Below are 142,891 nucleotides of genomic sequence, written 5' to 3' on the forward strand. Positions count from 1 at the left end.
CACAGTGCTCCAGCTGGTATCTGACCAGGGTGGAGGAACTTAAGTGTCCTGGAGGGAGGAGTCCCATCTCTGATACTTATCAACTGTGGGACTCTACTTCCATTGCTCTCTGATCTCTCAGCTGCCTCCTCCATAAGGTGAGATGGTTCATGGAGATCCTTTCCAGGAAGACCCCGTGATCCTTCTCACCACTGCCCAAGATCAGATGAACTTTGGTGGCCGTCCCAACACACAGCATTGAAATCCCAGATCGCACCCAAAGATTTGAATGCCTGCCTTCACAAGCCTCCCTCACAAGAAGGCGCTGAGATAATACATCTTCAAGGAAGGCCAGATCGCAAGCTTAGAATTTATAGCACATTTGACAGACAGTATCTCACGTGAGCCTCACAACAACCCTGTGAGGTAGGTGCTACAGTTATTATCTCCATTTGATAACCAAAGAAACTGAGGTGAAATGACTTGGACAGGGCCATGTGGCTGGAGGGAACAGGCAGAATTGAAACTCGGGTCAATGACTTTAAACCCAATGCTCTTTCTCTAACCACTATGACCATACAGGTCTAAATTTTTTTCTCTAAAGAGAAAGGACAGATCAAGAGCAGAAAATCTGGGTTCTGGTCCTAGGTCTGTAAGCCTCAGTTTTCTCATTTTAAAGTGGGGACAATGCCTCCCTTCTGAGGAGGCTGTGAACTTCAGTCCCATGAGATAATAGTTGGCGGAGCCCCATGAGCACGGGATGACCACTGGACGGCCACACTGCCATGGCTCCATCCTCTGCTCCTTGGCAGCCTGGCCCGGGACGTGGTGTGGGATCCAACCTAGATCTTGTCTTACAGGCGCCTTCCAGTCTCTGCTTTCCTCGATACCTTACAGAGTGTTCTCTTTAGAGCACTGTTATCCTTTTCCAGCTGGATGGCCGACCGCTCCATCTCCTTGTGCTCTCTCTCCAGGCGGCTCAAAGCTCTCTGCAGGGTGGAAATTTTCTCCTGCAGGGCATGATTCTCCCTCTGGAACTTCTGGGCCGAAGCTAAGGCCTCTTCCTTGCTTTGTCGCTGTCTGTGCACAATCTGGGGGGGGGGGGGGAGGAGAGGAGACAAAGGCCAGCATGGACTTCTTGGAAGGACCCATCCCATCCTGTCTTTCCTGTGGGACTTTCTTTTTATACCCAGCACTTAGTACAGAGGCTGGTATACAGTAGGTGCCTAATAAATGCTTGCCCGCTACTAATGATGACGATATCAATGATGTTCTCTTGGGCCTCAGTTTTTTGTAAAACAAAATGGTGGAATGGATGATCTGTGGGATCTTTTCAGCTTCAAATCTATGATTTTAGGAAACTAGTGACAAAGTTGTAGGGATTTGGTTGGTTGTTTTCTGACCCTGTGAGATGTATGTTGCAATTGTCCTCATTTTACCAATGAGAAAAGTAAGACTTAAAAATATAAAGTGACTTGTCCAAGATGACACAGTTAATAAGGGTCTAAGGCAGGATTAAGTCCAGTCCTTCTTGATGTCACATTCAATATTCTATCAATCATTATACCGTGTACCTCCTCACGATAGTGTATTAACTTGTTAGTCATTGGGCAAAGTTGTCATGCTCGGAGTAAAAGCACAACAACAATTAAATGAGTGTTTATTGATAGTTTAAAAAGTACTTGAATTATAAGATTATAGATTTAGAGCTGAAAAGGATCTTAGATGTTAACAAGTCCAAGCCTCCTCATATTACAGATTAGGCAACTGAGGCATAAAGAGGTTAGATTGGGGTCCTCAAACTTTTTAAATAGGGGGCCAGTTCACTGTCCCTCAGACTGTAGGAGGCCGGACTATAGTAAAAACAAAACCTTTGTTTTGTGGGCCTTTAAATAAAGAAACTTCATAGCCCTGGGTGAGGGGAATAAACATCCTCAGCTGCCACATCTGGCCTGTGGGCTGTAGTTTGAGGACCCCTGGGTTAGATGATTTGACCAGGGTCTCTTGTCAAAGACATATTTGAGGTAAGAAAAAAACTCAGGTCTTTCTGACTCTAAATTCACCACCCTGTTCATCCTGGAAGCCCCTAGGTAATGGTCTGGGTCTTCTAGACTTGTGGGTCTATTTCTGTCCACCTGCTATGTCTCTGTCATTGGATCATTCATTTAAAGTCGGAGGTGATGGGAGAGGTCGTTGGGTCCCATCACCCCACTTTAGGCTCAGGGAAGGTGACTGATTTACCCAAAGTTACCCTCAGAATCAAAAGTTGGAAGGCACCTGGCCAGGTCTTCTGGTTCCAGGTCCAGGAGCCTTTCATCGGCACCAGAATATCATATGACCCAGCTCCTTTTCCAGGGATCTGGGGCCTTGGTGAGTTTTTGGGGACTACTTGCCACATAAAAAGTCTCCCTTGTAATACCTTGTAGTTCCCTTTTACCCACCATGCCCTGCTGCCCCCTGGACCGCTTCTGAGATAACGGTTTTTCCTCATACTCAAACCTTCTTGCTCGGCATCATATTTGCCAGAAATTAATATTGCAACCATAGCTGCGATTCCTGATTTGGGTAAGTATTCTTTGGAGATCAGAACTTCTACCCTTATGTGCAGATGTGAGATCTTGGGAAACAATGCAACCAAGACAAATGGTTTGGGAGGTCTCCGGGGGAGTGCCTCAGGGTCCCATGCTGTTAGCATTTCTGTCAGTGCCTTGGATGAAAGGGATAGTTGGCACTCTCATCCCATTCGCAGATGATGCAAGGCTGGGAGGGACCACTAAGGCCATAGGGGACAGTCAGAATGCAGAGGGATTGCACCGGGCCACCGGAGGCATGATGAAATTAAACAGAGGATAAGGGCCAAGAGCCAGCAGGGTCGCTTTCCTTTCCCCCTTTCCCTCCTTTCCTTTTCCCTCCTTCCTGAGAAGTTGCTTCCCATCTCCTCCTGTGCCCTTTCCCGCACTGGTCCCCTTCAGCCTGATTTTTCTCCTCCTTCCCCTCTGCTCCTCACCTTCTGCAGATGCTCCAGCTGCCCTTCCAGGTCCCGGCTCCTCATCTCCAACTGGGCCAGTTGGCTCTCCAGTCGCTTACTCCTTTCTGCCAGGTTGTGGCTGTGTCTCTTGCTGTCACCCAGGGCTTGGCGGGCAGAGTCCAGATGTTCCTGCAGAAGAAATCGATGTAAATGCCCTACTAGGATTTCAGCTCACACCAGATCTGGTCTCTGGGCTCATGGGAAGATGCAATGGGATGGAGATGTGATATCTCTTTGTCCTCGGACCTCAGGGGTTACTGTGACAGGGGGCTTAGCCAACAGAATACTAGGCTCGAGTGCAGCGTGAGCCTTGTCTCAGGCACTTGGACTGAGGAGTCAAGTTGACAAATATTTTTCAGGTACCTTCAACGTACCAAGCACTAGGCTAAGTGCCGGGGCTACTGTGAAAGGCTAAACGCAGTCCCTGCCCTCTTGGACCTCACAGTCTGGCCTCTTAAACTCTCTTGGCCTCTGGTTTCCTTATCTTTAAAATGGACTCTATACCCACAAGAGTCCCATCCAGTTCAGAACCTGGGATCCTCTAGGCAAGATTCCCTAGTACAAGATGAATGTCTTTAGAAATGGCATCATGGTGAAGGGGATGGTGCCAGAGAAACCTGGAAGAGCTCCATAAACTAACGTAGAATAAAGCGAGCAGAACCAGGAGGCCGATTTCTGCAATGGCAACAATATTGTCAAGATAAACAATTTTGAGAGACTTGGGAGCTCCGCTAAACACGCTGACCAACCACAGTTCCCCAGGGTTCCTGATGGAACGCCCCAAGCACCCACTGATAGAGAGAGATGGACCCAGAGGCAGATTGAGACATCCTTTTTTTGGACCAAGTCAATCAAGGATTGGTTTTGCTTGATTATAGATAAACAGGACTGTAACAAGGGCTTTGTTTTTCTTGTTTTCTTAATGTGGTTGGGGGGGAAGGTGGGAAGGAAAGTGAAACTTCGTTTGAAAATGAAATAAAATCATCTGCCAACTAGGGGAGGGAATGGGGGAAGGAGGGGAAAATGTGCAACAAAAGGTTATGCAAGGGTCAATGTTGGAAAAATTGCCCATTCTCTGTAAATAAAAGGTTTTTTTTAAAAAAAAGAAAACTCAATAAAATTCCATATAAAAACAAAATGGAATAATGACTTCTAAATACTGATGCCTAATATACTGGAATCTTAATGCTGAACTTTGGCTTATCCCAGTGCCCTGGGCAGGAAGGGCAGAAAAATGCTGGCAAATCAAAGTTAAGTTCATTAAGAAGTTTTCTAATATAATGATTTGTCCTAGTTAAGGAAACCATGAACTGGGCTGGAAATATATAATTAAGACTGACTGGCTTTTCAGAATAGGTGCAGGGGAGGCATGGGCATCATGGGCACACGCATGCATTTAGGCACAATGGGTCAACACTGGCATTTGGCCTATCTTCTTTAGCATCAAGATTTGAAATATGAATAGAGCCCTGTGGTTCTGGGTGATGTTTGTCCAGTCTGAGTTGGGAGGCCCTGGGTGAAAGGTCTTTAAGCTCAGGGACTATTTGATTTTTGATACTAGTGTAGTGCCTGGCACACAGTAGGTATCAAGTCAATACTTATTGTGAGCTGATCGATTATATCTATATCTAGATATGTTCAATATATAGGCAGATTGATTATATAGATATTATGTATACGTATGACACAGCATGTGTGTAGTACTTTAAGATTTGTAAAGCCCCTCATACATGTTATCTTATTTGATCCTTACCAAAACCCTGGGAAGTTTATCTGTATGTATAAAAGCATATCTTATATTTCTGGACATTAATGAAACAGGGTGTCCAAACTTTTTGGATCATGTACCTCTAAAAATAAAAAAGAAATTTGGCTAGGTATTCCCCCAATTGTTTAATGATTCTATGATCAAATATCATTTGATCTTTAGCTCATCCTCTTCTAATGACTATTTTCTAATATATTTAATAATAATAAAGAATATAAATAATATTCATAAATAATAATAATAATCAAAATGCAAAGCACTTTCCTTGAGCTTTTTCATTTGTTTTTCACAACAAGCCTAGGAGGCATCGCTTTGGGAGCACCTGGATAATGAGTGCTCGAATGAATGAATGAATGAATGAGTAAAAAACGATTATGAAGTACTCCCCATGTGCTAAGAACTTCCCTAAGCACTGGGGAGACAGTTTCTGTCTTCAAGGAACATACCTTCTAGAGAAGATGATAATATCAATAAAAATAATTTATTAAGTGCCTATCATGTGGCCAGCAATAAAAAAGCAGCACGATACTATCACCAGAGGATATGCAATGTGAGTTGTCAAGGAGCAAGTGTACTGGGGTTTTACACGTGTGTTCTTGATGTGTGTGCCCATCTGCATCCATGCCCTACCTACAATGCTTCCAATATAAGTCCCATCCACATATAAATGCACGTGTTCCCTACATGTGTAACTCTCAAATGTGAGAGTCTTCTCACTGATGGTTCATATACTTGTAGAAGAGGTATTGATGTAGGTTTACAGAGGAAATATCCTATGTCACTTCTCTTCCTACAAGATTTCATTAATTACCTTTTCTTTGCATTAATTATGCTCTCTGTCTGACTGGGAAAAGTAATCATTGGTGGGGGCTCTTGAACTATGGCTATGAGTGGGAAAAGCCAGAGGGTGTCTTAAATCAGAAGTCACATTTCTGAGGTTCTCACTTGACAAGAGGTAGCCCAGGTGCGCCGTGTAAAAATCACGCAACTAGTGATTTACTTAGTGACAGAGGGAATCATTTTGGGAAGAGGGTCGTGTGTTCTTACAGCTGATTGAGTGGAGATGAGAAGACACTGAATAGTATCATGCTATCTCCTAGCTGACGACCTTAAACAAGTAATGGATGAACACACAAACACTGCTTTGATTCTCACCATTCTTCAGAGAAGGGTAACTGACATTTAAAAAAAGTGACCACAACAAGGGGCCGCAAGGAGTCCGGAAGCCGGCCTGGCCGATAAACCCTTGTATGTGCCCAGCGGAGCCCAGCTGCCAGGGCAACATTCACATAAACTGTTTCTGCTCTTATTTTGCAGAGTAGGAGAGAGGAAGAGGAGGCACATTAGAAATCAGCCGGCATCACTGAGTGATGGAGAATCACAGCGTGGGAATGAGTTTCCAGAAAGGTGAGGATCAGAATGTACAACGGTCCCAACCCTGCCACTAACTGGCTTTGGGCCGAGGTCAGCCTCCTCCTCGGAACCCGGTCTCTCTATCCAGAATGTGAGGGAGCTAAATTAGGTGACCTCTTGCGTCTCCTTGAGTCAGTATTGTGGCTGATCATGGATCATGGAGGCCCAGTGTGCATTCCCTGCTGATAACTGAAGATGAGACAGGGCAAGGGAGGCTGCTATGGTGTGGTGATGGGATACATGCTCATGGTCCTGGTCTTTTCTCTTTGGCTCTTTCTCCTCCCCTGTTCTCCTCCCCTCCTTCTCCTTTCTTCTCCTCCTTCTCCCTTCTTCCTCTTCTCTCCTTCTCCCTTCTTCTTCTCCTCTCCTCCCTTCTTCTCCTCTTCCCCTTTCTTCCTCTCCTCTCCTTCTTCCTCCTCCCCTCTTTCTCCCTTCTTCCTCTCCTCTCCTTCTCCTCTGGTTGAGGGAGGGTAGGTTTAGAAGGCTGAGGGTGGGGGAAGGGCAGGGCATCAAGCTTTAATGAGGAGATGAAGTGATATGGGGAACCTGGATCAGACCCGTCTAAAGGGGGAAACCAGCCGATTGGGGAAAACGGAGGTTACGCCTTTGGCACAGGTTTTGGTCGCACAAACCTGGAGTATATAATCTTTCATACTCTGGAGGGCAATTAAGTCAATCCACACCATTCTCTGTCCTCGGCTAAGTAACACCAGGTGCTCTGGGCTTGTGGCTGAAGGCAGCAAATGCTTATTGTCCGGAGTGTGAGATTGCAGCCCGACCCTGTTTGTCACCCCTTAAGAAGCAAGACGGTGGGGGTGCTATGGAATGAGCTCTTTCTGGGCCCTGAGAGTCCTTGGCTCCCACCGCCATTTGCTGACTGGGAGCCTGAGGGAGTCACGGGGCATCTCATCCAGAAAATGGGGGTAGCGTTCCCTCGAGAAGCAAAGTGACACAGAGGAGCCGTGGCTGGTTTTGGAGCCAGGAGCGTGGGTTCAAGCCTTTTCTCAGATAGATCGTAAGGACAGGTTACATTTAGAACCCAGAGAAGAAATAGCTCTGGCCTTGTAGGAGCCGTGGCTGGTTTTGGAGCCAGGAGCGCCGGTTCAAGCCTGTCTTGGATACATTGTAAGGACAGGTTACATTTAGAATCTAAGGAAAAAATAACTGTTCTTATAGAGGATCTGGCTTCCAATCTCACCTCTGACTGTTCGTAACGGTGTATGAATGGACTTGTGTGCCCGGAGCCTCGGCTTCTTCCCCCGGTATGAGGGGAGGGATAGATGAGATAGTTTCTGCTGCTCTTTCTAGAACTGTGATACACTTGAAGGGGCAGAACCTCATGGTTCAGATGAGGAAACTGAGGGCTAAAAAGCAGAAGTGACCTTTCCAGGAAGCTGAGTCAGGATTCAAATCCAGGACTTCCTGGCTTTCAGTCCCCCCAGGCTGTGTGTGCTGGGCTGCATTGGTTCTCAGAGGATGCCTCATCTAACACTCTCTGACTTGTGGATGGCCAGCTGACTGACACCCATGGGGGTCCGGACATAAATGTGTGTATCTGGGTACCTGCCTCCTCAGTGTCGATAGAGTCTGCCCATACATATATACATACATAATGTAAACACACACACACATATATATTCCATGCATGTTTGTGCACACATGTGTCTCACTGGCTCTGGCAGAACTAGCTGATCTCTAGAATCTCTTCCAGAGATCACACTCTATATTCTGCGAAAAAGAGTCAACAATATGTCTTTTGTGGCCCTTCTACTTCCCTTTAACCCCCCCCCTTTCTAACTTTCCTTGTCCCCAAGAACATCAAGCAGCCATCTCAGATCTGCCCATCTTTCTCTTCCCTGCAAGTCAAAAAAGTATCCCCTAAGAAACTAGGGTCTTCTCACAGGGTATTTCAGATGATTCTGGTTGGGGGAAGTGTTTGGAGATGGGAGGAGGAATTAGAGATTTCTTTTCCCACTGCTAGCTCCAGCCCAGTTCCAATCACCTACGAGGCCCTGCTTAATTAGAGTATTAGCCTGGAGAACAAAAACGACATGAGAGCAAAAATTAAAGGTCTGAGATTAGATTTCTCTTGTGTGGCTTTAGAAAATTAGAAGTTACCGAGAGGCAGATTTAGGATTAATAAAAGGAGAAAATTAAATGGAACTGGCTGCTTTAGGATGTAATAAATTGCTTATAACTAGAAACTTTCAAGTGGGGCTGGATGACTACGGGTCAGGTACATGAGTTAAATTAGATGGCCTTGAAGGTGCTTTTCAATCCTGAGATTTAGGGATTCGGGGAATCTCTGATTTGAAGTCTCTAACTTTGTGATTCTAATTCTGGGTTCTTTAATGCTCTGGGTAAGAGGTTCCATGATTCTGTGATCCTGGGATTCTTGACATCTGCTCTAATAGCATCTGGGCCATGTTCCTGAAGTCTCTATTTCTGAGAGTTTGGAATTCTAAATCCTAATGCTTTCGGATTCTGAGAGTCCTCCAGGCCCCCGCACTGAATTTGTGAGATCTCGTGATTCTGAAATACTAGAATCTTGATGTTCAGCGATTTGGAAATTCTGAGACTCTGATTCTGGGATGATTCTGAGATTTCACAACTGATTCTGAAATCTTGTTGAAGAATTCTAGGATTCTTGATTCCCAAAGTTCTGGGATGTATGGAATTGGGGTCCTGAGATTCTGGTTCAGAGATAGAGGCAGAATGATTCTGATAGTGACATGTCACTGGCTCTCTGCTTCTAGCCTGGGGGATTCTGAAACACTTGGGATTGTTTTGCTTCGGTGCTCCTGGAACTCTGCCAGGGGATTGTGCATCTCCATAGCTCAGTGCTTCTCACTTTGAGATGCTGAGAGCCTGGGAGCACGAGATCCTGGAGTTTCGAGACTATAATTTAGGGATTTATTCTAAGACTCTGGGATTCTGCTTTTAAAGTTCTGGGACCCAGATGAATTAAAAAGTAAAGCTTTCAGGAGCACACTATCCAGCTGCCTGCTTTCAGGTCCTCTGCAAGTGGAGCTACCGGCTCAGGAAAGCAAAGACTGGAGCTGGTCAGGGACGCCCTTTCATATTGTCTCAGTCACTTTGCTCCAAGCAGTGGCTTCATTGTTCTCTGCACTTGATCTTCCACTTCAGCCTCTGAGCCTTTGCAGGTGTGATCCTCCAGGTCTCAACTGTGCTCGCTACTTTCCACCCTCTTGGAGCAAGGGAGCTTCCTTGAGCTCGAGTGTCCCGTCTGTATAGACAAGTCTTTCCCACTCCTCAGTATTATCCTCCTTCAGTCTTCTCCAAGTTGCTCTAAAGATACTTTATTTATTCTTCTTCTTTACTTCTTCAGGCACATGTGGCACCTCTCCGTTCAGCAGAACATAAGCTCCTTGAAAGCAGGGAACCTTTCATTTTTGTCTTTAATAGGGTCCAGCACAGTGTCAGGCACATAGTGGGTGCTTAATTAATACTCATGAGGTTGAACTGAAAGACCTTGTGTACATATTGGCAATTTATTTACCTCATTTAGTGAATGTAGACAAGACATTTTCTTGGTCAGTCAATAAGCATATATTAAGTACCTTCTGTGTACCAGATTGGAACACAACAAGTCCTGGGGATCCAAAGATAGGCAAAAACATAGACCCTGCCTTCAAGGCATTTATGTCACAATGGGGAGACAGCATATAACTACACACATAAAAGAATATGCAATATAAATGGAAGATATCTTAAGGGAAATGGGCTAGCAGTGGGGTAAGGGTGAGGATGGTCTTCTGCACAAAGCAGGATTTGAGCTGAGTCTGGAGGAAAACTGAGGAATTTAGGTTAGGGAATAGTGTGGTTAGAACACAAGGTGTGGGAACAGTCCTTCCTTTTCTTTTTTCCATTTGAGAAACTATGGAAAATAAAACATCACCCCAAGAGATATGAACTGAAGAGCCATGGATGGGGTTGGTATCTGGGCCCTGACTGGCACAAAGAGAAAAGAAAAGTAACCGGTGAAGGGGCCTGTAGAAAGTGAGCACTGACAGCTGGCAGGAAAGAGATCTTCGGGGAGAGATTTCTCTGCCGCCATCTTGCTCTAAAGAAATGGAATTAAGATGTGGATTGGAAATATGATGGAAGGGGTCCTGCAAAGCTGTATAGAATGGCTTGAGGAAGAGGAGAGATCCATGGAGATCCTGTGCTTTCCCTCCCTCTTCAAGAAGCAGAAAACCAAGAGCCCTTCAGGATCAAGGAAGTCATTATCCTTGGTTGGCAGTCTCCAGGAGAAGGGATTTGTATAATTCCTTGGGATTGATACCTAGTTGTTTTTAATAAAACCCCGGGATATTGTGAATTGCATGCTGGCAAATAGGGAGTCAGCCTCTATTTTCTCATAGGTGTCCAACATTTATTGTTCCAGGGTTCCCCAGTTAAAGCCCTGAGGCAAGAGATTAGGGTGTTCCTCAGAGTGTACCCAGACCTTCTGATGCAATGAAGAAGTACTTGAAATGTAGCGTTGCCATCTGAATTGGTCTGAGCCCAATGTCTGTCTCAGTGAGCTCCCAAATCATTCATACTAAATCTGGCAGAGTTTGGTACTGAAGAAGAGTTTGGTACTGAAGCACAAACTGTGCTTCCTGCTCTGTCCTTCTACCCTAGCATCAGTAGCATGGGTCTCTCCTGCCTCACAAAGGAGGCCTGGTACCAACTCGTCCTTCCTCCAACCCATTGGCTTGGAATCCCCATCACTGAGTGTGCCATAAAAGGTGTACGTTGAACCCTGACTCTCTCCCCGGCTGCCCTGCCCATTCCTGGCTATCTTTCGTCCATGCCCTATATTTCAGTGCTGCTCCCCCCCCCCAAGTTACCTGCTATCTCTTCTGTATCTTGTAGCTACCCATTTATAGGAGAAGTGGAAACATCCTGAAGGCAGGAAGTGTGGTTTTTGGTTTCCTTTGTGTTCTTGGGACCAGCACAATGCTTGGCACATGTGGGCACTTAGGGAATGCTCCCTGGCTGACCTCCTGGGCCACAAAGCACTAGCTCACCTGCAGTAGCCGCCGGTCATGTTCGGCAGCTGCCAGCGCCTTGCGGAGATGGGCCACATCCTCCTGGAGGCCGCAGGAACTGCTGGTGGCATCGGCCAGGGCCTGGGTAAGGCTCTGCACACGCTCTTTGAGGTGGCTCTCTGCCTCCTCGGTCCTGGCCAGCTCGTGGCTCAGATGCTCGAGCTCCTGCTGCCGGGAGGCCAGTCTGGTCGTGCTCTCCTCCAGCTGGGCCCCAAGCCCCTGCACCTGCTCGCGATAGGCCTGGACCTCGACCTCCCGGCTGCTCAGACTCCTCTGCGCCCGCTGAAGATGCTCTTGGGTGGCCTGCTGGCTCAGCTCCAGCTTGATGGCTCGGCACTCAGAGGCCTCCAAGGCTTCCTTGAGTTTCCACTTTTCTGAGTCCAGCCTGGCTTCCTTGGCCTTCAGTCTGCTGAGCTTCTCCTGTGAAGTAGAGAGTCATGGCATCAGGCTTCCTGCCAGGGGGCTCCCAACCCTCCCCCTCAATCTTGTCCATCTCTCCTTCCTGACCCAGGATCCGCTAGTAAACTCAGGTTCCCAGCTCTACCCTGAAGGGGCAGGGGGAGCAGAGGCCATTGAAGGGAAAACATGGCACCCAGAAGCAATGATGTTCTTAGAGATGTTAGAGAGCCTGATAAAACACTCAGGATACAAGGAATGAAGCCCACGTTTATCATTTTACCACTTAGGAAACTGAGGCCAGAGGATGTGCCTTATTTACGGGAACCTGGGTTCAGAGAATGGCAGAGCTGGCAGCGACCTTGGAAGCCTTAGGCCGACTCACTGTGGATAGGAATCTGAGATCAAGCAGAGCAAGTCCACAATGCAATGGGACAAATGGGTCTCCCACAGAGTCGGTCAGCCAAGAAGCACTAATGAAGATTTTACTATGAGTTACCCACTGTGCTGAAAGTGAGAATACAAAGAAAGGCAGAAACATGGTTCCTGCCCTCAAGGAGCATACATTCTATTGGGACACATGTTGTGTGGAAAAGGAGGTGCCTACAAGACAGACCCAAAGTGGACGGAAGGCAATCCGAGCGAGGAAGTGCCACAGCTGGAGAGAAAGGCCTTTAGAGAAGGAGTGCATCAGAGCTGGATCTGAACAGAGCCAGGAGGGAGATGGGAGCAGATCCATGGAGGCTTTGTTGTTCTCTGCATCTGTTTCACCAACAGGCTTCCTACAGGGCTGGGCTGGGGTGAGTGGAGTAGGGGCTGCCTTCTGGGCTGTTTTGGCAGCCATTTGAATTCACTCCACTCACTACCAGCCCCAGGAGAAGTGCCTGAACACTTTAGTGTAGCTTAGGGTCATTACCCCCACCAAGGATTCCATTTTACTTAGATGCCATACCTTGGTCTTTCACTAAGATCTGCTGCTTATTATCCTAATTGAGACAATAAGTTATCCATAAAAAAAAGCTAAGACCAGGTGAATCTGAGCAGGGAAATAAAAATCTGAATAACAATAGGACCAGGACTCCCTCCATTAAGGCTTTGTGCTCAGGAGCTCCTTGACCTGCCCCAATTGACCAGTGGTCAATCAGCACGCCTAAAGTGCCTACAAGGTGAATAAAGGAAAAGAAACAGGAGGATTGGTTAAGCAGAAAATATGTTTAATTTGGAGTCCAAGGACCAGAGTTCCAGTCCTCTCTCCCCTTCCTGTCTGCAGATGGTGGCAATTTGCTTTCTTCCTTTATTTGTAAAGTGATGAGCTATGATCAAGTCTATGATGCCATAAACTATGATTATATATATTTGAAAAGGCTCCAGGTGTGTTCCAGGTCATAGGAGAGTAGATCTAGAGAGAAGGCTTTTTATCCATTTCTTCATGTTAAAAATGGGGAACTGAAGTTCAGAGATTTTAAGGTCACCCATTCTGTCAGAGCACTGACACTGAGCAGTACAGGGTCCTGCCAGTGACAGGAGGGAAAGCTTCTTCCATTGTTCCACACTCTCACTGAGAATCTCCTGGGGCTTAGGATTTCAGGGGCAACAATAGCTGGCGGTTTTTGTATAATTACAAAGGTTATTACGTAGTTACAAGGTTTCCAAAGCACTTTAGGTACATTGTTTTAGGCTTGGGATTTCAGGGGCAACAATAGTTGATGGTTTTATATAATTTATAAAACATAATTACAAGGTTCACAAAGTACTTTAGGTACATTGTTTCGCTTGCTCCAGGATTGGTATAACTCCAAGAATTAAGCTCTCTGGTGATTATTATTCCCATTTTACATAGGAGCAAAACAAACAAAACTTCTCCATTATAATCCTGAAGTCTGAGACCTAGTAAGATGTCAGGAGCAATTCCCTGTGTCTAAGAGTACAGGCTCCGTATTTAATTTATGCTGACTGAATTGCTTCACCTCCTTGCCCTTTCCACCTCCAATCAAAATCAATACCTCCCCTCTTCTGACTTACTTTGAGGTGGAAAACAGCCATTCCTGCATCCCTAGTCCCCTGGGCTGTTTCCTCCTGCTAATATTGCCAGGAAAGTTAGAAAAAAAGCAATCACAACATAATATGCCATAGATGCCGAGACTTTGAAGGGACCTGAAAGATTGATTTCAGTCCCCTCAGTTTACATGAGGAAAATGAGCCCCAGGGAGACAAAGTTCCTGTTGAGAAACCCCTCAGTTCTTACATGATGGTCCAGGGTATGACCTTCCAAAAAATCCCCTCCCCTTTGATTTGAGGAAGCGGGATGAATGTAAATACTATTTCTTTTTCCAAGAAAATATGTATCTTTTAAAATCACTACTGAAGACATGATCAGAGTTGAATTCATGGTAGCACTTTTAAGTTCTGCAAAATATTTTATAAATATATCATTTGATTCTTACAGCAAGTCTGTGAAGAATAAGTCCCTATGTGAAAGACCACTGGTTAAAGAGATCTATATGGAAAACAGGAACTCAAGGGTTACTTAGTTAAAAAAAAAACCCCAACAAAACCAACAGCAGCAACCAAGTACTTTGGGAGGAAGGGCTCCTGGGAAAACTTGAAAGTATTTTGACAGGAAATAGGTTTAAACCAGTTCTTATATCACCCACCACAATTAACCATTATGAATATGAATATGAAAGGTCATACCACCAAAAGATCCCACAACAGCAACAACAATAACAACAACAACAAAAACCCCAAACCAAAAATCTTAGGGATCAGAAGGTGCTCGTTTTCAGAATTATAGTTGGTGAAAATTTCATAACCAAATGAGTGATAGAGTTTATTTTAAAAAGGACAAAACAATGTCAATAATGTAAAATCAAAATATTTTTGAAGATCAAAATGAATGCAGCCAGAATAATAAGAAAAACTATCAAGTGGGAAAAATTTTCACACTGAGTTTCTACAGTAAAAGATTTTTTAGCCAGGATATACAAGAGAGCAAAAATATGAGGCCATGTTGTTTCCCTAATTTATAAAGTGGTCAGAAAACATAAGCTATTTCCAGAAGAATTATCCATTCATAAACAGAGAGGAAAGAACACTTCAGATAATGAATCCTGAAAGAAATGCTGATTAAAAGAAGTGTCACTTTCTAGCCATCAAATTAATAAAAATGATAAAAGATGTTGGTAGTCTTGGGAGGACTACAGAAAAATAGCAAGAGTAATACACTCTTGGTGGGATTGCTATTAAGTCTGACCATTTTGTAAAACATTTTGAATTATTATGGAAAAAAATTATCAAACTGTTCAAACCTTATGATCACAGATTGGGTACTCTAAGGAATTTCTTCCTTCCTTCCTTCCTTCCTTCCTTCCTTCCTTCCTTCCTTCCTTCCTTCCTTCCTTCCTTCCTTCCTTCCTTCCTTTCTTTCTTTTTTTCTTCTTTCTTTCTTTCTTTCGCTGAGGCAATTGGGGTTAAGTGACTTGCCTAGAGTCACACAGTTAAAAAGTGTTAAGTATCTGAGACCAGATTTGAACTCAGGTCTTCTGAGTTCAGGGCTGGTGCAACTAGCTGCCCCCACTCTAAGGAATTTAAAGACAGAAAAGATGAGCCCATATATAACAAAATATTAATTGTGGGAGCAAAAAAGTAGAACCAAAGTAAATACCATTTTTGGAGGATGGACTATTTAGATTTGAAAGAGCAAAAGCAGGAGAGCAATAATTATGAAAACAGTGATTTCTGTAGTATCCTGTTTACTTTAAGACATCACAGCTTCTATTGGACATTAATAATGGCAAGAGCATGCAGTGGTTAGGGCTTGGGGTCAGGATGATGGTTTTATATCCATCTCAGACACTTACTAGATGTGTGACTCAGAGCAAGACACTTAATGTCTCTGTGCCTCAATTTCCTGATCTGTCAAACGAGGGTGGCCCATGATGGCCTCTAAAGTCCCTTGTAGCTCCACATCTATGTGTTACTGATCCACGAAGTGGCAAAGTGTCCCAAGGAGAGTGAGCCAGGTGGTGATCTGCTCCCCAAGTACAGGCTGAAAGAACTGGGGACGTTTAACCTGGAGAAGAGCATCTTTGGAGGGGCATTAAAGCTCCCGTGGGTGCTCAGTCATCAAGAGGAATCTGATTTACTCTTCTTAGCCTCAAGGAGCAGAACTGAGGAGAATGGCTCGAAGTTGCAGGGAGGCAAATTAGGCTGGAGATCAGGAAAAAGTGACTAACGGGGAGAGCTGTCCAAAGTGGAATGGGCCGCCCCAGGAGGTCTGCAAGCGCGTCTTCTGCCTGCATCCCTCCCCGTCCCAGGCACCCCTCCCCCTCCCATCTCACTGGAATTCTTCAAGCAAAATCTGGATGACGGACGACTTGCCAAGTCCACTGGAGAGGGGATTCCTGTTCAGGTGTGGGTTGGACTAGATAGTTGTGGGGGTTTCTGCCAACTCTGAGGTACTCTTGCAGGGATTACTGCTGATATTTTACAAAATGGAAACTGAGGCGCCAAGTTTTGGGCTCTTACCATTACACCATGCTGCTCACCCTTGGGAGAACCATTCATATCTTTGAGTCTATTGCCTTAGTCAGCTCTCCTGGGATTATGGGACCTCTGTGCAGCTCTTGGGGACCAGGAAACAAGCTACCTCCTTCTCCTTGCTTACAGATCCTCTGATTGAGCTGGCCTGCTGGTGCTACTGAGCTGGTCCCCGTGAGCAGCAAGCCCAGGCAGCATGCTCTGACATGCGTCTTATGGCACAGGGGCAGCCCTGTCTATGCTCTCGTGTTTGGGGAATGCTGTGCCCAATTTGACAGCCCTGGGCTTGTTGCTGTATTGTTCCTTTATTTAATTCCCAGGGTAGCCCTGGAAACGGGGAGAGATTTACTTTCAAACAAGAATTTGACTGTTTGCATAGCACAGTCTCTCATTTAATTAGAGAAATATGTTTTTAATTAACTTTCCCTTGACAAATATCCTGGCTTATATGAAGTGGGGGGTGGGAAGGAGGAGAAATCAGTTTTCAAAAACCAAGGAAGTTGTGTAAAACCCAGAGTTCCTTTTAAAAAGTTCTAGAGAACATCAAGAGCAGCCAGAGAACCTTTGCTTGGCAACCTCAACGTCCATTCGGAGCGAAATGGGCACAACAAAGCAGAGAAAGGCAAAGAAGTCTCCCGGAGTCATAACAAAAAGAGGAGTTTTCTGATTTTTATAAGATCATAGAGAAATATGGAGCCACCACGGTCATCTGTTTTAAATCACTTCAGTTTTCAAAGGAAGAAACTGAGTCCCAGTGAGGTAAAGCCACTTGTCCAGGTCACTTGAGAGGTCTGAGACAGGACTGGAACTGTAATGTAGATCTCCTGGTTTCTGCTCCAGGATATATCACGTGGCCTCCCTGTCGCTACATTCTCCCCAATTTCCCTTTTGTCAAAAGGACTGCTGCTGTGTGTCAAGGCCAACCTGGCCTCCGCTGCTGGTTGGGGATAGAAGGAAAAACCGGGGTGATGTCTGGGATCATAGTCTAGGCAGGAGGTGATTATGAGCAAGAGGAGCCATGGAGGATGGAGGTTTTCCAACTCAAGGCAGAGGCTTCCACTGGGACTCAGGCCATAGTACATGGAATGGGAAAATGTCACATCTCTGTGCTGTGCCATAGCGGAGAAAGGCCTTTGTTTGGGATACATTTGGAAGAAAGACATCAGTTTCCCCTGCAAATCATGGTCTGGCCTTGGATTCATCTGAGTGTGTGTTTTCATGGATGCAAAATGAATGAACTTCCAGCAGAGGCCAGGGATCTCTTGTGGGTTATGTCACACATGTTTGGGTAGGAGTGGAACTGATGTCCCCCGAGGCGCCTTCTAACTCTCAAAATCTATCATGGGTTTGCTGGAGAACGCTTGAATGGAGGCTTTGGATATGACCCCGACAATCGGAGGTCAATTTGGGAGACAGTGAGGTATGGTGAAAAGAATTCTGGTCTGAGCAGAGGGCCTGAGTTCAAAACCCTGCTCCACCCCACCCTCCCTCTGAATGATACTGGACAAACTTCTTCAGACCTCCATTACCTCATTTGTAAAAGGAGAGACTGGAAAAAGCTTCTAGCTCGAGATAAATGTCTCAGAATTCTTGCCTTGCAAGGCACCTCGGGGCTGGAGTGGCTTTTTCTCTAGGATTCTCTTGTATGGCAAATGCTCCCATGTTCACGGTTCCAGGTGCCAAGGGAGGGCTGGCCCCAGGTTCTCCTCTCCCAGCCCCACGTGGGGCTCACTCACCTGCAAGCTTCTTTTCTCTTCCTGGCTCATGTGGATGTTGTGTTCCAACATAGACAGCTGCTCGGAGCACTCCTGATGCTCCCTCTCCGCCTGCCGGATGGTCTCTTCTTGCAGCATCAAGGCAGTCTGGGCGCTCGTGAGGCGCCCGTCTACACCTCGCTTGCCTGTTTTGTTACAGAGAAAGATAAGACACCGAACTCTTCCCAAACCTCCCTTATCCCCCACTTTCTTATGTTTGTAGGATTCCCCACTCCTTAGAAAGCACAGGGATGAGACCACAGAGACTGTTTTAGAGACTTTCTATCAGATTAGAATCATGAATGAGGGTCTTGAATGATATTATCACTCAGCCAAGCACTGATTAAGCACCTACTGTGTTCCAGATACTATAGGGGAAACAAAGGTAGAAATGAAGCAATCCCTGTCCTCAAGGAACTGTGTTCTCTCCCAAACAGTTCTTTATGTCTTCTCCCTGCACCTGGCCATATTACCCTGTGGAGACCTCCACTTCCGTTTTGGTCACTCACATTTGTCATCTTGGAGTCATCCTTGAATCTGCCTTCTCCCTCATCCCCAGGAGTTACCAAACCTTGTTGATTTTCCTTTAGAAGAACTCTAGGTTCCTTCCCCTTTTCTGCACTCACATCATCACTCCCTAAGTTCGGGCTCTGGCCTGGGCTATTGCACGCGTCTCCTAATCAATCTCTTTGCCTTATTTGTCTCCTTTCTAAAGAAGCCTTCAAACAGCTCAGAATATTTAGCGGTTCCCTGTCTCCTCTCTTGCTATCTCTTCCATCACTTCTGAGAAGCAAAGAAAAATCTACTTTATCCTCTGAGATAATATGGAAAGTCCTCAGTCTGGCCTTTAAAGCCCTCAGTAATCTGACCCCAAATGACCTTCTGAGAGATTTCATATTCCTGACCTAATGCACTCGATATTTCATCCAAGCTGGTGAACGTGCTGCTATCCACACTCAATGGGGTGTCTCCAGACTCCTTGCCTGGCAGAGCTTATCCCCATGCCTGGAATGCCCCTCCCCCACCCCAGCACTAGCCCCCAGAATTCCCAGCTTCCTTCATAACTCAGCTCAGGGGCCGTCCGATCTCTGCAAATCTTTCCTGGATCCTGCCTCAGTTATTCTCTCCTTCCCTCAAAGGATCTTGCATTTGTTTTATCTGTGTACATATTGATTACCCCCATAGAATGCAATCTCCCCGAAGGCAGGAAGTGATCGATTTTTGCCCCAATCTAATGCCTCCTATGTAGTCAGCATATACTATGGATTGTGCCTTACACTGAATCGATCAGATGAAGGCTTGGCAAGTCTGGGGACTGCCTCGTCACCTGAGGACACAGAAACAAGTTTTCTAATAACTTCTCTGAGGGCGGGCTAATGGCAGAATTTCATCTTTGGAGGATGACAAATCTCTTTCTCGAAGGGCTTCTGTGCCCTTGTTCTTAACTCAAAAGAGAAACAAAGTTGGGGTCTCCTGACCAAGAAGATCACTAAAGTAAGTCCTGCCTCTCTGCCACCCCTGCTCCCTAACTACAGCAGGCCGAGCAGAGAGGGGCCCCCTGGTTTCTAGGTCAAGGAGTGCCTTCTATTCCCATCTGTCCGCTCCTCAGCTCTCCCGCTGCCCCATCCACAATGTGCTTGGCAATAAATCTTGCTCTTTTGCAGCAGATGAAGCCATGAATCGGGTCTCTGGAGAAGAGAGATGAATGAGTGACTGGCCTTCCTCAGCATCTGCCAGAGACTTTTGCAGCTGCAGGATGCGAGTCTTGCTCTGGTCAAGGTCAGCCTTCAGCTCGTTCAGCTGACAGTTCAGGTTCACTACCTGGACCCGTGAGTCATCCTGGGAGGAGAGAAAGTCACGTTTTTGAAGGCAGGGGATAAGGGGAAGGGGAGGAGAAGAAATTGTGGGAATTTCATTTCCCAAGCTCAGTGGAAGCATGGTGACAAAGACATGACCTTAAAGGGGAGAGAGGGGGCTGGAATGAGAGTGGGAGACCTGCTTTTAAACCCAGAGCAGATCACTTAACCGAACGGGACTTAGTACAGAATGTGAGGGTCAAAAAGGGGCTCATTTAGTTCAAATCATATAGAAAGGAAAGCTCCCTGATAGGGTAGTTTTGAAAAGTGGCCTCCATATGAAATCATCTCAGGAGAGAGAACCCCGGCCTTGTGGAGGCAATACATCCCACTTCTGGGCAGCTCTGGGGTGTGAGGAAGCAGTCCCCCCCCAACAAACTGGAATTAGTCTTTTTGCAGCTTCTCTTTCTGGTTCTCCATCCTCTGGGGTCAAAGAGAACAAATCAGAGCCTTCCTTTACATGATTGAACTTTAAATACTTGAAGACAGTTCCTCCCATCCCCCCAGTCTTCATTTCTCCAGCCTAATCACTCTCAGTTCCTTCAGCCAAGTCTCACAGGACATTAATTTTAAGGTTTTTTGCCATCCTGATTGCACTTCTCAGGATACTCTTTAGCTGTGCTACCCACCATTGAGCACAGTACCCCGGAAGAGGCCTGGCAAGGGGAGGGCCAGGTGGGATTCTCACCTCCCTATTCCTGAAAGTCATAACCCCAAATTGCAATTAGCTTTTGCGACAGCCACATATCATGCTAGTGATCCACTAATACTCCCAGAACTTTTTCGGAACATTTATACCTTTCCCATGTTGTACTCAGGGAATGGATTGTTTTGTGACCAATTATAAGACTTTCCCTATTGGATTTCATCTTCTTAGGTTCAAGACAATGAATGCTCTTGCCTATGAAATCCTAATGGATTCTGAGATTTTCATCCACAGCATTTGCCATCTCCCAACTTTGGCTCATCTGAAAATTCTGTAAGCATGACAGTCATGTTTTTACCCAAGTCTCTTTGTTAAAATATGCAGCACAGAGAGAAGCAAAAATGGAGGAGGAACTCTACTGGAGACCTCCTGCCATGATGACATGGAACTATTAAGAACTATTCTTTGAGTCTAGCCATCCAGGTGGTCTGAAACCATCTCTGAATCACTGTCTAATCCACATCCCTTCATCTTCTTCATAGGAACAATATGAGATGCTTTGCTACGATCTCTGATAGGATTTAGGTAAACTATATTCATAGCACCTACTAGTTTAATAATCCTGTCAAAAAAAAGGAAATGAGGTGAATTTAACATGATCTGTTCTTGAAGAAGCCAGACTGGCTCTTTGTAAACACTGCTTCCCTTCTTAGATGTTTACTATTTATCTTTTTAATGATTTGACCTATCGTTGTCCAAGGAATCAAAACTAAGTTTGTTGACTTAGAGTTTGCAAACTCTGTTATTTCTGTCCTATATGCAAAATGAGGACATTGAATTAGTTGATCTCAAAGAGCCCTTTCAGCTCTAAATCTATGAGAAGTGGGATCTGAACCAGATCTTTGATTCTAGAGTAAGCATCTTTGCCAGTATACCGTGCTTCCTGGGAATAGATGTAACTAGACTGGAGGCAGTCTCTTCATTGACTGGTCAGATTTAAGATAAAAATAAATGCTAATTTAGAGGTATAAAGATGGGAGGACACAGCATGAGATTACTTTTACTCTGACCTAACCTATTTAAAGAAACTATTGCTACTTCAAATCAGGAAATGGATAAAATAAAAGATATCGACAGGATCACTTTATTTCTGTTTTTTTTCTCTTGTGGCTTTCTCTTTTGTTCTGATTTTTCTCTCCCCACATCATTCATTAAGAAATGTGTATTAAAAAGTTAAAATACATATATAATAACTAGAAAAGAACAATAAAAAAGACATTGACTGGTTCTCAATATTCCTTAGAAAAGTTCAACCAATACAAAATATTTGCTACAATGAGACCAAATGAACCTGGAAACTATCCCAGTAAGCACTTGAACTCCATACCTAATAGGGAGGAATAGCAGTTGAGGACAATATTAGTTTAGAGTCATAGAGTCCCCAAGTAATGCTATATATTTGAGAATTATGAGTACCACTGTTTTTGATGAATCAAAATTACAAATAACTGAAAGGACAAAAGAAAGATGCATGCTGGGAGTGAGCAAAGTGCCCCATCTTATCACAGATAGGTTACTTGAGAAAAAGTGATATAAAAGGCACTATAAAGAACAAATATGATTAGAAAGAAAATAGATCAATTGTAGCCAGAATGAAAGATGTGGAAGACCAGGCTGAGCACCATACTGGTATCCTTCAAATGTTAATAAAACTGGGGAAGGGATGTGTTTTCTTAGGAAGATTTAAGAGGTTCCCATTTGCTCTGATGGGAGGTTGAGTACCAGTCTTGATAAAATCACAAATCCAACTATATATCTAATTCTGTCTGTAAAGAGGATGCAGGAATAATATGAGAGATAGCAATATGGTGATGGATGATGGATACAGCCTGAAATTCTACTTTGGCCATATATTTGTTAGGTGGTAATTCTCTCTCTAAGAACGGATGAGGTGTCAGTAAATCTTGCTGGTGGGGTCTCCTGTATCAATATGATGATAGGTCTAAACCAAAAACAGTTCAATAAGCAAAACAGAGCCATCCATATACTTCAGGACTTCTATATCCATGGTTTCATGGGGGTGGACATTTCCTTCAGAGATGCAGACTGCCACCCCTCTGTCTCTTAGTCAATGGTCTTTGGAAGTTGCTGAGGCTAAGAAATCACCCCCATCCTACCTATCTTCTGGGGATTCTCTGAACCTTGGCTTTCCAACCTAGTCCATCACCAAACCTACACTCAAAATCTTTCTAGCCCAGCAGAACCTGCCAGAGCTTGCTCTCTGAGCTGGCATAGATTTTAAAAATCCAGGGTCGTGATGAGGCTTTGGAAAAGGGCTCCAGTGGAGGACAAGGCACCGCAGAAAAGGTGCCAAAGGTGTGGAACAGATAATACATAGTAGGGGAGGTTGAGGGGAAGGGATCTCCTTGGGGCCTATGTGGTCAGGAGAGGCTTCATGAAAACAAAGGAGGAGCTTAAAAAAGAATTTCTACAGGTTAAGATGTGGCTGGATTACATTCCTGGCCAATTCATTGTGGTAGGAGAAGGCAGAATCAGGCTGAGGAATGCTAGGAGTCCAGTCTGGTTAGAATATAGAACCTGTGAAAGGGTTTAAAAATGGGTGTTGGTCTGCTAAAGTCATGTAAGGTTAGGCTAGAAAAGTAGCTTGGAGCCAGATTAGGAAGGGCCTTACATGCCAAGCTAAGTCATTTGTATTTTATCCTGAAGAAATTAAGGAGTCGCTGAAGAATTGTTTGTTGTTGTTGTTTGAAGCAGGAGAATGACATGCTAAGACCTGTGCCCTATTTTGGCAGAAGATTATTCTGGCAGCTACAGGGAAGAAAGATTGGAGAGAGAAAAAATGCAAGGTAAGGTGATAAGGAAAGGGTGATGAGGATCTGAACTAGGGTGGATGATGAGAAAGGGAAAGGGACAAGAGATTCTGTGATTACCCGACACAATTCCATTCCATTTGGGGAAGAGGATGGACCAAGAGAATGAAATGTGAGGGATAAGGTGCAGGAGATGGAAAAATTGGAAAGCACTCTGAGCCTGGGAGAATGGTGCTGCCATAAAGAGAACTGGCATTTAGGAGGAAGAGTAGGGTGATTTTGTTTTTGATTTTGGTAGTAGGGGACGAATTTGGGCATGTGAAATTCGAGGTATAAGAAATACATTCATTAGGGAAAATAGAAGTAGTAGGAGAAAGGTATAAGATGGGGGAGAGATTTTAAAGGGGAAGGACTATTTGAGGGAGGTGGGGGTCAGAAGCAAAATACTGAGGAGGAGGGAAGAGGAAAGGAAAGAGAAAAGCATAACTTGGGGTAAATAAGATGGTAGGAGTTACAGAATTAACTGCGAATGTGAATGGGTTGAACTCTCCCATAAAACAGAAGCGGATAGCAGACTGGATTAAAAGCCAGAATCCTACAATATGTTGTTTACAAGAAATACATTCCTTCTGCCTCTTCATCAGGCAGATGGACATGCTAAGACTGGAGTTCAGAGGAGAGGTTGAAGCAGTCATGTGATCTGGGACATAGACCATGATTGCCTTATAATCTGGAATGTGAATTAATAAGTCAGTTGAACCAGTAACAGGAGGAGGGAAGGATGATGACCCCATGTAGGCTCTACATGGGGTACTAGATTCCCAAACCCTTCTACACCTATAAGTAATGGCAGCAGACTCTACTGCTAAGGGAAATGGATAGAGAGAAAAAAGGACCTAAGACAGAGCTTGGGTGGGTCCACACTTAGCCAAATCAGGTCAGTCCTGTAGTAGGAATGAGACAACACAAGGAAGTTTCAATGCTGTCCACATTGAAGAATCATGAAGAGGAAGAGGAAAGGCTAATGAGAGTACAGAGAGGCAGGAAGAGAGCCAAGAGGGCAAAACGTTACAGAAAGAGAGCAGAACAAGAGGGTAGAAGAAGTCAACAAGAAGTAAAGGTGATGAAAGCTGAAAAAGGCCATTGTTTTTGGTAATGAGCATGTTGCAGGTGATCTGAGCTCTGAGGACCCTTCCATGGTCATGAGGAGGGCAGGTTCAGTAGAGTGGGGGAAATAGATCTTGGATGATAGGAGGTGATGAGGAAAAAAAATCTTTCTGCAAGTTTAATATTAACAAGAAGGAAAGAAGATAGCTTGAGGGGATGAAAAAAGGGTCAGGTATTTTCTTTTTCTTTCTTTCTTTTTTTTTTTTTTGGTAGACAAAGTAGACATGAACATGTTTTTAGGCAGAGGAAGAGGACCAAGCTTGTCCAGTGACAGTCAAGTACCTTTTCTGTTTTTAATCCTAGACCTGTTTTTCTACAGGTCTGATTTCAAAAAGCAAAATAAAACAAAACTCTTAACACCACAAAGATGAGCAATCCATTGTTTACAGGGAACTAGAAAGAAAAAAGTCATTTTTTTCCCTCTCAGTGCAGGCTGGGTGTGGATGTCCATGAACTTAGCTTTTTAAAAAATTATATATACATAATATATTCTATATTTGCATATATCTATATAGATATAGATATATAGACATACATAGATACTAATTGTATTTTAATCTCATTGTTTTCATTTTTACTTTCTTACATATTTTATGTTGTGCTTTTAAAAATGTTCTGGTTCTGGTGATGGCTAATCCATTCATCAATCAACACATATTTATTAAAACACCTAATGTGTGCAGAGTACCGTGCTTAGGGCTGGGAATACAAAGACAAAGATGAAATCATCCTTGCCCTCAAGGATTTTACAATCTAACCAAGGGAGATTACTGTGTATATATGAGCACATATAAAATATAGACCAGATAATCTGAGGAGGGAAACACTGGCTTTAATACGTGGAAGTGAGGAGGGAGTGGATATGAGCCTTGGGGAATGATCCAATGCCAAAGCACTAAGGCAGGAGAAGGAATATTGTTTCTAAGAAAGTAAGGACAGTTCAGTTGGATTGTAGTGGGTGTAGGAGGGCTCAAGTGTAACAAGAGGACTCAGGTGTAACAATGGCTAGCATAGCAGCTTCCGGCCAGCTAGGAAGACACAGTTGCTGGGGTAGAAATGGGTCATCCTAAGGAAGCAAACATTCAATCTTCCAAATTGTGAGAGGGAAAGAGAAGAGAGTCGGATATCTTGGGGGCACTAAGCAGCTGAGATTTAATGACAGAAGATTGTAAAGACAAAGAGAAAGATAAGATAGGTTCCATCGGCTCCAAAGCCAGCTTGGGAGGATAGATAGGAAACTCTCAATAATGGAAAGGTGAAGACACAAATAGGTTCTCTCCCGGTGAGGTGGGAAAGGAGAGTCTAAGAAAACCAAAATTTCATGGCAGGGCCAACTTATTGATTACTCATTTTCAGAAGCACGTTCCCAGGAAGAAGCTAGAGGGAAGGGTCCGTAACATGATGAAGGCAAAAGATTTGCCCAGTATGGTACACGTGGTGTCCAGGGCACTGACATCTGTAAGGATGGTTCTTTCAGGTAAAAGATTTTTGGATACAGACTACTGACTCGCTGCTTCTTAATGGCCAAATTCTACAACATGACTTTCAAGGTATGACTGGGGAGCATCCATGGAGTGAAGGGGCCATCACTCAGAGCAGGCCTGAGCTCACTGGGAACAAACAGCTCGTCCCAACCCAACATTTCCCTTTTCTTGGTTCTACTTGAACAGTAGAGGAAGAGAATGGACACAGCCCAGTACAGCTAGACTCAGAAAACCATTTTTCCTACTCACCCTCGTCGATGAGATGGAGAGAGTTGGGAACTAGCTGGAATTAGCTGGAGCAGATTATAAACTCCTTGAGGGCAGGGACTGTCTTTTGGGAGCCCCAATGCTTAGTGCAGTATCTCACACACAGTTAGATGCTTCAAAATGCTCACTGAGTTGGATTGGATTGGATTGACTTCTGACCAGATTGAATGACCGAGGCACTGCCCCGTTAGGATGTGGACTCTGTGAGGGCAGGGACTGTGTCTGGCCCTTTTTGGGCCTTTGGTGCTTAGCAGGGAGCCCGGAACGCAGGAAGCCTTTCATAAATGCACATTGACTTGTTGACCTTGGGAGTTCAGACATTGGTCAAGGGATGACTGAATTGATCCCTACCTGGGGTCAGTCCTTAGGCTTATAATTTTGACAGTTTTATCAAAGACTTAGATGAAGAGAGACCACATGATGAGGTGGATGCCAAAAGGCTGGGGGCGGGTGAGTGAGGACTGTCTCCAGAGTCAGTCCACACTGGAGTTCTGTGTTCACTTCCAGGCATCCCATTTTAGGAAGAATATTGACAAGCTAGAGATCATTCAGGGAAGGACTCCCAGGATTGGTGGGGGGGGGGGCGGTAATGATGGTTGTGGAGGGGGCAGAAGAGAGTCTGGAAAAGAGATGACTCAGGAGGGGTGTGCTACATATCATCCAATTCAGGATGGGTTAGCCTTGTCCCACTTGTCCCAGGATGGGTTAGCCTTGTCCTGCTTGGCCCAGGATGGGCTAGTTGTTGTCTCACTTGGCCCAGGATGGGTTAACCTTGTCTCGTTTGGCCCAGGAGGGGCTAGTCTTGTCTCACTTGGCCCAGAGTAGGTTAGCCTTGTCCCGCTTGGCTCTGAATAGGTTAGCCTTGTCCCACTTGTCTCAGGATGGGCTAGTCTTTGTCCCACTTGGCCCAGCATGGGTTAACCTTGTCTTGTTTGGCCCAGGAGGGGCTAGTCTTGTCTCACTTGGCCCAGGGTAGGTTAGCCTTGTCCCACTTGTCTCAGGATGGGCTAGTTGTTGTCCCACTTGGCCCAGGATGGGTTAACCTTGTCTTGTTTGGCCCAGGAGGGGCTAGTCTTGTCTCACTTGGCCCAGGGTATGTTAGCCTTGCCCCGCTTGGCTCTGGATGGGTTAGCCTTGTCCCACTTGGCCCAGAATGGGCTAATCTTGTCTTGTTTGGCCCAGGATGGGCTAGTCTTGTCTCACTTGTCCCAGGAGCAAATGGAGTGGGAGAGTGGGAGCTGCAATGGCAGAGATGGGCTTGCTTTCAGGAAACTCATTATAGTCGGAGATGTCCCGCAGGGGACTGGCTGCTGCTTTGGAGGAAGTGGGGGCCCGTCCCCGAACATCTCCAGGTGCTTGTTGCAGCATGGATTCCTGCCGGGGCCGCGGGAGCCTTGAAGTCCTTTCCAGATCTGAGGTTCTGTGATGTGCTGATCTGGTTCCTCTGTGGTGTGTGCACTTTTTGGTTTGTACTTGCAGTGAAAACATGTGCCCTGTGGGCACTTCCCCCCATCCTGGGCAGAGGCCCGAGTCTGGGGCGGCATCCAGCGCCTCGGGCAGGAGACAAAGGCCGGGGAAGGCAGGTTCCTCCGGCTTTGGTGGGAGGACACGTTCCCATCGCAGCCTCGCCGGGGAGTGGGGGGGACCAGGGGCACTGGCACCAGGCTGACCTCTGAGCTGGTGGCAGCCAGGAGGGCTGGGCAGGGCTAGAGTGACACAGTGAAGGAACCGCTGGGGAAAGGGAGCCAGGAGCGGATCGGGAGCAGGGGAATGAGCCACCTCTGCTTGGGGGCGGGCTCACTTCACCCCAACCTGGAGAGCTGGGAGGAGAGGAAGCAGCCATCAGAGCCCTCTTTCCAAGGCCCCAGAACACAGGCGGGTCAAGTCTGCTGGGCCAGAGAGCCTGAATCCTTGCAGGGAGATGCCTGAGCCGGGCAGAGCAAAAGCTCCACGCTGTTGTGCCTATCACACAGAAGGTGCTTAATAAATGCCTGCTGAGGGCTGGCTGGTTAAAAGCCGGTAAAGGATGTTATTAGGCAACTCTTGGGCCATTATCCTGGGTTGGATGAGAAGGCCCTGGATTTGGAGTGAGGAAGGCCTGGTTTCAAGCCCCGCCTCACAGGCCCTGGAGAATCTCGCAACGTTCTGTGCCTTAGTTTGCTCGTCTGCAGAAGAGAACGCTGACCTCGATGGCCTTGCCAGCTCCACCTCCATGACTTGGTGAATGAGGTCACAGGATGACCTCCCTAGGTTGGCTCCTCTGGCCTATGACCCCGCAGTCCCTTGGGAGACCCTCCTCCCTGACCCCAAGGGACCGGAGGGCCATTTGGCCTTGGGGCCAACAAGCCCTCCCTGGGTTGTTGCCAACATGGAAGTCTGTTCTAGAGGGAACGATGGAGAGGTCCCTGACCAGTCTTGCCCACCCCCCTTTACTGCTTTCTTATTTCCCCTCCGGAGCCTCAGCTTCCTCCTGAGCTTTCGGACCAGAAGCGTTCCAAGTCCCCTCTAGCTCTCACTCTCCCACGCCAGGATCTGGAGCCTCCCTAGGCCTCAGTTTGCTCTCCTGTAACATGTAGAGGTTGGATTTGGATCCAGTTCCGTGATTTCTGGGGGACACCTGGTGGACTTCTCCCCCAGAGCCGGTTTCTTGGCCCTCTTCCCTTACCTGGGTCCGGGATCCAAAGAAGCCACTTCCAGAGTCAGAAGGCCAGCGATCGATCACCTCATCTTCCTGAACGTCGGCCATTTTTGTCTTTGCTTTTAAAGAGTATTACTGGGTGGCACAGACCTCCCCCCAAAGTCCCCCCAGTTCCAGAAATGGCCCGGGAATTGGGTGCCCCCAGAGGGGCGAGGAGCCACGTGGATGGATTTCTCAATTTTTACTAAACAACCCCAGTGACTCTTCCTCTTGGCTCTCTGGTGATGGTGCCGGCCCCGGTTTTATTTTTTAAACTGTTATATAAATATTTGTCCATTTTCTTAAGGAGCACATTCTGCGCAACGAGGCTTAACAGCATAAGGCCAAAGGGAAGCTGGTGGGGCCAGCCAGCGGAGAGCCTCCTTCCCCACACGGCCTGGAGGCCAGCAGAGGGTCAGGCTCCACTGGTCGCTCTGTGTGCAGCCTGGTGACCTATGCCCAGCCTGGTGGTCTGTGCCCTGCCTGGTGGCCTGTTCTGTGCCCAAACCGGTGGCCTGTTCAGTGCCCTGCCCGGTGGCCTGTTCCGTGCCCAGACCTCTGGTTCATTCCATGCCCAGCCTGGTGGTCTGTGCCCTGACTGGTGGCCTGTTCTGTGCTCAAACCGGTGGCCTGTTCAGTGCCCTGCCCGGTGGCCTGTTCCGTGCCCAGACCTCTGGTTCATTCCGTGCCCAGCCTGGTGGTCTGTGCCCTGCCTGGTGGCCTGTTCCGTGCCCAGACCTCTGGTTCATTCCATGCCCTGCCTGGTGGCCTGTTCTGTGCCCAGCCCGGTGGCCTGTTCCATGCCCAGCCTGGTGGCCTGTGCCCCGCCTGGTGGCCTGTTCTGTGCCCAGCTTGGTGGTCTGTGCCCAGCCTGGTGGCCCATTCCGTGCCCAGCCCTCTGGTCTGTTCTGCAGGGGTGCCCGCAGCCTGGAGGAAGGGCTGAGGGCTGGGTGAGCCTTCTTGTGCCGGGCAGAAGCTCTGTCGAGCTTGGGAGAGGCTCCCGAGTCCACATCTGAACCACAGGGACTCAGACGGACCTGCCGGGTACAGCAAAGTGTCCCAGCAGAGCATGGAAACAGCCCAGAAGGAACAGAGCTTGCGTTGGAGTTCCACCTTTCCTCCTGCGTGGCCTCGGGGCTGGGTTTCTTGAGGCTGCAGACCGGACTTCTGTGCTTCCGCCTTGCCCCTTCCTCCGGATGCGCCTCGGTTTTCCTACCAGTCAAACCAAGGACTTGGTCCATTGATTTCCAGGCCCCGCCCAGCTCCCAATTCCCCATCACCTTGGAGGCTGCCTGTGACCCTGAGCAAGCCCGAGCCGCGGGGGCCATTTTTGTTCCCAGATTGAAAAACTTGCTATGGTGGGGCGGGTGGAGGGGGCTTAGGGATACCCAGAAACTGTCGGGGAGAAGGTGTGGGGGGTGGGGCAGGGACGGGCAGATGAGCCCAGTGGTTTCTGGGTGGCTGAAGGATTCCGGATGTCATCAGCACATTTTGGCTTTTTGGGACCAGTTTCTGACTGCCCTGCGCTCTCCTGCCTGGGCTGCTGTAAGGGAGAGTGAGGTCCCCGGAGTCAGGAGAGAGAAGGGGGGATGAGCAGAGTGTGGCGTCCGGTGGCCTTTGAGCCGGGGGAGAAGGGCCACGGGCTTTCTCGGGCGGAGGGGCCCTTGCCCCCAGGTTCGGCCTTCCCATCTCTGCCCCCGCTTGGGTTCCCACCTTGCTTCTCGGGGCCTCTCATGCTTTGCCCCCTGCCTGGGAACCTGGCCCGGAGCCAGGGTGTGAGGGCTCGGCTTGGGTTTCCTGGAGCCCGGAATGCGGGGCCGGGCCGAGGTGTCAGCGGGAGGCCCTTCCCTGGGAGGAGACGCGCAGGGTCCCTCCTTCCTCCCTCAGTGACCGAGCCTCTCCCTGCTCCGAGGAGTCTCGGAACCATCCCCGTCCCACATGTGACTGGACTCATCACAGAACAAACACCTCTGCAGCTGAGGGAGGAATTCTCTGGCACAGAACTGGGCCCTGGGCAGCCTTAGTTTTCAAATGGCTCCCACTGTGCGCCCCCTTCCTCAGAGTGGCCCGGGCTTGCCTGGCCTGGCTCAGGGTCCGGGGGGCTGACAGACCCTGGCAGAGGGAGGGGAGGGGCCTCCCCCGCTCCTGTGCTCCGGGACCTGGTTTTTCAGGTATAGAAAATCATCATTTCTTCCTTTGGAAGAGAACCCCCTCTCAATGTCCCCTCCCTTTATATATCCCTACCGCAATGTTCCCTCTTGCAGCCTGAATCATTGCAGGTACCGGGCACCCCCAGCCTCTGGGCACAGCAAAGTGCCTTCGCTGGAAAGTGGATCTCAATTTCTCTCCCCCCCCAGCCTGAATAAAGACAGGGAACTGGGGCCCCCCCAGCCCTTCCAAGGCTGTGCATGTGCCTTCATGTGTGTAAAATGTGCACATCTGTGAGTGTGTGTGCAAGTGGGGCGTGCATCCTGTGTGTGAGCATGTGTGTGAGCATGTGGGATTGTACATGCAAGTGTGAGTGTGCCTGTGTGTAAAAGAGTGTAGTCGTGTGCATTTCCATACACCAGAAATATGTATAAACATGTATGTGTGTGTGTGAGCGTGTGAGTGTGTGTGAGTGTGTGTGTGAGCGTGTGAGTGTGTGTGAGTGTGTGTGTATGTGTGTGTGAATGTGTGTGTGTGTGAGTGTGTGAGTGTGTGTATGTGTGTGTGAGTGAGTGTGTGTATGTGTGAGTGTGTATGTGTGAGTGTGTGAGAGAGTGTGTATGTGTGAGTGTGTGTGTGTGTATGTGTGAGTGTGTGTGTATGTGTGTGTGAGAGAGTGTGTGTATGTGGGAGTGTGTATGTGTGGGTGAGTTGTGAGGGAGTGTGTGAGTGTGTGAGATGTGTGTGTAGAGTGGAGATGTGTGAGTGTGTATGTGTGGAGGTGTGTGGTGGGAGGTGTGTGTGTGGAGTGTGATGTGTGTGTGTGTGAGGTGTGTATGTGGTGTGTGGAGGTGAGGTGTGTATGTGTGTGAGGTGTGTATGTGTGTGTGTGGGAGTGTGTATGTTGTGTGAGGTGTGGAGTGTGTGATGTGTGAGGTGTGTGTGTGTGTAGTGTGATGTATGTGTGAGGTGTGTATGTGTGTGGTGAGGTGTGTGTTGTGAGGTGATGTGTTGTGTGGTGTGTGTAGTGTTATGTGTGAGTGTGTGACGTGTTGTGTGTGTGGACAGTGTGTATGTGTGGCTGCTGCTGTGTCACTGTTGCCCTTGGGCTGGTGGGTCAGATGTGGCAGTGTGAGTGAAGCGTCTGGTGCCTATGAAGACCCGGTTCTTGTCCTTCCTTGGGCTGGACGGACCGACTTACGCACAGTCGCCCATGTCCTCTAGGCGGGCGCCCTCTCTCCTCCTCTCTGCCCCCTTGCCCTTCAGAGTCCAGCTCACCTCCCTGCTGCCCCCTGTCTGGCTCCCCTCAGCTTTGACCACTCAGAGCCAGTGTTCTCGGCTCTCACCTCTCCTTATGGGCCAGTGTTTTGGGCTCTCCTATCCCTGGTTAGCATTCTGGGCGCTCCCCTCCAGGAGCAGCAATTTGGTTCTCCCCTCCTGCGTGAGTGTTCTAGGTGCTCCCCTCCAGGAGCAGACTCCCTTCCTGTGCGGGTGTTCTGGGCTCTCTCCTCCTGGGCCAGTGTGGTTTGGTTCTTCCTTCCCAGGCCAGCATTCTTGGTCCTCTCCCCTCCCTGGATCAGCGTTCTGGGCTTTCCTATCCCTGAGTAGCCTTCTGGGCGCTCCCCTCCAGGAGCAGACTCCCTTCCTGTGTGAGTGTTCTGGGCTCTCCCCTCCCTGGTCAGTGTTTTCCCCTCTGCCACATTATTGTCTCTGGCTCCTGAGCCTGAAGGGAGTTCAGAGATCACTGAACCCAGTAAGTGAAGTCACAAAAATGCTGGGGTAGGTTTGGAACCCGGGATCTGTACCTTTGAACCCCCCAGTCCTCTCATTGGGCTCCTCTGGTTCCCACCCTCTTACATCCTGGGAAACAGCCTTTTTAGAGGCAGAGGGTGCTCTGCCCCAGCGCTGGGCAGTGCAAACAGCAGGCACTTAATCTATGTGCACTGGATCGGATCCGTGGGAGAGCTTCTAGCCTTACCCTCTCTCTTTGTGCATCCCGAAGGTTCTGCAGGAGCTCTCTCAAGGCCTCGCGAACGACTCCGACATCCATCTCCGTGGGGCCGGGGCTCCCTCGTGGGGGAGAGGGCCAGCGGAGTGGAGACCCGGCCTGGCTCCGTTCTGGGGATCCCGGCTGAGAGGCCGGAGTCTCTGTTCTGTCTGCCGCTGAAGGGCTCTCGAACCCTGCCGAGGGGTCACAGCTTTAGAGGAAGGAACAGCTGAGGGGTCGGCTCCTCTGTCAGAGGAGGAAAGCAAGGGAGCCCAGAAACATTAAACTGGCCCGAGGCCGCAAGAGAGTGAATCCTCCTGCCAAGCCAGTGTCCTTAGTGATGGCTCCGGGGACTGACCAATGGCTGTTGTCCAGCCTAGGTCAGGAGGTCACTGCCAGGTTGGGCATAGAATGGATGGCTCCCAAAGGCCCTCTGCCCACGCCACCCAAGCCAGGGCTCCTTGAAGGGGCTACATTTAGGTCAGTCTGCTGCCTCTCCCACAGCCTTTCCCGTCTCATCTCTTGGTGTGCAATGGTCCGTCCGCTGTTAAAAAGGGGCGAGTGAACAGGCCGAGTGGGCTCCTAACATGAGGGCCACCCTCTGACACCGGGAGATCATGGGACCACACTCTGGTTAATGAGATGAGTCATTCCCCGCCACATTCCCTCTCCTTGGTCCTGGAACCAAACCGATCCATCCCATGCTACCGGGAAGGGCCCGCCATTGATCCCTCCTCACCATCTGGTAACTTGCCAATCAAAATGCCCCTCCCTGGCCATCTCCCCTAGAGATGTCTCCTCACAAGGAGGAGACAGCAAACATGGAGGTCAATGTTCTTTGAGATTCACTTCTGCAGCTTTTTATTCTTGACATTTAGCACAGCCTTAAAGCACATCTTAAGTGCTCCATCCTTCCATCCCTTCATCCATCCCTCCATTCTTCCCTCTCTCCTTCCCTCCATCCATTCTCCCTCCATCCCTCCATCCCTCCATTCCTCCTTCTCTCTCTCTCCCTCATTTCCTCCCTCCATCCATCCCCTCCAAGGAATTGCCCCTGACCCTCACTTCCTGTTTGGGTGGCCAGCTTGGGTAGTGGACAGCCCCCTACAGGCTCTCCTTCTGACTGACTGACCTCGGCTAGCTGTGCTAACCTTTGGCTGGGGAGGGAGCCCTTGCGGGTGATGGGCTGAGGCCCAGTGTCCGGCGCAGGACCGAATGCAGCCTGCTCAGCGTGGCCTCGGTTTCCCTCCTGGCCCGTGTGGCCCAGTCCAGCTCCTGCTCCAGGCCGTGGATCCGGCCGTCGGCTGCGCTCAGGCGCCTCTGGGAGTCCATGGCGTCTGCACACACCTGCTTCAGCTTCATCTCCAGATTACGGAGCTCGTCGTGGAGCTTTTTCTCGTTCCCGCGGCACTCCTGGAGGCTCTCCCTCAGCTCCGTCTCCCGGACCTGGCTTCCTGACTCGGCCTCTGCCAGTCTCCTTTGCAGGCTGAGGGTCTAGAGGAAGAATCGTGGAGTGAGAGAGACATACCTACGTTTGTAGGAACCAAGGAGCCAACGTGGCCCAGAGTGGAGAGCCCAGCCCACCTTTCCTGTCCCAGAAGGAGCCGGGGGTCTCAGGGTCTGGACCATTCATTCACTCGGCCAGCAGGTACCGAACTTCTGGGGCGCTGCTTGAGCTCTTTCTGGCCACGCTGGATGTCTATCCAGGGCCATCCCACCTGGTGGCTGGCATGGGGCATGGATTCCCTGCCCAAACAGTGCAGCCCGCGGGCCCAACACGGGGAATCTGCCTGGGGAAGGAGCACGGCTCCTGCTCTGGTCTGGGAGCGTAAACACAGAGTGTGCCAGGTGAGGTGAGAGTTCCTGGCTCGGCAGGGCCCAAGAGACTGACAGGGGTGCATATAAATTATCCAAAGCCCTCAGGCTTTGGCATCCAGGAGGTGCGTGAGAGAAGCTTCAGGGAGGCTGGCGAGGGGCAAGGTGCCAGTTGGTCTCATATGACGCCTTCCCTGGGGCCGCGCTGCTCTGATGACCGCAGGCGAGTCACGACACATTGTGAGCCCAAGACCCTCCCCCCCAAGAACACTTTCTTCAAATGATTCAAGGCTGTGACTTTCTGTGGAAAGTTTCTACCAATGCCAGGACATGCCCATTGTGCAACGTGCCCCTTTGGGCCGGCTGGTCTGTTAGGGGGCATGGGGTGGTCCCTTAGTGGGCCCAAGGCCATCGCAGACCACAGATTCTTCTTGGTCTGATACATACATGAGAAATGAACATGGATTCAATGAGAACAGCTCAGGGTTGAAATGTCACAGGCTTAACTGGATACCAGCAAGAAGAGGCTGGGTAATTATAGCCAGTGGGCCAGGACCCTTCCCCTGAGTAACTGGGGCAGTATTATGGTCCAGCCTGCCGGGCACAGGGATGTCTACGGGGCCAGGGAAGACGGCCAGACATGGTCTCCTCCGTGCAAGGGCTCCTCTGACACATGGGGTTTTGGAAGGTGTGTCTGGGCCGCCTCTGACTTGGCAACCTCCCTCACTGGGAGGGCACAGGGGGAATAATGAGGTGAGAACACAGGAGGAGTTAGGGGAAAACTCAGAGTTGGAAAGGGGCGTTGGGAAAAGCTGGGTCATGACGTAATAAGGCAGGAGGGCCAGTAATGCAGTAACTCAAATGCTTGGAGGTTTGCTAGGTGGGCTCTGCCCCTGGAAGATTAAGGGTGATGGAAAGGGGTCGTTGGGTAGTGCAGAAATGAGAGACCGGTGGAGGTGGGGAGAGGGCAGACCACAGAGCTGGAAAATGGAGTCATCTGGGGAGTGATGGGAGGCCCAGGACCAGACAAGGAAGGAGACCCAAGCAGCCACTCTCTGGGGAAGGGATGGAGGCAAGGCTGGGATCATCCCCAGCACAAGGAGGGTGGGCAGCCCCGGGGCTCACAATGAGCCCGCTGGTCTCTCCACCAGGACTTTGTTTCCACCCTCACGGGCCTGGACAGACAAGAAAACGTCTCCCAAGAGTCCCTGGTGACTGTGAAGTTTGAGCAAGTCTGAAAGGTTTGGCTCTAAAGCCTTCCATGATCTGGCTCACGTCCACTGCTCCAGAATTTTCTAACCTTCTTTCATGAACAGTCTAAGCATTGACTGTTCTTTGACCTCCACATGCCACGTTCTTCTTTCATGCCTTTGACTGTCCCCATACTCAGGTTATACTCCCTCCTCACCTCTGGTTCTCAGAATCCCGAGCTTCCCTCAAAGCCTCCCAAGTGACAGCATTCTCATTCTCCAGCCCTACAGGGATTTGGGATCTTTCCCCAATTCAACTAAATCCAACATTGTATGTTTGTATTATTGGTATCTTTTGATAACATATATTATATATATGTAGCCTATATTATATATATATGTATGTGTATATCTATATATGTACACATAGGTATATATAGGTAATACTATATACTCATACTTCCTATATATATATATATATATTAGATATATACACATATATATGTAGCCTATATTATACATGTATCTGTATACCTATATATGTATACATAGGTGTATATAAGTAATGCTATATACCTATACTTCCTATATATAATATATACATGTGACCTATATTATATATGTGTATGTGTATACCTATATATGTACCTATAGGTATATATAGGTACCTGTATGTACATATAGGTATATATAGGTAATACTCTATACCTATACTTCCTATGCAATATATATACTTCCTATATATATTGCATATATATGTAGCCTACATTATATATGTATACCTATGTATGTACATATAGGTATATAGGTAATACTATATACCTATACCTCTCATATACACATATATATGTAGCCATATTATATATGTATATGTATACCTATATATATACATAGGCATACATAGGTAATACTATATACCTATACTTCCTATATATACATATATATAGCCTATACTATATGTGTATACCTACATATGTACCCATAGGTGTATATAGATAATACTATATACTTACACTTCCCATACATGTACACACACACACATAAATGGATGAGTATGTGTAAATACGTATCTATATACACACACATATATAGATACATGCTCACATGAGACTCTTCTGGGAAACTGGATCCCAAAACACCAGAGGCGGTTTGCTGAACAGCTAGGTCAGCATTGCACATCTCCTGTTCACCTACACTGCCTGACAGCTCCCTCCAGTTCACCATTTCCGGTGAACCGGGTCCCAGGAGGGCACTGCTCTTCCTGTCAGTGGTTGTCTCGCTGCCAGCCAGCGCCAATTGGGGGACCACCCGGGAGCGCAAACTTCTTGAGCTCAAGAAGCTGCCTCTGAGCCTGGAAATAGCTATCTCCAGGTCATTGTTTGATCACCTTTGATTAGGAAAGAAAGACAAAGCTGAAAAAGACAGTGTGGGCAGAAAGCTCCTGCTTTCCCTGCCATTTGCCAAAGTTGGATGTTTCTGAGGTAGGAGAAACGGGTGATATCCCAGAGAAGAGAGAACAGGCCAAGGGGACACTTGAAATAAATCAGCAAGCAGGTGGTCGTCTCCCTAGCTCGCTCCCTGCTCCTGCTGCTGTCTCATGGCAATGGAGGAGATGAGCCTCTGCTCCCCAGGAGTGGCCAGAGCATGTGCTCACCCTAAGTGGAGGTTCTCTTGGCTGGAGTAGCCAAGGGATCTTTCCGTTTACTCAATTATCCGCGCAGTAAATGTAGTGTGGGCTGTTTGCGGTGTTGAATGGCAAGACTTGGCGTTGAACTAGCACAATAGTAGGAGTGAATGAAGCCCTGAGTGTTAATGGGTAAGAGATATAGCCCTTTGGGGTCCAGACACCACGGCAGCCTGGAGGCCAGGTTACAGGTACCTGGTACTGGCTGCCTATAGGTTACATCTGGGAAGCCTTTGAGGGGAATTCGTTACCGGGGTAACGGTTGGCAGGATGGTTCTCCCCAAACTGCCCAGACTGTCCCATGCTTTTGTGCTGAGTAACCAGCCAGCGGGTGGGAAGAATGCTGGGAAAGTCTGCTTGCTGAAATTTCTCCAGGAGGGGATGGTCAAAATTCCCCAGAGGAACCTTTTCATTTGTCCAGTAGGAGGCTTTTTGTCAGGAGACCCTATGTTCTCTTGGGAAGACTACACAGAGATGAGTGGGCAAGAAGGGGTTTGTGGGAAAGAACACACGCTCTGGTACAGGAGAGAACCGTGTCTCAGGGACCTGTGTGGGGCAAGATGAGGTGAAGCTTTGAGGTTTGGGGCAGCAGCAGCTGAGGGTGGTGATGAGGTCCAGGTAACCCGCCGAGCTTTCTGCCAAGTTCCCTCTCCCCCTCACCCCCACAAAGCTCTCCTTGTGTACTGTTGTGTTCATGCTGCGGTGAGACCGAGAGCTCTCTGGCTGTTTCGCTTTTGTTTTTTGCCTCTCTGTATCTCTCCAGGGCTCTGCATCGAGTCTGGCACATAGTAATTGCTTAAACACTTGTTGACTTGACTCTATTGGAAGTTCCTAGGGAAAGAATCTCACCTGAGTGAATAATCTGGATTTCAGTCTAAACCTTCATAAGAACATGACCCGACAGAACATCAGGCCTCGGGACTGGAAGGGACCTGATGCATTGTCTAGTTCAAGGGTCAGCAAACGACTGCCCATTTCCATATAGCCAGTGAGTTCATAATGGTTTGTAGAAACTGGGCTGACTTTGAACCTAGCTGGAGTTTCGTATCCCCCAGACTCATCCAACTCTTTCATTTTACTGATGGGGAAACTGAGGCTGTGAAGCAGATGATTCCTCCAAGTCCATACTGCAGGACGGGATTTGCATTTAGTTCCTTCACCTTCACACTCAATTTCTTTCCATTCGCAGACTATGGTCCCTAGAAGCTTGTAAAGCACAGGAGTGAGCCCGGCCCAGAGCCCAGAGCATGTGAGTGGCTGGCGAGTGGTCAGCAACCCTGCCAGCTTGGGGTCTCAGAGCCCATGAGGGAGCCCCCTCCCACCTCCCCAAAATCTGAGGCCAGAGAGGGCTCTCTCAGAGTCCAGTCCAGAGGGAGGGTTTGTTCCGCATGCTGGGAGGTAGCTTAGAAAGGCAGGCACTTGGGGCCAAGGCCACCCAGGGAGTTCCCGTCCCTTGCCAGGAGAGCAACAAAACAGGGTGGGAGGTCAGTCAGCCTGGGGAGGGAGCATAGGAGGTGAAAGCAGCTAGACTCTAGAGGAAGCATGGGATCAGCTGGAGACCCGGCTGGAGCCAGCCTGGCTGTTCTGCAGCCTCTCCTGGAGTCCAAGTCCCGGGCGTGGGCTCCAAGACCTGGCCATGGGACTGCACCTCAGTTTCCCTCTCTGTAAAACGAGGGGGTCAGCCCCGGTTTTGTATATGACAAGAACACAACTATTACATAGATGTGTAAATAAAACTAGATACAGGCCTATGTGTCACCAAATATATATTTATACACACATATCCATGTAAATACCCCCATGTCCACATGCACACATGTACATCGTCTCCCAGCCAACCGGAAGCATTGGAGGGCAGAGATGATCATTTTTGCCTTTTATCACAACCCCAAGCCTAGGGCCCTGTACATAGTAGGTGCTTAATAAATGCTTGTGGCTTCCCTGACTCTCAGGTACCTTTCAGCTCTGCCATTATTGGATTCCCTCCATGTTGGGTTGGTCGGTGTAGACTGGGCCGGTCTTGGCAGAAGACCGGACAGATCAAGCTCTGTGTCATTGTGACCTGTCCCATCCCTCACCCACCGAGGAAGGCTGCGGGACAGAGGCCCTAGTCCCTCCTGAGCCCCCTGCTACAGACCATGGTGAGGGGCGTGTTGCCTCACTTGCCCCTAAGACAGAAGGGCAGCTTGTTCCCGGAGGGTCCCTAATGTTCCCCAGCAGAGAGAAGTCCCGTCCCAGGGAGCTCAGGCTGAAGCTGAGACCCTGGACCACGTCCAGTCCAATCCCTCAGTTATAGCTGAAAAAACCCAGGCCCAGGAGGGAAGTGACTGATGCAGGATCACTCAGGAGGTGAGGGACCGAGGTGAACTCTAGTCCTCCACTCCCATTACTGCTCTCTCTGCCTTCAAAGATGCTCCAGAGCTTACAGAAAACCATACTCTGCCAACCCAGAATTGCGTAGATTCTCTGTCACCGATAGATTTATAAAATAAGTCACCTAAAGAGTCCTTGCCTTGTCCCAAGTCACACAAGAAGTGGCAGATTAAAACCTGAACCAGCTCCACTGAGTTCCCCTCAGCTGTGGGTCTCTGAACCCCACAAAAAGGTCACTCAGCAGCTCAAAGACAATCATACTGGGATTCAAGACCAGGCCTTCTGACTCTCTAGTCAGCTTTCTCAAAGTCCTTTCCCCAACTTGGTGAGGGCATGAAGAAAGAGAGGAACAAGAGGAAGAAGAAAAGGAAGAAGAGGAAGAGGGAAGAAGAGGAGGACAAGGAGGAAGAGGAGGAGGAGGAGGAAGAGGAGGAGGAAGAGAAAGAGGAGGAGGAAGAAGAGGAGGAGGAGGAAGAAGGAGGAAGAAGAAGGAGGACAATGAGGAGGAGGAAGAAGGAGGACGATGAAGAAGAAGAAGGAGGATGATGAGGAGGAGGAGGAAGAAGGAGGAGGATGAGGAGGGAGAAAGAGGAGGAGGAGGGGGAGATGAGAAGTGGGAGAAGAGAGAGACAGAGGGAAAGAGGCCCTTGTAATGCGGTTAGGACTAATTCAGCCCCTTGATTCTGAGAAGCCTCTGGCCATGTATTAAGCACTTTTTATGTGTCAGGCTCTGTTCTAAGTCTGGAGCATGTAAAGATAAAAATCAAACTGTTCCTGACTTCAGGAAACTTACATTTTGATAAATAAAAATTAATGGAAAGGGGAAGGGGGGAACAATACCCTCATTCTTCCCCCCACCCTTCTCCTGTTCTCCATCCTCCTCTTCCTCCTTCTTCATTTCCTCCTCCTCCTCCTTCTCCTGTTCCCCTCCTGTTCCTCCTCCTTCTCTTCCTCCTGCTCCCCTTTTTTCATCTTCTCTTCTCCTCTCCCTCTGCCTCTCCTGACCCTTACTATGGCCCCTCTATTTCCTTTCCCTCCCCCTCCTTTCCTTCTCTTTTAGTCTTTCCCCCTCCTTACCCTGCTCTCTCACTTCTGCCTGCTCTTCCCTTGATCCCATGGGGGCCAAGGCCCTGTGGGGATCCCCGGGGAGTCGCCTTCTCACCTCCTTTTGAGCCCGCTCCCAGCTGGCTTGTGTCTCCACGACCTTCTTCTGCAGCTCCGCAGATTGCTGCTGTGCCCGCTGCGCCCGCTGCTCCTCCTGCATAACCCGGGCCTGGAGGTCACCTACTTCCTTGCATTTCTTCTCGTTCTCCCCTTCCAGGGTCTTCACCTGTGTGAATGGCAGAGGGTCACAGACCCGGCATCTTGGAGGGCCCGTGAACATCCCAGCCAGGAAGCGGGGTGGGGGGGCCGTGCCAAAGCCCCTCAGAGAGTCTGGGGCCCATCATTCAGCCCATCACAGAAATCACCAGTAGGCCTTGATTTATTGTCTATAGGCTAGACTTAAGAAAGGTACAATTAGACATAGAAGTGTTTCCCGGGATCCCATTGTTCAAAGTGCCTCCGACATGAGATCTGATCCAGCAAAAGGGCCATAAGTGGGATGTGAGAGACGGCGTCGGGTTAACGCAGCACTCTGGGAAATGTTGGACAACCGGATCTCATGAAGGATCAGTTACTATTTATGAACAGCTGAAGAGTTGCAAAGCACTTTGCATATTTGGATTTGATTTCATTAGAAGGACACAAGAGAACTTGGAAGTAGGTGCTGTTATTCTCCTCATTTTACAGAGAGAAACCGAGTCTCAGAGAAGTCAAGCGATTTCCTCCAAGGAAGGATTCTGGCCCAACTTCAGCTCTTTCTCCCTCATGGCCCTGCCTTGGGCACACAGTAGGGGTTGTGTGACTGGCCAGGTGAAGTGGTGGTCGTGTGATTGGTTAAACAGTGCTTATGTGACTGATCAAATTAAGTAGTGATTTTGTGACTGGTTAAGTAGTAATGATGTGACTGGTTAAGTACCGGTTCTGTGATTGATTAAATAGTAGTTATATGACCGATCAAATAGTGGTTATGTGACTGGTTAATTAGTGATTGTGTGACTAGTTAGGTCATGGTTATATGACTCGTTAAATGGTGGTTATGTGGCTGGGTAATAGTTATGTGACTAGTTAAGTAAAATAGTACTAATGTGACTGGTAAAGTGCTGATTATGTGAGCGGTTGAGGAGCAGTGATATGATTGGCTAAGTACAGTTGTGTGACTGATTAAGGAGGGATTGTGTAGCTGGTTAAGTATTTATCCTTTTTGAGCCTCAGTTTCCTCCCTGGTCAAAGAAAAAAGCTCTGATTTCCCATGGGTTTTTGTTAGGCTCAAAGGAGTAAAACTGTGCGAGCCGGGCAGTGCCAGCTAAGGGTCTGGTGAGATTATTGTGGTTGTGGTTGTTTGCTGTCTGGAGATGCAAGGCCGAAGCAGCCCCGTCCTCACGGGGCCGACCTCTCCACGCAGGGATGCTTGCCGTCCCCGGCACCCATCCAACATCAGTCAGAAAACCGGCAGAGACACGGGGCGGCTCCAGGTACTGAGATGGTCTTTCCCAGGCTCCAGCCCGTCCATCTTTTCACAGTCTCCACCAGCGACTGCTCCTGGTTCAGGCCTTGCAGAAGGGCCCAGCAGAAGGAGGCCTCGCAGCTTCTCCTGACGGCCTTCCACCACTTGAAGACAGCTCCGAGCTCCCCCCAAGTCTCCTCCAGGCTCCACACCAACATTGCTCTTCTCCCTGGAGGGGGAGGCGAGCTGTGCCTGCTTGACAAATCTGGTTCTGATTACTGTGCGGGCAGAATTAATGCTCTTTTTCCGTGGCCTTTATGTGCTAATCCCCAGATTGTAGCTGTTCTATTGAGAAATGGGGACCGTCCTCAGTGGCGCAGACCTGCCTCGTGAAGGCGCAGGGATGGCTGCTCTTTGGGATCCACCTTCCTCCCGCTTCTTCTCTTCCCCAGAAGAGAGAGGCCTCCCCGGAGCCCAGCTCAGTGGGGTAGGGGCCGACTGCCGACTGCTCCAGATTTTGTGGGAAAACTCTTGGATCCACTAAGGACGACATCTCGGAAGGTCAGAGGTCCGAGCCATTCCTTGAGAAGGAACGCCACCCATGTGATGAGGGGGCGGCTAGGAGGGGGCCCTGGTTCTGAAGTGAGACACCCAGCAGGCACAACCCACCTCCGATGCTGATTCCTCTCCCTCAGTTTCCCCATCTGTTAAAAGAGATGCCTCTGAGGTCAGTCCCAGCTCTAGAGCTGGGATCCTAGATGTCCTTGAGGCAGTTCAAGGGAATCCCCCACTTCCTGAGGCATCTCCTTCCACTTTGGAGGGTACCAAGTTGGGGAAAGTTTTTTTTTTAACCATTACCAGACTTAAATCTGCCCCCAGATATCTTCTACCCCTTGTCTCTCTCTTCCCCTTGGAGCCAGAAAGAACCAACTTGCTTCCTTTTCCTCACCCCAGCAAGGTCAGGACTGGCCCAGTGGGCATTTCATGAAGTCAGAGTGCTTTAAGGCTGAGAGAGCACTTTCCTCACTGGTAGGGGGTGGGGCTCATTGCTGATGCACCAAAGATCTTTCTCAGTGTCCCCCAGGGTCACCTTGGCTCATTTATCTGGAGCCTCAGGTAGGGGCTCTGATAGGGGATGTAAGAACATTGCCTGGAGCATCCAAACCCACCCTCCCGGGCTACCTGTCTCCAAAGTTCCTGCAGCTCTCGCCGGGCCTCCATCCTCGACCTCTCCACCTCTCGAAGGGTCGCTCTGAGCTCCCCAGCTTCTTTCTGGACAGAAGCTTTGGTCTCCTCCAATAGGATGAGCTTCTGTTCCTTCTCCTCTTTGGCCCGCTTAAAACTGAAAGAAACAGACACAGGCACAGAGACAGTCAGAAACAGAGACAGAGAGACAGACAGAGCCAGAAACAGAAAGAGAGAGAGAGAGAGAGAGAGAGAGAGAGAGAGGGGTAATCCTTCTCATGACTCTGCAGGGACCCACAACCTCCACCATTCTCCCTTATCACACCAACTTTTTGGCTTCTTGAGGCCATTGGAATGACCCGTCTAATATTTTATGCTTTTTCAGTGATGAGGAATGACTTCTGTCAAATTGCCTTGGATTTCTATTTTCCTGATATTTGGGATCATGGAGTCTTGGAGCTAGAGGTGGCCTTCAGGGTCACCGGATCAGTCTTTTCATCTTTGTGTATTTGGAACAAAAGATCTAGAGCCTGCGGGAGCTTCTGAAGGTCCCCGGTTTCCTGTGTCCTCTTATCATGTGCAAAATGGGGAGTTGGGCAGAGAAATGCCAGTGGCTCTTTAGCTCTAAATCTACCATCTCTGCAGTCCTACAAAAAAGGGAACTGAGGCCCTGAGGGGTGTCATGAGCTAATGAAGGGACAGTCCATCGGCCTCATCTTGGGATGGCCCCGGAGCTGGATTTGGAAAGTGCAAGAATTATTTCCTCTTCCCGGGATCTCTTGAGTTGCCTTTCCTCCATGTTGCCCTGGCACCCAAGGGGCTCTCAGCTCCCCCTCGTCTCTTGAGATACCAAACATTTAGATCCTAACTTACTGAAGTATTTACTCCATGTTTGCGCATCTTCTCTTTCCAAGAAGGCTGAAAACCCTTCTACACAGGAGATTATTGGGTGGGGTGGATGGAGGACAAGGAAATTGAGACCCAAAATGGAGAAGGACTTGCGCCAGAAACCCTGGACAGGAAACAAAGGTGGGGATTTGAACCCAGCACCTCTAATTCCCAACAGACCAGGGGTTCCTGGCCGCCTCACCCTCCGCCGGGTACCTGATCTTTTCATGCTCGACTTTCTTGACGGCCTCGCGAAGCTCCGCGTTGGATTGCTGCAGCGTGTCCTTCTCCCGGATCTCGTCCTCCAGGGTTCGGCGGATGGCTGCCATTTCATTGCGTTCGAGGTCCCGGGCCTCCCGGGCCTCCTGAAGCTCGCGCTGAAGCTCAGCCAGCTCCCTGCGCGTCCGTTCCTCACTTTCCTCCGCCCGGAGGAGTTGATTTCTGAACTCTTCCACCTGCGGAGAAGCAAAAAAATCTCTGAGGAGCCGTGGGCTGCCCGGCGCAAGTGGGGATGGACGCGGCTGGAAGGAACGGAACACTGGGCTCGGAGGGGGAAGCCCCGGCCTTCGAAAGCATCGCCTCAGATACTCCCTGCTGGCTGACCCTACGAGGGAAGCTTCACTCCTCGGCCTCAGTCTCCTCATCTACAACCCAGCAACAATAATAGCAGCGTCCTTGGGGTGAATGTCTCAGAGGGAGGAGGGACAGAGGTCCGGGAGAAAGGGCGCGGGTGCTTCCTGGAGGGGGCCACGCATGGGTTAGGCTGGGGGGGTTACACGGGGGAGAGGAAGGGGAGGGCGATCCGGGCGTAGGGAAGGGGGTCTCCCATGAGGGACCGAAGGTAGGGGCTGATGGGAGTTTGGGGTAGGTGGAGGAGAGGGACGCGAGTTAGGGCCAGAGAATAGGGTGGGGGGAGCAGTTTGAGGTCAGGAGGCTTGATTCCGACCCAGGGAAATCCCGTGGTAATCCACCTAACAAGGGGCTCCAGCCTTGCTTGAACACCTCCAGACTTCCAGAGCAAGAGGAGTATATCATGCACCAGCACACACGTGTGTTTGTGTGTGTTTGTGTGTACCTGTGTGCTAGATCTGCCCTCCCTTCCCAGCAATGGCCCGGGGCTTTCTGGCGCAGAGACTGGGTCACTCCGAGGCTGTTGGAGCCCAGTGGGAGCGGGGTCCAAATCCCGACTCTGCCCATGACTTTGTGCAAAGTGTGGAGCTCCGTCTACAAAGAGGAAATAGTGGGCTCCGTCCTGGCCCTGCCCGGACTCTGGGAGGGAGGCAAAGGTAGCCAGCACCTCTGGAGGGGGTGAGCGGCAGCAGCATGGCAGGGGGAGGGAGACATGGCCCAGTCAGGGGTCTACACGCCTCTCCTTCCAAAAAGATAACTAGGGCTGGGCAAGCTGGGCTTTGTCCCATGATGGCAATATGCTGAGGTACACCGGTTTCCACTTACTCCCTCCGGAGATAGAACAACAGGGGGGTTACACAGTTAGTCAAGATTTGGATTGAGGGGACAGGGAAGATCAGGTGGGAGAGCTTAGGGTCAGGGGCTCTTTTCAATATCTAATCCTAGATGCTGCCTGGGGGGCCCTTAGAGGCTCAGTGGCTTTCCCAGCGTCCCACAGCCAGGATGTGTCAGAAGTGGGACTCGAACCCTGTTCTTTGTCATTCCAAGGCTACTTCTGGCAGCGTAATTAGTTAAAATAGAGGCAGCCAGATGGTCTGCTCTCTCCCCCTCCCCCCTCCCCCCTGCTCCACAAGGCTGTTCTTCTCCCTCCCCTCTCCCTCCCGCAGCCTTGGCTTTCAGCTTCCACATCTTGGTACCCGGGTCACTGTCTCCCTCCCACAGGGCGCTGCCCCGAGTCTGCCCCCAAAGCTCACCTGCATCTGGCTTTAAAAAGTTGGTTCCTTAGGGCAGCTTTTGCTCTTCTTGCCCCAAACACAAAATTTCCTAACTATGGCTCTGTCTTCATTCCCAGAGTGGGAACCTGATATTGTTCTCTCTCTGTTCTCCCTTCCTTCCCTTCCTCCTTCTCTCTGTCTCTCACTCTCTCTCTGTGTCTCTGTCTCTCTGTTTCTGTTTCTGTCTCTCTGTCTCTCACTCTCTCTGTCTCTCTCTCCCTCCTTCCCTCTCCTCTTCCTCTCTCTGTCTCTCTCACTCTCTCTGTGTCTCTGTCTCTCTGTTTCTGTTTCTGTCTCTCTGTCTCTCACTCTCTCTGTCTCTGTCTCTCTCCCTCCTTCCCTCTCTCCTCTTCTTCCTCTCCCACTCTCTCTGTGTCTTTCTCTGTTCTTCCATCTCTCTCTTCTCTCTGTTCTTCTCTCTCTCTGTGTCTCTGTCTCTTTCTGTTTCTCTCTCTGTCTCTCACTCTCTTTGTCTCTGTCTCTCCCTCCTTCCCTCTTCCTTCTCTCTCTCCTTCCTTCCTCTCTCTCTCTCTCTCTCTCTCTCTCTCTCTCTCTCTCTGTCTCTGCCCCCTCTCCCTCCTCCTCCCCCCCAGCACAGGAAATACTAGAAACTCTCAGGGATATAAAACCCTGTTTTCTAAGGAAAAGCACTTCTTCCTCGACGCCGTAAATTCCAACCCCAGTCCTTCATTCTGCCCTCTTTTTGTTGTGTTTCAGAGCAGGGCAGGGAACCCCCCTCACATCTGGGCTCCCTCAGCCTGCTCCAAACTCAGCGAAATTCCCCATAAGTCAGGGCCAGAGAGGGGGGCATCCATCATAAGGGAAACTGTTTGCATTTCCCAGGCAGGGGGAGAGGGGAAGCCTAAATCGGGCAGAAAGCCCCCATGAACCCCCCCTCCCCAAAACCAGCAAGTCCCTCTCCCAGGACTTTTACAGCCAAATCCCTTAATGTGATTATACTAATTATTTCTTTACTGGGGATAAAACAAGCTCCTGCGCCCATCAGGCGCAGCTCTCACGAGCCCCATGGCAAGAAGGATGGAGGGCGCTCTGACTTGGCAACCTCGAAGGGCCTTGTGCCCAGGAGGAGGAGGAAAAAAGAGGAGGAGGCGGCCGCGCCGCGAGCTCCAGTTCAAAGGCTTCCCGGCGTCCCCCGGGGATGGGCAGCAGCCTGGCTGGATCCTGCGCCCTGGGCTGCTGCCAGGAGTCCTGCGCGCCTGGCCGGGCTCCCTCCCCGCTGCCCCCGCAGCAACCCCCTCCTCCCCGGAGCTGCCCCCAGCCCTGCTTCTCAGCGTTTTCCCTTTTGTGTTTGTTTATTTCTGTTTACTTCTACTCTCCCCCATTCCCGGGGGCTTTATGAGGAGCTCTCCGTTCCCCGCCTTGCCCCTTCCCCTCCTGGCCTTTCTCCTGCTCCGCCCCCTGTCCCCGCTCTCAAATCCCCTCTTGACGTTCTTGTGTGGTCTCTCTTAGCCTCTGACTTGGAAATCGGTTGAAAAAAGACTTTTCTTTCTCTCTGTCTCTGTTTCTCTGTCTCTCTGGTTCTCTGTGTCTCTGCTTGCCTGTCTGTCTGCCCCCTCTCCTCTTCTCTCGGTTTCTCTCTCGCTCTCTCTCCCTTTCCCTCCCTTCCTTCTTTCTGTCTCTGTCTCTCTCCCTTTCCCTTCCTCCCTCCCTTTTCTCTCTCTCTGTCTCTCTCTCTCTTGTCTCTGTCTCTCTCCCTTTCCCTCCCTCCCTTTTCTCTCTCTCTGTCTCTCTCTCTCTTGTCTCTGTCTCTCTCCCTTTCCCTTCCTCCCTCCCTTTTCTATCTCTCTCTCTCTCCCTCCCTCCATCCCTCCATCCTCTCTTCTCTCTCTCTGTCTCTGTCTCTCTGTCTCTGTCTTTCTGTGTCTCTGCTCTGTCTCTGTCTCTCTCCCTCCTCCATCTTCCCTCCTCTCCTTCTCTCTGTTCTGTCTCTCTTTGTTCTGTCTTTCTCTCTGTGTTCTTGTGTCTCTCCTCCCTCCTCCTCCTCCTTCTTCTCCTTCTCTCTCTCTCTCTCTCTCTCTCTCTCTCTCTCTCCCTCCCTCCCTCCCTCCCTCCCTTCTCTCTCTCTGTCTCTGTCTTTCTCTGTGTGTCTCTGTGTCTCTCTCCCTCCCTCCCTCCTTCCTTTCTCTCTCTCTCTCTCTCTCTCTCTCTCTCTCTCTCTCTGTCTCTCTCTTGTCTCTGTCTCTCTCCCTTTCCCTTCCTCCCTCCCTTTTCTATCTCTCTCTCCCTTTTTTCCATCCTCTTTCTCTCTCTTTCTTCTTCTCTTTGCTTTCTGTTTTCTGTCTCTGTCTCCTGTTCTCTCCCTCCTCCATCTTTCCCTCCTCCCTTCTCTCTCTCTGTCTCTGTCTCTGTCTTTCTCTCTGTGTCTCTGTGTCTCTCTCCCTCCCTCCCTCCTTCCTTCTTCTCCTTCTCTCTCTCTCTCTCTCTCTCTCTCTCTCTCTCTCTCTCCTCTCCCTCCCTCCCTCCTCCCTTCTTCTCTCTGTCTCTGTCTCTGTGTGTCTCGTGTCTCTCCCTCCCTCCTCCTTCCCCTTTCTCTCTTTCTCTCTCTCTCTCTCTCTCTCCCTTTCCCCCTCCCTTTCTCTCTTCTCTCTCTTTCTGTCTCTTCCCTTCCTTCCTCCACCCTTCTCTCTCTCTCCCTCCCTCCATACCTCCATCCTCTCTCTCTCTCTCTGTCTCTGTCTCTCTGTCTCTGTCTTTCTGTGTCTCTGCTCTGTCTCTGTCTCTGTGTCTCTCTCCCTCCCTCCATCTTTCCCTCCTCTCCTTCTCTCTCTCTGTCTCTGTCTCTCTTTGTCTCTGTCTTTCTCTCTGTGTCTCTGTGTCTCTCTCCTTCCCTCCCTCCTTCCTTCTTCTCCTTCTCTCTCTCTCTCTCTCTCTCTCTCTCTCTCTCTCTCCCCTCCCTCCCTCCTTCTCTCTCTCTGTCTCTGTCTCTGTCTTTCTCTGTGTGTCTCTGTGTCTCTCTCCCTCCCTCCCTCCTTCCTTCCTCTCCTTCTCTCTCTCTCTCTCTCTTTTTCTCTCTCTCTCCCTCCCTTCTTTGTCTCTCTCTCTATCTCTCTGTCTCTCTCTCCCTCCTCATCTCCCCTCCCTCTCTCTGTCTTCTCGTTTGCTCTATCTTTCTCTCTGTCTCTTTTCTCCTCCCTCCACCATCCTTCCTCCTTCCTCTCTCCTTCTCTTTCTTTTTTTTCTCTCTCTTCCTCCCTCCTCTCTGTCTCTCTCTGTCTCCTCCCTCCATCCCTCCGTCCTCTCCTTCTCTCTGTCTGTCTGTTTCTGTCTCTCTGTCTCTATCTTTCTCTCTGTCTCTCTCTCTCTTTCCCTCCCTCCATCCTTCCCTCTCTCTTCTCTCTCTCTCTCTTTCTCTCTCTCTCTCTCTCTCTCTCTCTCTCTCTCTCTCTCTCAAAATAAACAAGCTGTCACACTGAATTACTCTTTCTTTTGCTTTTATGTCCTTCACTTTTCCCTTTTTCCCCTTTGTTATTGGTTTTTTGTCCAAACAATCCTTTCTTCGAAACAAAACCTCTTGAAAAGAAACCCATTTTATTTTAACTTTTAATCTGGATCTAGAAAAGGGCCTCGTCCTCTGACTGTGTGAGCCTGAGCTGGTCACTAAGCCTTTAAGTGTCCTGGGCCATTCTGGGAGGCCCGGAGACCAGCAGTTGCAGAATGATGAGTTGGTGGGCTAGCTGAAAGCCATCCTGGCGTGGCCAGAGGCTATTTGAAGCACTTTGCCTAGAGGAGGCCGGATCCATTTAGCTTGATCCCAGAGGCCAAGATCAGGAGTCACAACGAGGACCTTTTGATGTCAGGAAAGATTTAAGGGCTCTCCTGAGGGCTGTTCCTGAGAGGAGGATGAGCTCCCCTCCTTAGGGGAGTCTGGAGGATCGGGTGCTCAGTGGGAACCTGTGTGGGGGATGTACAAGGAGCCAAGTGAGGCTCCCTCTAACTGAGCTTCTGTGATACTGGGATCTCTATTGATTGGTTAAGAGATTTCCTCATCTGGGAGGCCTCGGTACCAACAAAATCACATTTCCAATTACTATTCCTTGTCCTCAGTCTCAGTGCAAGGATCTTGTATGTAAGTGGTGTTTAATAAGTGCTTATTTGTATTGAGAGATGGATGACCACTTCTCAGAGAATCTACAGAGGGGAATCATTTATATTACAGATACAGCCTCTAAGGTCCCTACCTTTTAGGTGTCATGGGAGGGCATTGTCTGTCAGTCAGTCAATAAACATTTCTTAAGCACCCACTATGTGCCAGGCTTAGTGCTAAGTACTAGGGATACAAAAAGAGGCAAAAGATCCTACCACTGGGGAGATCACAATCTAATGGAGAGGAAAAAACAAGTAAACAAATATGAACAAACAAGCTACATCTGGGATAATTAGGAAATAATGACCAGGGGAAGGCGCTGGAATAAAGAGGGCTTGGGAAAGGCTTCCCGTGGAAGATGAGATTTTAGCTCAGACTTAACCAGAGTGGAGAGGGGAGAGCATGCCAGGCACTGGGGACAGGAAGAGGAAATGTCTGCAGGTGAGAGATGAAGGGTCTTATTGGTGGATCAGCCTGGGGGCTAGAGGCACTGGATCAGAGATGACATGTTAGGGTGTAAGGTCTAAGAAGACTGGAAGGAGAGGAGGGGGCAGAATACCAGACACAGAGCTTTGAATTTGCTCCTGGAGGAAACAGGGAGCCATTGGAGTTTATTTAGTAGAGGGATGACATAGTTGGACCTGTACTTTAGAGGGAGTGAAGAGGAAGATGCAGTGGGGAGGGAGGGGAGAGAGAGAGAGAGAGAGAGAGAGAGAGAGAGAGAGAGAGAGAGAGAGAGAGAGAGAGAGAAAGAGAGAGAGAATGGGGAGAGGGAGAGAAACAAAGAGAAAGAGGGAGAGACAGACAGAAATAGAGAAGGGGGGGAGAGAGAGAGACAAAAAGACAGAGAGAGAAGAGACAGAGACAGAGAATTAGAAATAGAGAGATACACACAGTCTCATTTGGTTGGGATATGCAGTAGCTGCTCTGCAGAATAGAATGTACTTGTCCTGAGCCAGAATTATAATAGATAGAGCTCATCTTATGTTTGGGACAAACAACACGAAAGACTTGGGAGCCCTTAAATCACAGGACCATGAGTTTGTAGCTGGAAGGGACCTATGGGTCATCTAGTTGAATCTATTCTTTTTCAGATGATTAAAACACCAACATTTATGAGGTGCAAATAATCTGTCTTTGTACAACAAAGATCCACAGTTTTCTCTATGGTTCTATTTCTTGCTTTTCTTTATATATTGGAATGTTGGTGCTGATGATTACTTAGAGGCCTCTGGGTAGCAGAGAGGGTAGAATGTTGTCCTGGGAAGAAAGACTTGAGTTTGAAGTCTCAGTTGCTTCAGATGCTTACTTGCTGTAAATTGGAAACAATTATACCTAGTCTCTCATTGGATTGTGGTGATGACAAAAGGAGATAATATACATACAGCACTTTGCTTGTTCTGAAGTGCAGCATGTAAGTTATTATTTTCACAAGAAAAATAAAATTTTAGCAAAGAAAGATCAGTTGAGTTGTGAAGGAACTAATTACTCTAGCGGCTCCTTGGTGCATACCGGTCATCTTGTACGCACCAGATGATTTTTGGTTAATTATTTTGGCTAGTGCTGTAAAAATTCTTCTTTTACACTGCTGAAGAAGTACACTTTGAATTTTTAGGTTCTTTAAATTTCAGGTCCTGAGACAAGAGTCCTATTGCCCTACTCTAGTTTCACCCTTGTTCTTAGCTGACCACCTGTGTCACCTCTTCATTTCTCCCGAGGATGGAGAGCTTGGCAAACTCACCTCTTGACCCACAGTGCTCTTTTCTCTGACTAGTTCCTTTATGCGCTCATTCAAGGCCTTGGCCTCTTCCTGGTGGGTGGCCATCGAGGCTTCAAACTGAGCCTGGAAGGCCTTCAGTTCTTTGCTGATGCTGGTCACTGTTTCCTGTGAGGGAGAGAAGAAGGGATATCTCTGAACTTTGTCATTGAACTGTTTCTGCTTGGGGGGGATGGGAAGGGGGTCTTCTGAGAAAGACACAGGGGCCCCTTGTCCAACATTTCCTGTCTGTGCAGCCCAAAACAAACGAAATGATGAGTCAGAGTGGGAAAGGCACCAGATTTGGAATCGGAAGGTCCTGGGTGCCAGTCTCAGAACTGCCTGTTTCTTTTGGTTATTTTCATTTTTGATGAGTGCCTTTTCTTTTTACATCCTATTTCTTTCTGAATATGTCCCTCCCCGTCCGACCCTGCCCAACAATCCTTCCCTTTAACAAAGATTAACGAAAAGTCAGAAAAAAATAAACCCTGACTTTTTACTATCCCTTGCTTTGCCTTCCCTTCCCCTCCCCCAACTACCTTGTATTAATTTTCTTTAAATTGCTCCTATACTTATTGTCTCCCCTATTAAAATATAAGTTCTTTGTGAGAAGGGATCGTTTTATTCATTGTATTTATATTGCCAGCTTGGGGCACATAGGCGGCCCTTAATAAATGCTCCTTGTTGATTGATTTATTGCCCAAAGCAGGTGGGTCATAAATATTTGTTTTATTGAAGTGAATTGTTATGGGTTATACCATCTGAGTGGGAGCTTGAGGCGTATCGAGAGTATTTAATTATCGATAATAATTGAAGAGCCAATCTGGGTCGAAGTTAAATCCAGAGTTTAGGCAATGGGCCACATGACTCAAATCTTCCAGGATTGAAAAGAAAGACAAAGTCATTGGTTTCATTCACTGTCTTTGGTCGATCCCAGATTTTCCTTCTTGTTTTTCAAATGGAACTGACTGGAATTCAAAAAAATCATAAAAGGTAGAGATGGAACATGACCTATTACGTCATTCGGGCCCCCTTCCCTTCCTCCCTACTCCTTTGCCAATGAAGCATCCCTCCCTACAGAACAATCCCCCGTGGATCGTCTAGACCAAGTATGAATAACTCCAAGGGTTGAGATTCCAGCTTTGTCCTTGGAAGGTTATTCCAGACTAATTGACCTTATTGTGGAGAAATGTTCCCGAATATTGCATTTTTGTCTTCATTAAATTTCATACCCTCGTTCCCCCCGGAGACATCTCACTGGATCTTGGGTCTCCCTATTATTTTTTTTGGTGTGACACTCAAGCACCTTTGTCCGTTGGACAGGAAATAGGAATTTTCTAGGAGCCTCATGTGGGCAGGAGGGGGTGGCAAGCTTATGTTGGCTGTTGGAGAGCGATGGCATAAATTGGACAGGTTCTAGGATGATGGGACACCATTCCCTGGGACAGGTGCTTGCTAATTCGTCCTTATGAAGATCAGAGGTAAGAAACAGGGGATCCTGTCCTGGAGGGGCTTTGAAGTTCCCTCACGTGGATCACAGAGTTCTTAAGAACAACTAAACTAGAAATGATTCCATTGTGGGAGGAGAGGGAGGAGATGCGACTGCACAGGGAACTCCCGAACCCACTAATGTGCTACAAACATGAGGGATATGGGAACGGGCTCAAAAAGGGTAGTAGAGTCTGAGAGGACAAACGTCAATCATGCTAAAACTCAAGAGGGGGGTCTCCACTCGAGCCTCCCAGGGAACCGAAATCATTTATAAACAGGAACCCAAACTGAAAATTGTGGTGAGCAGGAGAGTTTCTGAAAAATTTGAGATGGAATAAAATAACCAATTTTCAAAAAGGAAAAGAAGGTGGATTTTTCAGACAATGGTTGGTGATTTTGACTTTGGTTCTTGGTAAAAGTTCTAGACTATTGTTAAAAGGCGGGGGGTGGGGTGGATTGTGACTATTGGAAAAGACCAGTGGGCGATCACGAGAGCCAGCGTGGGTTCTCCAGAGATCCGTCTTTTCCTTCTTTGCCAGAGTTCCTAGATAAGAAGATCAGAGGAAGGCCTCAGTACGCTTGGAGGAAGCCATCTGACAAAAGCTCTGGTGCCATTCTTAGCACGGGATGGAGAGGTCTGGGGGGGATGACAGCTGGATGATGTGGATCAGAACCTGCTGGAGTGACCTGACCCAGAGAATGGAGAGAAGCCCCCAGGAGAGATTTCCCAATGGCTCTGAATTCGGCCTGTCCTGTTCTATGGTTTTTATACCGCCCTCGATCAAGGCAGAGAGAGCACAAGGATGAAATTGGCTGATGACACGACTCTGGGGGAGAAGACGAATGCTTTGGAGGACAGAACTGGGATTAAAATAGATCTCAAAAGGCACGAGTGATGGAAAGAATTGAATAAGATTAAATTTAATAGGGATGAATAATTTAAAGTCCTACTTTATATTATTGGCTTGAAAAATCAGCCATTCAAGAGTGAGATGAGGGAGTCCTGAGGGGTCATGTGAAATGAGGGGTCTTCGAAGGCTGTGCCAAGCTCACTACGAGTCAAGATGATGTCCTGATGGCAGCCAGACAAGCCCATGGGATCTGAGGTTCCTTTCCTAGAAACAGAGTCTGGGACTGGGCAGACTGTCCATCCCTTCCCCTGGCCAGAACACGCCCAGAGTACCCAGTGCACTTCTGGGACCAAGATTTACTAAGGAGGTTTCTGGTGATGGGTGAGTGGGACAGCGGGGCTGCTCCCAAACGGGCTAGACAAGGATCAGTTAAAATACGGAGAACTCTTCCTGGATGGGGGAAGACATCCTTGGGGGGGTAAATGATATTTGTCCTCAACTGTTTGAAGGGCTGTGATCCCAGGATACTCCACAGAGAGGTGGAGGGGAACCCAGAGGCCAATTCCCTTATTACTCAAATGAGGAAACCGAGGCACAGAGGCCACACTGGCAGCATGTGACCGAGTCATGCCAGAATATGAGCAGATATGTTCTGATAGTCCTTGTGGGGCAGAGCCAGGTGGGAGCTGCCAAGAGGCAGATTTCTGGCTCCACCAAAGGAAAAACTCTCTAATGGCTGATAAGTGAATGGTATTAAAAAGTTTAGAACCCAAACCTTAATGGTCTTTCTTCATGCAGACTTGGAGCATAATTGGGAGCAGATAACAGGCCCATTTTGGAGGGAGGAACAGCTGACATGGGGGAGGGCGACCACCTGGAACAAGCCTTTCCCTACCCGGCCTGACCCCAGAATCTCACCCACTGCCGCCTTGGCCACTATGGAACAGTTCTCCCTGGGAACGTGGAGGTACCTTGAGGATTCTTCCCATTAGTCTTTGGCTCCCTAGCACTAGCACACAGTAGGCATCTGATGAATGCTTGCTGAGCAGAACTGATACCTCTTCTTTATACCTCCAGCTGCCCCAGAGGGGAGAGTTCAGTTCTAAAAGGATGCTGTGCACAGTGCTGGGAAACCAGTTGGGAGCAGGGAGGGCCTGGGACTTATCTCAGTTTCCTCATCTGTGAAATGAGCTTAAGTCTCCTTCCAGGTGTAGACTTAGGATTCCATGTCCTCTGCCCACACCAGGATGCTTTCCCCAGGTGTAGATCTGATCAGGTCGCTCCTCTTCTCACAATTCTTCCACAGCTCCCTATTGCCTCCTAAGCAACAATCAGCTGCTATAGTTGAGCGTTACAGACCCCCCACCAACTGCTACCGTCCTCTTCTTCCTGCCTTATCTCATACTCCTCTCCTTTATGTGCTTTAATCCACCAAGGCAATGGGCTCCAAGGACACACTCAGAAAAACCTGGCTTCAGATGCCATCTCCCACACGTTTTGATTGTGTGATCACAGGCAGATCATGCGAAACTCTAAGCCTCAGTTTCCCCTTCTGTAAAATGGCTACAACTCTGCCTTAGAGTACCTACCTCCCAGGAATTTGCAAGCCTTCATTTCCCCACATCCACAAGGAATTTGCTCACACTGGAATTTGTTCTCACCCACTATGCCCTCCCCTCTGCCTGGTCTTCCCAGTACAATTTGTATCTATCTCTGAAAGCTCAATTCAGCGGCCACCACGTCGGTGAAGCCGCCTTGTCCGATTGCCCCCATCTGGGAAAGCTTCGGGGGCTGGTCCTAGAATCGGGGAAAACTCATCTTCCTGAGTTCAAATCTTGCCTCAGAAACCAACTCTGTTGCCTCAGTTTCTGTATCCGTAAAACAAATTGGAGAAGGAAATGGCGAATCACTTGAGTATCTTTGCCAAGAAAAGCCCAAATGGGGTCACGGAGAATTGGACACTATTGACAACTGGGCAAGAACAAGGACAAATAATGACTTTTCCTCTCCAGGTTCTCACAACGCTTTGCTCCTCTTGTGTATTATTTTCTAAATATAAGAGTTAGTTGTTAATTGTACACTTTCGCTCTTCCTGCTAGATTAGAAGCCTTGTGGTCAGAGTGACGTGTCCACCCCTGGGCAGGGAGGCAGTGTTAGCGAGGGGATGTAAATCCGGGGTCCCTACAGCTGATTGGGAGGACAACTCTTGGCTCTCCATCACTTCTCAGTGGCCGGGCCTTGACCCACCCTTCAGATCAGATACTTCAGACCTCACTGGGGGCACTTGGAGTCCATTGGAGCTGGGGTCTCTGCTTTGCTTGTGACCCTGCAGGCTGCTCCTCCCTCCTCTGGGCTGGGCTTCCTCTTGTGGCCTTCCTCCTCTCTTGGGGGACTCGCGTTTCCACTTTCAGAGCCGGTGTAGTGTAGCAGGCCTGCTCCAGGCTCCAGGCCCCCGGAGAGGAGCTTGCGGTTGGAGAGCCCAGCGAGAAATGTCCAAGTCAGTGAAAATGGGATCTCTGGCCTCCGGGAGAGCCTAAAACCAAGCCCTGCCTGGGGACTGGGGTCCCACCTAGGGGACTGACCGGCCTTCCTCTGGGACGGTTACATTGAGCTAGCTGGCCAAGGAATTTTCCCTAACTGGAAATGAGAGGAGAGAATAAAAGACAAAGTCCCAAACTTTCCTCTTGCAGCTTGGCCACATCGGGGGCCGGGGGAGACCTCTCCTCCTGAGTGCAGGGGCCGAGAGTGGCTGAGCCCCCAGCTCTTCTGGGAGGGGACCGAGAGTGGGTTGTGGCCTGGGTCTCCCCGGCTCCTCTGGGAGGGGACTGAGAGTGGCTGAGTCGTCCCCGGCTCCTCTGAGAGGGGACCGAGAGTGGGCCGTGGCCTGGGTCTCCCCAGCTCCTCTGGGAGCGGGCAGAGGGATTCCTCTCAGAACGGGGCCATAGAGGCTCCAGGAAACAGAGGCTCTTAGGCAAGACCAGTTTGGCTCTTTCTGCTTTTTTCCGGTGCCAGAAACTCGTTGGCTGGGCCGCAGGCCACATCAGATCCCCCAGAGACTAGAGATCCCGGGCCGCATGGAGCTGCGTGAGGAAACTGCAGAGTCCAGCACCTCATTGCAACATGTCTTCCCCTGCAGCTAAGTCAGGGCTCTTGTGCATGCCTCTCTCCATCCACAGCAGGACAGAGGAGCACATGGCGCTGAGGGCCAAGGGAGAGGGGGTGGAGAGGAGGCGGAGGCGATTTCTAAAATCTGGGGTTAGGCTGGGATGGGGTTAGGGTACCAAAGACCCACATTCAAATCCTGCCCTGGATAGTTTGTGGGCCTCCTGGGGTCTCTGTTTCCTCATCTGTAAAATGAAGAAGTTGGGCCAGATGGCCTGTGAGCTTCATTCCAAATCTTAATCTATTCCAGCCCCCTAAATCGATGCAGAGAAAATAGCCATTTGAGGGAGAGATTAGGAGGAGGGCACTAAAGAAGTGGTTGGGTGATCAGGAAGAGCCCCATTTGGGAGGTGGCTGGGAGGGGAGGCTTAAAGGGGTACCTCCGGGGCTCAGCACATAGTAGGTGCTTAATAAATATTGATTGATTGATATGGAGAACAATCCGGGCTTGAGTGAAGGCCCATGCAAAGGCCTGGAGGAAGGAGACAGCAGGAGGCATCTGGGCTGGAATCCAGTGTGTGAGGAGGGAGTATTTGAAAAGCAGAAGGTGGGACCTCCCCACCGGGCTTCCTCTTGGGGGCTCGTTTGATGGAGAGCCCAAGGATGTTTCTGCTCTGTGGGGGCGGCCTGGAGTCAGTCAAAGGCTCAGACAAGTAGAGCTGGAAGGACTTTCCAACCTCGTCTGGCCAGTCCTCCCGCTCCACAGAGGTCGACAATGGTGTCCAACGTCAAAAGTTGCCCCTTCTAACCAGCGCACTGGGATTTCAGTTCTTAAGCCAAACTCCAGGCTCTTGCCCTTCCAGTGCAACTTTCAGAATCACAGAGGCAGCTGGAAGGGAGCCCCGGTGTCCCTGAGCGAGAAGGCCCTCCACATAATCCAGGACCAGGGGCTGGCCAGCCCACCACGAGCCTCCCACTTCTGGACAGCGCCAATCCTTGGGGAGTTTTTCCTGATTTCCCCACATTGGCCTCCCCCTCCTTGCTTCTAATGGCCCATCCTTCTGTACATCAGCCTTTCACCTAGAAGATGGCTACCGTTCACTCCGCAGGACACTGAGACCCGCCCGAGATCCCACCCCATGAAGCACCAGCACGTGAACTGGGGTCTTCTCCAGTCTGATGCCGTTCATTAAGCCCCACTTTCTCTTCAGCCTCTGTTTCCTCCCCTGTAGGAGAGGGAAGCTCCCACTTGCCATCCCGAAGGAGCCCAAGGGTGTGGGAAGACTTTGGACATTCTGGGCCTGGAGGGCGCTGGGCTGGGCCCCACCAAAGGATTAAAGCTGGACAAGGAGGCTCAAGCTCGTTCAGGTGAGAAGCAGGGCAGCCCTTCCCTGTCCCGGGCCCAGTAATACTTCGAAACGTTGTGGGCTTTTGCTTATTGCAGTGCGGGGAACGGGCCTTGTTTATTTGAGCCTTCTTAGGGTTTCTAAGTAGTCTTTCCAATTCAAATGCCTTTCAATTTTGTTCGGCTTGGATTTTGTAAAAAATCCTTTTTGTAACTACTTGTTTGTTCTAGTATATTATGCTTCACCCCTTGCCCCTCCTTAGTGTCTTTCTTTGAACTGATCTCCCCAGTGAGTTAAGTCCAAGTGAGCTCATGCATACATTTATTTCTCTGATTCAATTCCATCCAACAGCCATTTACTGAACCTCTATGTCTGTGCCAGGGACCATGGGAAGCATTGGAGCCACAGAGTCAGAACTCAAAGCCCCTTCTTTCAAGGAGCCCATCAGCGGGGAGACAGGGAGAGGGGGATGCCGTGGGAAAGTGCAATGCAAAGGGATTTCTAGCAGGAGAGGGTGCTCACAGCTTCGGGGTCAATCAGTAAGTCAGCAGCACCAACAGCAGGTTAAGCACCTACTATGCGCTAGGAAAGAAGGTCACTTACTTGCTGACATTTCTAGTGAGTTGTTGCTCTTTCCAGACTCTCGAAAACCAGAGACATTTCAGGGCTCTGCCTGGGGTGGGGGAGTGGAAAGCATCCTGAACTTGGAGCTGGAAGCCTCACTCAAACCCATCTGGGCGCTCCCTCACTCTCGGACCCTACACTGGCCTTGGTTTCCTGGGAGGCACATTTGGCACATTAATTTTGTGCCCATAGTCCTTTGGGAGACTAAGCAGGCTTCAGGGTCTTCCCCTCTCAGACTGTCCGGTCGGCTTCCGTCTCCTATGCGCCCATTCATTCCGTGTCGTCTCACCGATTCGGTTATGAGCTCCTGGACAGGAAGGACCGAGTCTCCCCTCTGTATACCTTGTGTTCAGCATGTGTCTAATACATAGTAGGAGCTTAATAAGTGCCGATGGCTTCCCCTGCTCCTCTTGGATGCCTCTGATTCTTCATTGCTTCCTGATGTCCAGCCTGAATTTGTCTCTTGGCAGCTTTTGTTCATGGTCCCTAGTTCTGCTCTCCAGGGCCAAGTGCGGCTAGTTTTGTAGCACGGTGACGAAGGTCATGGAATTACAGGGTCAGGGCTGGAAGGGCTCTCAGGCTCCCCAGCCCAACCGCCTCATTTTTCAGATGAGTAAAATGGGTCCCAGGAAGCTGAAGCTATTTGAACCCACATTCTCGGGCACCGGAACCAATGCTTTTCCCATTTTAAATGGCTGCCTTCTCAGAGAAGGAAGAAATGTTCTCCGACATCTTGTCCAATGAGACTTCTCTTTACAGCGAGTGCTGCTTCTAGGTCTCTGCTAAGGAAGGAAGCTCCCCAGCCGGCATAACTGTGGGGTGGCCAAAAGTGGTCACCGACGGACGCCTCAGGGATGAGCGAAGGGTCACAGTCACTAAATCTGTCATAGAAAAGGGAGCTGTGCTGTTTTCTGTGAAGCAGAGAAGTGTGGGCCACAGGGCGTCTGGCCCTCTCACCTGCTCCTGAGTCTGTTCCAGGGAGGTGAATTTCTATGAGCACCTACCCCTTTGATGTGCAAATGCAAATGGAAAACTCTTGCTTTTCTCATGAAGGTATAAATCCAGACCCCAGTCCCAGCAGGAGAATCCCTTCAATGGGCAGGGCCACAGTGGTGGGAAACCTCCCTTTGCTTATCTCGGTGGGTCTCCCGCTGATGGGCACACGGAGTCTGTCACTGACCCGAACCTCTCTACCTCAGCTGGATCGGTGAGAAACTGTTCTCTGTGGAGGTAGCCTATTGTTACCTTCCCTCCATGCTTCTCTGCTCTAAGATCTTTCTTTATACAGGGTCCAAAGCAAAAATGAAGGACCAGGACATCCGTAGTCACGGGCACATGCCAAAGGACCAGGACGTCCGTAGTCACGGGCACATGCCGAAGGACCAGGACATCTGTAGTCATGGGCACATGCTGTCACTAAGACGGCTGTTTCTTTGGCCCAATACGTTCCAACATAGAGCCCGAGCTTCCCATTTCCCTTGAAAATGACGCAAGGGACAAGCTTTCTGGTGGCCTTGAATTCAGGAGGCGTTGAAACAGAGAGGGTGGCACAGAGATTGCTAAGTCAGCAGCGCGGAACGACTCTCTGGGCCCCCAGATAGCATTGGATTACAGTGTCCTCACTAACAAAATGAATGACCCGGGAAAACACAAGTTGGCTTTCCTGCCTCAAAGCTGCCTGGTGATAGGCAACATTTAGGATATTGTGGCTTGGCAGGGGAAATGTTTGTGAACTTCTTTCCATTCAAAAAGTTTACAGAATGGTTTGGGAGGGGATAAAGGGAGAGAGGGAATGGGAGGAAGTCTCCACAGTGTTTGGAGACCTCTTCAGGAACAGGGTTTTTGAGGCAATTTCCCAAACATGAGCTCTGCCCTTGGCTGTGCAGATGAAGGAAGGAGCTTTATCTAGAAGGATAAAAGTCCATGGGCCATCAATTCTCCCTCTAAGAACATGGCCAAGAAGGATTCTTCCAAGTGTCAGAAAACTTCTTCTTCTTCACTCCCAGGACAACACATATACATCCCAGCTCTTGTGATTATCTCGCTCACTTCCCACCTGAAGCTGGGGAAAATAGAATGGGGGAAATTGGGGACATCAAGGCAGAGTAATCACCCCCCTCAAATGTGAGGGGACTTTCTCCTCATTGTTACTTTGCCTCTAGACCTCGGGACACAGCACCTTTGTAACCCTGCTCCTTCCAGACCTCTTTAATAGAGGCAAAGTTGGGAGTCTTTCCTCTCACCAACAATGGGTTCCCTCTCAGGGGCTTGGTTTGAACTAGAATCTTCAGCTCTCAAAGTGAAATCTTTCATCATTGGGGACGCCCCATTGGGTTGTTGTTTCTCTTCTTGAGCAGATCAAAAAGATTCACAACCAAGACGATAGATATTGTATTTATCCATCATGTTCATTGGATCAATTGATTCTGCAACTAAATGAAAGAGACGGTCTCACCTGATAAAGGTGTCTGGGAATCCCACCCCTTAAACCTGTGAAGCTGGGCACTGTAGGGCATGATGGAGAATACAGAGAAGTATAAGTTGAGATCCAGAAGCTGAGAAGTATAACGTCAGACCCAGAAGCAGAGAAGTATAACTTCAGATCCAGATGCAGAGAAATATAACTTTAGATCCAGAACCTTAAGGGGCTTATAAATGAGATCAATCAACCCCTCAACCAGTCCAAGACATTGAGTGATTCCACATCCTCACCATGTGCTTGGAATCATGTAAGTGCTAGAAACAAAAATGAACAGTCCCTGTCCTTAGCCACCTTATGTTCTAACAGAGAAAAGGTAGCATATATAAGACACCAGAGGACAATCCAAGACAGAATTTTTAAAATTGTTGATGGGGGTTGCTTGATGGCATGGAGTCATTCTGACTCTGAGACGAGTGATCTATTCATTGTACTACACTGCCACTCTAAATTCAAATGTGGGAAACCAAGGAGTGACAGAGAAAAAAAGACAGATAGTGAGCAGTGGCAACCTGGGTAGTGATCGTCCCCCGGTATTCTCCTCTCTCTTAGTCCATCCACCAATCAGCATCCTTCTTCTGTGAACCAGACCAGCATTCTGCAGAGGCCAGTCAAGGCCTCCAGTGAGCAGAATGCCGCCCGTGGCCCGAGCTCACCTTGTCTTTCTCCTGCTGACTCAGAGCGTGCTGTTTCACTCGGTCAGCCTCCAGCTTGGAATCCTCCAGTTCTCGCTGGGCTTCAATGAGCTCCTCATACAACATTTTTTTCTCAGTTTCCTTTTGAGATAAGGCCTAGAAGTGATGAAAGGGGAGGTGAGGAAACTATGTTCTTGATCGGCAGAAAAAAACGTTTAAGTGATCAGAAGAGAAAAAAAAGAATCAAGCTTCTTAAGGGATTGTAGCCATGAGAATGTGCTCCATTAAATATTAAATTATTATTATTAAATATTAAATAATTATTTAGAGGAAAAAGAATCAAGCTTCTTAAGCGATTGCAGCCATGAGAATGTGCTCCATTAAATATTAAATTATTATTATTAAATATTAAATAATTAATTTATTAATTATTTGTAAAAGAGTAAGGGTCTAGAACCCAGAGCTAGAAGAGAAGGAAACTGGACCTGGATAACTTAGTATCTTTGTCAGTCAAACAAACATGTCCTGATTGGGAATTGTGGACCATCAATGAGCTGAGAAAGTCCCTGATCTGAATAGAACATCATAGGATTGAGGGCTAGAAGGGACCCCAGTACCAGCCCCTCATTTTATAGATGAGAAAACTGTGGCCCCTAGGAAGGTAATGACTTGCCCCATGTGGACAACCAGAAGAACTGGGATTCTTACTTGAGTTAGTAGCTGGTACAGTGTAATTTTGAACACAGAAATAATGGGAAAGAACAGAAGTGACATTTTAAGAAGAGCTCTTTTAAAAGCTATGTTGAGCAATAGGAGCCTTATTGAAAGGCTAAACTTTTTCTTCTCGTGGGATTTTTTCTGTTGATTCATCTTTTGATGACTCCCATTCCCTCCCATCTTCTCCAGCAGATTGCTCTCTCTACCATCCCCACTCTCTCTCTCTCACTAAATTTCAGTCTCTTCCCAGCTACTGACTGCTTCCCCATTTCTTAAAAACATGCCCTTGCCTACCTCATCCTCAAAACCCCCTCAGTTGGTACCTTCCCATATTTCTCCCTCCTTTTGTGGTGGCTACAGCTGGTCCTTCCATTTCTTTCCTTTCGCTTCCATATTAACTCTCTTCTCCAACCTCATCACTTAGAGTCGCCACTGATGCTTTTAATGACCAAAGCCAATGGCATCTTTGCCATTTCTTGACCTCTCAGGAACTTTTGTCTCTATAGGTCACCCTCTTCCTGATATTCTTTTCTCTCTAGATTTTCTTGTTGCTGCCTTTTCCTGGCTTTCTTCCTATCTATCTGAACACTTTTTCTCATACTCTCTAGCTGGATCTTTGACTCAGTTGTGCCCCTAACCATGGTGTCCCATAGGATCTTGTCCAGGATCTTCTGTTCATCAAGTGAAAACTTGATGACCACATCAGCTCCTATGATTCAAATTGAATTTATTGTTTTCCCTTCCCATCTGCCCCATGTTGCACTCTTTCAATCTTCCTCTTATTGTTACCACCATCCTCCCAGTGACCCAATCTAGATTTCATTTTTCATGCCTTATTCCTTCTCACCTTCCTCCCCTCTATCCAATCATTTCCCAAGACCTGCTGATTTTACTTTTTCAACATCTCTCCTTTATGCTCCCTTCTCTCCTCTGATACCGGCTACCAGCCTGATGCAGGCTCTTATCAACTCATTCCTAGATATTGCAATGGTCATTAGGGTGGGTCGTATGTGTGTGTGTGTGTGTGTGTGTGTGTTTAAATTAGTTATTTCCTCTGTTAGAAATTCCCAGTATGGAGACTTCCTTCACAGTTCTAGAATAGACTTATGGGGCTTAAATTCTTATAGGGGTTCAAAGAACTTAAGGAGGGCTCAAGGTGACAGAGCTAGTGTCTTAGAAACTAAACCTACATTTTCTTGATTTTAAAATTGGTTTTATATCAGTTATAATTTATGACTTTGTATACAGTGGGTGCTTAATAAATGTTTGTGGAATTGCACTGAATATGAATGGCCCTTGTCCCTCTTTACCTGCTGCTTCTCATGTTCCATCTGGAGAAGGCTTTCATCTCGCTCCCGTTTCAGGCGGAGGATTTCTTCATTTAGGTTTTCTCGCTCAGCTTCATATTTTGAAAGCAATTCTTCTTTTTCCTGTTCGAGTCGATGTACAGCAATCTCTTTCTCTTCAGTCAATGCCAGGCGCAGACTCTCCTGAGGAGCACAGGCAAGTTGGCAGGACAGCCCATCAGTTCTTGGGGCCAGAATAGGAATGGAGCAGGGAATAAAGGGAGAGCAGGACAGGAGCATGTTCCATGTGCCACTGAAATGTGACTCTGGAGATGATTCAGAGTTGGGGAGTTCTGCATGGAGTGTGTGATCAGAAGTGCAGGATAGTGGGAGGGGGTGAGCCAGGGCTTCTTCACTTATTTTTGTACTTTTTCCCCAGTCTGGAGAAACCTGGGGATCCCCTTTCAGATCCCATTTTTTAAAAATCGTGATTGAAGGAAATGCTATATTTCAATTAGAAGCCAGTGAAAACAGATGTATTTCTTTTCTATCCAAGTTCACAAAGCCCTGAAATCTATCTCTGGTCCCTTGAGGTTCTGTGGACCCCAAGTTGAGTATTCCTCATATAGAGGAGAGGAGGAAAGAAATGCCAAGTCAGAACCTGGGGAGAGAAAAAGGAACCAGTGATGGAGAATAAGAAATAGAGATGTAGAGACAGAGCCAGGAAAGTGTGGGCTCTGGAAACCAAGGGGAAAGGAAATCTAGTGGGCAGGTGTGGTCCACACTGTGGGCTGCTGCAAAGAGAGATGGCCAAGAGGAATAAGACCTGAAAGAAGCCTGTTGGATTCCTCCACTGGAGGCCATCTGACCCTTGCATGAGCAGTTTCAGTGGAGGCCAGGGTGAGAAGTTGTTGAGGTCAACTTGGGGGAGTGGGGATAGGTCTAGTCAGATGAATGAGCCGTTAGTCAGCTTACAGTAGACCCCACACCCTGCATGTGAACCTCTTGATCTTGCTGAAATGAGCAGATGGGGGGATTACCTTCTCTTTTCTCAGGCGTCCTATGTCTTCTCCATGGGCCAGTGCCTGGTTCCTGAGGGAAAGCTGAGTGTCTTCCTGGAGCTGAGCCATCTGCTGCTTAAGCAGTTCTGACTCCCACTTCATCTTGGTCTCTTGAACCTCCAGTTCATTTTGGGCTCTTTCCACTTCCACTGCAGGAAAATAAAAAAAAAAAAACAAAAAGATGGGCTATATGGACCATTCCCTGATGCCCAATTCCATTCTTGGCAGTTCTTCCTTATTGCAGGACAATTTGGGATGGGAAGATGGATACTGGGGGCTACTCCCTCACATAGGCTCTATGGGGAGAGGGGAAGGCACTGATTTCATAGACTTCAGAGGTGGAGCAATTGGTGATTCTTTTCCACTCCATAAGAGAATAAATCCAAGCCATTGACTTAAGGAGGGAAAAGACAAATATTCAGAAAAATCTAATAAGATGAAATTTCACAGGATAAATGTAAAGTCACTACACTGGGATATAAGAAATCAATAGTACAAATATTGAATGACACTTGTATGGAAAGCAAGTCATGAGAAAAAAAGTGTGACAAGCTTAGTGGAAAGCAACTTTAGTGAAGAGTCCATGAAAGCCTTAATTAATGCTTTTTATTTTAATTTAATTTATTAATTTATTTAATGATTTTTGGCTCCATTAGTAGAGGTCTGGTGACCAGAAGAAGAGAGGAGCATCTAGCCTGCCTTGGTCAGACTACATATGAGGGGGCTCCTGAGCATCCAGATGAGGGTGTTCAGGATAACAAGAGAATTGCAGAACACACCAAATTAGGGTTTGATGAAGCAGTTCGAGTTAGGAAGCCTGGAGAAGAGAAGGCTTGGAGGATACACAATAGCCATCCTCAGATATTTGAAGGAAAAGGGATTTGTCTAATGCTGCTTGACCCAGCAAGGGGAGGGGGGGCAGAACTGGGAAGACTGGGAAGAAGGGGAAAAGGCTGAGGCTTGATTTCCTGGCCATTAAGCTGTCTCCAAGGGAACGGGCTACTTCTACAGTAGAGAGTCTCTGCTCTCTACTGGTCTTCAAGCAAAGCGTCAAGGATGTCAGGCAGGGTTGAGGATGGGGGACTCCTGTTCTGGCTTCAGTCCCCAAAGGATGGCCCCAGAGTACCTTGGAGCACCTGCTTGGAGAGGCGGAGATTTTGCTGCTCCTCTTCCAGTTGCTCCTTCTGGGCTTCCAGCTGAACCACCCGCTGCTGGGTTGAGAAGAGGCTGTTCTCCAGGGACTCCTTCTCAGCCCTGCGGGTTGGGATCAAACAAGCAGAGCTGGTGATTTGGGCACATTCCCTGGGACTTCTACGAGTGTGGACAGAACTCAGAGAGCCAGTCACAGAATCTCGACTTCTACTCTTGGGCCAGCAATGTAGAAACGATGCCGATGATGGACATCTCAATGGTCAGCACAATGCTCTACTTTACCAATGTCTCATTGAGCCGCATTGCAGCCCTGGGAGAGTGGTGCTCTTATTATCCCCGAGCTTGGGCTTTCTGACACATTTCCCATTATCTCCCCTCATGGATTTTGACGTTTCGGTAAAGCTGGTGAACTTGAGATCCCAGTACCCTGGAGTTCTCTTTGTAGGAAGATGCTGTCAATCAGAATCCTCAAGGAGCTTATGTTCCCCTCGGGGATTCTGCAGCAGATAAATAAATGTCCAATATATAAAATAAAGTGCACGGTCATCCTGGGCGAAGGGGGGACTGGCACCCAGAGGATTAGGGAGAGCTGGTCCAGGAGGTGTTGCCTAAGTAGGGCTGAGGAAGAGAACTAGGGATTTAATGGGGCAAAGGTGAGGAGCCAGAGTATTGTTGGGAAATGGTAGAAGAGGAACCAGTTGGGTTTGGTCAGGACCATTTGGCATGAGAGTAGAGTATGTTTGTGGGGGGCTGTGTGTGTGTGTGTGTGTTGGGGGATTGTGTCATCAGCTGGAAAGGCGACTGCCTCCAGCTTGTGAAGGACATTGCCTGCTCAAGGTATTCTTTTGGATGTCGGAGTCAATGGGGAGAAGTGTAGGCTTCTGGGAGGGGGAAGGTATGGGGTTGGAGCTACCCTTTGTAGGTGTCAGTTTGGCAGCTTCTGGGGGACAGAGGGGAGACACTGGGAACAGGGAAGGTGATGAAGAGGCTGAAGGTGAGGGATGATGGCATCTGGGAGCAGGCTGAGGAGAATAATGCAGGGGGCCGAGGCAAGAGACCTTGTGGAGGCCGAGGGACCGAGACGTGGCTCGTGATGGGACTGGGAAGGTAGAAATGAGGTCATAGAGTCAGGGATGGCTCAGAGGTTGTGAAACTCGGTCTGGATTAGGGGCGGTGCCCTGGAATAGATGCCCATGAGATTAGTAAGCGTGGGGGCCAGGATTTGAACTCATATTCTTTCCTCTGGGTTTTCCTGCCTTTCTAACTCCGGGGAGCCCAGTCACTTCTCTGCTTCTCTGCTCCTCTGCGCCCTAGGAGTGTGTTGGCGACATATTCCGGCTCATTCTGTTTCTCTGGGCGTGTCTTTGCACCCCCACTGTGTACACCCCCAGACGGCTGTGTGGGTGACAGACATGGACCCGGGTCCGATAATTAAGGATCTTAGATTTAATCACTGTGGGACTCTTCCCCAGCAGACAGTGTCCCATAAGTGACGGCCGTCCCAGCCGGGACCCGAGCCCAGAGCCTCTGAGTCAGACTTGAGCTTCTCACCCCCAGACCACATGCACAGCAGTCACAGAGGACTCTGTGCAGAGCACCGACAGACACCTTTCGGCTCTTTTCAGAAAAGGAACAGGAAAAGGACTTGCACTGGGTGCCCAAAGACTAGTGTTTAGACTCCTTACTCTACCATCAGCCAACCATGTGACTCCTTGCCTCAGTTTCCCCTCGTGTCCAGGTGTATTACATGCTCTTGCCCCGATTATTAGGGTTTGTCGGGTGGAGGGATGTTTCTCATGCAATGTCTGGAATGCGCCCACTATCTTTTCTGTTTACTGTGAAGCCGGAGTCTAGACAGCGAGCCCCAGGGCGAGGGCTTGAGCCCTGACTCACAGGTCTGAGACTCGGAGGAGGGTGGGGGAAGAGGGAGGGGGAAGAAGATGGCTGATGCTCACCAGCCCAGGGGCATATGTTATCTCCCCTCCTCTCAATCAGATGTTCCCAGGGGCAGGTTTCTGAGTGAAGGAGAAACTCCTCAAGAGCCCAGTGAGGGAAGGCTTTCTGGGTCCCTCAGCTACAAGAGCCCACCTTCCCCTCCAAGGTGACCCAGTATGGAATCTCTCCATATTGTATATATCTCTATGTGGGCAGGTGTCCTTACCTCTATTAGAATCATCCTGGCTAATGTTTATACAGCACCGACTATGCTAAGAGCCTTACAATAACCCTAAGAGATGAGTGCTGTTATTAATCCCATTCTACAGATGAGGAAACTGAGGAAAAAATCAAGTGACTCAATCAGGGTCATCCAGCTAGTGAATGGCTGAGGCTAGATTTGAACTCAGGAAGATGAGACTTCCTGCCTTCAGGACCCTCACTCAGCTTAATACTAATCTTTGTTGGCTGGTTTTTGAATCGGGATGGAGGGAGAAGGTAATCTCAGCACAAGGGTATAGGATTGGTTCAGATCAGATCTGTTGGTGGAAAAAGGAATGATGGGTGTAGGGGAGTCCACACACCAAGCTGGAGTCACAGAGTGAGAAGCTATGGAGATAAATAAAGGCACTGTCCGCCATCTTAGCTAAAACCACAGCTGATCCTCCTAGGACAGGGAAGGAAAAAAGAGGTCTGAAAATCTGAATTCAGAAGCTCTGCAGTGGTGGGAGAAGAAGGGTCCTTGTTATAGGGAGGAGGGGTTAAAGACAGGACACCCTCCCCAGGTTAAGGGCAGCCTCTGGAAGGATCACCAACAAGGGCTGTGAAGGTGTGTGAATGTGAGAAGGGCTGAACCACCAAGAGCTTTGCCAAATGCACCCCAGGGGTTAAAGCTAGCAAGCTGGGAGGATCTGTCTCCTGGAGGGACTGCCTGACTGAGAACGAGATTCAAATCGAGCATTTATTAAGCGCCTCCCTGTGTTATTGGCAAAACCAAAGCAGTCCCTGGTCCAAGGAGCCTCCATTCCATTGGGGATGTTTTGTATCCACAGACCAGTAAAAAAGTCCAAAGAAGTTTGGGGAGGGGGTTGCTGACAATCCAGGGAATCAAGAAAGGCCTCGTGAAGGGGCCGGTCCTTAAGCTGAGCCTTAAAGGTGTGTGGGATGGGTGCTAGACCCCTTTCTCCAAACTAACTAATCAGAGACATCTTTAGGTACAAGGAGAAAGCATTTATTTAGTCCCTGCAGGGAGAGGCCCAGGGAAGCACACCTGGGAGCCATCCCAGCTCCTGTTATGTATGTGCTGGTGGAACATGACCAGCTTTGGGCTTGTCAGGATTTAAAAAGCAAAAGACCTGAGCCTTTTCATTGGATAGTCTAAAAGGCGTAATCATCTTTGACCAATGGTCCCCAATGTTGTCTACTCCCTGTAACTTCCTGAGGGTCTGACCTGTCTCTGGGAATAGGGATCATATGACTTAGTCTCAAACTGAGAAAACTCCATCCAATCAGTTCCATTCAAAGGGAACTAGAGATTTCAAGAGGCAGAAGTGAGGAGAGAAATCATTATATACAAGGAATGGTGAAGGCAAAGGTGTGGAGGTGGGAGATTAAATTAAGGTCATATGTCAGGTACAGGGGGCAGCTAGTATTTAGCACAATATTTGGTATTTACTAAAACTTAATAAAGGCTTTATCTAATCTGAGAAATAACAAAGTCTGATTTTAAGTATTCAGAGAAAACTAAGTTTCGTTAAAAAGAATGTTAATACATTTTATAACTTTTTCATTGGCTGAATGTTTATTCTTTCTGTTGTAGGACAGAGAAGTAAGAAACTGTTCAAATTTCAAAAAAGAAGGGTGTTAGCTTGTTTTTGACGAGTAGGGGAAGAAAAAGCTAAGCTGAGTAGTGGAAAACCCAGTATAGAGGCAAGAGGTGATGGCAGCTAGAAAACAAATGGGAAAAGGTAATGAGCTAAGTTTTTTGGATGAGAAGCCACATGATTCACTAGGCTCAGTTTCCCCAGTGTGTTAAATTAATTGATGTCTAAGATTTCTCCCAATTCTATCATTAGGAGATGATATGGCTCTAAGAATAGAGTCCAGGTGTCTAGGATTCTGGAAGTCTTGTTGAATAGGAAACTCAACTCTGATCTGGACACAGACAAGAGGAGGTCAAAGTACCTGAAAGCAGCCCTGTCCTCTACCAGGACTCGATTCTGTCTTTCTAAGGATGTCTGTTCCGTCACAAGTCTTATTTTTTCCTTGGATATTTCTTCTTTTTCTAGTATGGTTTGCTGGAGAGTGTCAGCTTGCATCTTTATCTCTTGCTTGCTGTGGTCTAGTTGTCCTTCCAAAGTATGCTTCTGACAGCTTACCTTTGGGATTTCAAAATGAAGAGCAGGACAGAGAAAGAGATAAAAGTGGGAAATGAGAGAGAAAAGTGGACAAAAGAAGCAGAGAGGAGTAAAAAACATGGGAAAGAGAGATGAAAGAATAGAATAGGAGAGCAAGAGAAGTGGAGAATAGGAAAGTGAGAGAGAAATGGAGAAAATGGGGGGGGGAGAGAGGGAAAAAAATGAGTTCAAAATGAGATGGGAGAGGTATAATTATTTCAAGCAAAATGAACTGCAAGAACCTAGTGGTTTTGACAGACAAAAAGTTATGTATGAGATTTTGATGGGGAAATATAACTTAACATTATAACCTTGGATGTTAATGGATTAAACTCACTCATAAAAGAAGAGAAAATGGAGAATAGTTTGGAAAACAAAACTTCAAGATTTTTTGCATATTAGACATAAGCTTAAAACATGAAGCTATATATACAATAGGGCTAAAATGAATGGTTGCATGCTTCCTGCCTCTTGGTAGGAAAGTGATGGAAATTTAGAAAAAACATATTTTCTGACAAGATCTATGTGCTAATTGATACTTATTTGTTACAAGGGAGAAATTCTGTTGGGAGATTGAGATATTAGATGTTGATAAGGATGCAAAAAATGAAGAAAAGAACATCAACAAAACATTGAAAATACACAGAAAAAAACAAAAGATTCAAAAGGGGACACACAAACAAAACCATTTTGTTATTACTTTGTTAAATTTAGTATTACTTAAAAAGACAAACTGTACTTAATGGAAGCTCATGGGCTCATATATAATCCTCTTTTTATCCTTTGTATTCTGACATGTTTGTACTGGCCGATGATTAAGTTTATAATAAAAAAGAAAAAAATTGAAATGGAAGGCTGAAATAAAAATCATTATAATTCAGATAAATTCCCTCATAGAGGAGTTATGATTATGATTTAAAAGAAGGCAACAAGAAATGGTATTGTCGTGATAAAGACAGAAAGGAAAACTCAATTGTTCTTAAAATATGCCTAAAGACCCCCTCATATATGCAAAAAAAAGTGCTTTAATGAGTGTATGTGTGTGTGTGGAAGAAGCTTTTGAAAGGATTCTAGGAATTAGCTTTGAAATACAGAGAAAGCCAAGAATCAGGAGATTGAGAACACTAAGAAATCTTCAAGGACCTCAGAAGCTACATCTGCATTGCTCTGAGAGTTTGTCCTTTCAATTCTTGGGGCACTATTTTCTCTTCTCACCTGCATAAGTCGTTCATGAAGCTGGACTTTCTCTCTCTGAAGCAGTGTCATCTCTTCCTCCAGGTTCCCTCTTTCCTCCTCTGCCATCTGCAAGCTTTGATCTAGACCCTGCTTCTCCCTCTGGATGTGGTCCAGCTCCTGGCCCAGATGAGCAAGCTGATTCCGAAGGCGGCTCACCTCTTGTTCTAGTTGCCATTGTTGGTCTAGCCACTGGTTCTTCTCCTGTTCCAACTGTTCGGCCCAAAAGAAAACAAAGAGAGTGTCTAGGAAAAAGAAGGGACTGAAATCTATGGAACCTAAAGAAAATATACTGCATTGGGAGGGAACATGGCCTAATCCAGGAGAAGGTGATGCTGACCTGTCTATGCTCTACCCCTACAGCGGGGGCTCTGAGTACAAAGGGGAAGTTGTCTTTCTGCTGCACACCTTCCTCTGAGCTCTTTATTCCTTCCCCATGGCCCTTGTGTCTTCTGCTTTCCTACCCCTAGAGAAGGATATAAATTTAGCCATTTACACCTTAGTATAAATAAAGTGATTTCTGTTTACTTCCCCCGAATCCCTAAATTTTCACTCAGATCTCTCTTTATGGAATGAATGACCTTGTCTCTTTTTAAGAGAATTTAAGGCATCAACAGAGTAAGTGGGAAAAAATCTGTGAGTAGGATGAAAGGTTGGTGTGGGAGAAAGTAGGTTGTTATATGTAGTCAGAGGATGTGGGCTGTGAGTCTTTGCCTTGAAGGACCTCCTTGGTGTTTTGGTACATGGGGAGCCATGAAGCCTGTGTGGGGAAGGGCCTTCTGACATCTTCTCTCTTTCCCTCTTAGACTATGGTTCTCAAAGTCTCCAAGTGGAGACTTGGGGGCCATCCTCGGGCTGGGGGTCGCTAGGACTTCTTACCTGGAGGATCATCCGATTCAGGTTGACCTTGTCTTGAGCCAGGCTCTCCGTCAGGGCTGCCATCTTGACCAAGGAGTCTCTTCGTTCTGTGTCTTCAGTTCTCATCTTGGTGATTTGTGACTCTAGTTGGGCGCTGCTGGCCTCTACCTAGAGTGGGGAGACAATCACCACAGGTACCCTCGCATCGGTGCAGTGGGAAACCGGGTCCTCCCCCAGAAGAGGAGGCTCTTAGCTCTCGGCCCCAGGAGCTGTTCTGCAAACTTGGACTCTCGGGATAGTCATGGTCTGTTGCAGTACAGAGTTCAGTGCGAGGCAGGTTATGTTTCCATAAGCCAAATATTTGGGTTTTATTTATTTATGAAGAAGACAGCACCCCCTTCTTGGACTCCCTCCAAGGAGATCCTGTTACTAAAACACCAAAAGGGTTTCACTGTTTCCCATAGCATGGCTCCCCACAAGGCTCGTGTGCTGAGGGGGGGGGGTCATGAGGTCCTGAGCCCAGCACCCACTTTCTGCCTGCCTTGCATGAGGAGGCATTAACCCTGTGAGCAACTTATGTGAGAGCATAGAGAGAACGGCCATAGTATCATGGGTTTAGAGCCGGATCGGACTTTAGAAAGGGCCCTGTCCAAGCTTTTCAGTTCTGTAAGGGTGAAAGGGGAGATATTCCTCGGGTCTCGGACATCCAAGCGTGGCCAAAGTCCAGAGGCATTAGAGATGCTGCTAGCAAGCTAATCTGGGGGAGCAGGGGTGCTCCGTCCTGACTGACTTTCTCCCGGGCCAGTCCGGGTGTAAAGCACAGAGCCACGGCGCCCTGAAAGGAGCGGACGAAGGCTCCAACCTCAGCACGGCTGCTTCCCAGCTGTGTGTTCTGGAGCAGGGGGCTCCACATCTCGGGACCTCAGTTTCCTCATTTGTAAAATGTCCCCTAATCCCCCTTCTAGACCTGGATCTAAGATCCTATGAGTCCAGGTCAATGGCTCTTCTCTTTGCATGGCGACACAAAGAGATGCTAGTGTTAAAATGAGGCAGCAGATGGTAGGATGCCATCATCTGAAAGAAGAAGAGCTCTTCCTCCCATGCTTCCCTTTGCTGCGATGTCCAGCTCTGACTTAATCCTAGAAGGGAGTAGGGGTAATCTAATCCCAAGCTCCCACTTTACAGAAGAGCAAACTGAGGCTGTCAGGTGAAGTTATTTCCTAGCCAGCGGAGGAGCAGGACTGGAATCCAGACCTTCCACCTCTAAATCCAAAGCGCCTTCCACTCTGCCACATGGTGATTTAGAGATAGACTTGTCCTTACACTGGAAAAGGCGGTTTGATCTTTCTCCTCCTTCCTCCATAGGCAGAGCCATAACTAGGGTTGGACAATTGGGGTCTTATTACATGTTGCTTATAAGCACAGGGTGCATATTTTCCCATGTCTTTGCACCTCCAGTCCCTGGGTTGGCCTTGGACTGCCAACCGTGGGATCCCATAGTCATGATCTTGCCCTTCCTCTATGACTTTGCCCCAAATGTTGGAACTGCTGGTCATGGCTCTGCCCGCTGGTGGGAGGGGGTCCCTGGTGTACCCTGCAAAGCAGCAGAGAGAGAACTGGTTTGGGTTTTGGGGAAGCACTGGTCAGATGGCTGATGACCTCCCTGTGACCTTTTACACGCAGTCTACATGGTAGTCCTTACCGCGTCCTGCTCTGATGGCCAAAGAGAACAGAGGTTGTTCGGTTGCTCAGTCCATCCAGGCCCCCTCTTCCTTCCCTCCCCCTGAGAAAGCCAGTCTGGACAGAATTTCCCCGGAACCTCAAGGCTGGCTTTCGAGTGGGCTCCGGGCTCACCCTGGTGTTTTACAACCCAGGGCTGGCCAGGGCCGGGGGACATGTCAATGTAGCCCATTGTTTCTTGTTTTAGTGCAATTTGGGGAGTTTGTTTTTTCAAGGGATTGAAAAATAAATGAACGTGAGCCCGACTGCCTAGGGAGGAGGGGAGAGCAGAAGGGGAGCCATGGGGCAAGAAAGGGGGAAAGCTAGGGGAAGGTGAGTGAGCCCCTGGACAGGAATGCCGGAGGCCCTGCCTGGACGGCCGTACCTGCGTGAGAGAGCAGCGAAGACCTTCCTTCTGGCTCTCCAGGACCTCCTTCTCCAGGACTGCCTGGTTCAGGGACTCCTTCACCGTCACCAGCTCTTGCTTCAGGCCGGAGATCTTCTCCTCTAATTGCTTCAGGCTCCTCTGGCTGGAGAGGGAGGGCAGGAGAAAGCAAACATTTAGCACCGACTTATTTCTCATCATGCTCTAAGGCCAGACCCTCCTTCTGGACCAGAGGCTCCATGACCTTTACAGTTTGGTGGGATCCATCGAGCCAGGCCAAAAACAAGGAAACTGAGCTCCGAGAGGGGATAACTTCATATCCTCATCCTTCCCAGCACTTCTGGTCTCTGTGTAAACTGGAGGTACTTAATAAATGGTGTTGAATGGAGCAAGGTGGGTCAGTGAGCTTAATAAATGGTGTTGAATGAAGCAAGGTGGGTCAGTGAGGCAGCATGTGATGGGGCAAAAATTGCCCTGGATTGAAATTAGGAAGACTTGGGTTCAAGTCTTCCCTCTGATACTTACTGAGGATCTTGGTCAAGTACCAGCAGGCTAAGAACTTCCACTTCCTTATGTATGAAATGGGGGCGGTCCTAGCTGAAGGACCTGCTTGGGCACCTCTAATGGCTTTCATTTCTTGCACAGTCATGGCACCCCAAGTTGAATGGTCCCTGAGGCTGTCTGGTCCCACTGATACCCAAGGATCCCTTCCCTCCAGAGCCATCTCTGATAAGTGAGTCTACAGTGATGGGGAGCTCACCACCTCCTGAAAAAGCCCATTCCAAAGGGAGTCTGCTTTAATTTTTGAGAACTTTTCCCTCACGTTAAGCACATATTTACCTCTTGCTCTTCTAATTAAATGGAAATGCTCACAAGACTTAGAGTCAAAAGCCCTAGGAGAGAGCCCTTGATCCTTCTGCCTTGTGCAAACTGGTTGCCTTGGGTCTGTCCCTCCTCCCCCCATGCCTCAGTTCCCCATCTGAAGAATGGGCACAATGACTATCATGTTTACTTCTGCATCGGTCACTTGATTTCTCCATTTGTAAGGTTCAATCTACAATGTCAAGATCCAGCAGCTTCGTTCCCAGAGTTCCAGCTGAGTTTGTGGCAAGAACAATAGGAAGGGATTCTGACTTCTCTTGCCAGGCTGGACATGAGCCAGGCTCTTTCCCTCTACAGGGCTCAATTTCCTCCATGTGATGGAGAGCGCTGGACTAGATATTTGACCCCTGAGGCTCCCATCTGAGGAAGCTTGTGGTGCTTGGAATCAGAAAAACTCATCTTCCCGAGTTCAAATCTGGCCTTGGACACTGGAAAAGTTTGTTTGCCTCAGTTTCCTCATCTGTAAAATGTGCTGGAGAAGGAAAAGGTAAAGCCTTCCAGTATCATTGCCAAGAAAATCCCAAATGGGGTCCCAATGAGTTGGGCAAGACTCAACAACTACAGTGAGGTCTCTTGCTTTAGTCCAGCCCATCTCCAAGTGGTCCCAGGGAGGCCTGGGAGACTCCCTTGGGGGGGGGGGAAGCTTTCCTGGAGCATCCCCATGCACCCCTTCATCTCAGCACAATACAGGCAAAGGGGAAGTCTCCAGAATCCAGTCTCACTCACCCTGCTTCCAACTCCTTCTGACTCCTCTCCTCTTTCCTCAACATCTCCTCTTCCTGCTGCTCCAAGAGACCCTGGTGCCTCTGCAATTCTGTGTTGGTGGCTTTGAGTCTTTCTATTTCCAGGGAGGAAAGATCCGCTCTTTGAGTCAGATCCTGCATCCTGGTCTGCAAGGCCTCCTTTTCCCTATGGGGCAGAAAGGGAAATAAAGAGCAGATCTCTCTGGGGAGGAAGTCCACTCCCTGGGCACTTGAGCAAGTCGTCCTCCCCATTAGTCTCAGCTCCCTGAGCTCCCCATATCCCCAGATCTTAGCTTAACACAGTGACTATCACATAGTAGGTGTCTAATCATTGCTTTTGGATTCAATAAAGTTTGATGAAATATCTGTAGGTAAGACACGCCTGGGGAAAGAAAAATAAAGACTGTTTTCCCCCATCATAAGTTCCTTTGTGTTCTGCTGCAACCAATTCATTGTTACTGTAAGTTTAAATGATTCTTTGCTTTCTCATACCAAGAGTCCCTACAATATCTTATAATAGTTATTGAAGGGGGCTCTTTAAGAGCTACAACACACATGTTTGTTTATACATTTCCATGAAGAACTGCCCATTAAAAAAAGATGAAATTAAAAACAACAACAGAAAGGAGTATACCATAATATCATGGTATATAACATAGCACTTCATTGTTGAACAGAAAACCAACTAAAGGTGAGGAAACCAACACAGTCGGGTGAATCAGCCTAGTGTCAGTAGAAGCCCCCACATGTGACTATTGTTGTTACAAAAAGAAACCGAATCAAAATTATTTATATTGTTTACATAAAATATGATCTATTTTTGTTACATTATATTATATTTAAACAGAGTATATCATGTGCAATGTCAGGCTGGACGAATCAAAATGTAATGAATGACATTTTTACAAGATGTAATTGCTAGGAGATATATCAATGACCTTGCACATGCAGATGATGCTATTTGAATGCCATAAAGAGAAATTAAGAAGTCTCTTGATGAGGGTGGAAGAAGAGAGTGTAAAAGCTGCCTTGAAGTTTAACATTTAAAACAAAACTAAACCCCCTACGATCTTAGCTACTGGTTCCATCACTTCCTGAAAAATGGAGGGAGAAGAGATAGAAAAAGTATCTGATTTTATGTTCACTGCAGATAATGAGTGCAGCCATGAAATTAAAAAAGTACTTGCTCCTTGGAGGGTTAACCTGGATGACAGGCCAAGAATAGACATTGCCTTGCTGACAAAGGTCAGCATGGGTTTTCCACTAGCAATGTATGGCCGTGAGAGTTGGATTATAAGGAAAGCTGAGCAGTGTGGAATTGGTGCTTTTGAACTGTGGTACAAGAGAATACTTCTGAGAATCCCTTCTAAAACCAGAAACCCTTCTAAAATCAGACTATTCACTGGAAGATCAAATACTGAAGCTGAAGCTTAAATACATAAGAAGAAGAGGGGACTCACTGGAAAAGATCTAATGTTGGAAAAGATTGGAGAAGGAGATAGCAGAGAATGAGATAAATGAGAGAATGTCATGGAAGCAATGCCCATGAACTTGGATCGACTTGGACAGATATTGACAGCTTTACATAGCCTCGGCTTGGCCTTCAAACCTCTGGGTTTGGATGGACTCTTTCTCATTCCTTAGTTTGGTATACTTTTTGCTCATCTGATCCGGGATCAGCCACTCTCCTTCACCTTCCCAATATCTCTTCAGAGGCTTTGCAGCGTTCCAGGTCTCGCCTCTGGTCCTCTAGCTTGACCAGAAGTTTTTCTCGCTCTTGTCTCTGCTCCTGTAGTTGCAGCTGTGCAGCCTGAGCCTCCCTCTGACGCTCGGCCAGCTTTTTGTGGAGCATTGTCACGGTGGCCCGAGAGGACTCCAGCTGTAGCCGCAGTTCCTGCCCAGCCAAAAAGAAAAGGGACGGTGAGTCGAGGACCCACAGGAAGGAAGCCTGAGCATCCCATGTAAACCTTAAAGTGTATCAGCAATGGGAATTATTATTATTATTATGGTTATTGTTACTGTTCTCTCCTGGGAGTCACTCAAAGATTTATTTCAGTATTGTTTTGGTTTGTTTTGATTTTTTTGACTTAGCCTAAAGTCATTAAACCTTTCAGTACTACAGGTAACCCCAGAATTCTGGGGTCTAAAAGGGAGGTTCTATCAGCAACTGATCTGAACTAGTTTCAAGATCAAAAAAACTTTCTTTGGCATACTTATCCCCTGCCTTCTGCATCCTTCTGCTCATTCTTTCATGGCTCTTTCCCCATGTTTCCTTCTTTCTTTTTTTAATTAAAGCTTTTTATTTACAAAACATATGCACAGGCAATTTTTCAACATTGACTCTTGCAAAATCCTGTCTTCCAAATTTTCCCCTCCTTCCCCCCCCTCCCCTAGATTTTCCCCATGTTTTTTTTAACAAGACTTGTCTCTTTAATGTTTGCGGGGTACTTTTTTTCATGATTATCTTAATGAAAACCTACAACACTCTTCTACTAGCACACTTCCCTAGGGAAGGAGGGACTACAGATATCATCATATGTAAAATTTTACATAGGAGAAACTGAGGCACTAAGTTTGTGTGTGCATATGTGGGGGTGAATCCCAACTTCAGGATCACTAAAGAGATATGTGAGTGACAGTGCTAGTGTTCTAGCACTCCTGGATTTTAGCAGAGCTTTAGACAAGTTATCTCATTTTGTTCTTGAGGTGGAGGCTGAAAAGTGGATGAGATAAGAGTCCGATTGGGTGCTGGATGCTAAGAGAAGTCATCTCTGGTTTGTTGTCCCTGTGGAAGGAGAGCTTTAGTGGAGAAACCCCACTGTCCTTGCTTGGCCTGTTCTGTTTAGCACATTTATTGCTGACTCTGCTGCAAGCAATTTGCATTTTGCTCCCATTTGCAGATTATATCAAGATTACATCAAATTGAGCCCATTTGCAGATTACATCAAGGTGGGAGAGAGAGAGCTAACCCAGGGACCCACAGTCAGGACCCAGGAGAGATCCTGATGGCCTGGAGCTGTGGGCTGAATCTAATGAGATGAAACCCAATAGGGATCAACATCAAGTCTGCCTGTGGACTTAGAAAGATCAGCCTTCTCAAGTTAAAGATGGGGGAGGCCTGGTTGGATATGCCCCAAGTTAGGGGAGACCTCCAAACAACGAGAACTCTCTCAGCGGGGCGAGGTAGTGAGCTTCCTTCCTTGGAGGTGTGCAAATCCTGGCTGGACAAGGTGTGAATGAGCTGGGCTGACTCTGAGTTTCTCTCTGGTGACACAAGGACATCGTGGGGGCAGAACAAGGACACAAATGTGGGCTTTTGGGGTCCGGCTTAGTGCTCCTGCACCACTGCCCACCTCCCCTCCCCATGCCACTTGCCCCAGGCCCTTTGCTCTCTCTGGGGCTGGTAGTCATCTCTGTCACTGATCCATCTCCAGAAATGGGAGCCTTGCTGGGGCTTTCCCACACACCCCTGAGTCTTACTCCAGGGAACCCCACCTCGTGACTTTTGGGGAAAATTGGCTTCCAAAATGTGGGAGGGAGGGAATCACAGCAGAAGGACAGAGAGCAAGGCTTTCCTAACTCTCTTTCCCCAGAAAAACACCCTGGCAATTTTGCAAGAGATTTTGCGGAAGCCAAGGTTGTCCTCCTCACTCCCCCATGATGCAACAAGCCGGAGAACAATGGGTTTGTGTGTGAGCTTGGGAGCGCCTGGCCTGCGGCCCCCTGGGGCAGCCCCCCTACTAAGCCAGGCATTCCGGGGCTCCAGGGACGCAGGCTGGGAAAGGGTCCAGAGTGTTACCAGCAGGGCCCTGGCAGGGCCAACAAACCAGAGAAACCAGCAGGGTTTCCTTGGCCCCCTGGACTTCCTCCCTGACCAGCTCAGGTGACATCCTTCCCGAAGCCTTTTCTGAACTTCCCCCTCCTCCAGCTCCATCTGGCAGTGAGCTCCCCCTCCTCAGCTTTTCACAACTCTTGGTTCTGACTGAGCTTTTCACCATCTACTTGGAGACTGGACATTAATGAACGTGTCTCATCTTCCCAGCTGGGTTGCGGGGCATGTGAGAGTCAGGATGGAGCCTTTGGCATAATACAAATGTTGGGCTTCGTATCTCAATACTGTGATTCAGTCCTGCTGGTAGACCAGGGCAGAAGGCAGTGTAGTTCTGTGAAAAGAGCACTGGGGTTTTGCATGAATTCAAATTCCAGCTCTCCTTAATCAAGGCAGCAATTATGGAGGTGCAGGCTGAGTTCTGGGGATGACACAGTGAATCCCCCCTCTGCCTTGGAGTACCTTACGTCCCACTGGGCAAGACAATGGCCTGCCTGGCTCTTGTTTTTCTCATCTATAAAATAAATGGAACTGAGCCAGGTACCATCCATCTCCCTCCATCTCCCTCCAATCTAGAGCCTGGGGTTCCTCCTTATCTCCTTTCTTTTTATTTTGGGGACACTTTACCTATGATTTCATTGATACAAAGAAAGTCCCCCTGACCCTCCCCCAGGCTGACAGGAGCATCCATGGCTGTGCAGGATCAGTGGTTGGCAAGTTGTTTTTTTCAAGAGCAAGATTCAGAAATGCCCAGTGTGAGGGGGCTCACATCTTAGGGCTCTTCCACCAGGCCCCATTCAGAACGTGGCTCCCACATTTCTGCTAGTGATGAGCATTTATGGAGAGGCCGTCATGGATTCAGGTGATCCATGTGGTGAACGAGCTGTCTCTGGAAGCAGAAGGAGGACAGGATAGGAGATCCCTGCCTACAGCAGAGCAAAGGCTAAGGAAAAGCTGCAGGAGAGGCTGCTGCATATGCAAAAGGAGCAGACTCAGGGGAGAGCGCTGGCCGGTTCTCTGAGGGCCACAGAGAGTTAAACTCTGTTTTATCCCATGGTGCCCTCTGGTCTTGAGCACAGAGCAGAACTGCCGGGGTGAGTGGGTGGCTGACAAGGCTTTGTCTCTATTATTGAACAAAACCAAACACACCATCAATGGCACCCATTGGCAGCTAAAATAAAAACTTCCTTAAAAGTAGAATGAACCCAGAGTAAATTAATTGCCTTGAATCTAGCGGGCTGCTCTTCTTTGATCGTGTCTGATGGTGAGCTGGATGACTTCTTGGTGATGTGGTGGGGAGGGGGGACCTTGTCAAGGAGATTTCCATTCCGGTACAGACCAGAATAGATGGCCTCTGGGGACCTTCCCAATGTGGTTGGATTTGTATTCCCTGACTCTCGACACAGTGGTTGGCACACGGTAATACTTATTTCATTCATCCATCCATTCATAGCTTCTAGATTTCTCCTCCTTTTCATTTCTATTCCTTTCTTGTGGCTGCTCCAAGTTTTTTGGTTTTTTTTTTTGCCCCCGGGGGAGCCATCTTTCCTTTCCATATTCCTACTCACTCCTCAGTACTCTCCAGTGGACTCTCTGGTTCTGGGTTCGTGTCCCTTGATGAACCCCCCAGTCTTTTTTCCAGGACTTGCCAATTGGCTTCATGGGGACTGGCTTCAATGATTGTTCAGACCTGGCCAGCGACCTTCGTCACTTAATCCAAATCACTTTTAAGAGTGGAAGAAACTTAGATCCAGAGAAACAAAGTAAATTACCCGGATCATATAGCTAATAAATGGTAGAGCCAGAATTCAAGAAAATGGGAACTAAAATGAGTAAGATCATAAATCTAGGACTGGAGGGGATTCAGGGTGATTTAATTCAACTCTGATTTTATACATGAGGAAGATGAGGTCCTCTACTTTGACCATCGTACCCAGCTTCATGGATTGACCCGAGAGAGCTGACAGGAGTGTTTTGGGAAAGAAAATTAAGACAAGGGATTTTTATTATTTTCCTCTCTAGTAAAAACCAGTCTCTGCTTGGGGGGAAGCCCAGGCTTCCAGGGATCGGCCTGTTCTTTGTACATAAGCAGCCCTGTGTGCTCGCTGTCCTCCCAACCTGTTCCTGTTGACGTCTCTTTTGGAGAGCTCTCTGGACAGCCTGCAGAGCTGCATCCTGATGTAGCGGGGAGTAGGGCCGGGCCCCGGATGCCTGCTGTGGAGGAGGGGAGCCGGAGCTCCGAGGGGCTGGCTGTCTTCCAGGATCTTCTTGCCCTCCACCCTTTCTGTTCTCTGCTGAGGGAAGATCTACAAACTCAGCGTCGGTGAGAACTAACTGCAGGGGGAAATGGAGAATGGAGAAAGCAAATGAATGACCATCATCTTCCTCATCCCAGACTCACCAAACACGTTACCCTTTACAAATCCTCTCATGTTTATTATAGCCTGAAGGTTCAGAAAGGTTTGGCAAGGTCAGCCCTCCTTTTTTTTTTTTTTTTTTTTGCAGATGGGTAAACTGAGGACAACAAAGTAAAGTGATTTTGCCCCTTGCTATCTGTGTGATCTTGGGCCCAAGTGTCCTAAACTCTCTGGACTTCAGGTTTTTCTTTCTATAAAATGAGACAGTTAGCCTTGAGCTATCATCTGTAACTGACTCTAAATACTCTGACTTGCTTGGGATCCCAGAGACGTGAAATAACAATAAAATATGTAGAGTCTCCAGTGTATGATGGAGCCTATTCTCATGAACTACTCTAGAGCTTTGGCTAACTGCGTCATGTACCTCCGTTTCATTTCACAGACTGAGCAGGAAGGCCCCCCCCCCATATAGAAATAATAGCTCATATATCCTGTATGCATGTTAGAGTGTAGTAGGTCTACAGAAAAAATTTTTTAATCGCCATTGGTTTAATGATCTCCTTTTTCTTTCTATTCTTTTCCCCCCTTTACAAACTCTACATTTCTGGTCAAACTCCCTGCTATTTAAATCATGCCTCAGACATTTACTAATTATGTGATCTTTGAGGAAGACCCTTTGCCTCAGTTTCCTTATTTTTTAAATGAGAACTTTGGATTTAATGGTCTCTGTTTCTATGCTTCCATGATTCCCCAGGAGTAAAACAGTACCTTTGTGATGTGGTTTAAAACCCGCTGTAAAGATTCCACTTCCTCCTTCCAGTTTTCCGCCTCCAGAAGATCTCCAGTTTGGATGGATTCCTGGATGCAGAGAAGCGAGTGTGTTAAGGATGCAAACAAACCTTGGGAACATGAGTAAAAACAAACACCCAAGAGAAAAGTACCCATAAGTCCACTCACTAGCTTCTGAATGTCCAGTTTTAGGGCAGAGATGGTCTTCTCTTTCTTAGCATTTTGTTCTTGGAGCCTTTCTCTTAGCAGAGTCAGCTCTGCGAGCCTAGAGTGGGAAAGCCAGAGACAGAGTGGGACAGAATTATTCCAAGAGGGATAGGGGTCAGACCTCAGGACTGTCTCAAATTCAAATGGGAGAAACCTGAAGTTCATTTAAATTCATTGTCCCTGATCTCAAGGAGCTTACATTTTACTGGGAGAAAAGAGATACAAAAAGTTCAGAAACGAGGGCAGAGAATCATGGGCTACATGGCGAAGGTGAACTGAGCCTTCAAGTACTTGAAGACACATATCATGTCTATTCTGGATCTTTTTTCCCCTAGCCTTTCCTGCCAATAGAAGCAAAAAGAAGATGGCTCCCGCTCTTGAGGAGTTTACATTCCAATGAGAGAAACTAACTATAAAAGGGAGTCCAAAAGTTGAGGAAACATCCCCTTGAGGACAAGGGAGAAACATCTGGAGAGTCATGACTGGAAGACAGTCCTCCCTCAGTGGAGATTCAGAGCTGGAGCACAAGAACTGGAGAGGGGGCCAGAGTGGAAATATCTTGGGGAATAGGCTAACATAAGGTTAGAAAAGTATCAGAGGAACTTGTCCTAGATCCCAGGGGCAACAGGGAGCCAGAGAGCCTTTTGAGCAGGGGAGTGACCTGGGCTTATGACCGAGGAAGGTTCTGATGACAGTTGGCAGAGGATTGGAGCAGGGATTGATGAAGTGAAGCCAGCCTGCTACTCAATTAGGAGGCTGTGATGATGGTCCAGGAAGGAGGTGATGCAGGCTCGACCTAAGATGGTGGTCAATGAGTGGAGAGGGGACACAGATGCAAGAGATGCCATAGAGGAAGAATGAACAGATCCCGGGGATTCACTGGACATGGAAAAGGGAGCAGAGGGAGGGACAGGGAGGAGGAGTGGAGGACTTCTATGCTGGGAACCCGAGTGACTGGAAGGACAGAAAGAAGGAAGTGAGAGAGAATGGTGTGTTCAGAGGAAGGTAATGAGTTCTATTTTGGATAAATATCATAGCTCTTGGGCCATATAGTAACAGCAAGATGATGATACCTGGTATTTACACAACACTTTTGGCTGTGTTTTGCTAGGTGCTTTCCATGTTTTATTTCATTTGAACCTCGATACAGCCCTGGGAGTTATTATTACCCCCATTTTATATTTGAGTAAACTGAGGCAGACAATGTTTATGATTTGCCCAGGATCAGAGAGCTAGTAGATGTTGAGGTTAAATTTGAACCCAGTTCTTCCTGACTCTAGTCTAAAGCTCATTTGGTCCCATGGACGGTAAGCCTCAGGATAGGTGATTTTGTCCCGATACCTTCAAGGCTTAGCTTGGAGCCTAGCACACAGTAGGTGCTCTCGGTAATTGTTAAGTAGGGTGGCTGGGAGGCGCCATAGAGCACGGAATATCAGGTTTGGAGTCAGGAAGAGTTGAGTTCAAATGCTGCCTCAGAAACATAAAAGCTGTGTGACCTTGGGCAGATCACTTCACCCTATTAGCCTCAGTTTCCTTATCTGTAAAATGAGCTGGAGAAGAAAATAGCAAATCACTCTAGTATCTGTGCCTAGAAAACTCTGCACGGGGTCACAAAGAGTGGGACAGGACTGAAATGACTGAGCAAGGATAGTTATTCACTGATCAAAGGTGAATTCCTTAAGGTGAAGAACTGTTTCATTTGGGTTATATTTACAGCATCTGGCGCAGCATCTGGCCCATTAGGGAGCGACTGCTCCATTTCTCTGTACATTCAGTACCTCATAAAAGCTTGTTGAGTGACTGACTGATCCAGTGCCTCCTGGGTTTAAGCCATGTTTTTCTCACTCCGTGTTTCCCTCAGTAGAAATGATCCTAATTCTATGGGCCCCAGCCACCGGGGGATTTCATCTCCCAGCCTTTCTCAGAAATTGTTCTTTTAGGGACTGACTAGTACAGGGGATGCTCCCATAAACCAATAAGCATTGATTAGGCCCCTACTATGTGCCACATGAAGAGACTCATACTTTAATGGGGCCTCTCCCAGGAGCAGGTCGGCCCTGTGGTTCCTCCCCATTTGTATTAATTCTCCTTATATTTATATTGCACTATTTTTGTGGGTCTCCAAAGTCCCTTAGGAGGGAAGCTCACTGAGAGCCAGAGTTGCTTCTTCTTTGTACTCGTACGCCCAGTAGGGAGTCTGGCACATAAGAGGTGCCTAATGCATGCTTGTTGACTGCTGACCGACGGTCCAGGCCGTTCTCACCTGGAGTTGAGCTCCACTTTTTCACCATCCCAGCGGCTCTGTAACTGGATCATCTCTCGCACCTTGTCCCGGAGCTGCTGCTCCAACCGGGCGCTGTAGCGGGCCTGTTTCTCCACAGAGGAAAGCACATTGCTGTCAGACAGGCGCAGGTTGGAGTCGAGATTGAGACACGCAGTGTGCAGCCTGCGCGCGGTCCTGGCTAGGTCCGACTTCATATCCGTTAGACCTCTGTTGGGGGAAAAAGATGGCACCGAAGAGTGGCACTTTAGCCCCCAAACCTCAGTTTCCTCATCTTTAAAAGAAAAGGCTTGGCCAACATGGACCCAATTGCAAACTGAAAAGAAGAGAAAACAATATTTGAAATTTGTAAACAAATTTGAAAACATTGTATTCTAAGTAATGGGGTCATTACTGGTGAAGGATAGAAATAAATTTTGCAACTTTGTAACTTTTGCAACATATTGTGAGGCTGCTCTCAGAAAAGATTCCACAATTTGCAATTCTACCAACAATGAATGTGCTCTCTCCAAAGCTCTGCCAACATTGTATTTTCTTTGGAGTGAGGAAGGGAACCTTTTTATGGGCTTGAAGTGATATTTCAAAGTTATTTTAATTTGTATTTCTTCCACTTTAAGGGGGAATACTTTCCAAAAATGATTATGAAAGCAGAGTTGCTGTAGAAATTGGCAACATATGGAACAGGTTTTGCACGGGTCATTGCTGAAAAATGACCCATGCATATATCTTGTAAATAAAAAGCTATAATAAAAAAAGAAATTGGAAACATAATATAATAAATAGAGTTCTGTACTTGGAATCAGGAGGATTTGAGCGTCAGTTCCCCCTTTTGACACTTAGTAGCTGTGTGACCATAGCAAAATAACAATATTTTCTGAACCTCAGTTTCTACAACTGTAATTTAGGATTAATAATACCTATAAGATCTAAAGTTGTGAAAGTGAAATTAGATATGTATGTAAAGTACTTTGCATTAAAACAATGTATATGTGTAGCTTACTATAGATCATTATGGGTCTTTATATTACTATCATTTGTATTTATCACTCATTATCACTCACATTCTTTGATTATTTTCTCACTGGGAGTTTCTTTATAAATGGCACAGCATTTTGTAGTTGGTTTTTTTTTAATGCTAATGTGTTTTTTTAGATAAATTAATTCCCATGTAGTGAGTAGTTTTTATTGTTATTAAATTTCTTTTTAGAATTTAAAAAATATTATTGTTCATAAATAAGAATATCTAGGAATGAATATGCATTCATTTATAGCCTAGTTTGTCTTTAAGTCAATTTCTCCCATGGGTACCTCCATGGTTAGTCTCATCTCAAGTGGCAAAATGAAAGACTTTGTTATAGGACATTCAAATATCAATGAGCAAGTGAGAACATAGATCATGGAGGACTCCACCTATTCTCCTACTTCTGCAGGCAAGGAAATTCCATTCTATGACAATACAAATTAAAAGACCACATGGTGTCAGACTTATTTGCCTATCACCACACAGAGAACCTAAGACTTCCCTCTAAGTTCATCATTCTTTCTAATCCTTCAGGACAATGTTCTAGATTTGGAGTAAGAAAGTCCTGGGTTTAAATTCTCTGTTTGATGTTTACTAGCTATATGACTAGAACTTAATCCTCAGTATCACAAGAAAACTCTTTATGGGACTATTAGTTGTAGAAGAGTAGATGATCCGGACAGCTAAGATGTGCAATGGATAGAGCACCAGCTCTGAAGTCGGGGGGACCTGAGTTCAAATGTGGCCTCAGACTCTTAACACTTCCTAGTTGTGTGACCTTGGGCAAGTCACTTAACCCCAATTGCCTCAGGGAATAAAAAACAAGTAGATGATCTACATTGGTGAAGGGAGTTTCCACACCCTGCAGCTCCCTACCTTTGTAAATCAAAGCTCTTGACCCCCCAAATGTTGTAATCAACATCTTCACCTTCTTCATCATCAAACAGTTGAAAGATAAAAATTACAAATTATTCAAAGGTTTTGAAACAGCCACATGTTTGTCATAGTAGAGACTAAATACCTGAATGACTGACTAGTAAGCACAATTTCCTCCTAATGTGTCAGTACTCTGTAGATAAAGTCTGTATTTATTGGGTCATTTAATGTCATAAACTTCTAGTTTATTGGCCATATCTGTATTATTTATGTGACGCCTGTTTCACGTGGCCCTATTACAGAGACTAAATATCTTGTTAATGTATCTTTAAGAGCTAAATAGAATGTTGCAGAAAAGGTAGTTTGTGTGGGCAGTTGAAAAATGTCTTTCTATGAACCCCTATCTAATCTTATCAAGGACAGAAAGGATGTGTGTGTGTGTGTGTATGTGTAGAGGGCCACAGTCAGTGGGGAACCCTGGGCAAGGTGTAAGATCTTTTAGTCCAGTAAAAGGAACCTGCTGACATTGTCTGGTTTGACTCTCCGTTCCCCCTAAGGGCTCTCAGCCTTCCTGAGAAGTCAGGATGCCCATGACAACCTGGGTTGTAATTAAAGCAGAGTTATACTAAGTGGCAAAGAGACATCGACACACAATAGCCAGTTGTCTATGTGGTCCCTCATTAGTTAGCATTCACAGTGTGCCATAGTTATGTAAGGATATTAGGGTATATAAGGCTGAGAGAATTTGGAATAAACGGACTCCATGTTTGACCATCCACATGAGTCTGGCCTCTTCATTCCACACCTACGATCTAGGACTCCAGCTGGTACCGAGATCCTGCAGAGAGCTAGTCTGGACATTATGCGTGTGTGTGTGTGATTTTTGATTTTTAAGAAGATGGGAAGATTGTGGGGAGAAATTTTGTATCAGATCTGTTTTAACTGGCATGTTGTATAGAGGATTCTCTGAAGAGCCTAGGAAAAGCTGGCAGGTACAGCTACTTCTGGAAGGCCTGTTTCCTGTAATGACTTAAGAAAGGATTTGAATTTGTTTAAAAAAAAAAAAAGGACCAATTTAATTCCTGAAAAACTGTAACTGTTATCTTGAGAAGTTATGTGAAAAAAAATTCTCTAAGGACTTTATCAAGATCTGGAAAGAGCTGAATGGTAAGATTGCTTTTCAGAATATGAAGAGGAATCATCTATTATTATATCAAGGGTTTAAGACAAGTGGGGATGAACTTTCTTGTGACAAGATATTGTGAATCCATGCCTTCATTTCCTTATCAATATCACTTGTCAGCAAATTGAATAAGAATAACCACCACTGGGAAAAGAGAGTTCCCTGGTTTGTTCAGCAAATAATATTTAATGAACTGGAGTGAAGATTTCAGTCAACTAGTTTTATTAGTTAATAAGAAACCATCCTATCATGACCTCGGATTTCCTTGGAGATTGGGATGACAAAAGTAAATCTAGCAATGAGTCAAGGGGTCAAGCCAAAGAGTGACAGATGAGTGAGTCTGGCCAAGGAATCTTTAGACTTTGAGAGTGGAATGGACCTCGGTAGCCACCTAATATAACCTATAATGGAAAGAATCCCAACAAGTGCTTTCTGGCCTGTGCATGGTTGACTCTCTCACCCCCCAAACCTTGAACACTTGTTCATCCCCCCCTCTGTGGGTCCTGGAAATGCTCTGCCCGGCTCACCTCTCAGTGGCTGCTTGGAGTTCTGCAAAGTTGCTCCGGAGGACCACAGCATGTCTCCAGAGAATCAGGATCCCTCTTGGTTCTTTCCACAAGAGTGCCTCAGAGCTCTAGGTTGGGAACAACTGTTTTAACATTTTTGGTCAATGCAGGAGTGGCTACACGTCTATTGGGGAAATCACAGAATTCCTGATCTAGAACCCAAAGAGACCTCAATGGCCATCTTGTGCAGATGTACCAAACTCGGCGACTCCCAGTCCAGCCTGAACCAGATTAAAATGTAATTGGCAGACACCTAACCAAATAAATACAAATATTATATAACCTAGATAATGTTGGGTTTTTTTTTAAGTCATCATGCTGCCTGCAGGGATCCCTTACATCTGAGTCTGACATCATAGACCATCATCATTTTACAGAGAGGAAATCTTGTACCAGGAGGGTTAATTTGACTTTAATTTGACTTACTTATGGTCACACAGCTTGTAAGCATCAGAGCTGGGATTTGAACCCCAAGCCTCTAACTCCATAGCCAGTACTTACTCACCTAGTGAGCACTTTTGAGACTGGTTAGTTCACTTAACCTCCCCAGGACTCAATTCTTTCATCTGTAAGATGATGAGAATGTAGGGAAGTGACACTTGGTTAGGGCCAGCTAAGCAACACTGTTAGAACAAGATCACTATATGTCTGTCCCTCTCCACCCCACCCTGGGCACCTAAAAGGAATGGAAACATATAGAAAGCAGGACTCACGAGGCAAGTAAGGAAAAAAGTATCAGTGCTGCTCTGTCTTCCTAGGAGTCCACCATGTTTTTCCTCCCCTTGACTTGAGGGCTTGAGAAATTGGAGGAGTTTTTGTTGCTGGGAAACTGGTGCCTGGAATCCCAATGGAGTTGCCCAGTGCCATTTTTGAAGTCCTCTCTCTTACGGCCCAGTGTCTTGATCTCACAAATGACCCTAACCTGGCCTTGGACATAGAACCTTGCCAAGGTGCCAGTAGGAGTGTTTGGATGGGAAGCCTCTGGGTCTCAATCACTCTCCCTCCCTCCCTGACTCTTAAGATAAAGACCACCTCTTTCTCCTTCCACCAGCGGAGTTCTTTCTGCTCCAGCTCATCCCTCAGCCTGTTCATGCTGCTGCTCAACTTCTCCTGCTCTTCAGTCAGCCTCTTATTGGAGGTTTGCATGTGTTCCAGCTGTTCCCGGAGAAGAGCATTCACTTGGGAAAGGCTCGCACTCCTAGCGGGGTTGGTAATTTGGGGAGCAACACAAACAAAATCATTAGCGCATTAATTCTGTGGACACTGGGGATTATGGGACCAGATTCCAAATAAAGGAACAAAGTGTCACTGCTACAAAAATGATGCTTTTCCTTCGCTACAGGGGGCTCCTAATATGTCCTTTCACCAAAATGGGTCTCCTTCTCTAGAAGAACATCTAGGTGAGATGTGTCAAACATGTGACTACTGAGGAGTTTTGGTCCAAGAAGGAACATGGTCAAGAAAGTGATTTTGGGAGTCACATGGAGGGAGGACTTGACATGGGAGATACTAGACACAGGGGCACTTCTTAGGGGCTGCTGCAATTTTTCAGGCAGGAGGGGTAAGGTTTGGAGCCAGAGCAGAGGCCAAATGGAGAGAATGAAGGGTATGGCCGTGAACCACCTTCCAGGCAGGAAAGGGGACACTATTCTGTCCTCTTATTGCCCTGTTTGACTCTGGGCAAGCTGCCTCCCCTTCTGGGCCTTGGAGGAGTGGGACTCAGAGGCCTCTGAGGGTCCTTCTGGCCCTATGTCTGTGACTTCTGTAGGTCCTCCTGTAGTGATCAGAGGCTCACCTCTGTTCTTCTTCTTCCAGGCGCGTGAGGGCTTCTTCCAAGTCTGAGCTGAACGCGTGTTCTGACTGGCGCAGTTGCAGCTCAGCGGACTGGAGCTTGGTCTGCATCTGGGATGGGCGGGTGGAAGGAAGGAAGAAGGGTATGATTATCAGCCATCTCAGAATCCTTGGTGAGGGTTAGAGCTCTGGAGCCTGCAGGGAGTGCTCCCGGGTCAGAGGGGAAGTTAGTACTAAGACATTTGGGAAACAGAACAACTGATCTCAGTTTCCCAAAGAGGAAACGGAGGGCTATTTTCAGCGATGGTCAGATGGAGTATTGACACTGTTCTGCTATGGCTCCAAGAGGCCTTTTCCTTAAGGGTCAGGTAAAGAAGTGGCACTTTGTGGCTGACATTTAGTTAACTTAATAATATTAATTAATGTTGCATCCATTTTTTTCTACTGAACCTCATAACAAGACCCCAAAGCAGGTAATACAGGTATTATTAAGGTATTATTATCTCCATTTCCCAGAGGACAAAACTGAGGTTCCCTGAACTACAATGACTTGCCCAGGGTACAGTATTTGAGGGAGGATTTGAACCCAAGTTTTCTGGGCACCAAGTCTAGCATGCAATTTCTTGTTTACACAAGTACTTCGACCCATAGATTGACCACACTCAGGATCCCAAAAGATCTTGAAAGGTGAGAATGTCGGTTGGGATCCAACTCAGTGAAATCAAAAAAAGGATAAATGTAAAATTATACCCCTGGGCTCAAAAGATCGACTTGATGGGTATAAGAAGGGGAAGGCAGGGCTCTGAAAAGGATCTGGGGGTTTCAGTGACCTCCAAATTCAATCTAAGTCACCTGTAGATCATGGCAGTCAGGCTGGTCTCGGGCTATTTTATGTCCATTTTAGAATGAGAAAACTGGGGACCCAAGCAGTGACGTGACTTTTTAATAGTGAGGCCATCTCAGGCCCAGTGTAGCCACTGGGGGCCCAGTGCCGGGGTGCTGCTAGAGGGGACGAGGGGACTTCCCGGCCACGATGATTCTCATTGATCGGCACAGAAGTTTTGGTGCTGGGGGAGCGCCAGGGTGTCTCTAAGGCACAGAGTGACTGATTCGGAGGGGGACAGATGCCTCCCCGGAACCCCCTTCATTGGCAGCCATGGCACCTGGGAGCTACGGAGGGTTCCACACCACCCTGAGGAATCCACTTTGTTGGTTCCATGAGAAACCAATGGGAAAGTCCCTGCAAGGGAGCTTGGGCTGAGTGCGGCCGAGTGCCGAGCATGTGCTGCAGTGGCGCATCATTTTGGGCTGAGCTGGCTCAGGAGGGGCGCTGAGGGCGCACCGACCTGGGCTCCTGACATGGGCTCCCGACGTGGAGGGAGAATGGGCGCTGGCCTCCGAGGGAGGTGGGCCCAAGTTCAAATCTGGCTCCTGATACTCCCCATCCTCCCAACCATTTCCACCCCCACTTGCAGCCCTGGGGGGTGGTCCGAGGCAAGCTGGAGCCTCAGTTTCCTCCTCTGTAGACTGCCCGCGGGCCCTACTCCTCTGTCCTGGGGGGAGACTTGTCTGGACTTAAATGTCAAGGGCTGCTACCTCTGTTGTTGCTATTAGTTATTAGGGTAAAGATGAGGAAGGGGCACGAGTTCTGGACGGGGGATGGGCTGGGGAGAGGGAGCAAAAGCATAAAGCCCAGCTGGGGGCCACTGAGGCTGGAGGACGCCCCACACTCACTGACCATCATCTTCTGGTGCTCCCACTCAGACGTCCTCTCCACCAGGCGCTGCTCCAGCTCCCCACATCTCTGTTTGTACTGCAGTACCTGAGAGGGGAGGGGGTGCAAGGGAGGGGGACACAGGGGAGGGTGTATGTGTTAAGTGTGGGTCAGTGCCTAGTTTCTGTCATTTTTCCAGCAGTTTTTGTCAAATAGTGAATTCTCATCCCAAAAGCGGGGGACTTTGGTTTTGTCAAACACTAGATTATTAACGTTATTATTCTGTTCTGTGAATCTAACCTATTCCTCTGATCAACTACTCTATTTCTTAGCCAATACCAAGTGGTTTTGATGACTGCTGTTTTATAATACAGTTTTAAATCAGGTACAGCTAGACCGCTTTCATTTGATTTTTTTTTTTCATTAGTTCCCTTGAAATCCTTGACCTTTTGTTCTTCCGCATGAACTTTGTTGTTATTTTTTCTAGGTCATTCAAATATTTTCTTGGGAGTCTGATTGATATAGCACTAAATACATAGATGAGTTTAGGGAGTATTGTCATCTTTATTATATTGGCTCGGCCTATCCAGGAGCACTTCATATTTTTCCAGTTATTTAAATCTGACTTTATTCGTGTGGAAAGTGTTTCGTAGTTTTGCTCATATAGTTCCTGACTTTCCCTTGGCAGAGAGATTCGTAAGTATATTATACTCTCAGCTGTTATTTTAAATGGCTTTGTATCTCTTGCTGTTGGATTTTGTTGGTGATGTATAAAAATGCTGAGGATTTATGGGGATTTATTTTGTATCCTGCAACTTTGCTAAAGTTGGGGATTGTTTCTAGGAGTTGTTTAGTTGCTTGTCTAGGGTTCTCTAAGTGAACATCATATCATCTGCAAAGAGTGATAGTTTGGTTTCCTCATTACCTGCTCTAACTCCTTTAATCGCCTTTTCATCTCTTATTGCCGAGGCAAGTGTTTCTAATACACTAATGAATAATGGTGAAAGTGGGAGATTAAAGAGCATTTGAAAGCTTTTCCGAGGCCAGAGAGCTACCAAGATGGGGAGCTACAAAAAGAAAAAGCAAGCTGGTCCCTGCCCCCAGGAGCTTATATTCTGATGGGGACAATACCCAGAAGCAGGGAAGGGAACAGAGCCAGGGACAAGTGGGAAGAGGCGGAAGGGGCCTGGGCTCTGAAGGCCCCAGCAGCAGGAGAGCCGGCCCTGGGGGCCTCATCTGGAGACATCCTGGGAGGAGCTGCCATCTCAGCAGGTGGAGCAGAGGTCAGCATAGAGCTGGGAAGGACCAGAGGGATTGCCAAGCCCAGACGCCTCATCTTACAGGGAGGGAAACTGAGGCCCAGAGAGTTATTCTCAAGTAAGTGGTTGGAACAGTATCTAGCCTTTGTCCTCTTGGCTCCAAGGCCAGAATTCAAGGAATCAAGGGTCTCTGCATGAGACCCCAGCGCTCCCTTCTCTAGAAAGAGAGACACGGTCCAAGAAATCTTTTGTTCATTCACAAGCCCCGGGTCTGTGGTGGGCCCTCACACAAGTCATCTACCTGTGCCTTGATTTCCCCATCTGGATAATGAGGAGTACGGGAGAGCCCCTGGGAAGTCCCTCTGATTCTGCACAGAGTGCTATGAGGGCAAGGCAGGGAGGGCTGGGCTCCTGCTTGGGCTACACGCCTACCTTGCTCTGCAGCCTCTGGACCAGCTGCGCCTGTTGCTGCTGCCCCTCCTGGTAGGCCTGGAGCCTCCGCTGGCTGGCCCTCTCGGCCCCCTCCAGTCTCCGCTTCATCTCCCAGATGGTGGGGCTGCTCTCTCCTTCCCTCTGTCCAGCTTCCACACTCAGCGCCCGGTCCAGCTGAAAAGAGAGGGACCCCTGTGAGACCCGGACCCCTGTAAAACCTGGACCCCTGTTCTGCCGGGGCTGAGAAATCTGCCACAGGGACAGGCTGCAGAGGGGCTGGGTCAGAGAGAAGCTCCCGTACACCCCCAGCAGCCCCACGAGCACCTCAGGGGGCCAGACTGGCCTGGGAGGGGGAGGGGGGCATCCTTGGCCATTGGAAGGAGGGCAGCCCTGCTCCCCTCTGCAAAGCCCACATAGGAAAATGTGCCTCACGCTGTGGAAATGTGCGTGACCGATCGAATTAGCGGACAGGCATTTCCTGTGGGCCCGGCGGTCAGGGGAGATCTCCAAGGGCTGGCAGCAGCCGGAGCTGACGCCGATGTCCTTGCAACAGCACGCAGGGAGGTCACGGCTCTCAAGGCCCCGGAGTGGCCCTTGGGCAGGGTGGCTTCTGGGAAATAGGGCCCCGCTGGGCTCCACAGAGGAGGGCCAGGGAGAGGGATGGGAGCCGGACGTCCTCAGAGGAGGATGTTGGATCAAGCTCAGGCCGAGCCGGGCCTTTGCAGCAGTCCATGACCTGGGAGACCGTGCCTCTGGGGGATTTATGCCCTATGTCTCTGCATATATGGTGTATGATCTACATTTGTCATATATACCTTAATCCATGTAAATATACATCTGTCACATGGAGGCTTCCAGGTTGATGAATCTAAATATACGTTTGTCTTTGTTAGTTCATTGTAGATTTTTACTGTAACAGAGACATGTGGATACAGATGTATACAGATTATATATAATTATACATACACATATATGTATAGATGTGTACAGATTTTATGTATGTGTGTATATATGTACAGATGTATAAAGATTTGATATATATGTATAAACATATATATATGTGTGTGTATGTGTGAGAGGTATACCTGTAATTGTCGTATACAGACATTTCTCTATACATGACAGATGTATATCTCCACATCTATACCTCTCTATATGTACACATCTATCTGTCACAATATAAGCCACAGTAAACTGAGTAGCAGAGAGTTAAAGAAGAAGTCACTTCCAAAAAGAATGAAGACAAAAACATGAATGAGAACAGGAAGTACAGTAATTCTGGGGGATTCGGGGGAGTAGCCCCTGAGTGACGGAGACCTCTAATTCCTGGTAAATCTGAATGGAGGTGGAAATTTTTTAAAAATGGCCAAGAAGAGAAGTGTAGATTTGGGGTCAGAAGATCCCTGAGTTCAAATCCTGTTTAGGATCTGTTGGGTAAACCATTGAACTTCCTGGCCTCCGTTTCCTCATCTGTCACATGTGAGGGCTGGACCAGACAGCATCCGAGACTCTAGCAGCTATGATCCCCTGATTACAATATGCCAAGTGCTTGATATGTTTTTTTTTTCTTTCAATTTTAATTACAAATAAAACCCCAGCAAATGTGGACATTTTGCTATATAAAGAAAAGTAGATTTTATATGAAACTGGGTTTCTTTTACATGGTTTCTCCGCCCCCCTCCCCCCCCACAAGAGTCTATTAAATTTTCCATGGCATTTTACTTCCATTCTCTCCTTTGATCCCTCCTCCCCCAGGCAGTGATCAGGGAGAAAGTGGGATGCAGGTACAGCTGTCAGAACCCCTGAGGTCACCTCCCAGTCCCAATCTGAGACATCACCCATGGATCTTCAGTACAGAGTTTCACCTCTGTGGCCACTGGTTCTCAGGACATCTTCAAAATGAGAACTTGGGGCTACATGATCTATCTCAGGGTGGCTTCTTCTAAATCTACAATCTTCCTACAGTTATTATTCCCAACTTATAGATGATGGAACAGTCTCAGAGAGATTGAAGACACTTGCCCATATAAAAAGGGACATGTGAGGCAAGATCTGAATCCAGGATTTCCCCCTCACCATGGCCAGCTGCTTAGAAACCATGCCCTGGTGCCCATGGAAGGGGGAAAGAACACAATTTCCCTTCCCTCCACCCCCAGGTTCAGAATGTTCACTGGGACGTTGTCCTTGGCAGCAGGAGCCCTTTCTCTAGTGAGCCCGGACACGTTCTCCACACTTCCTTGTGCCCCTCTCTGGTTTTCACCCTCATGAGAACTTGCTGCCAGAGCCCAGACACAGCCCGGTGGCCAAAGGATGGCCAAAGGCATTTTCCGGCCTCTCATATGCCAACCGTGATTCAGAAACACCAGCAACTGGAAAGGGAACGGAAAGGATGTGAGGGAATTAATCGGAAGGATTACTGAATTATGAATTAATCAGTGTGGCAGTGAGCTCAAAACCCAAAGATTTTTTGTTTAGTAGCTCAATCGCTCTTTGTAGAGAGCACGCAGAGATAAACAGGAAAGAGGCAATAGCCATGAAGGCTAGAACCAGGTTGGACAATGGTGAGAATGGTTGTTGCTCGGCCCTGGGGGGAAGAGAAGGAAGGAATGGCTGGATTAGGAAGCAGTGGGGAGCACCTCCATGGGGGAGATTTTCTCAGCATGCTGAGTGTGCCATGCTGAAGGGCACATGGATACTTGTTCTGTAACAAGCTCTGGTCTCTTGATCTAGAAGGAGAGGCCATGTAGAACACATTAGGAAGAGTCTAGTCCTGATCAAGATTGCTCTTGGCCAAGGGGTCATTCAAGCCGATTAAGGCGAGAGCCCATCCCATCCCAGGTAACTCATGACATTTGGGTGACTCTCATTGGTAGGAAGCTTCATCTTATATGAAGCCCCCGTCTGGCTCCTTTGAGACTCGATTCCTTTGAGGAACAGCTGAAATCCCAGTCCTTTCCCAGTCTCCCTCCATTCATCCTGTGTCTGAGTAGTTGGCACATAGTTTACTGTCTCCCCATTGAGGGCAAGGATCTCGTTTTTCCCTTTCTGCATATCTCCAGCACTTAGCTGCTCTGGAGGTGCTACTAGAGCGTGATGGGACAATGACAAGTCCAAGATGCTCTGACCCGGTTGAGGCTCACAAGATCTTTTTCTAGCCAAAGTGAGGGACCGGAGCTGGGGCTTCCCCCCTCCCAAAGAGTCTATTAAATTTTCCATGGTATTTTACTGTCATTCCCTCCTTTAATCCCTCCTTCCCCAGGCGGTGGGCAGAGGGAGACTGACTCTGACTCTTCTTTAAGAGCGTTGGCTGGAATTCCAAACTTGCCTCAACTTCCTAAATGGCCCAATTCTAACGAGCTTGAACTCTTAGGGACCTCAGTTTCCTGAGTAGAGCAGAGCAGATTCCCAGGCAATATCACTTCAACCCCAAGGACTCTTCAGACTTAGTCTACAATCTATGATTGAAATTAAAATCTATGACTTAGTCTACAGTCTATGACTGATTGAAATCAAAATCTATGACTTAGTCTACAATCTAAGATTGAAATAAAAATCTATGACTTAGTCCACAATCTATGACTCATCAAAATCAAAATCTATGACTTAGTCTACAGTCTACCACTGATTGAAACCAAAGTCTATGGCTGAGATTAATTGTTTTTATTCGAGAATGTGTTGTTGTTTAGTAATTTTCGATTATGTCCAGTCTCCATGACCACACGTGGTTTTCATGGCAAAACTAGATGGTGTAGTGAGAATCAGGAAAACTCATCTTTCTGAGTTCAAATCTGGCCTCAGACACATCCTAGAGATGTGACCTTGAGCAGGTCCCTTAAGCCTGTTTGCCTCAGTTTCCTCTTCTGGAAAATGATCTGGAAATGGAAATGATAAACCACTCAAGTATCTTTGCCAAGAAAACCCCAAAGAGTCACAAAGAATGAGACAGAACTGAACGATAAGAGTGGGGGAGGACACAGTATTTTTAGGAAGTTTCCTGTAGAAAGCTGTTATTTGTTTGTTTGTGTATTGAATTATGGGATTCTATGAGGTGGAAGTGAAGAATCTCTAGTGCATAAGGGACAGCTAAGGCAAAAACACAGAGAAGGGAGATGAACCCCATTTATGAAGAGTGATATTTGGATTGGACAGTAGCGTGTAGGAAAGAGGCTAATGTATTCAGAGGCTGGAAAGTTGGAAGGGTGCTGTCTACATTGCTCCACTGCTCACAGAGCTTCAGTGGGTCCCCTTTGGACCTTCTAGGGTTAAATACAAATTCTTCAGCTCTTCTCTACTTCACTCAATTTGGAGGCATCTTCTTTTTCCCACTCTTTAGATCCCTGGAAGATCTCCAGATGCTACTGAGGTGCCCAAGCATACAGAGTTAATAAGTAGCCGAATGTGAACTCCTTGAGACTGGAGCTGTCTTTTACCTCATTTTGTATCCTCAGTGTTTAGCATGGTCACCGCACATGGTAGGTGCTTAATAAATATTCACTGTATCAGGTTCCTTTTGGATCTAGGTCCCCTGCCTCTAGAGTCAATGTTCACCCCATTGCAGCAAAGCTTCTTTCCATGCTTTATCCATTCTTCCACTAAGGATAGTGGAAGTTCCTTGAGTTTCAAGGCTGTGTAGCATTTCATCTTTGCATCCTCAGGGCTAGGGCCGTGCCTTGCACACAGTAGGGGTTTATTAAATGAATGTTGAATTTCAATGGTCATTGTAATCTTAGCTCTTTGGAGTTGGTACCCATTCAATTTAAACCTGTGCACAATAATGGCCACATCTCCAGCAGAAAATTCTCTTCCTCCTTGGGACCCCTTTCCCTTCCAGTTCTGGAGTTGCTTGGGCAATATTTGCTTCTCTCTGTCTAATTATTCCAAAGAACAAAAAGAAATTGTCTTGCATGCAGAAACTCTGGTTGCAACAATGACCACTGACGATTATATAGAAGGATTTGAGATTGACAAAGTTCTTTCCTTGAAACCGCCCTTGGAGGCAGAGAGTGAAAATATCATTTATGGAGAAGGTCCCTGGAGTCCACAGAGGTTGGGAAGTGATTTGTCTGTGGTCACACAGCTGGTAAATGAAAGGGTCTGAATGTGAGGCTAGCCAAGTCCAGTCTCTGGTTCACTCTGCTGTGTTACATCAGAGATTTGAGATGCATTTCCAGTGGTCCGTTCTCCCTAGACAACAGCTGACCTCCTCCAAACCTGTGCACTCCAAACCTATTGGATCCTAGCATTCTTACTGATTTCCAGATCCAATTCCCACCCATCTATGTGGCTCCTCTGTTGCCAGGTCTAGTCTTATTTCCATAGTCCATGCATCTCTTCTTGAGTCCAGATCTCTGACTCATGAAGCTTAGTAATCTGTTTGTGAGATTCTTGTGGCTTTTTATTCCTACAGGACTCTGTTCCCAAAATCCTCCCACTCTGGGTGATATTTTACTCCAGGACCAGAAAGATACCCTTGGTATCAGGGACTGAGGTTGGGATTTGTTCAGAGACGATCAAAAAACCAAGGACATTATGGAGGAGAGGAGAAGGAGATGCAGGGAGGCTGGTGAGGATAAATGGTATCTCAGTTTCCTAAACCAGAGCTTTCCTCAAAGGATGCTTGAGAGACTTCTGAGAATAAGAGAAGCTCATGGCTCCCAATAGCTGGGTTGTGGAGAGGGCCCAGTAGGTCACATCCATATTCACTTCTTCCCTGGATGAGAGTCTTTGTCCAGTCATGACCTTCCAAGAACCTTCCCCACTCTACCAGCAAGTTTCAGAAAATGACAAGCAGCCCTTGAAAATCAGCCTGCTGGTTCAATTTGTTTTGCACTCTCAAGTTATCAAAGATCAAGCTGGAAAGTAATTTTTCCTGGTGACAATTCCCTTAAGCTTTCCATTTCCTGCAACTGGGAGAAGAGATGACCAGCCAGAACAGAGTGTGATATGAATGGCCTTCATCTCTTGCCTCTACAATTTTGCAAGCAAGGGTTGATCTTTGTTTTCTACAATCTCTGCTCAAAGTTTTGTTTTTGTGACAACTCCTTGTCATGGTCCTCTCAGACTAGTTCTAAGTCTCCTTTGAAATTTCATCATCATGTCCCATTCCCCAATGTCCACAGGAGGTAGATGATAATCTGAAAGGGGAAGGGTACCAGGAAATGCCTCCTACTGAAGGTGACATTTGAAAAATCTTGAAGAAGGGACACTAAGAGGAGGCAGAGAAGACAGAGCATTTCAGGTGTGGTAGAAGTGGAGGATTACACTAGACCAGCTAAAAAGAACTCAGTGTAGCTGGATCAGAGAGAGTGTGGAGGGCAGTAAAATGTGTTATTGTTGATCTGTTTCGGTCATGTCCAACTCTTTATCACCTCATCTTGGGTTTTCTTGGCAAAGATGCAATGGTTTGCCATTTTTCTAGCTCATTTTACAAATGAAGAAACTGAGGCACACAGAGTTAAGTGACTTGCCAAAGTCATATAACTAGGAAGTGTCTGAATCCTGATTTAAACTCAGGAAGCTGAAAATTTCTGTTTACCATCCAAGTGCTCTATGTCCTGGGATACCATCTAACTGTCTGCAGTGCAATGTAATGAAATGTAAAGTATAATAAGATATAAAAGTACAAAGCGGTCAGGTTATGAAGAACTTTAAGTGCCAAATGGAGGACTTGTATTTGATCATGGAAGTAATAGTGAATTACTGAAACTTATTGAGCAGGGAGTTGACATGGCTATGTTTTAGAAAAATGACCTTGTTAGTGAGTGGAGTGAATTGAAACAGAGAGAGACTTGGATCAGGGAGACAATAGTTCAGACAAAGGGTGATGAAAACTTGTTCCAGGTTGAGTGAATGGAGAGATGACGTATATTATTTTTTATGGGGCTCAACAAGTAGGTGGATAACAGTGACAGAAAACTTCTTTTATCAATTTTGGACAAGTGTAACAGAAAGATAAAAGGAAAAATATGGAACATAAATTTCTGGAGAAACTAGATTTAAAAGACTTCTCTTAAATGGGACAGCAAAAGAACATACATTTTTCTATACCACATATAACTTTCGAGATTTTGCAAACAAATGCAAAAAGGTAGAAATAGTAAATACATCCCTTACAGATCATAATGCAATAAGAATAGAAACTGGTTCAGAGACCACAAACAAAAAATACAGACCCAAATGGAGACTTAACAATAACATGTTAAACAATGAACAAGTCAAAGAATAAATCATAGATATAATAACTATGTTAAGAAAATAATAATGATGTAGTAATATATCAAAATTTCTGAGATACAACTAAAACAGTTATCAAGTTGAAAATAATATTTTTGTAGTGATAGATTAATAAAGTAGAAAAAGAGATTAAATGTGCATTTAAAAGTAAATAAACAAAATAAGCACAAAAGAAGAGATATTAAGTTAGATAAAGAAACAGATAAATTTGAAATAAAAATATTAAAAGATAAAAATGATAAAAAGCTATGTTTAAGAAAGACTAATAAAATTGATAAACCCTTATTAGCTAATCTGATTAAAAAGAAGAAAGCAAACCCTCAAATCAATAAAAGAGAAAATGATTAAAGTAAAAATGACAGTACAAGTAAAAGAAAAAGGAATAATTAGAATGTATCAGCAGAATAAAAATAGAGAATACAAAAGAAATAGAGGAATATCTTCAAAAATATAAAATTCAAACTAATAGACCCGATAGACATCTTAAATAACCTGATTTCAGAAAAAGAAATAGATCAATCTTTAAAGAAACTACGCAAGTGAGGAAAAACTCTTGTTACTTTTGAATTCTTAAAAATTGAGCAAGAACCTAATGAGATCCTTTTTTCAGAAAAATATAGTCCTAATACGCAAATCAGGGAAAGATAAAATGCAAAAAGAAAACTATAGGCCGCTTTTATCAATGAACATTGAGTCAACAATTTTAAAAAACATTTCATCAGATTACGGGAATTTTTCCACGAACTTATTCATTATGATCAAGTGGGTTTATGATAAAGATGGAAGGATGGTTCAATATTAGGAAAACAATCAACATAATTATTCATATAAAAACCCAAACATCTGAAACCACACAATCATGTCAATACGTGCAGAAAAAGCCTTTGACAAAGTACAACACTTTTATGCTAAAAACCTTACAAAGTATAGGCATAGAGAGAGACTTTAAAAATATCTCAATATTTATTTAAAGCCCAAAACAAACATCATATACAATGGGAATACATTAGAACCTTTTCCAAAAAATACTGGAGTGAAACAAGGATGTCTCCTCTCCCCACTCTCATTTGATATAGTTCTTGTAATGCTAGCAAAAGCAATATGACAAGAGAAAGAAATTAAGGATACTAAAGGGTAAAGATAGATAAAGAGGAGACAAAACCATCCCTGTTTGTTGATGATTTGAAAGTTTATTTAGAAAACCCCAGGAAATCAGTAAAGATGAAATAATAGCTTCAGCAAAATGTTTTGGAGACCAATCTCCCACAACACACAAATGACCTGTGTAAACTCAATTACAAAGCATTCCTTAAATAAGGGACCTAAATAGGAGATATATTCAGTGCTCATGGCTGTGTCGTGCCAATATAATAAAAAGGATGATACTAAATTTATACTTAATACTATACCAATCAAATTACCAAGGGGATACTTTACAGAATTTGATAAAATAATAACAAAATTTATTTAGAAAAACAAAAGATCTAGAGTGTCAAGGGGAGTGATGAAAAGAAATAAGGATGAAGAAGGGGAATAGCATTTCCATTCTTGAAACTAGATTATAAAATAGGAGTCATCAAAACCATATGGTATTAGTTAAAGAATAGAGAGATAGATCAATGGAATGGATTAGACAAGGGAGATTAAAAACAATAGAATTCAATAATCCAGTGTTTGACAAAGTTGAAAACATAAATTAACTGGGGGAAAACTTCCTCTCTGATAAAAAAAAATCTCCTGGGAAAACTAGAAAGTAGTCTATCAGAAATTAGCTTAGATCAACATCTTACACCACATTACAGAATATATCCAAAATGGGATACAATATTAAAGATTAGACTGTAAAAAAAGATTAGGAGGAAACAGATTATATATTCTCATAGTAATACTTTAGAGATGTATGCTTTAGGAGATGAAAGACATTACATAAGATAAAATAGATAACTTTGATTAGTTAAAACCAAAAAACTTTTGCATAGACGACATTAATGTGAAGGGAGAAAGTAGAATAGGAAAATATTTTTGTATCACATTTCTTTAACAAATATATACGCATACATACATGTGTATGTATGCATATGTTTATGTTTGTGTGTATGACTAATAGCTATTTCCCCAATAAATAAAGGATCAAAGGATATGAAGAGGTCATAGGATATGAATAAACAGTTCTCAAAAGAACAGAAAAATATTCACAGCCATGTGAAAAAAAAAACAAATCTCTAAAAAGAGACACATAAATCAGAACAACTCTGAGATTTCACCTCACACTTTGCCAATAGGAAAAAATGATCCCTCCAAATCATGAAGGGGTTGTGGAAAGATAGGTACATTAATACATTGTTAATGAAGTTGTGAAATGTACAACTCTTTTGGATAGCAATTTATAATTATGCAAACAAGTTGACTAAAATGTTCCATATTCTTTGAATCAAAAATTCCATTACTGGATTTATATCCCAAAAAAGACATTGAAAAAAAAGTCTCCACATGCTCCAAACTGTTTGTGTGTGTGTGTGTGTGAGATAAGAATTAGAATCAAAGTCGATGCCCATAATGGTTGTGTAGATGGAGTGTATATAACTGTAACATCAAAAATGGTGCATGTGGTGAACACAGAGAAGTCAGCAGATATAAAGTATATAAAGTAAAGTCAGCAGAACCAAGAAAACAATATACACGGTGATTAAAACGTTACTGTTGTAATTGTTTTTTTTGTTCTGGAAAAGGACCCTAACACTGAGGAGGTAATGCTATGAAATGTTAATGAACTGGATTTAAGAGAGTGAAAGTTGTACAAAGTCTCTAGGCTCACTTTCCCCTCCAGAGCCATCTGAATAAAATGACCAGACATAGATCAGGAGGACTGGTGATGGCCTTGGACCCAGTGGGAGACTTTGACTTTTTCAAGCTAATGTCTTTTAACTAAGGTCTCAGTTTGACTGAAGCAAAACCCAATCAGTGATTAAGATTAAAAAACAATGGAAGGAATGACATACACCAAAAAATCAAGAGTAAATGTAACAAAATTATAAAGATCAAACAGGATTAGAAAGGAAAAATATGAGAGAACAACTCCCCAAATCATCTCTTGGTGGAACTGGGGGATCTTCAGGAGTTATACATTGTCCAGGGTTTCTAACTTTTCCAATGTATTGATCGATTATCTTGTTTTTCCCTCTTTAAAAATACCATTTATCATATGGTGCAGTTCTTGGGGAGAGGGAATGGAAGGATACATGGATACTATGGTGATGGAATATGTCAACAAAAGTCTGGTTTTTCTTTTTTTTTTAAGATGAACCAATGACTAAAAACATTTTGAATCACAGAGAAATAACAATGAAATATCTCTCCATACTTAATGGCAGAGATGACTATGACAAGTTTTATCAACACTGAGGTTCCATCTCTGGCTGGCATATTTTGTTTAACGAAGGGCAGGCTCAAGCCAGAGGAGGGAGAGGTAGACTTTTCCCATTCCCACAATACTCAATTATTGTGACAAAAAGATGGATCAAATAAATGTATTTCAAAAACAAAATGTATTCCAAAAAGCTACAAGGACATAGAGGTGATTTAGAGAACTGAGTTGAGATATGTTAATTAGCCCGTCTTTGTGCCTCAGTTTCCTCATCAATAATATTGAGGATGTTGAACTAAATGATCTCTGAGTCTCTTTTGGACCATAGTTGTGTATGTCTAGGAATCCAAAGAAACCATGTGCTTAGACGGAGGGTTGACCTTTCCTGTGAATGACAGTGGATTTCAGTTGGAGTGCTCGCTTACCCTCTCACTGACTGCATGGTGTTTGCTGGCGAACTCATCCCTTTCGGCCCGGGTCTGGGCCAAGAGGTCCTCCAGCCTTGAGAGCTCATCCTGCAAGAGCTGATTTTCCTCCTGCACGCTGACTCTAGAAGGTGCTTCCCAGAGCCCTAATGGCAGAGAAAAGATGGATGTATTATTGGACAAAGGCCGGAAGAGGATGGTGGCATTTCCTGCAGTGGTCTACGGGAGGGCAGAGGTTCTACCTTTGAATTCAGACTCCTGAATTGGATTATAAGCAAACTTCTAAAGACCCTGAGCTTCCAAGCAGTGAAGATCCTGGTCAAGAGACCTTTATCTTTTGTTTTCGTCAGGGTCAGGGTGGGGTGGTGAAGTGGTGAAAACTGTCTGGAGACCCTGGAGAAGGATGAGTCAAACATTAAGTGACTAATGGGGTCGGGGAAACTCCACCATGATCCAGCCTGGGATTTACGATTCCCCAGGAGCCTCTCCAAAGACTGCAGAGACATGAAAATAAACCAATTGATGCCAAATTGGCCACTGACACGAGACTTCACTTTTCTCCCTTCTCTCTCTCTCCTCTCTCTCCCCCTCCCTCCCTCCCTCCTTTCCCTCTCTCCCTTTCTCCCTCCTTTCCTCCTTCCTTCCTTCCTTTGCTAATAAAGTTAGCAAGTTTTAGTGGCAAGACAGTACACGAGAGAGATGTGGTACAAACATAATAAACAAGATTCTTGTGAAGATTGGCAGCGCTGTGGCCATCCCAGGAGAAGGTGTCATTTTATAGAGTGGACTCTGTTTCTCTGTTTGCTTTTTTAAAAATCTGGTTGGCTACTTCAGTGGGTTCATGGGAACTTTTCTGTGATCATTGAGATTCTATCTATCATCCATTTATGTGGCACATAGTAGGGGCTTAATGAATCCTTTTTTGACTCTCCATCTGTCCAATAAGCATTTATTAAGCACCCACATGTAACAGGCTCCGTTCTAGAGAAAGGGAATGAGGAGACAACAAACCAGTCCCGGTCCTCAAGGTGCTTACATTTTGCTATGGGAGACAGTTCAAAGTCAGTGCAAAAGTAGACAAAAGTGCAAAGTGGTTTTTGAGGGGAGTGGTGCACCCTCTAGGGGGATGTGGAGAGGCCATAAGTAGGTAGCAGCACTGGGGTCAGTGAAACACCAGCTCGGAGGGAGGAAAGCATTCTGGGAATGGGGGGGTTGCCCAAGCAAAGGTCTGGATGGGAGATAAATGGCCAGGGTGGGGACCGGTCAGGGTGGAGCGGTGGAGCTGGGGTGTCTAGGTCCAGGAGATCTCGGACTTCTTACCTTGGAGGGGATCCTCCACCAGGCTGCCAGCCACAATCTGCCGAATCCGGGCAGGGACGGGGGTGGGCGCGGGCCGGCCGCCCTCACCCTGGATTGTCAGGGCTCTGTCTTCGCTCTTGGCCTCTGGGCTCAGGACCGTGTCTTCTAATTTCTGGGAAGTACGCAACCAAAGAGCATCACAAACCTCCCATCCAGCACCAGGACCAGCAAAGGCAAAGAATTCATGGCCACAAAGAGATCCCCATCTTTTGCGTGAGCCGAGTGACCCCTTCCAAAGATTCACCTTTCACCTCTGCCTCAAGCATGAATGGGGATGGGAAGGGGCCAGGACATAGCAGCATCTTTTTAGGGATGGGAGTTGCTTAGAGGTCACCTGTCCCACTCTTGATTCTCCAGCTGAGGACAAACATGTCCAGAGGACTGGAAGGGCACCAGAGAGTTCGAATCTCATTCTACAGATGAGGAAACTGAGTCACAAGGAGGTAAATGGCTGGCCCCGAGTCACACAAGCAGGAAGTGTCAGAGGCGGGATGTGAGCAGAGAGCGCTCCCAATCAGCACTCCCTGCTGAAGAAGAGAAAAGGGCTCCAGGAGAAGGGGAGGCACTGCATTTCCCCAGGGGTCACCTGGAATGAAGCCTGCTTTTCCTAACCCTCTGATTAGAGTCCTGGGTCCTGGGGGAGGGCAGCGGGGCCCGAGGTCTTTAGACATTCCCCAGAACTAGGGAGAGTGTGAGAGGAGGGAGCTGACAGGTGGGAGGAGAGAGAAACCCATGATCACTTTGGGTTTTCTGCACAACAGCTACTAAAAGCAACTCATTTGTTCCCATATGGACTCAAAGGCTGCAAAGAAGGTGTCTTCCCAATGATCAAATTAGATAATTTTATAAATTGTTAAATGGGATATTTGTTAAGCACGTACCAGTATATGGCACATATGTATGTAGATGCTTAAGAAATGATTATTTCCTTCCCTCCATCCTCCTTTCTTCCCTCCTTCCCTCCCTTTTCTTCCTTTCTTCCTTCCTGCCTTCTCTCCTTCCCTTCTCTTCCTCCTTCCCTCTGTTCTCCTTCCTTCCTTCCTTCCTTCCTTCCTTCCTTCCTTCCTTCCTTCCTTCCTTCCTTCCCACTTACCTTCCTTCCAATTTCCTTCCCTCTTTTCTTCCTTTTCCTCCCTCTCTTCCTTCTCTCTCCTTTTTCTCTTTCTTCCTATTCCTTTCTCCCTTCTTTCTTTTCTTCCTTCCCTCCCTCTTTTTTCTTTCTTTCATTCTTCCACATGATCCTTATCCCCCATCCTCAAGAATGCTGCAGCCTGAATGAGAACAGGAAGTCAGGGTCCCCGGGTTCTAGAACCAGTTCTATCTGCTCCTAATAGTACATCTATATGGGTGCAGTGAGAAGCATGTTGAACATGACATCACAAGCTCTGAGTTCAGATTTTAGGCTCTGCCCAATTCTACCTTGTGTAAACCACTTAATGTCTCTGAGCCTCAGTTTCCCCATTTGAAAAATGTGAAGGCTATATTAGATGACCTTTAGGTCTATTCCAGCTCTGGGCTGATGATCCTGGGAGCCATTTCAGGGAATTGACTCCTTTTTTCCTTTCTGGCAATTCAGTTCCCTGGATTTTTTTGAGAACTCAAACTCCATGGTGCTCAAGTCATTCTTCCTAGCCCAAGCATTGGATTCAAGAGAGAACAGGGGTTTAATGCAGATGAATTTCTTGTGGATGGACTGGAGGGACCCCCCTCCCCAAGCATGTAGTGAGTCCCATGTAGGGCAGGGTGAGGCTTGAGCACTGAGGCAGCTGGCACGTGGGCGACAGAACTCCCCGATAAGGATGGGCCTTCCAATGCCAGCAGTAGGACTGGAGGTGTTAATGTCCCTCCCCTAGCCTCTGTTTCCTCATTTGTTTAATGAGATACACAAGGTGGTGTCTTCCTCAAATGGATGAAGGAAAAAACCAGTGGGAAAATGGGTGTAAATCCGCCAAAGCTGATTGGCTGGTGGCCATTTTTTGTTCTTTGTTTCTAAAGAGCTGGGGGGTCTTTAGGCACTATTGTCCGATTTTATGAAGGAGGGAACAGGTTTGGGGAACTAGTGACACATGGCAATCGAGGTAAGAATTGTTCCCAAATCCCCATTTTCTGCCTTGTTCCTACTATTATCACAATTAGAGGCTTCCTGCCACATTTGGGGGGGGGCGGGTGAGGCAGGGACTAGAAGCCCCCAGACCTGCTGTCTGCTTTGAAGATCCTAGAGATGATTGGGCAAAGCTCATCCAAGATTGTGTGTGTGTGAGAGTGTGTGAGAGTGTGTGAGTGTGTGAGTGTATGTGAGTGTGTGTGCGAGTGTGTGTGTGTGTGTGTGTGTGAAAGTGTGTGTGTGAGTATGTGAGTGTGTGTGTGTGTGGGTGCATGCATGTGGAATTGTAACAAGTCGGGACAGAGATCCCGGGGAAGGACAGCTAACCGCAAACACCACTCCCACCTTTGGGTGCCTGTGTTTGGGTCACCCTTGTCTCCCCAGTGGGTGACAGTTATATTTGTGTCCCAGCCCTCGGCCCCAGCTCTTAAGCCAGCCTTGTTCCTAAATGATGGGAGCATCAAGGTGGTTTCAACCAAGAGACAAAAGGAGAGGGCTGGGGGTGGTGGGATGATCTTGGAAGGGCTTGGGGGGGATGTTGATCTTGGGACTGGGTGAACATCGGGCCTGGGACTTTGGGGCACTTGAATCATCTCACAGGCGTCTCACTCTTGACCAATGCAACAAACTGTTTGTTGTCCCTCTTTACCCCGAACTCAAGTTTTCTGTCACTGAGGGTCCCCCCTTCCCCCAGGTCCCCAAGCCCACAATCTTGGTGTCATATCTACCCCTCGGAGGCGGCCTGCGGCCAAATCTCATCGCTTTTACCATCCCAGAGTCACTAATCACTACGGTCCCTTCTCACACAGCCCCCTCCCTGGCTCGGCCCTTTATTGCCTCACGCCTCCAGTATATCCACAATCTTCCAGGGGACTCTCTTCACTCAGAAGTCAAAGGGATTTCTCTAAAGCCCTGCCTTGCTCCTCCCTCTGCCCCAACCCCCATTTTTCCTCAAGCTGCTCTCTGGTTCCCATCCCCTTCTGCACCAAATACCAAGCTCTGGGTCTGGTAAAGTTCTTCACTGGCCGGGGGCCTCCTCCCTCTCCAGGACTCTCACCCCCTCCTGCCTCCACACACTCTCTGAGCCCCAGTCCGGCCCTTGGTGGTGGTTCTCACGAGCGTCCCCATCCCCCCGTTCTGTAGTTTCCATCTCTCAGGCCTGGGATTCTCTTGTCCAGACTTCCCTCCCACCCTGCCCCCCAGGGCCTTCTCTCCGCCATGACTGTCATAGACTCCCTAGATCTGTCTCAGTCTCGTTTCTTGTGTCCTCCTCCATTAGAACACAAGTTATTGAGGACAGTTATCGCCTTCCCCTTCCCTCCTATCTCGGGCACAGAACAAGTGCTTGATGCTTGGCTGCCCTTGCCTCTCCTCCACTGCTCAAGGGCAGGAGGGATGGGCCGTGGGCCTCCCTTGGAGGCTGTGCTGGAAAGCAGGTTGGGCTGTGCCAGATGATCTGAGAAGAGCAACTGAAGGAGAATCGGCCCCCAGGTCCCCCATGGCCTGGATGTTGACCCTTGGGGAAGCCAGGAGTAGAAATGCAGCTGGGGGGACGTGCGCCCATGGGAGGTTTTGGCCCAAACAGCTGCAATTGTCCCTGGTACTGCTGAGACTGAGGCATGCCTGGGTTCAGGCTGCCTGGGTTGGGATCACACGGGAGCTAAATGGGCGACTGAATCTCTTTATTTTACTTATTCTGTATAATGTAAATCAACACATGTGATATTGAGTTCTTTTTTCTGCTTTTTCCTCTTCCATGGTTTTTCCCTTTCGCTCTGATTTTTCTCTCTCAACATGATTCAGGAAGCAATGGGTATTAAAAATAAAATTTAAACATTATTCGGCACACATAGACATAGGCAAACGTATCAGGAGTCGGGAACTCAGCTCTGTGAGTTCAAATCCCGGTTCCTTCACTTAGCGGTTGTGTAACCTTGGACCTTGGTTCTCTTCAAAATAAAGGGATTGAACGAGACCAGAAGTTCTTAAGCTTTATTTGTGTCCTGGCCTCGTCTGACGGTCTGTGAAATCTGGGGATCCTGAATGATGTTTTAAAATGCATTAAAGGAAAAGAAATAGGATTAGTGAAAATAAAACCATCCTATTCTCTCTATCCGGGTTCCTGGACCCTCAGAAATCTGGCCATGGAAGTTCAGGACTAGGTGATCTGCCAGACCCCCTCTAGCTCCATATTTTCTGATCTCCAATCTTTTAAACCTCCCTGAGACTTAGTTTCCCCTCTCTGTAAAATGAGGGGTTTGGAGCCAAAAGGGGTTCCCAGCCCACTGCCAACCTGTGCTCCTCATGAGCTTGGGGGGCTTTCAGGGGGCTGGACACAGACATGCTTTGCAGAGAGGGCTGTCCCAGTGAACAAAGGCCTTCCTTTCTTCTCTTCCCCTCCCCCCTTTCTGCTCCTTCCTTTCCCCATCTCATGTCTTCTCCCCTCCTCCATCTCCTTCTCCTCCCCTCCCCCTTTCTGCTCCTTGTCTTTCCCCATCTCGTGTCTTTTCCCCTCCTCCATCTCCTTGTCCTCCTCCTCCTCCCCCCTTCTCCCCTTCACCCCAGGGTATCGGAGGCGCCACATGTTAACGGGAAGGCAGCTCTACATTCATAAACTTCAGTCATTGCTAACGTTTACAGTAGGTCACTTATTAGCAAAGCCGTGGCCGAGGAGCCCTTGCCAGGGTAATGGGATCCAGCTGCTGCTGCTGCTCGGCCCGCACACTCAGGGCCTGAGGGGAGCTGGAGCATCTCAGGCCTCCCCTCCGTGTTGCTGACGTCAGCAGCAGCTGGAGCTGGGAGGCACTGCCCGAGCCCTGCTCCCCGCTTGGTGTCAAAGCCAGCACACTCAGGGCCTGAGGGGAGCTGGAGCATCTCGGGCCTCCCCTCCGTGTTGCTGACGTCAGCAGCAGCTGGAGCTGGGAGGCACTGCCCGAGCCCTGCTCCCCGCTTGGTGTCAAAGCCAGCAAGATTTCCCCCCACCCCCAGCCCTGCCCAGAGGCTTTCCTGGAGGAGCCCAGGACCCACAACCCCCCAAAAAAACTCTCCTGTAGGAGCCCAGGACCCACAACCCCCCAAAAATACTCTCCCCAGGACCCACCCCCACACACCAAGAGCCTTTCCTGGAGGAGCCCAGGACCCACTCTCCCCCCCCCGAAGAAAATACTCTCCTGCAGGAGCCCAGGACCCACCCCCCAAGCACCCAGAGCCCTTCCTGGAGGAGACCAGGATGCCCCCTCAAAAATCTCTCCTATAGGAACCCAGGAACCCAGCCCAAGCACCCAGAGCCCTTCCTGAAAGAGCCTAGGCTTCCAGAGACAAAATTTCTTCTGTTGGAACTACCCCCATCCCACCCAGAGCTTCTCCTGGAGGAGCCCAGATTACCGCCTCCCCCCAGAATCTATCCTGAATAATCCAAGATCCTACTCCCACCCCACACAGTGCCTTTCCTAGAGGAACAAGGACCCTCCAACCCCACCCCATCTACAATTTCTCTCAGAGAAGCCCGAGACCCCCTCCCACAACTTCTCCTAGAAGAACCCAGGACTCCCCTCTCCATAGCTTTTTTGAGGAAGCCCAGGATATCTCCTCCTCCTCCTCCCCCTTCTCTCCCAGAGGAGCTGAGGACCATTCTCCCCACACAACCATCTTTAGCTCTCCCTGACTTGAACAAGCGCAACAGGGGCAGAAACACCTGAATCTCTGTTTTGAATCTGGAGCTGGAGGAGATCTTCAAAAACATGTGGTCAGTTTCTCTCATGGAATGAAAAAGACTTGAGTTCAAATCCTGATTTAGACGCTTACCAACCATGTAACCCTGAGCAGATGACCTCACCTCTTTGAGCCTCAGCTTGCCCATCTTGGGGGTGGACTTGAGGACTTCTAAAGATCTTTTCCAGCTCTAAATCTGTGACCCCATGAACAAGCATCTGTGGAGTATCTGGTACCATGTGAACCTTTGTATCACAACAAGTTCGTTAAAACACCATCGAGAGTTCTTAAAGACAATGCACTTTGTTCCTTTTCTCCTCAGTGCTGGCCTAAGGTACATGTACTGATGGATAAGCTTTGTCAATTCTCCATCTGGCTGCATATTACAGCCTGGACAAAGGGTCTGGCTAAATGAAAGGATAATCCTTATTGCAGTAACAGGTTCCCTTTCCCACCCAACACAAGGGGTCTCAAAGACTTATACTACTTTCACATGATGAATTACAAAGTTGATTCGAAACTGTGTTTCATCCTGCTTGCTTTCAGTGCTCAAATGACTGGACGCAGATTGGGAACATGGTCTCACAGTCTGGGGAAGGTGGTTGTAGATTCTGGAACAATTTTCTGGCCCAGCTGAGTAGCCAGCTGTGCTCCTGGCTCAGATCAAATTGTACTGGCCCTTCCACCCCAAGAATTCCCAGGTGGCCACACCAAGGTTGTTCTGACCATATTTCACTTATCAGGGAGGTTCACCAAGGGGAGGGACGGGCCCTCAATGTGTGACGCTGTTGCTAATGGAGGAATCCCCTTACTGGACACCGTGGAAGGTTTGGCCTTAGAATTCAGAGAACTTATTGTGATTGCCAGTTAGATCCAGGAACTCAGACAAGGGCAGAGCCCAGTCAGAGACAGATCCTGTGTTTTCTGGATGATGAGTCAGCTCATGGATTGAAAAGATGTAGACAGAGTGGACCAAGAGCCCAACAGGCTCCCCAAAGGAACAATTCTGAGAGGAATCTGCCCTATTCCTGGCTGTCCTAATTAAGCAGAATCTTTGCACTAAGGTCTGGTCTAGCCCTGTCCTTCTAGGTGTTGCATCCCATGCTTCTTTGTGATTGCCAAGATTCCTTATGCTTTGGCCAAAGGAGATCACGTCTAGGTCCAATCGCACTTGACCTCCCCAGACTAGACCAGGGGGCAGAGAAAGATCCTATACCATGGACAGAGGGCCAGCTGCCCAACTCAGAGCTCATGGACACTGGGCTCCGGCCAGGGTACCATCTTTCTCTTGTTCTTTATCCCAGAGGGTTGAGGTGCTGACATTCACCCTTGCCCAGAGGGCTCAAGCTTACCAGTCATTGAATCTCCTAAGTATTAGAACTAGTGAACTTGGGAACTTTTAGTTTCAGGGTTTAACCTAATAATAAAAAGGGCTTTAGCTGTACAAATCATCCTGCTGACCCCATAAGTGTCCCATAGTCATGGAGATCACAACGTCTAAGAAATGGAAAAGACATCAGCAACCATCTAGTCAACCCACACCTGAAAAACTCAGGTCCCATCCTCCAGGACTCCATCCACTTTAGAAGTTTTGGCCATTGAAATCTACCTCTCCTTTTTCTTTGAAATCTCCCCTCCACAAATCCCAAGGACGTTTCTGATTGTTCTGAACTTTCCTCTTTTACCTCTCCCAAATGTTAATGGCTATTCTCCCCAAGATTCACATTATTTCTACTTCTTGCCTCATCTGTCTTTTAGAGAGTCATCATCAAGCCCAGCACTTATCGATCACTCTGCTGTTAGCAAAGAGCCGACCCCAAGATTAGTCTGGGTGGTTGGAGTTAACGGTCAGTATCCCAGGTAGATGGACATTGAGAAGCCATAACTCTTTGATTGATCTGTTTCCTGGGATTTCTGACAGTCCTTGAACACTATACCTGGCACCAAGTGCCCAGAGCCATAGAGTGATGCCTTGGGTGCTTTAAGGGAAGTGCCATGTGGTGGGCAGCCACCATCCTTCAATGGCTGCTCCCCCAGTTATGAGCTTCCCTGGTTACTACTAGGATTTCAGCATCCAAAAAGTTGCTTTGACCTCTCAACTGTGACGAACTTGTGACTGGAAGCTCCATCCTAAGGGAATACTCCCTGGATCCTGCAGATCTTGAAGGAATTCTCGGACCTCCACAAGAACATCATTGCTCTCCTTGAATCACAGAATCCCAAGAATCAGAAGGAACCCCAGGAATCCTCCAGTGTGCCCCGGGAGCAGTTAGTTCAGACCATGCTGTAATAATGGAGCCCTTAATATTATTCCCATCTCCATCTATGAATCCCTGTTATTGCTTCTAGAACTTCAGAGCCAAATGGGGCACACGAGGATTCCACCATTCTGACCCGAGCATGTTGTATGACATGATTAAGGGATCCGCTCTTGAAAGCAACACAAACTCACCGAGAATGGGTGGCATGGGAGATATGATTGAAGTATGGCTAAGGATGGTTATTCAAAAGAAACAACAAAAAAAGCAGGGAAGTTTCATTTACACTATGGCTATAGACATATGAGGGAACTCAAGAAAGCAAAGGATGAGGAGGAGAAATAAAGATGTCTCCTCCTCCTCCTCCTCCTCCTCCTCCTCCTCCTTTCTCCTCCTCTTCTTCCTCCTCCTTCCCTCCTCTCCCCCATCCAAAGGAAGCAGAAGATAAAGTACATTGAAACCTGACACGGCACTTTAATAGGATATTTACTGTCGACTCCAACCACCCAGACTTCTGTTGGGGTCTGACAGCTAAGTGACTGATAAATGCTGGACTTAATGAAAATTTTCTTCAAAAGGTAGATGAAGCATAAGTAGGAATGAGGTGAACTTTGGGAGAATGGCCATCAGCATTGGGGAGATATAAAAGGGGAGAGTTCGGAACAGTTAGAAACACGCTCAGAGAAGGAGGGGTGGGATCCAATGGCCCAAAAGTCTCCAGGGCAGTTGTCTCAAGGAGGATTTGGACAAAACATCCATGATGCTGATGGGGAAGGAAAGGGGGAGGTGTCTAAAGAGACCGAGGGGTTTGGTAGAAGAACCCCAACTTGGATTTGAAAAACCAAATGTGGGGCAGACAGGAACCAAGGCAGGCAATCGAGAGTAATTGACCTTGGAAGAACAAGGGCCAAAATGCCCAAGAGCTTAGCCTGGTGATGGATGAAAAACAGGAAGAAGAGGGCTTAACCAGAGAAGGAGCCAAGTATGCAGAAGATCATGGAGGGAGCTGGCCAAGAGCAGAAACACTGAATTCCTATCTTACTTCCGTTATTTCTGCCAAAGATTATGATTTTTAACTGGGAATATAAAACTTGTTTGTGGCATCAAACTCGGGGCACACAGTAAGTGTGTAAGGCAGCATTGGAAACCAAGTCTGGAGCCCTATTCATTGTACCCCACTGCCTCTCCTGTCTATCCCTGTCCCAGTTTGGTTGTTGTCAGGACCAGATGAGATCGCTTCCAATTCTGAGATTCTGTACAGAAATGTGGCCCTCTGCTTGGGACAGCGAGGTAGCTCAGTAAACAGTGCTGGATAAGGAGTCAGGAAAGTTCAAATCCAGATACTTGGTAGCCATGTGACCCTGGATAAATCATGTAAATTTTGTCAAATATTCTGGTTTCCTATATTGCCCAAAGGCAGTGTGGTACCATGGGAAGAAAATTGGGTTGGAAGTTGGGGGACATATATTCGACCCTGGGTCTGCTTCCCACTAGCTCTGTAACTTAGGTCACTTTCCTTCTCGGGGTGTAAATGAGGGGGTTGGCCTAGAGACCCCCAGGTCCCATCTGGCTCTAAATCTGTGATCCTTCTCCCATTCCTGCCAATATGCTCCTCTCCGTTTCATTACAACCAGGACTGATGGGGACGTGGAGATGACCAACCCCAAGCTGAACAGCAATTCTTCCGTTCCACTGGTTCTTATAAGGAATAGTGGCTCCTGATGCTTGCTCCTGATGGATTCTGTTTGAATAATTTTAGTGACAATTGATGGTCTGAGAAAAGTATCCATGTGTGTGTGTGTGTGTGTGTGTGTGTGTGTATGATTATTCTATATTTTCTCTTGTTTTTCCCGTGCCTCATGCTACTTAGATTTCCCCAAAGGCTCGAGAGCTTGACCAAATGGTCCATAAGCCCAGCACTGACCACCATTGCTACCCCAGCGACTTCCTGCGCATCAGCAATGATCACTCCCTCTCAGAGTTAGTGTCAAGCACGGGGGCCTTTGAAAACTTACAGCAATTTGGAAATGTTACTGATGCTGATGCTGATGCTGTCGGACTCTCCTCAGGATGGCCTTGCATGGGGCAGCCGAAGCATTGGTGACATTGAGAAAGGGGGGCATGGGAAGGGGGAATGAAGAGGCTCTGCCTTCTTCCTCGGGAATCCTCGCCCCTCTAGCTGTAGGGACCAGTCTCTATGAGTGCACCAGACTGGAAAAGGCCCAATATCGGGGTTCTCCAAGGTCTGAGAAAGTCACCCCAGTTACATTTCAAGAGACCCAGAGGTGAGCAACCGTTCCCACCTTGGGAGAATGTCATCTCTTTTCCCGGGCCTGGGGTAGAGTCAGGGAAAGGGGCTGAGCTCCCGGGAGCTCTGGAGAAGTGAAGCATGAGGTTTTAGGGACCAAATCCCTCCCCTCCGGCCTCCAGCCCTTTTTGCCTCCTGAATTTAGAAAAGCTCAGCATTCAATGGGACAGTGACTGTGACCTTTCCAAAGTTGACTTAACCTCAGATACAGCGATCTAGAGCTGTGAAATCTACTTGGAAGTTTCACACACAATCTTTCCCCTCCCACCCCATCCCCCATATGCCCATTTCTTTTTTTTTCTTGTGCTCCTAAGGCATGAGATGGAGCAGAACCTCAGTGGCCCCCTCTTTGTCCCAGAGGCGGCTGCTGCTAACCAGGACCCTGTGTTGTGTGTGCTTATTAATATTTTGTGTGTGTGTCTTTTTTAGCCTACTTATCTGTCTACATGGCCCATCCCCCTGGAGATCCCGAGCACTGTAAGGGAGACTCTGTTTTTTTTTTTTTTTTTTTTTTTTTGTCTTTATATCACAGGAGATGGCACATAGTAGGTACGTCACAAATTCTGCACTGATTGGAGTAATGTGGAAGGTTTTTTCAAAGCTTAAAGGGCTGTCATATGGAAGAAGGTTGCACTTTGCTCCACATGGCCCTGGAGGGCAGAACCAGAGCCAGAGGGCCCATTTTAGGTTGAAGGTAAAGTGAGCTGGAGGCTTTCCATCCTCCCAAATTTGGCCCGGTACTTCCTCTTGGGGATCCCTCAATCCCTCAATCAATAAGCATCTGTGAAGCGCCTACTATGTGCTAAATGTGAGGCAGTATTGGCTCCGATAGGCAAACTTTCCAGGAGTGGAAGGATTTTCTTTTCCTTTTCAAGACTTGGAGCAGCACCTAGAAAAATTCTCAAGTGAGGAAAGCTTTCCTTGGGTCCTTTCCATCTCCTTGCAATCCCTGAGGTTCCCAGGCCTTTTCATCTGCGTTCTATCCGGTATTCCCTTCCTGCTCTCAGCTGGTCGCTTGTCAGTCTCCGGTGTCAGGGAATAAGTAAGGTTTTTGTGGCTGTGAACCAGGAACTGTCCCTGAAATAAGGATACTTTGGAGATGCCTCCCCAGATGGAGACACTGGCCCCCGGGAGACCTGGGTTCTCCCTCCAAGTGCCTATTAAATGTCCACTGCGTGTGCACAAGGCAGGCACTGTGCCAGCCCTTTACAACTATTATCTCTGGACATTAATGTGCTGTTGGTGGAGTTATGGACTGGTCCCATTATTCTGTGGAGCGATTTGGAACTCTGCCCAAAGGGCTAGAAAACCACTCATGCCCTTTGACCAGCAGTTCCCCCACTAGGTCTGTATTCCAAACAAAAGGGAAAAGGATAAAAATATTTATAGCGTTTCTTTTCTAAGGGCAAAGAATTGGAAATTGAAGGGATGTCCATCAACGGGGGAATGGCTGAATAAATTGGGGGATGTGATTATGCTGGGATATTCTTGTTCTGTAAGAAATGCTGAGCCATAAAAAAGCAAAATTGCCTAGGAAAAGGTAAAAATGGCAATTATGTCATACAAACGAGGTGCAGAGGAAGAATAGACACAGAGGTATCTGAGGGGAGGAGGGCTCGAAGTTCTGAAAACTTACATTGGGAATGGGTTAAATAGGGAACACCATATATATACCATGAAGGGCGTGGCACCCTCCAAAATCTATAAATAAAGGGGAGGAGAGGGTAGAGGGGGAAGCAAAGGGCGAGGGGAGAAGACAAGGGAGGGGTCCATGGCAGGGGGTAGGGTAAGTGATAGTAAGGCAAATGAAGGAGCAGAATGGAAGTAGAAGAGTTAGCAGGGATAGGAAAGAACAAGATATATAAAAGCACTACAATAAGGAGCAGGAGCAGGATGTATTAAAAAAAAGGGGGGGGGGAATCTTAGACAAAGTCAAACTTAAAGATTCAACCAAGAGAGAAATCTATATTGTATGTGTCAGCCATACTGATGTTATTTTAGATGCATATTTCACACAATTATTTATAGGTGGAGGGGAGGAAAAGGGAAAAAAAGAATAAAGCAAAAAAAGTGCATAGCACAGGACAAAAGAACAATCTACAAGGAAGCAAATAAAAGATGGACATTATGAATAAAATTTCTCCTACTGTTATATATCCTTTCTTGAACTGGCAATATTTTAATAGATTTTGAATCGTCCTTGATGTTCCGCATGGCACATGACAAAGCTCTGTTTTATTTGACTTTTCTGTTTTTTAATAAAAGAAATAACTTTAAAAAATGAAATGTTGAGGAGGATGTTCTCAAAAAAGCCTTGAAAGATTTTCATGAACAGATGCAAAGAAAAGATACTGTTTACAAGTAATGGCAGTATTATAGGATGAATGGCTCAGCTATTCTCAGCAATAAAATGCTCCAAGACAACTCTGAAGGACTTAAGATGAAAAATGCTCTCCATCCACAGAAAAAGAACTGATGGCATCTCAGGACAGACGGAAGCTTACTCTTTAAACTTTATTTTTCTTTGTCTATGTTTTCATTCACAATATAATTATTATGGAAATGTTTTACATGACCACACATTTGTAACCCATATTGAATTGCTTGCCTTCTCAATGAAGGGGTTGAGGATTGATGGAAGGAGAGATTTTGGAGCTCAAAATTCCAAAAATGAAGTTAAAAGTTGGTTTTACATGTAACTGGGGAAAAATAAAATACTAAATGAATTCAATTTTATAAAAAGAAAAAAACAAATATTATCTCATTTGATCCTTCCAACAAACCTGAGGGGTAAATATTATTAGGTGCATTCTAGATGATGAACCTGAGGCAGACAGCAGCAAAATGGCTTACCTAGGCTTACCCTTGACATTACTTATGTCTCTGGGCCTCAGTTTCCTCTTCTGTAGGTGAAGGAATTGGGATTCCATGATTTCCTTCCTTCCTTTTAAAGTTTATGTTCTGTAATCCCTTGTATTTACTCAGCAGTTTATAAGTTATTCCCCTTCCCAGGTCCACCCTCTCATACAACGTAAGGCCCTTGAAGGGATAGGGACCCTCTTGTTCTGTCCTGGTGCCCGAGAGCCAGCCTGGCACAGAGCCTGGTACACAGAGAGAAGACTAGGCCGTGGACCTGCCATCTCTTGGCATGGAGAATGGCCAGGGGGAGAATTCCCTCCCTAATACAGGCTGGAGACTGTTTTGCAGCAGATAATTTTAGAGAGCTGCCTGGGCCCGGGGGCTAAACAAGGGACGATGGGCACACATCAGGACAGCTGAAACCGAATCGAGCCCTTCCTGCCTTCACAGCAACACTGCTCCTGGCACAGAGTAGGTGCTTTGTGACTTCTTGGGAGGACTGGATTGAATCCGAGAACAAGGATTAAGCCTTCCCTGCCTCAGTATTCCTTGGAGCAGAACTCTCTGTCCAGCAAAGCCTCCCTCTCAGCTCGTTACCTTCTACAGCAAAAAAACACAATGATGTTTTGCTCCGTGTTGCTCGTTGTCGAGTGCTGACCACTGGGACTGGGGCACGCTCTTGCTTGTGACAGCAGAAATGAGCTTGCAGAGATGCCAATTTTTAGGGTCTCTGGGGCCCTGAGCTTTCGGCAGCCAAGAGTCCGATTCCCAGAAACCCCACGCTGTGAAGGGAAGAGCGGCCCAAGCCAGAAGGCCGGCTGCCAGCTCCTGGCTCCGGGATCAGGACTCGGGGCTCAGGGGCCAGTTCTGGCACAGTCCCGACCCACTGCTGGTCAGCCCCAGTGACCCTGAGCCTTCTCAAACTGTGGGGAGCTAGAGCTCCGTTCCAGGGCAGTGCCGGGCTGGGGGCTGCTGAAGGGGCTGCCGCCCCCCGGGGAGGGACCCCGAGCTTCCCAGCAGGCTGTGAACTCAGAGGCTAGTTCCAAGATGTGAACAACTTTGTCATGTAGCATTAGGGGAGCAGCCTCGAGTGGCTGAAGAGATTGGTGAATTATTCCGTTCTGTTCCCGCCACTTAACCCATCCATTAACAAACTGGTACACAGTGGATGGGATGTGAGAGTTGGAGCCAGGAAAGCCCAATTCCAAATCCTGCTTCTGACTCTTTCTGGCTAGTGATCCTGGGCAGGTCATTTCACCTCCGTGCCTCAGTTTCCTCATGTGTAATACAGAAATTTTGGTAGCACCTTTCTCAGGAGGTTGCTGTGAGAATCAAATGAGAGAAAGTGTACAAAGTACTCTGTAAACCTTAAAGTGGGGCAGCGAGGTGGGGCAGTGGATAAAGTCCTGGGCTTGAAGTGGAGAAGATCCGAATGAAAATCTGGTCTTGGACACTTACTGGTTGTGTGACCCTGAGCAGATCACCTAGCCCCATTTGCCTGTTTACTCATCTACCAAATGAGCCGGAGGAAGAAATGGCAAACCACCGCACTACCTCTGCCAAGAGACCTAAATGGGGTCACTAAGAGTCGGCCACGGCTGAAAAATGGCTGAATGACCATCACAGGCCGTCACCGTGCTAAGCGCTGGGGAAACAGCGGAGTCACGAGTAGTCGGAGGACAGGATTTGACTCAGGAAGACCTAGGTTGGACAGATGATCTGGTTCAGACACTTCCAGGCTATGTGACTCTGGGCAAGTCAATTAATTTCCCTGGACCTCAGTTTCCTCATCTGTAAAATGAGTAGACGAGACTCGGTGATCTCCAAGCTTGCTCAAAAGGAGAGCTGTGTATAAATGGAAGCTTGTGGATCCCCCCTCCCGGAAGGCCTTCAAATAAAAGCTAAATAAAAGCCTTGAGGAGATGCCTTCAAAGGTAACATGGACCATGTGGCCTTGGGGGCTTCTTTGCCATACACACATACATGTACCCCCCCCCCCCATATTTGTGCCTATGTATGTATGTACATACTGATATATTCTGCCTCTGACCTTAATTGCTTAATCATGTGAACTCCAGCTTTCTTTATACAAAGATCGGGGGGGGGTCAAAGGGCATCCTTATGGTCACATGGAGATGGGCCCCAGAGAGGCCACTGAGAGAGAGGGAAGCCCCAGTCTCCCTCCCCGCTGCCTCCCTACATTCACCTCCCTAGCACAGTTTTTCCCCAGAGAAAAAGGCATCTTGGTAAAGCTGCATTAGTCAATTAATCAACATTTATTAAGTGCCTACTGCATACAAGGAATGAATGCTCCGTGCTAGGGAGCTCACCCATTTGGGGGGTGGCCAGCACACACGTATAGTGCTTCCCCACCTAAGCAGTCACAAAATCAGGGTGGGGGGCTTTCGTGTAGAGGTGCCAGCAGCTGACAAGCCCCTGGTGGCCACATCTGAGCCCCCATCCATCTTCAGGGGTCCGCCGGGGTCCGGCCCTCCGAGACCCTCTCCCATCCTGTGTGATTTATTGCCTTTTCTCCTGACAGATTCCCGAGACCCCACTGCCCCCTGGTGGACGTTTGAGAGCGACAGTGACCATTTGTGATCTGGGGACTTCAGTTGGGTCCGTCTGCCTGCTTTCTCCAGCTCAGACTTTCCTGGGGGCGGGCGTCCAGGAAACACTCCTGAGCTTGCACCCAAGCGCGAATCCAGAGAATGTCGCCCGATTTCTCCCATCGCTTTCTCCAGGCCCCGGATGTGCCCGCGGGGCAGGTTGGGCAGCTCTGCCGTCTCCCGGGGTGGCAGGGACCGACCCACCGCAATCCCCTCTATACACACTTGGCAGGCGGACATCCGCTTGCAGGCCTCCTGGGAGGGGGGTCCCTGGCTTCCTTTATGGCTGGCTCTCCTTGTGAGCAAGTTCTCCTTACTCTGAGCCAAATCCCCCTCAGAAAATCTTCCCTTTGCCCCCAGAGTAATAGGGCCCTTTGGAAAGTCAGCACAATCCTTTAAGACGGGGGTTGGTCTAGATCCATCAGCCTCCCCCCCAAATCCCTCTCTTCTCCAGCCTCTGTAAGATCTGCTCGTCATTCATTGGGGTATACATGTGGCCGCTGGCCCAGAGACCCCCCTCCCTCCCCGCTAAGTGGGTGCCCCAAGGAGATCAGTGACCGAGACTCCATTATACCCAAAACTCAAGAGCTGCAACTTCTACGGCAGAAAGACGGAGAAACGAGCTCCGCGGCCGAGCGGTGGCTGTGAGGGGTCACCCTGTAAGCGATTGTGAATGCAGGGGGCCAAGGCAAGGCTGCACCAAGAGACACAGAACAGCAGCCAGGAAAATGGAAGGAGAGTCACCAATTCCCCAAGTCCGAAGTCTCCCCAAGTCCCGGGGAAAAGACAGAGGCAGCGGCTCCCCCAGAGCTGGGGCTGCGATATTGCATACGGCAGCTTCTTCTGGGTGTCCTTTGGCTTCCCTGGATTTTTTTTTTCCTGTAGGACTATTCTTCACCATAAGAAATGGCTTTCTGTGACAGAGCGCAGGAGGGATACTTGGGAAAGTAAGAGGGCCCCAACAAAAACTTATTTAAAGTAACATGCCATGGATATCTAGGGCTGCTCGCTAGTTCCCTGGGGACCCTGCTCCTTTCTCCACACGAGGAGCTGGGCTGACCTTTTGCCTCGTCTTTGCCCTCAGAGCCTAGAGCTGGCAGGAGCTTGTGGGGGCTTGGATCTGGGCCTGAAAGGGACCCTTGAGTTGGCTTGGCCGTGACTGGAGTTCAAGGCAAAAGGAAGTCCTCCCTCCCCCCTCCTGCCATCCCTCAGACAGCTTGGCAGCGGACGTGGCCAGAGAGGACGTCGGCCACGCTTCGGGGAGATGGGAATCTGGAAGTTTGCTGGGGACCGAGGGGGATGCAGCCAAGGACAGCTCCGAGGCAGCTGGAGCTGCGGTCACCGGTTGGGTGCCAGAGGACATGCCCATAAAGCCTCCCCCTAACTAGAAGGTTGGCTCACTCGGCTGGCACAGAGCTTGGCAAATCAGCCCCGGTGTTAATCCTGGAGGAGCCGGGGAGGAAGGGGCGACGGGGAGGAAATGATCCTGAGAGTGGGGGTCAGCCTTGTTTGGCTTGGCTCTGGAGAGCGGCCCCAGCAGGGATGTTGGTGGGGGATACAGGAGGCAGATGTGGCCGAGGAGCAGAAACAACTTCCTGACAACCAGAGCGGTCCAACATGTGGCTGCGGCCACCTGAAGCAGCAGCTCCTTGGCCCCAGGGGGCCCTGCCAGGGTGAGGGACGGCCTGGGCTGGCAGCCTCCCAGAATTCCATCAGTCAGGGCCCCGTCGGGCTCTGGGGGCCAGTCTTTGTTCTTGCCTATAAAACGGGCTTAATGATACCTGCATATCCCCCTGGGTCATTGGAGGGAAAGGATGAGAGTGTGAGGAGGATGATACATGGTCCAGACACTGTTATTAAGAAGTTACCTGGGCTGAGGCATCCGTCCCATTACTCCACCCACTCAGTAACTCGCCATCTCCGAAAGATTTCTACATCCTTGTTAAAAACCAGTAATAATCCCTATCTGACTATGAGCTGTCATTCCCTCTGTCCCTAGACTCTACTTCCCCCACCCCAAGTCTATTTTCAGTCCCCAGAGAGCCACCAGTCCTTCCATTCCCTGGCTTTGACTTCGCTTCCCTCCCTCCGATCCCCTCTCAGTAATTCGCCACCAAGCCGGAGCTTCGGTAAATTGTCCCCACCCCCACGGCTTATCACCTTCCGTGTGGCCAAACCTCCTCCCTGGAGGACCGACCCCCTGCTTCCTCCGCTCCTCCTTCCCACTGCTGAGTGGAGCTAAAGCTGGCCAGGGCCAAGCCAACTTCAGCCGGGCCTTTGCTGCAGCAAGGAGTCCTTGTATTCCTCCCTAACCAATGACTTTCAACAAGTCCCAACCCTCTCCTCTCTCAGCTGAGCCCTTACCTCTTATTTCCCCGAGAAATGAGGCAATTCAATGGGAGCCCCCTGTTCTCAAGCTCCCCGACACCCCCAACTCTGTCCTCGCTTCTCTATTCTCTAACTGGGAGGTCGCCTGTGATCCCATGGGCCTCTTGCCTTGTTTAGTTGATCCCATCCTTAACTATTCCTTCCCTCTCTCCAGCCTTCAGCCTCTTCCTGTCAACCATTGCCTTCAAACACGCCTAAATCTCCCCTCTTCTAAAACAAACAAAAAACTGTCCTCCCCAATGGAGCCCCAAACTCCTAAACCTATCTCATCCCCCAAAGAAACAAAACAAAACACTGGCCCATAAACTTTCCCTGGACATTACTGTCCCCTCAAGGCATCGTTCTCTATCTTTCCTCCTTTCCTCCCTCAGATTCCTAGAAAATGCTCTTGTTGCCTTCATGTCTCTGCTGGTTCTTTAACCCTTTGTTATGTCTTCTGAATTTGTCACCAGCTGACATCACTCTTTCCATGTCTGGTGGCTCACTGTCTGTCTCCTTAATCCACATCACTTCTAATTTTCAGGGTTCCCAAGGGCTTGGTCCAGGATCATCATCTCTCTATCATCTCCCATGGGTTAAATAATTATTTCTGCGATGGTAATTCATAGATTTAGACCAAAGTAATGGTGGTGGTGATAATGATCGCTGACATTTCTATAGCAAAAGAAGTCTTTCAAAGTACTTTACGCATCTCACAACCAGCTTGGGGAGTGGCTGCTATTATGATATTCATTTTATATAGGAGGAAATTGAGGCTGAGAGAAGTGACTTGTTCAGGGTTATATGGCTAGTGTTTGAGGGCAACCAGGTCTTCTGACTTTAAGTCCAGTGCTTTTATATATATATATATATGGCAATTGGAGTTAAGTGACTTTCCCAGTGTCATACAACTAGGAAGCCTTGTATCCGAGACCAGATTTGAACTCAGGTCCTCCTGACTTCAGAACTGGTGCCCTCTACACTGAACCACCTAGCTGCCCCCAGTGCTATTCTTTCTATCACCCAGGAGCCCTAGCCTTTCCTCCCCACCTCATCTAAAGGGTATCTCAAATGATGTTCCAGAGACATCAACATGTCTAAAATCAGCCTTGTGCACTTGGGATGAAAAGACCAGAGGGGAATAGGAAATTTCCAAATACAGGACGATGTAATCAGGAAAGAGCTATCATAAGGGAGTAAATAAGGTTTGTTTCTTTACATTACCACATGGGAGGATGATCCTTGTAACTCATTAGAACTTTCTCACTATTATGGCAGTTAGGAGAAGTATATATCGACAGAGGGCACAGGTAGGAGCTGAATGTGAAGGAATAAAATCTAAAAAATGAAATTCCAAGGTGAGGTGGGACAAAGGGAAAGGGAGAAGAGAAGTGCTATAAATTAGCCGCCATAAGAAGAGGCAAGAAAAAGCTTTTACAGGGAAGGGGAAGAAGAAGAGCACAGAATGAGTAAATGAACTGCTCTCATGGGAATTGGCTCAAAGGGGAAATAACATACACGGGCAATATGGATATGGAAATCTATCTCATCCTACAGGAAAGCAGGAGGGGATGGGATACAGCAAGGAGGGAGGGTGATGGGAGAGAAAGCACACTGGGGAAGGGAGTGATCAGTAGTGAAACACTTGAGGAAGACAGGATGAAATGAGAAAGAGGAGAATAAATGGGAGAGGGAATACAGTTGTAATTTCTCAAACATAAAAGGAAATGAGTTAATTTTATGAAAAAATAAGAGCCATACTTCAGTTGATAAATGATCAAAAGATGTGATCTATGCTCAAAGGACTAAAATCATGTATATCCTTTGACCTAAAAATAACACTAGTAGGCATGAAGACCAAAGGAGATTTTTTTTTAAAGGAAAAGGGCCTCTATGTACAAAAATATTTATACAGCTCTCTTCTCAGGAGAAGAAACTTAGGGAGTGCCCATCAATTGGGAAATGGCTGTCCTCATTCATCTCTGCTTTCCTAGGACTTGTATATCCCTAAGGAAGTCGTAGATGCCGCTGGATTGCTCAGTGAATAGAGCTCTGGGCCTGGACTCAGGGAGACCCGAGTTCAAATGTAGCATCGGATTCTCACTCGCTGTGTGACTGTGGGGAAGTCGCTTAAGCTACAGGAGGAGGAAGCGGTGACTACTTCAATATCTTTGCCAAGGAAAGTCCCCCATGCTGAGGTCTGGGGGTCACAAGGACTGAGCAACAGTCTTATGTCTTGGACTTTGCTGGAAGCTGCCTGAGCACAGCACCGGGAGGAGGGCTGGCTGGTGTTCCTGGGTGTCCTAAGCTCAGCCACGGCTCCGTCCTCCCTGGGGGTGGGGAGGACTATGTCAGAAGTCTTTGTTCACACCTTGCCTGGGACAGATCCGAGCCGAGATTCCTCCATTCTGCCGCGTTCCCGGAGGTTCTCGTCTCGGTGGATTGGGTATGAGTTCGCCAAAAGGAATGCTGCTTCGAGTGGGACTCTCGGGCCCTAAGAAACAAGTCCGGGTGCATTTTTGGGGCAGAGAGTATTCCTTGAAATCACACCAGGAAGCCTGCCTTCAGTGGGCAGTCAAGACGCCCTTTGTTTCCCTTGGAAGGGATCTCTATGACATGTTGTGTTTGTCTAAGGGATGTTCCCACTTGCTCACAGAGAGTGGCTCTGGGCGAAGGCAGAGAGGAATCTGTGAGGGAAGCATGGAAGACTCTGAATCTGGCTGCTGACAGTCCCCATCTTTATTTTTCCTTCTCCCAAGGCGGACACACCCGAATTCTTACCAGTTTCAGAGTTGTGCAACTCAACAGGCCTTTCCTGTCTTCCCAGGAACTATTTTTAGTCCCACTTCTAGTGCCCTTTCAAAGCATCTCAAGGCATTATGGGCTCTGTGGCCAAGTTTGGCCAGGAAGGGTTTGCTTTTCCCCCCACAAAGCACTCCCCAAATGGGCATGGCTGGAAGGGGCCCAAAACACAGTTGAACGACTGTTGGCTTATGGCTCACGTAAGGAAAACAACCTCTCTTTGCTAGTCCCACACCTGGCTCCCCAAAACCGGCCTTCAGAAGTTGCTCCGGGTTGCTGTCCCTGCTATTGTGGGTATGGGAGGAGAGAGATGATGGTTTTTGCCAGATGATTCATCCATAAAAAATCAATTATCTTTCTTCTTCTCTCCAGGGGGATCATAGATCTGGAAGATGTTCACACTGTCAGACAATTGTGTTAACTCCTTTCTCCTTTCTGTGAAGGCAGGGGGATCATGGATTTGGAAGCTGTACACACTATCAGACAATTGTGTTATTTCCTTTCTCCTTTCTACAAAGGCAGGGGGATTGTGGATCTGGAAGCTGTATACACTATCAGACAATTGTTTTATCTCCTTTCTTTTTTCTGCAAAGGTAGGGGGATCAGGGATCTGGAAGATGTACACACTATCATTCAATTGTTTTATCTCCTTTCTTTTTTCTGCAAAGGCAGGGGGATCCTGGATCTGGAAGATGTTCACACTGTCAGACAATTGTGGTATCTCCTTTCTCCTTTCTGTGAAGGCAGGGGGATCGTGGATCTGGAAGATGTTCACACTGTCAGACAATTGTGTTATCTCCTTTCTCCTTTCTGCGAAGGCAGGGGGATCATAGATCTGGAAGATGTTCACACTGTCAGACAATTGTGTTATCTCCTTTCTTTTTTCTGCAAAGGCACGGGGATCAGGGATCTGGAAGATGTACACACTATTGGATCTGGAAGATGTAGACACTATCAGACAATTGTTTTATCTCCTTTCTGCAAAGGCAGGGGGATCATGGATCGGGAAGATGTACACACTATCAGACAACTGAGTTGGTTCTTTTCACTAAGCTGCTACTCACCCCCTCACTTATTCTCTTCTCTTCTTTGTTCCATGGGATGGATCCTGGTTCTTATATAAAGAAATGAAGGTGATGGTGAAACATCCATCGATGGCCACTTTCAAATATATCAGATATATAAAAGGAGAAATAACGAGTTTATCTTTCTTCTGCAGAAATAAGACTTTGCTCATATAGGAAGATAAGAGAGACAGTAAAGTGGAATGGATCCAGTTGGTTAGTGTTCAAATCGAGGTTCCGACACTCGCTATATAACCACACGCTGGCTGTTGTGCCCTCTGTGCCTTTCTTTTCTTCTCTGAAGTGTGGGGATAACAACAGTCCTCAGCTCAAAGACTTGTCCGTGAGGTTCAGATTTTCTGCACATCTCATAGATGTGTAAAGCGCTTTGCAGATTCGGGTGCTCAGTAAATGCTGTTATTTTTAATGAGAGAGTTTGGAACTCTAAGAGGGCCCGAGTTTGTCAGCGACTCTAAGGTCATTTGTGTCCCCCTGTTTATTTATTCACTCAGGAGACTCTGGGCTTCCACCAACGGCTCTGGGTCCAACAATTAAGATTTATTTACTTCTTGTATCCTACTGATTTCCAAATATAAAAGGGGACCAATAAAAATGAAGCAAAACCATCAAGGGACAGGATTGGACCCCAACGGGTCTTTCCCAGGTTGAAATCCATAATCTTATGATAGTGAGTCTGATGATAATTTTGGAAACCTCAGAATGTTTTTTTCTCCCCAAGCATTTTGTTTGAGGATGACAGGGGAGAGTGGAAGAGACCAAGTGAAGAGGACCAACAGAACGGGAGTCACCCAGCATCCCTGGGCAAGCCTGAAGGCCCGGCCAGTGCCAAGCCATCGAGGACTCGGGTCACGATGATCCAGCCTGGCCAGGTGAGCCTGGAGAAGCTCCGACCAGAGTGACCGAGGCGTCTGACTTCCCGGGCTCAGGGGCCTGCGCCAGGGGGTCCAGCTATGACAGCTTGATGGTGGGGGATGGCCCTGTGGCTTGGGCAGCACTGGGGGAGGGCGGACGGAGGTGGGGAAGCCTCAGGAAGCCAGAGGTCCAGGATCGCTGGGATGGGCAGATCTGGGAGCTTAGTCTTTATGGCTGCTCATCCAACCAGGGTCAGATGGGCCAGAAAAGCTCTTGGGGCCACAGGGGCTCCTTTATCCTGTGGAGAACGAAGGACAAACAACATTGTGCTATGTTAGGACACTGGCCATGGGGTTCACAGATCACCTCTGACATCGACTCCTTGTGCCATTTGAGCTTGTCATCTGGGTTGACCTCAGTTTCCTCTTCTGTTAAGTGAAGGATGGGGCCAGGTGAGCTTGGAAGTCCCTCCAGCTGTGTCTATGGTTCCCCTGAGAAACTGATCTGTAGCCTTGGATCATTTTCTTCTCCTCCCACCCCTTGGCAACTAGAATCAGTCCTCTGGCAACATGTCTGCCCTCTGTTCCTTTCTGCCGCTCAGTGGCCAGCACCTGAGAAATGACTTCCATGAGCCCTCATCCACAGTGCTCCCCTGCCTTCTGCTTGTGCTCCCCGGCCTTTTGCTTATGCTCCCCACCTCTGATCTCTGCCAGTTCCAAAGCTGCCCTCCACACAGCTTCCTTATTGATATTTCTAAAGCACAGACCTGACATATAGTTCTCTCCGTCTGAGGGGCTTCCATGCCTCCCCATTGCTTCAAAAATAGTTGGAAGACAAGACTCATGTCTGCGGGGATCTGAAAAGCTTCCTCTAGGCCACAGATACGTGAGGCTTAAGGGAAAGGATGGTTTGGCTGTACCTGCATCTCTCTGGTGTCTAATGCAGAGCTTGGTGTACAATAGGCACTTAATGCATGCTTACTGAACGGGAACAAATCAGATCCCAGAAAAGCCATGATCAATATGGGAAAGAGAATTGTGGGGACCCACTGGAGGGGGTCATGACGCTGACAAAATGCCCCTGTGAGGGACCAACGGTCACGCTGACCCCTCAAGCCCCGGGCTCTCGGCCCCTTTGAGAAGCCCCCATCCCAGGACATGGCCTTTGCTCTTTCCTTGCAGAGAAGACCAGGATCTCAGACCTTCTCTTCAGGAGCAGTGGAGAATCGGGTTTTCTTTGTGGCTCCCCAATCCCGGCATTGCCCTATGGTGGGGACCTGGCACCCTAAACCCACCCCCTCTCTCCCTTACCCTCAGCCTGCAGCGCCCAGAGTCACAGCTCCCACCCAGGTCCGATCTCAAGCACCCACTTCTTAATGTAGCCAATGGGATGAGCCCCGCGGCTCAGGTGGGTGTGCGAGGCTCTTGGCGAGGAGGGAAGGGAGTCCTGGGTCTGGCGGGAGAGTAGAGAGCGTGACCCGAGGTGGAGGAGACTGAGCCACCCCCAGCGAAAGACCTTCTACAGTTTAATCTCACCTCTTCAGAGGCAGTCTCCCTATTTCAATAATGGCACATAAAGCATGGACAAAGGAGATACTGGCAAAGAACAACTCAGCATGGCACAGGACCCCCCAGCATGGCACAGGACCCCCCAGCATGGCGCAGGACCCCCCAGCATGGCGCAGGACCACCAAGCATGGCATAAACCTTCCCAATATGGCACAGGACCCCCAGCTTGGGACTAGATCACTTAGAATGGTGCAGGACCACCCAGCATGGCATAAGACCACCCAGCATGGCACAGGACCCCCCAGCATGGTGCAGGACTCCCCAGCATGGCCAGAACCACCCAGCATGACACAGGACCACTCAGCATGGTGCAGGACCATCCAGCATGGCACAGACCTACCCAATATGGCACAGGACCCCTCAGCATGGCATAGAACTGCCCAATATGGTACAGGATCACCCAGCATGGCACAGGATCTCCCAGCACAGCACAGTCCTGCCCAATATGGCACAGGATCCCCCAGCATGTTATAGTATCACCCCAAATGGCATGCCCACATCAAAGAAGACCATGTGCTCTATGAACAAGGAAGAATTGCAGAAGTTCAAAGGAAGCGGGAGAGGAACAAATCTAGAGCCGCCATCACTCCAAACACTCGTACAGGCCATTTGAGGCCTCCCTGCAGAACCTCTTGAGCCTGTGCTGGTCTGATCTGCCATAGATGGTCGCCTTGTACCTTGACACAATAGCATGATGCCATTTTAGTCCTCGTTGAGAATGAAAACCAACAACCCAAAAGCATGAAACGTGAAGATTCTTCCTGGCGCTAACAGCCTGTGATAGTGCCGCCTGTTTGGTATTAGTGTATCCTTATAGCATCCTTAGGGAAGTGTGTATGAGTGTGTGGGACGTAGGGAAAGGTGGTTCAGGGACAGGTAGCTTACTGTATAGAGCACTGAGTCAGGAGTCAGGTGGACTAAGTCTAAATCCAGCCTCAGACACTCACTAGCTATGTGGCCCTTGGCAAGCATATAACTCTATTTGCCTCAGTTTCCTTATCTGTCAAATGAGATGGAGAAGAACATGGCAAACCAGTCCAGTGTCTTTGCTAAGAAGACCCCAAATGGGGTCACAAAGAGTTGAATGTTATTGAATGATGGAGCAAAAACACTTATTATTATCACTATTTAGGATCCTGTCAATTTTATCCTTTTTTTTTTTGTCACTTTTATCCCCAACACGGTGCTTTGGAAAAGAAAGGGATCAAGAAAATGTGGAACCAAAATAGTACAAATTGTTCCAAGTCCCAGGTATTGATGATTCCAAGAGCTGAAAAGGGGCAAGAAGTCCCAGATCTCCCGGTTCCCTGCACAGAACTCTCCCAAACCTGATCAAGGGAGTCTGGTGTGTGTGTGTGTGTGTGTGTGAATCTAGTTCAAGTCCTCCCTTCCTTTTTATTTACAAAAGAGGAAACTGAGGGCCAAGGGAGATAACTAATCTGAGTATGGTGATACAACTAATAGGAAATAAGGGCAGAATTTGAACTCAGGGTTTGCAATTCTAAATGTGGTGTAAAAGATTGTGTGTTTAACCTGGGAGTCAGAAAGCCCAGAGTATAATTCGGCCTCACCTGCTCACTGCCCGCATGACTCTGGGCAATCATATAATTTCTTTGGGCCTCAGTTTCCCCATTTGCAAAACAGGAGGTTGGAGCCCAAGTCCATCCCATCCCTGATTCTCTGATCTTTTTAATGTTCGTTTCACTATCCACTGACTCTCTCTGATTAATCGGCTCCCATTATCCCCACTACTGTAAGAAGCAGGTCATCACTCCCTGGGAAACTGGGGAGATTTCATTCAATTGAACAAATGTTAATTTAGAGTCTACTTTATCCGAGGCACCGGCTTGTTTGCTGGCTCCTGCAGTTTCAAGGATAAAAATGTCAAATGGTTCTTCCCTTTTATCTATATATCTATATGTATCTATATCTCTCCCTATATATACACTCACATAAATATAGATGTATATATTTATATGTATATACACATTTATATATATATATTTATATGTATATGTACATCTATATGTATATATTTATATGTACATACACATTTATATGTATATACACACATACACAATACTTATATACATACAAACACACACACACACACACACACACAGATCACCTATACAAAGGTGTGGAGGTAGAAGGAGGGGACATTTTACAAACTTGACCGTACCATATAAATGCCTCTTAGCCTGCCTGGTTCTTCCTCCCACAGGTCCAGCCTTTCCCTCAGAACTGGGGCCACATTTAGGGCCAAGCCTGGGTATCGGTTCCTGGTGTCTCAGACGTGCTCGGGCAGGTCGGGGCCCTTCCCTCCTCCTGCCTCATCAAGGGGAAGGAATGCTAAGGGTACCTGAAATTCAGCCTCTGCTTTTAAAGGAAGGGAGCAAGGTGGGGATGGGGAGACTGGCAGCGGCATGGGGGTGATGGGAAAACAGACAAGGAGAAAAGAAAGCGAAAGCTTGTTTTACTTGGAAAAGAAGGGAAGGCACCTGAGAGTTTATTCTTTTTAAAGGAGATGGCATCCTTGAAGAGTGAGACCCAGGGCATCTCTGGGGAGTGGCTGGGACAGAACGCAAAGCAGACAAGCGGGCCCCATCTGCCCCTTTCCTTCCCCTTCCCATCCACCACAAGATGAACCGGCCTGCGGCATTTCGTGCCGGTCTGACCGTACTGGGGATGAGGGGGGTTGGCCCCCCAGATGTGGAGGAGAGACACAGCAGCTGGCTTTTTGAAATTCTCTGTTCTGGCTCCTAGAGCAGCCCATGTGCAGTTGTGCTGAGATGTACCCAGTGAAAAATGAGCCACATCTCCCTGGGAGTTTGTCATGTTATCTTTTTAGATTCTATCTCTCTTCACAAAGCAAAACGTTTTGTTCCTCTTGAATTTTAAGGATCTTGGAGTCTTCCAATCCACAAGCACACACATTTGGGAGGAGATTAGTAGCTCCCCGTGCCATGGGATCATACTCATAAATGAGCCCCCATCGGGGCCGTCACAATGAAAGATGGCTTCCAAACCGATTCCCAAATTTCTGCCATTGATGAGAGAAGAGCCCACAATTCCTCAGTGGATAAAGTCTCCCTCCTGCCTTCTTTGCACAGCAGAGGGAAGCTCTTCCTTCACTGATTAGAATAGAAGGCACGTTCCCTGGACATAAGTGTTAAGTCATTTTTGAAATGGAACGATCATTGCATACAATAGGCACTTAATATATGCTTGTTGAATGGAATCAAATCATAAGACTGATCAATTTGGGGAACATTTGAAAATGAATTTTGAAGCCACCAGAGCAGATGAACAAGAGCACTGCCAGATGTTTGTTAACAGGTGTCCCTCTTCCCCCCAACTTGTGAAGTCCCAGGAAAGTTCCCAGCCTCCATTTCCTCCTCCATGACCCCGGGAATGGGAAGCTCTCCCCTCCCCTTACTGCCACCTTTAGTATGAGTAATCTGACATTTAAAAATTGGCTTTAGATCCCAGATAGCATCTAGTGAGTCATCCCATGAAACATCTAATCCCAGCGACTGCACATCCTCGTATCTCCAGATCGAGGCAAACATGGCTCTAGGGGCGCAGTTGTCTGTGATTCTGCTCGAGAGTCTGCCTAATTCTGCTTTTAGCATTTTTCCTTACCCTGGAATTAGCGGCCAGACACCGACCTCAGGCTCAGAAAGGCCTGTCTCTGACATCTGTTAATTATTTAACCCTGATAAATCACTTCGTGTCTCGGAATCCCACTTGCCTCATCTATAAAATGGGCACAATTTTTCTCACAGGAAAGTCACGGGGCACAAATGAGGCAACACATATAAAGCCCTTTGCATATTTTATAGGACAATATAAATGTCCCTTATTGTTAATAATAATAAGGGGCATTTATATAGTGTTTAAGATTGGCAAAGCATTTTGCAAATGGCATCTGATTTGATCCTCACAACAAGCCAGTTGTGTAAGTGCTATTAATATCCCCATTTTACAGATGAGGAAACTGAAGCAGATATGGGTTAAATAACTCGTTCAGGGTCACACACTGAAGTTGGATTTGAACCCAGGTTTTCCTGACTCCAGCCTCAGTATTCTGTCCATTGAGTCACCCAGCTTTGCCTCTGAGTATTAATATATAATATATATGTGTGTGATGTATACATGGGACCTTCTCTCCATAATGTAATGTAATATAAATGTAATAAATATACATTATTATGTATATAATCATAAAATAATAGCTAATGTTTTATAGAGTGCTTACTATGGACCAGGCACTGTGCTGACCATTTTGCAATTATTATCTTATTTGATCCTCACCACAGTCCTAGGAGGTAGATGCTATTATTATTCTTATTTTACAGATGAGGAAACGGAGGCAAAAAAGAGGTGAAGTGATACTGGGATCATATTGCAAGTACCTTTTCTTTTGGACAACTATAATACATTATACAGATCCTGGAAAGACGGAGTGGCACAGTGGGCAGAGAACTGGGCTTAGAGGCAGGAAGACCAGGCTTAGAATGATGCCTCTGATAGTTCTATGAACATGTCATGTCCATTCTCAGCCTCAGTTTCCTTATCTACAAAATGGGAATAATAATAACCTTAGTCCTTATCTCATAGGTGCAAAGGAAGTAATGTTTGTAAAATGCTTTTGGCAATCACAGAATCCTCCATTCATGTCAGCTATAAAACAAATGATGATTATTATTATAATGGATGTGTCCCAGCTATTGTACCTTCTCCTCCCAGCCACAATGCAATATGTCTGTCTGTCTGTCTGTCTCTCTCTCTCTCTAGATATTTATCTATCTATATCTATCTATCTATCTATCTATATCTGTATATTTATATGTATTGACAGTGGATGTATGGATGATGTATAAGTTAATATATTTCCACATGCGATGTATGTATGAGAAAGACCTGGCCGTGTTATTTAACCTCTTTCGATATTTTTGGAGAATGGGGGGAAATAGTAACATGTCAAATGGGTCATATGTGCACACACATGCGAACAATATATGTCACACATGCACACATGATATACTTAGAGTACAACATACATGTACATGTGTATCCATATACATACACACATAGACTTCGCCAACTTTAAACTTCACCCTGAATGGCAGCTATTCGTTTTTCTGCAGCTCGCCTTCCTCTCCCTCCTTGGGAAGTTTATTTTTTAATTAACATGCCCCCGCTGAGAGCCCGAGCTTTGCTTTTTGTCTCTTTCTTGTTTGCGGCGGCGGCGCGGAGGACTTTGGGAAAGGCAGGAGGGGCAGGCCGGGATGTTGGGGGAACCCCGCCGTCGCCTCCCTCCCTTCCTCCTCCAGCCCCCGGCCGGTGGGAGGACGCTCCGGCCGCACCTGGGAGGATGCTCGGGCCGCGCATCTCTCCCCCGCCCCGCGACGCTGCAAGGAAGCCCCGCTTCTATCCCGGCCTCGCGAGGCCCCCGGGCGCGGATCGCTGGCCCGGCCTGGAAATGACAGCTTAGAGCCCGCTGCCCCCCTCGCCCTCCCTCCCTGCCCCCCGCGGGTACCGGCGCCGCCCCCGGCTTTCGCCTCTGAAGCTGGTCCTGCGGACACGCGAGCTGCGCCAATCAGCGTCCGGCTTCAGCACCGGCGTCCTGGACAGGAGGGGGCCGCGGCTGCTGGCGAGCCCCGCCCCGTGGGTACCACGCGGAGGGGCCGGGAGCCGGGACACTGAGCGGGGGCTTTTGGCTCTGAGGAAGGAGGCCCTGGCGCCCCAGGTTACAGAGCCCGAGCCTGGAGGCGTTGTTGCCCAGTCCCAGCAGCCCACGCGGCACCCGGCGGGGTCTTGCTTTTGTGGATTGTGGACGATGAATGAACAGAGCATGTATTCAGTGTGTGTTTGGGGGGACAGAACACTAGCTGGCAGCCAGGAAAAGCTGAATTCAAATCCGGCCTCAGTTACTTACTAACTGTAACTCGGGGCAAACCGTGTAACCCTTTTTGCCTCAGTTTCCTCACCTGTAAAATGAGCCAGAAAAGAAAACGGCCAGCCCTCTAGCAATTACCCACAAGGGGTCACGTTACTGTAATGACACAACTGTGTGTCTCTAAAAGTGAGGTGGTCCCTGCTCTCAGGGGGCTTCTGTTAGAATGGGGGAGACAGCTGCAAGTCGGGAGGGAAGGTCCCATGGTCCTCAGGGTGCAAGGACAAAGCAAAAGTCAAAGTCCATTAGGAGCCCCTTCTTCTGCCCGCCTCGAGGAATCTGGCGAAGTGTCTCTCTCACAATCATATCTTTAAATGCATAAAATAAAATATCTAAGATTGTAAAGGAAGCCAGTCCTATGGAAGTGGTTGTCTTATTATTTTTTTTTCTTTGCTGAGACAATTGGGGTTAAATGACTTGCCCAGGATCACACAGCTAGGACGTATTAAGTGACTGAGACCTGATTTGAACTCAGGTCCTCCTGACTTTAGAGTTAGTGCTCTATCCACCGCACCACCCAGCTGCCCCATAGCTGTAATTTTTTAAAAAGTTCACAGCCCTTGGGTTAGGGAACCCCCTGGCTTTACTCTGCCTCCTTTTTCTGCAATGGGAAACTGAGGCCAATAGAGTGCGAGTGGGATACTCAGGGCTACAAGGTTGGGTCTGAACTCAGCTCTTTCTATTAGAAAGGCTCTTCTCAGTTTCCTCCTGGGCAGAAACTGGGCTGAGCGTTGGGTTAAACAGGGTTTATATTGAGACCCCATGGGCCACTTTCTCTGTGGCCTCCCCCCCCTAGACTGTGGGCTCTCGGTGCCCGCAGTGGGCCACACTTGCAGCTTCACTGGTTCCACTGTAGTTAATGAGCTTTAATTAATTCTCCATAGGTGGGTCCAGGTAGTTTTCAGAGTTAAGGAAGCAGGGGACAGATGAGGTGGGCCCTGCCTTCGCGGACTCTTCCTGGGGGTTTCTCTCCCCCAGTTCCCTGAGGCTATCTCACACTCTTTATCTCCTCCTGGAGACCAGGCTAGACCACGAGCCCCCCATGAAGTTTCCCGGAGCGGTCCAGCTCCCGGGGTCTCCTGCTACAGGGCACTTCATTCGGGGGCTTCTGGGAGCCAGCAGGGAGGGACGGGAGCAGACGGGACAGGAGCCAGGGCATTTTCCCTGCTTCTGTCCCATCCCTTTGCTTCCTGAGGGAGGGTGGCAGGGACAGGCAAACTGACCTGGATCACGGCTTCCAGCTTCAGCCGGGGCCTGTCCTCCCCGGGGCCTCCCGGGCCCCCGGCCTCACTCATGGCCCAGATCACAGAGGGGAGACTCCAGGCTGGAACAGCTCCCTCCTGGAGTCCCGGCTGTGGGCACTGGGCGCAGGGGAGCCAGCGGGGGGGAGGTTCGCTCTGCAAGCCGAGGCAGGAGAGCCCGGCTCTGTGGCAGGGAGGCCCGGCTTGGTGGCAGAGGGGCCTGCTGGGCTCCCCTCTGACGTCCAGCACCGGCTCCTGTCCTTGGTTCTCTGACGTCTCTGACGTCTGGCCCCGGCTCACCTGCCGTTGGCAGGAGCTGCTGGGACTTGTCCAGGGGAGCGGAGCCCGAGCAAGCTCTCCCTGCGGCCCTGGCCCGTTGCTGGGGAAACCCGGGACGCTGAGGGCCCGGGGTCGCCCTGGAAACGAGAATGCTGCGCCCCGTTGTCATGGGGACCGAGGAATGCTGTTTGGTGAGGCGGTCTCCTGGAGACCCGGACGCCGCAGCCTCCAAAGCCCGGGAAGCATCCCACGGCTCGGGCCAAGGCCTAGTCATGTGCATAGGTGCCTCGGAGCTGGCCCCCTGGGTGAGACCACTGGACCACCCAGCCTGGAGCCAGGGGCCCTCCAGGGACACCTTGTGGGTGAGTGCGAGCAGAGGCTGGGGGAGGGCAGCGGTCCCCAAGCCTTCCTCTCCCCCAGCACCTAGAATCCCAGAGACTCTGGGAAACAGTGTCCCTTCCTGCGTTAAAAACACCTTCCTTTAGCTCTGTAAGGAATCGTTATATCCACTTCCTCCCTCAAGACCAAAGGCCAAAGGCAAGGCGGGGAAACTAAGTCAGCAGAGGTGAGCGTGGGGAAGCCCATTCAGAAGCGCTCCTGAAACAGGGCCCCCTTTGGGGGAGGGAGCAGGAGTGATGGAGGAAGAGACAGTCCTGGAGCTAAGAGGACTTGGGTCTAGGCCGGCCTCTGACCCACAGTGACCCAGAGTGGGCCAGTCCCTCCCACACCCGCCGCCAGGGAAGCTCTCTCTGCATGGAACGGAGAAAAGAGAAGGAACAAAACTCCCCGGGGGAGGAGCAGGCTCCCCAATTATGGCTGAGACTTGGCAGAGTCTTCTGGAGGATCCTGGGATGTGGTGGAGAGGATCCTGGGCCCCCAAGGGGGGAGGTGCACTGGGCACAAGCTCGGTGAAGCCTCAGCCCGGAGCCTGAGCTCAGGGAGGAGCGCTTGTGGTCTGGGGGCGGCCAAGTGTTTGGCAGCTGGAGATGGAGGATGGGCACGTCAGGCAGGGCCAGCCCCGGAGCCCACTCGTTCATTCCCCAAAGGGCAGCCTCTGCCCGGGGCAGGCACCCGCCCCCCCAGGGAAACGTGAGTGGCCCCAAGTACCAAACGTGGCAAAGGCTGCTTGTTCATTCATCCTAGGGCCTGGTGGGGGGGACCCTGAGGGGCAAAGAACAGAGATCTCTTCACTCAGTGATCTCAGCAGCCCCAGGGGTTCAGTCCTCAGTCCGAGCTCTCTGTCTCTGTCTCTGTCTCTCTCACACCCACATCCACACCCACCTGTATCTGACTCTGTCTCTGTGTCTCTCTCTGTATCTCTCTTTGTCTGTTTCTCTCTCCCTCCCTCCCTCTTTCTGTCTGTCTCTTTCTGACTCTTTGTCTTTGTCTCTGTTTTTGTTTCTCTCTCTGTCTCTCTTATACACACACCCACACCTGCTGCCCCCCCACACCCACCCACCCTACACTTACCACTGTGTTTGTCTATCTTTCGGTGCCTGTCTGTCTCTCTGTCTCTCTGTCTGTCTCTCTCTGTCTCTCTTTCTCTCTCTGTTCTCTCTCTCTCTGTCTCTCTCTCTCTCTCTCTCTTCTTCTCTCTCTGTCTCTCTCTGTCTCTCTCTCTCTCTCTCTTCTCTCTCTCTCTGTCTCTCTGTCTCTCTCTGTCTCTCTGTCTCTGTCTGTCTGTCTCTCTCTGTCTCTCTGTCTGTCTGTCTCTCTCTCTTTCTCTCTCTGTCTCTCTCTCTCTCTCTCTGTCTGTCTGTCGCTCTCTGTCTCTCTCTCTGTCTGTCTGTCTCTCTCTCTGTCTCTCTGTCTCTCTCTGTTGCTCTCTGTCTCTCTCTCTGTCTCTGCCTCTCCCCTCCCCATACCCATATCTGTCTATCTCTATTTGGCCCAAGTTTCTCCTCAGAGCTCTAGTCTCACACAGAGCTTCATTTGTCTCTTGGAGATCCCAAACTGTTCATCCCAGAGACATCTATAAAACTGACCCATGAGCTGTCCCCTCTGCAAGCCCGATTCCCTTTGAACTCTGCTGTTACTTTTGAGGGCTCCCCCTCCCCGCACCAGTCACTCCCGCTCGTAACCTTAGGGTAAGACTTGACTTCTCCCTCTCTCCCTCCACATATTCAGTTTTTTGCCAAGTCCTGCCATTTTGACCCTCACAGCATCTCATCCCCATCTCTCTCCGTGCAGTCACTGCCCTGGGTCAGGCCCTCATCCCCTCATGCCCCACCCAGGAGTCTTCTGGACGCATCCCTCCTTGGCCGGCTCCGTGGCAGATCCCTCCAGCCCTCCCCTGACTCTCCAGGCCTCGCCACCGGGCCCTTGTGCGACACCTTCGCCTTCTTAGTTCCCACAGCTTTTATGCCTTGTCTTGCCCCATCAGAACACAAGCTCCTTGAGGACAGAGACTCTCTTTTTGCTCTGCTTGTATCCCCGGCGCACAGCCCGGTGCCCAGCACAGAGTAAGCTCTTTACAAAGCTGTTGACTTGGCCGGACTTGACCACCATCTATCCCCAATTTAATGAAGGTCTGATCCTGTCGCTCAGGATTTCCATCATTTAACACAGTGGGCCAAAGAGTGAGGAAGACTCGGCTTTGAACTCTGACTCCAGCTCTTGCTATCTTTGTGACTTTGGAGAAGTCACTGACCTCATTCACTCAATCCTTCCCTGGTCAGTGACACGGGGGATGTTCCGTTCTGCCATCACATCCCAGGAGGGGCGTCTGGGGAGGCTGACCAGCCGGAGGGAGGTTCTGAGCTCGTGCCACGAGAGGAGGGGGTGAAAAACCTAGAGGAGGGGAGACTCTGGAGAACGCGGCTGCCTTAGTATCCGACAGACTGTTTGGTGGGAGGAGGGG

General features: G+C 47.8%; 1 protein-coding gene across 1 annotated transcript; it reads right to left on the reverse strand.

The window, feature by feature from the left end:
* Positions 1 to 343: 343 nt before the first annotated feature.
* On the reverse strand, positions 344 to 95,819 carry CROCC2 (ciliary rootlet coiled-coil, rootletin family member 2). Its single transcript, XM_031957495.1, has 30 exons — positions 95,646 to 95,819; positions 93,979 to 94,062; positions 92,245 to 92,351; positions 91,482 to 91,647; positions 90,411 to 90,517; positions 86,786 to 87,013; positions 84,484 to 84,580; positions 84,295 to 84,384; positions 83,288 to 83,503; positions 79,035 to 79,234; positions 77,324 to 77,506; positions 75,716 to 75,860; positions 73,633 to 73,779; positions 72,736 to 72,966; positions 71,309 to 71,502; positions 67,164 to 67,291; positions 66,017 to 66,186; positions 65,001 to 65,180; positions 62,995 to 63,129; positions 52,431 to 52,574; positions 44,897 to 45,135; positions 43,790 to 43,949; positions 41,222 to 41,389; positions 34,149 to 34,491; positions 32,989 to 33,191; positions 19,653 to 19,773; positions 17,917 to 18,080; positions 11,225 to 11,665; positions 2,987 to 3,136; positions 344 to 1,070 (listed from the first exon to the last, which is right to left on the reverse strand). Exons 1-30 carry the CDS (start codon positions 95,751 to 95,753, stop codon positions 834 to 836), a joined length of 5,286 nt encoding a protein of 1,761 aa, XP_031813355.1. The 5' UTR covers positions 95,754 to 95,819; the 3' UTR covers positions 344 to 833.
* Between the last annotated feature and the right edge of the window lie 47,072 nt (positions 95,820 to 142,891).

This window comes from Sarcophilus harrisii, chromosome 3 (assembly GCF_902635505.1).
Source record: "Sarcophilus harrisii chromosome 3, mSarHar1.11, whole genome shotgun sequence".
NCBI classification, from domain to species: Eukaryota; Metazoa; Chordata; class Mammalia; order Dasyuromorphia; family Dasyuridae; genus Sarcophilus; species Sarcophilus harrisii.

Excerpts from the sequence above, each read along its gene's own strand:
- CROCC2 (XM_031957495.1), bottom strand. The coding sequence starts at position 95,753 with ATGAAGCGGAGACTGGAGGGGGCCGAGAGGGCCAGCCAGCGGAGGCTC. Across the intron at positions 92,352-93,978 it reads GGGAGCACCAGAAGATGATG|ATGCAGACCAAGCTCCAGTC; the intron begins GTCAGTGAGTGT and ends CGCCCATCCCAG. Across the intron at positions 11,666-17,916 it reads AAGAGAAAAGAAGCTTGCAG|GAGAAGCTCAGCAGACTGAA; the intron begins GTGAGTGAGCCC and ends TCTACTTCACAG.